The following is a 136,286-nucleotide window of genomic DNA, read 5'->3' as shown; positions in this document are numbered from 1 at the left end:
AACAGCACAGTGAGCTGTAGCTCACGAAAGCTTATGCTCAAATAAATTTGTTAGACTCTAAGATGCCACAAGTACTCCTTTTCTTTTTGCAAATACAGACTAACACGGCTGCTACTCTGAAACAATAAAGACAACGGATTTCAAGAAGGCAGGTGTAGCAAACTCAGGGAACTGGTAAGTAAGCTCCCATGGGAAGCAAGTCTAAGGGGAAAAAACAATTGAAGACATTTGGCAGTTTTTCAAAGAGACATTATTAAGGGCGTAAGAACAAACTGTCCCACTGCGTAGGAAAGACAGGCTTAACCGGGAGATCTTCATTGATCTGAAACGCAGAAAAGAGTCCTAGAAAAAGTGGAAACTAGGTGAAGTTACAAAAGATGAATATAAACAAATAACACAAATATGTAGGGACAAAATTAGAAAGGCCAAGGCACAAAATGAGATTAAACTAGCTAGAGACATAATGGGTAACAAGAAAACACTCTATAAATGCATTAGAAGCAAAAGGAAGACCAAGGACAGAGCAGACCTGTTACTCATTGAGGGGGGGAAAACAATAACAGAAAATGTGGAAATGGCAGAAGCACTAAATGACTTTTTTGTTTCAGTTTTCACCAATAGGTTAGTAGCAATTGGACATGTTGTCAGATGTTTGGCTGCGTGCGTGTTCTCTCTGTGTGCCACCCCAGCTCTGCGCAGACAGCCGGCACAGCAGACCTCAAGTGAATCGCACAATGACCACAAGATCTGTTAAGGTATGAAGGCACCAGATCAGGTTTATTGTCAACCAAGCACGGTATTGGTTCCCTATACTTGCTACAAGTACACTCAATGCATGTGTGCCTGTGACAATGGACACAGCCATTCCCCCTCTAGCCAAAGACACTCCGTCTGAGACTCCGTTTTATACACCAATACAAACAAGTTACGTATTGCTCCTCTGACATGGTTAGTTACTGCCTCCTGATGTGAGTTGCTACCATCTGTTACCTTGTACATGTTGATTCGATCAAAACATCTCTATCCATCACCCTGTCATCCTGACCTTATCTTTAGGAGGGATCAATGTGTTCTTGTTACCTTTGCGGGGAGAAGTTTGTACCATACTTGATATGGGGTGTTTGTGTTTGCGTGAGTGTTTTGTGCCTAGCACTTTTTAGGAATGTATGTTTCTGCAAATCAGCCCTTTCTTCCCAGATTCTGTGACCTTGCACACGGGCAGAGCCTGACTTCTGCTCACTTTGCTTCTTTGCTTTATATCAGCAAAGCTTGACCACTACTTTAGTTCAGGCCTTGCACCAAGCTTCTGATACAAGGCCTCATGTTTCTGGCTCTCTTCCTTCTACAGGACGTCTAACATAGTGAATGCCAGTGAAAATGAGGTAGGATCAGAGACTAAAATAGGGAAAGAACAAGTTAAAAACTACTTAGGTTAGATGTCTTCAAGTCATCAGGGCCTGATTAAATGCATCCTAGAATACTCAGGGAGCTTACTAAGGAGATATCTGAGCCATTAGCGATTATCTTTGAAAAGTCATGGAAGATGGGAGCGATTCCAGAGGACTGGAAAAGGACAAATATAGTGCCTATCTATAAAAAGGGGAATATGGACAACCCGGGGAATTACAGACCAGTCTGCTTAACTTCTGTATCTGGACAGATAATGGAGCAAATAATTAAGCAATCAATTTGCAGACACCTAGAAGATATTAAGGTGATAAGTAACAGTCAGCATGGATTTCTGAAGAACAAATCATGTCAAACAAACTTGATAGCTTTCTTTGACAGGGTAACAAGCCTTGTGGATAGGGGGGAAGCAGTAGATGTGGTATATCTTGATTTTAGTAAGGCTGTTGATATTGTGTCGCATGGTCGTCTCATAAACAAACTAGGGAACTGCAACCTAGATAAAGCTACTATAAGGTGGGTGCAAAACTGGTTGGAAAACCATTCCCAGAGAGTAGTTATCAGTGGTTCACAGTCATGCTGGAACGGCATAATGAGTGGGGTCCTGCAGGGATCGGTTCTGGGTCCAGTTCTGTTCAATATCTTCGTCAGTGATTTAGATAATGGCATAGAGAGTACACTGTGACAAAGTGGGACTTTTCTTAATGTTTTCTCTGAATACTGTAGGGGTGCCTCAGTTTCCCCTGTGCATTTCTTAAGTCTCTAGGTGGTGGGAAAAGGGGGTGTAATTGTTGCAGAGCAAAGGGCCAGGGTACATAAATGGCGACACTCTGTCTCCTGGCCACTGATGGCCTGGGCCCTTCCCCCACTGCAAGCTGAGAGCTAAAGGGTTGGAGAACAAAGGAATCCGGTGACCTCCTGGCCCGGGAAAGGGACAAAGCCCAGAGGAGGAGGGGCTGGAGAGAGTTTCAGTTTGGGGCTGGCTGGGGACAAGGAGTGAAGTGCAGACGGGGTTGTCTGGCTCACTGCCCCCCCAAAATGGACCCAGCTGAGGGGTCCTGTTCCCTGTACCTACAAGCTCTGTTTTAGACCATTGTTCCTGTCGTCTAATAAACCTCTGTTTTACTGGCTGGCTGAGAGTCACGTCTGACTGCAAAGTTGGGGGGCAGAACCCTTTGGCTTCCCCAGGACCCCGCCTGGGTAGACTCGCTGTGGGAAAGCGCACGGAGGGGCAGAGGATGTCTGGAGACGAGAAGGCTGAGACGGGACATGAGAACAGTTTTCAAGGACATAAAAGGTTGTTACAAGGAGGAGGGAGAAGAATTGTTCTTCTTAACCTCTGAGCACAGGACAAGAAGCAATGGGTTTAAATTGCAGCAAGGGAGGTTTAGGTTGGACATTAGGAAAAACTTCCTCTCAGGGTGGTTAAGCACTGGAATAAATTGCCCAGGGAGCTTGTAGAGTCTCCATCATTGGAGATATTTAAGAGCACATTAGACAAACACCTGTCAGGGATGGTTTAGATAATACTTAGTCCTCCCATGAGTGCAGGGGACTGGACTAGATACCTCGCGAGGTCCCTTCCAGTTCTGTGATTCTATGATTGTGTGATTAACATAGTTTCCATATAGCAAAAGTTTGTTACATATATGCTGGTAAATTGGCACGTTTCTGTGACTGCATACATGAAAAAGCAATCAGCTGGCAAAGGGTGCATACAAAATACCTTTAGTCTAAAGGTTACAAGTTAGTTTCACTTTTACGTTTTGTCAATGATTAACTATAAATGCATAAGGAAATTAAGTGTTTAAATACAAAGCAGTTCTCCGTGTTTTGGAACTAGATCTGCTGCTCTATTTCCCCCCACCCCAGGACCCTGCAGTGTGTAAGTAAGTCACTCGTTTCATATCTTGGTTCATGGAACAGATGTGGAGATGGAAATTCAAGATGAGTAGGGTGATCATATTTCCCAAATGGAAAATGGGACACCGTCTGGGGCTTGCCCGAGCCCTTTCCTCACTCCTTGTGTGGGGTGGCCCGAATCATTTGGCAAAGCCCCCTCCCTGGCCCGAGCTGGTTGCCCAAACCCCCTTCCCTATGCAGGACTGGCCTGAGCCACTTGCCCGAGCCCTGCCTGCACCCCCCTCCCCCTGCGAGGCTGGAGTTGCTGCTTGCCCGAGCCCAGCTTCCCCCCTGCGTGGGGCTGGCATTGCTGCTCATCCCCTCTCATGTTCCTCCACTCCACACCCCCACTTTTTTGACAAAAGTGGCATTTGTCCCGTTTGCTCTGGCCAACTGATCAAGTCAAAAAAGTCAGAACAGCCGGGACAGGGCTTAAAAAAGGGACTGTTCCGGCCAAAGCGGGACATATGGTCACCCTAAAGATGAGAAAAGTTTCAGGGTTGAGCTACTTTGCTGGCTCAGTCTCAAAGATGGTTCTGTTTCTCTCTGTTCAGTAACTTCTGGAGTTTTATTGAAATAAACCCCCTCTCCTCTGTTCTGAAATCTCATGTACAAGTGGTAAGGTTGGATGGTTGAGTACTCAAAGTTCAGAAATGCGAGTGTTAATGTTACCTGCTCTGCCTTACGTCTGTCCCCTTGTGTATGTGCATTGCTACAACACAGGGTGTGGCTCCTCTGACTTGCCCTGGTGTAACCGTATTTCCTCTCCATTTCCTTCCTGCTCCAGGACTGAAAGTGTCTGGAACTGAGAGTTAAGGATGTGATCCTAGTTAAGATCCAGAGTTAAGCATGTGATCCAAATAGGGAGCAGGGGGCTCCCCGCAGCGGGACACATGGTGGAACTGAGCAGTGGTTCTCAACCAGGGGTACGTGTACCCCTGGGGGTAGGCAGAGGTCATCTAGAGATTTGCCTAGTTTTACAACAGGTGACATAAAAAGCGCTAGTGAAATCAGTTCAAATGGAAATTTCCTACAGACAATGACTTGTTTATACTGCTGTGTGTACTATACAAAATTTCTATTCCAATCTATTTATTTTAGAATGATATGGTAAAAATGAGAAAGTCAGCAACTGTTCGGTAACAGTGTCGGTGACACTTTTCAGAGTAGCAGCCGTGTTAGTCTGTATTCGCAAAAAGAAAAGGAGTACTTGTGGCACCTTAGAGACTAACAAATTTAGATGACACTTTTGTATTTTTATGTCCGATTTTGTAAGCAGGTAGTTGTTAAGTGAGGTGAAACTTGGGGTACTTGACCAATCAGCCTCCTGAAAGGGGGACAGTCATCTGGAAAGGTTGAGAGCCACTGAGCTGAGCAACCTGAACGGTAACAGGCATGGTTACAAATGATCAACTGTGAATTGTATTTAAGTGTTGTTTGTCCAGATCAGGAATGAAGATGTTAAATAAGAAGAGATACTGAACCCTGCAGCTCCCGCTAGGCATTCCCCCCTCAGTATTTAGTCATTGATCCTTATCCTGTTTTGAAGGCTGGTGAGTTTTATAGGCAATATTTGCCACAGCTGCTGACTAGCTGTTCTTGTAAGTAATGACCTCTCCTCTGCACCAGTGGGTGAAATTACATCATAACTGCAGGACATAAAAAGTCTTATCTAAACAAGGAGAGTAATTATCCTAAGCACTTTGCTCTGTACTTTCCAGATAGCTGCATCTTTGTGCTGTTTTAAAATTATTTAATAAAAGTAAAATAGACATTGGACTGTAATGATATACTGTATCCCTTCTCCATAAAAACTCATGTGAATGGAAAGAAAATCTTTTCTATTACAGACTGTGGATGTAGTTTACTGTCTAATGGCGTTGGGACCTCTGGAGACACAGATAATGCAGCCCAAACTAGCAAACGTGGCCAGCTGGTGTAACCTGGCACAGCTTCTCTGAGATCAGTGCAGCTACGCCGAGTTACAGCCCAGGATCTGGCCCTGTGAAATCATCCCTCTTTCTCTGTAGGGGGATGCTCCCATCTGCTTTAGACTTTGGCCCTGGCACCTAAAAATGGGCTAATTTTCCCATAAATAAAAGAAGAACAAAGCGGGTTTCTTTAAGGTCATTGGGCTCAGAGTGTGTGGAAATCAGCACTGCCTCCAGAAGACAAGACAGGCCAAGGCCCAGAGGCAGTGGGACAAAAGTGCACCGGCAGGTGGGAATGGTGGTGCTGGGAGGTGAGGTGGGTGGGAAGCAAAGGGGAATTGACTGGGGAGGCAGAATCTCACTGGGGTGGAGCAAGTGCGGACAAGGTGCTTGTCTGGGGGAGAAGGGGAATGGAAGGAGCTGCAAATGAAATACTGTAGATAACACTGAGTGCCAGGGGCTGGATCATACGACCGATCGGGGTCCCTTCTGGGTCCCTATGTTGCTACGATTCTGTGAATTTTCTCCTCTTCAGGTGCCCCATGTAATTGGCTGAGGGCAGCAGACCAGGTCTTGTCCAGTGCTGTAAGGGTTAACGTTTCTAAAAGCCGACTCCTTCTCTTTTAGGAATACAGCAAGGGCTCCCCCCTGTGCCCTCCTCCACAGATGCCACAATTGGTCTGGTTTCCTGTGCTTCTGGGGTGTGTCACTGCAGGGTTGGGTGAGTTACAAACCAGAAGCCCAAGGGGCCGTGCTATGTGACAGAGCGATTACCAGCAGGGACATAAAACCAAACCCACGGCTGTGTGTGGAGTTTATAACACCACATTCTCCTTCTCCCAGAGCCGAGTGACAAATCAAATATCCACTCCAGAGCCGGGGAGGACGTCACCCTCAGCTGCAGATTCAAGCTGTCCTCAGACTTTGTGCTGAACAGACTCCGCATCCACTGGCAGGTCTTCCGAGATGAGGAGGGCTCCGTGGTGCACAGCTACTATGATGGGGCCGACAGGCTGGAGGACCAGGAGGTGGAGTTCAAGGGTCGGACGAAGCTCTTTCTCCAAGAGCTCAGTGAGGGGGTGGCCTCCCTGAACCTCACCCAGGTGCGGCCGTCAGACAGTGGGGAATACAGGTGCATCATAGTGAACAGCCAGGATGTGGTGATTGGGAGCGTCATCCTCCATGTATCAGGTAAATGGACCATGCTCTGCCCAGCGAGTACAGCAAAACCAGAGGTGGGTTAGCTAGGTCTGCAGGGTGCTCCGAGCTCCATTTGTGAGAGGAGCGCGACCTCTGCAGAAAGAGCTGCCATCACCCGTTCTCCAAGGCAGCAAGACTCGACCTGATTCTAATAACAAGGACGGCACCGTTAACTGCTCCTCAGGAGCTGGTGGGGTGAGCTGGTCCATTTTGCTGTCTGGATGCAATGCAAACAACAGGCAAGGCTTGGAGGTTTAAGGAGGATACCACTGCTGAGCCCTGCAGTGGATTGGGCTCCATCAAGTTGGAGGCCCTGTGCTCTCTTGACTTCTCAGTGGTCCACAAAGGATAACCAGAGATCTTGCTTTTCAGCGCCATACGAACTGCCCCAGATCACGGTCCTTTCCTGGGAGGATGGCGAGATGACCCTGCAGTGCAAGTCCAGTGGGGGCTATCCCAAGGCTGAAATAACGTGGCACGATGGGGATGGAAACCGGCTGAACCAGTCAGAGCCGGCAGAACTTCGTCGGAGCAGTGAGGGAGTGTTCGAGGTGCAGAGCCGCCTGGCGGTGACCAGCCCTGGGGACAGCACCTTCTGCTGCTCTCTGATCCACGCCCCCTTTAATCAGAACCTGAGCGTCTGTGAGAGAGTTACAGGTAAGAGTGACAAGCCTTGGCCAGCGCTGGGGTGCACCTTCCCTGATACACAGGATACACAGAGCACCGCAGACATGCAGCCACCTCTGGGGTGGAAGGTAGTAGCTGTTCTGCAGCACACAGCAAGGTAGGGAAGGGCTTCATTTGGGCACAGGCTCAAACTTTGGCTTGTCTGAAAATTGCCAGGGGGAGGTTGTGGCAGGAACTTTAATCTTGGCCCACAGCAAACAGCATCTTAGGGTTTGCAGGCTGTGTCTGGAAGGAAAAACCAGCATGCAGTGAGCTCCTGGGACTCCATTTTTCTCTTTGATGGGCTGAGCTGATGCTGGCAGGAATCAAGGCTGGCTTGCTGGGAGAACAGACACTGTATGGAGCCATTCCCTCTCCCATGCGGGTCAGGGACTCCATGCTCGTTCTGGCGAGTGATAGAGTCCTCTCTTTCCCGGGAGATTCCCCACCTGTTGCTATCTGAGGCCACATCTGTGCTACGGGGACGGAGGCATCGCTAGGGCACTGGAGCTTGGTTGGAATAACCCTGCCATGCAGATGCAGCCTGTGCCGATGGCAGGGGTTTTTCTGTCTCTGGAGGAGCTCCACCTCCCCGAGCAATGGTAGCCAGGTTGAGGGACGCATTCTTCCGTCAGCCTCACGGCATTTACACTGGGGCCTAGGTCGGCGTAATGGCAGCGCTCAGGGCTGTGCATTTTCACACCCCTGAGTGCCGAAACTATACTGACTTAGAATTTGAAGTGTAGGCCAGGCCTCAATGACTATCCACTGGCTGGAGATCCAGTCCTCAAAGTCTGTCCAGTACCATTGAGAAATGATCCCATATGCCTTGTATTGATCACAGTCTGTATCCTGAGCCCTCAACAGCTTTCTTGTAACCTCTCCAAACGCAGCCTTGATGAGGGAGAACGAGACTGAGGCGGGGAGCTCTGGCCACAGCAACGCTTGGATTTTTGCCATCATGGGGGTGGCAGTAACAGTTGTGGTCGGTGTTGGATACTATATGTACCGGAGAAGAAGACGGAGCTCTCAGAAAGGTAACAGCATTGGAGAACTATGTTTTTCTTCTTGTTCCCAAGGGATCCATTTGTCTGGAAAACAAACTATGGAGTGGGCAGCCCAGTGGTGAGCAGCTGGGGCACCCAAATGCTGCCCTCCAGGTAAACTTAGGAGCAACATCACCCACCCAGGAGATATTTGTGAGGGTTGGAATTAATAATGTGTCTACAAAGAGGGGAGGGCGAGAGGGATTCAGACTAATGGATCTGCTGTTAGACAAATTTACCAATAAGGACAAAGTTGTCTTCTTGTACATGATCCATGCATCAGTCTGGAAAGGGAACTGGGAACTAGCGATCAGGGAAGCCACCTGCTCTTTCCCAGAAGATACTCAGAGGCTTCCCACTGCAGCCAGGTGAACCCACTGGGGACCAATCCCTTAATAAGTCCATCAAAGAGGAGTTGCAGGCAGGTTTCGGTACCTCATACTTCTTGGATAGTCGGTCAGGTAATTTCCCTGAAACATAGTCACTTCACAGTCTGCAAACAGATGCTACCTGTAGGAAATATTGTAACCTATAGAGTTTGCAGTTAGAACAGGCAAATACAAGTAATGAGTTGTGAAGCATTCTTTGCATGAAGGATGTAATACAGTCTGACTGTAACCCATGCAATAAAGGGTTATCATATTCTGGCTCAAGGTTATGCTCTTAATTTCAGATACTCCTGTATGCTACAGTGCAGAAAACGAAGTTCACCTGCAGAGAGACTACAACGGTAAATACCCCAGAGCTGAATTCTGTGACGACTCCTTCACATGAAGGATGCAATAGCGCATGTAACACACGGTGCAGCAATGGGTCACCATACTCTGGCTCAGATTTGTGTTCTTGGTTTCAGTTCCACGTGAACAGCATGGTGAAGAGACGGATGTCCTGCTGGAGCCTGATCATGAAGGTAAATATTTGACACTGAATTCTGAGACTCGTTCTTTATGTGAAGGATGCAATAGCTCAGGTAACGCGGTGCGGCAACTGGTCACCACACTCTGGCTCAGGGTTATGTTCTTGGTTTCAGTTCCAAGTGAACACTACAATGAAGAGGATGAGGTTTCCCTGCAGAATGAGTCCGAAGGTAAGCGCCCCACCGCTGGATTCTACACAGTTCTGTGACAGGGACGAGCCTCAAGCTGCCCAGTGAATTGTCTACTGTCCCTGTTTGAACCTTTATCTGATCGTATCCTGTGAGCGGAAACGTTCAGAAGCCACGTGTGCAATGAACTAAAGAGGGGAGACCGGACAATCTTTCTCAACAACGAGACAGAGGAAAATAGTCCCAGAGTACCTTCCTCTGAAATGGGTCCCAAGGCAATGTTTGCAGGTTCCCACATGCACGCTATCCATGCAGCAGGCCTGGGCAGAGAAAACAGGCACTCCTGACGTAATGGGAGCGTGGCTTTAACACTTGGCTAGCACATGCCCACTGAGGAGGCTCAGGTGTGGTTTTTTCGACAGTTTAGAACAGTGTTTTTTTCTTTCTCCACCAAACCAAATAGTTTGGTGCTTGTCTAGGCTCAGATTAGATTTCAAACTCCGGAGGTTTTACTGTAGCCATGTTTTGGTTTGGGTTTGTTAAGTGGTAAAACACACAATTTAACAATGGGGAAAAGCAAATGTTTCCCTCACTCCTCCATAGCTCAAAAATGGCTGAAGAGAAGAGAGTTTGCTCAAACTTTCTATAAAATTCACCTTCACGACAGAGACCAAGGCCAATTTCAGCCCCACAGATGAATGAAGGGTTCAGAAAGTTATGAGATGATGAAAACAGGGGTGAAGAAGTAGGGCTGTTTTGCATCCTGTGAACACCACTGTGTACCTGCTCAGATTCAACCAACTGTGTTTCTGTTAAGCACTGGTCACAAAGGTGATTTTTTTTTTCACTCCTCAATAAAGCTCTTTTTAACTTGAAATTATTTACACTGACTTGTATCCACCATCCTGCTGCCCATTATTTTCTCTGGGCTTGACAACCTACATAATTTTGGGTCATCCAGGAATTTTGCCACCTCACTGCTCATTAATGTGTTCTTTTAAACCGCTACATAAACATCAAGTTCAGGCTGGGGCTGACTACACACACACGCCATTTTTAAATGAGGGGAATAAAGTGTTAAGCGTTTGCTATTCATATCAGATCCATTCGGATAAAGAGAGGTTGCTTCTCTGTCCAGTCACACACTTGGGAGCAGACACTCCCTGGTGCTGAGCTACACAACCCTTGTGGAAGACGTGTGTGTAGGAGGGCGTGCAATGCCCTCTTGTGGCATGTCCTCACATTCATTCCAAACGTAAGGCGGTGTTACAGTTTGGTTTATGCAACCCCCAGCCCCACCCAGGCACTGGTGCCAAGGTCCAAAGACAGGGTCAATGAGCGTCAGGGGTCCTTGCGTGGTGCTGATGGTGTGGCAGCAAGGCACGGTGCAGCTGGGGGGTTGGGGCCAGAGGAGCAGCAGCAGCCGGGGGTGGTGATATTGGCAGGTGATGCAGGAAATGCAGCAGCAGGAGGTGGTGATATTGGCAGGTGGTTCTGGAAATGCAGCAGGAGGAGGTGGTGATATTGGCAGGTGGTTCTGGAAATGCAGCAGCAGGAGGTGGTGCTGGTTTAGGAGACAAACCAGGGTCTACCCCCATCCCAAGTTAGTGCTGATGGCACCAGCGGTTTGCCCGGCACTAGAGGGGATCTGAGGCATAGCCAGTGAGGTGAGCCTGGAGCTAGCGCTAACAGGCCTGATGAGTCCGGGGTGTGAAAGCTTTGCACACTGCACAGTGAGCTAAGGAACAAGTCTGCCCTGGGCAGAGGATGCGGTGGCTCTGCATGTCCAGTTCTGGGTGGCTGGCTGGTCACAATGCACAGCTGTGTGGGGTTCTTGGCCCAGCATGGCTCTGGTGCTACGGCCAACCCGGAAGCTCAGAAATAGATAATAGAAAAAAAAAAGGGGTGGTGAGATTCCTAGGTGTATCCTAACGTATAACTATTAACAACTATAAAACTAACAGCACACACAGATTTAGGGGGATAACATGGATACAGCAGTGGGTCTCTGGGGTGACGGAGCAGGAACTGACTTGGTTGGGGGATGCACGCGCTTAGACAGCCTTGGGCCCTGAACGTTTGACTGGCCCCCCTCAATGGACATGGCTCTGAAGAGGGCCCCGCAGCGAAGAAGAGCTATCAGATCGTATTCTCTGAGCTCCTCCCAGTTCCGTTACCCTTCCTGTAACTAGGCCAGGTCACACTTTTGCTCTCCCTGGCGTAAGGCAGGTTACACAGTCGAGCACTCACAGTTAGGGAAGGCCGGACTGCCAGTTGCCTGTGCAACCTGCATTCTGCTCCGGGCTTCCATTCTGTGCATGATGGAGTGGAGCAGGGGGCCTGTGGAAACAGTCTGTGGTCCTGTAACTAAATGCTGTATCACAATGCATACAAGGGGGCTGGATGAAAGTCACATGGGCTCGACTTTGCAACCCAAGTAGCATTTTTAATGTGTCTTGTAATGTAATTGTGCAGACAGTATGTGCCGTACGGGGTACATGATACTGATATATTTGGATCGAGTTGTATAAAATAGTGAATGCTACAAAGGTCAGCTAGGGGCTCCTACTTGCCCTTTGTAACAATACAAGGAGATTGCCTCCTGGGGCAGGACGCGGCGTCTGGAAAGATCAGGTGGAGGTTGGAGAAGTATTTTACAGAGGCAGAAATGGAACAAGGCCAAGGGCAGGATGTGAGAGTTTTGGATTAACTGGGAACTGGGGACGGGAGGGATATAATTCTCAGGCATGAAGTTGCTGTAATGGGCAGAAATGAATTTCCATAGAGAAGATTAGCAAATTCCTTTGATTCAGTGGAAGCTAGAAATGAGAGGAGAGGGAGGAAGTGTTGTCACACTGGGAGCAGGATCATCAATAGCTTTGGCAAAAGCCAGAACAGAGCTGAGTTGCACCAAGGGAAATATGCGGGTGGAGAGAGGGGCACACAAAGAATGCAAACATCACCACCAATGTGTGTATTGCTTTTTGCAGGAAAAGGGAAATCGCTCCAGGACTTCCTAGTGCACCTGGGACTGGAGAGACACCAAAGCACAAAGCTCAAGCTGGACGACATCCTGGAAATTAACACGGAGATGTTAGAAGAGAGCAACCCTCGGACGTTAGGGGAAATTCCGGGGCATTTCCTCAGGAAGGTCATGGCTGTGAACGGGATGGCCAGACGCACAAGGCTAGGATCTGCTGCACCAGGTGACAATGGGATCAGCAAGGATGGGGAGGAACCCTTTGCCATTATTTCTCCTAGAAACCCAGCCCCCAGCGTGTGTGTGAACCCCCTGGATGTGCTCTGCGCCGTTCTGTGCTGCTCAGACATGTTCCTGCGGCAGGAGATCCTGCTGAAGATGTCCATGTGCCAATTCGCTCTCCCACTGCTGCTGCCTGCCCTGGACACCCCCAGGTGCACGCTCCTGCTGTGGGCCATGCGGGACATCGTGAGGAATTGGAGGCCACTCTCCTTGCGAGAGAGCCGGGGGTTCAGGGAAGAGAACCTGGTGCTCACGTCAGTGCCAACCTTTTCCTTCGTGCGGCTGGGCAGATGCAGCTTGTCCAAGTCCAAACTCCTTAACAAGGTCCTCAGCCCCCCCCACCAGCAGCATGATTTCTTCGTACATCGGGACATGGAGTCTGGGAACGTCCCTCGGGCAATCGCAGAGGGGTTGGTAGAGATCTCCTGGTATTTCCCTGGGGGGAGGGAGAGTTCGGATCCTTTCCAGGAGCCCATTGCGGTTATTAACCTGCGAGGAGACATTGAGTCCCACCGGCTGCAGTTCCGCTTCCTGGCAGAGGTCTCTTCAGCTGTGTTCATATTCGCTGAACACATCAGTGAGAGAAAATACAAACTCCTATCATCACTGCAGGACATGGGAGCAAAATTCTACTTCATACTCAACCCCAGAATTATTATAACCAGAAAAACACAGGGATTCCTCAGTGAATTGGCCCCACTGCTCAGGCTGACCCAGTCCCACGTGCTTGTGAAGGATAACACTGCAAACGATTCATACTTTGTGACAAGGCTGCAGGCCACCTTAGCACACCTGATGAAGCCGCCCCAGAGAGCCATGAGGATAGAGGACATGGCTGTGACAGCGCGTGAATTCGGATTCCAGGTAGATGAGGACTGCAAGGAATGTGAGGAAGCGAGAAAGAGAGCAGACGAAATCACTGAGGAAATAGAGAATGTTGTCAAGTACAAGGGCAGAGCACTGACGCTCCAAGGGGATCCATGTAAACGCCTGGCTGAAGTAGAAAGAGAACTGTGTCAAATGAAGAAGCAAGGGGAAATCCCCACAGAAGATTATAAATCGCAGCTGAGACAGGAATTGCTGAAGTTACGGACCCAGCAGCATGGGCGTGATCTCACAGGCGGGATGGGGACATTTAAGGCATCACTAGAACAGCTCACTCCAGTGGAAAGACACTACTTTCTGAAATGGATGAAATTCAGACTGGATCACATTGCTAGGGAGAATCTTTTCAAACTGCGGGCTGAATATAAGGAGACATATAGGACTCCAGGCTATAGCCCCAAGGAGCTAGCAAAACTAGATGAATTAATTGTAGCCAGTTCCTTAGGGGTGGAGCATTTCATGCGGGAGTTAGGGCAGTTTTATGAGGCAGAACAGTCAGTGTGTAAGGAAGGCAAAATAACACAAAGCCAAAGGCAGTTCACCCATCTCCCAGACATAGCCGCTGACCTGATGCTGAACGGATTTGCTCTAGAGATCATCGATGGAGACGCATCCCACGTCCCGCTGCAGTGGGTGACAGATGTTCTGACCAAGCTCCCTGCCAAGCTGCGGGGAAAGTCCAGATTGCTGGTTCTGTCAGTGCTGGGCGTGCAGAGCACCGGCAAATCCACCCTGCTGAACTCCATGTTTGGACTGCAGCTGGCAGTGAGCAGCGGCCGATGTACGCGAGGAGCCTTCATGATGCTCATTAAAGTTGCAGAGAAGTTTCAGCAGGAGCTTGGCTGCGACTTTATCCTGGTGATAGATGCAGAAGGCTTGAGAGCCCCTCAGCTGGCCAAACTGGAGAACAGTTTTGAACATGACAATGAGCTGGCCACACTGGTGATTGGGTTAAGCGACATAACGATTGTTAACATGGCCATGGAGAGCACCAGCGAAATGAAGGACATTCTGCAAATCGTGGTCCACGCCTTTCTCAGGATGAAGGAAATAGGGCACAAACCCAACTGCCAGTTTGTGTATCAGAACGTCAGTGACGTGTCTGCCCATGAACAAAACCTGAGGGACAGGAATAATTTCCTGGAAAATCTCAATGAAATGACCAAAGCTGCAGCGAGGATGGAAAAACTAAGCAGAGATCTGACTTTTTCTGATATTATGGAGTATGATCCAGAAAAACACAACTGGTACATCCCTGGGCTGTGGCAGGGAGTCCCGCCCATGGCTCCAGTGAACCTGGGGTACAGTGAGGGTGTTTATGAGCTAAAGAAATACTTGGTTGAAGTTATGAGAAGCTGGTCACCTAACAGAAACCCCAGGAACATCCCCCGGTTTACCAAGTGGGTGAAGAATCTGTGGAACGCTGTGAAACATGAGAACTTCATCTTCAGCTTCAGAAACAGCCTGGTAGCTGAGGCCTATAACCAGCTGTGTCTGAGGTACTCGGAGTGGGAGTGGGAGCTCCGCAGGGAGATGCATCTCTGGGTATGTGGCCAAGAAACTGCGATTCAGAACCAGCCATGTAATGAACTACCTGATGCCGGGAACTTTGAACGGGAGGCACAGGAAAAAGTGAAGCAAGGGGAAGAAAAGATTTTGTTTAGTTTACAGGGTTATTTTGAAAGTGGAGCTAAAAACCAACACCTGATAGAAAAGTACAGAGAAGATTTTGTCAGAAGCACAGACAGCCTCAAGAAGGAACTTGAGCGTTACTCAGCCAGCAAGTGTGAAAAAGCGATTCTTATTAAAAAAAGCTGGCATAAAATAGACAATATCCAGGCCGAGTACATGAGAATGACAGAAAAGAAAGTTGTCAGCCTTCTGGAAGATTGCAAGAGAAGAAAACTTAAACTAGACAAGAAGGAACTGGAAGTAGAATTTGAAAAGATGTGGAAAGAAGCAGTGTCTGAGTTAAAGCTCATTAGTTTAAGGAAACGCAAAGTTTCCCAAGATCTAGAGTTCCAGCTGAGAAAGGACCTAGAGAATCGAGGGAGCACAGTCAGGTTGAAACTTCAAGAAGCAGAAAATTTGCGCAGTTACAGGGATAAATCTTTCACTGTGGACAACGAGTATTTGGATTTAACGTGTTTCAGGGACATGAGAGAATTGTTCACACAGGAATACTGGCGCAAAGCAGAGGAACTTGCTCATTCTTTAATGGACAAGTGCCACCATTATATCGAAGAGAAGGTGAATTCCAAAGTGAACTATGATAAGACCTATGGCAGAGAACTGTTGCGGATGATCAACGAGAGGCTTCAGCAGGAGGACGTGCCAAACCTTCACACTAATGCTTGCTTTGAAGTTGACCTGAAACTTCATATTTTGGGGGAGGCGGCCCATGCGTTCCAGGAGATGCATGAAGACTTTATCAAAGAAAATGATCCTCAGGAACGGCTGGAGAAACTGAAACCTCACTATTTGTCCACATTTATAAACCATTACCTGGAAAAGGATTCCTGCCAGCAGAGAGCCAGGAATTTCTGTGAGCTCTGTCTCAAACCTGCCCTGGCAGAACATGTTAACAAAAGACTGGGAATCAGGATAGTCGATGACCTTTCCAGAAGTGAGAAGGCCAATGGTTACCGCAGCCGGGCCTGCTTCCAGCTCTCTGTGCTGCAGAAGCTGCTGGAAGAGCTGGACTTTGGCAACTACGTGAAATACATTAACGACTATGAAAGTTTTGTCAAAGCAGCGATATGGAGAGACATTTCACATCACTATGGAAACAGAGAAAGTGTCGAAGCTCTCGAAGCAGAGATCCTGTCCACCATCATCAAGAAAGTTAGAGGAGCTCTAGAGATGCCAACTGATGGGGGAACGAGCACAGTCTCTGACTTTGTAGCAAATCTTTGCAGGATGTTACAGAAAGACCTAGTCCTTCCCAGAGACAGTTTGGAAACAACGCTCTTCCAATTTACAGCCAGTGCTGATACCAGCCAGTTTTCTGCTGACATTCGGGACTCTCTCTGTGAGCTGGAGCAGAACCTGGTATCAGAATTTAAAGCTGTGAACATAGAGGAGAAACTCTCCAAGCTCCAGGTGAAGCCCCAGGATGAGCTGTTCAAGAGAGTGTTTGGCTGTGGGAAGCAATGTCCGTTCTGCGGTGTCCCCTGTGAAGCAGAAGGCCCGATGCACAGGGAGCACTTTGCATCAATACATCGGCCCCAGGGACTGAAGCGAAGCAGGGATCACCTCACAAAAATACTTGACTATTCGTTATGCTCCTCTGATGTGATCTCTAATGCTTCATTTAACAATTCAGATACAAATGGGAAACTGGTTCCCTTCAGAGATTACCGTCGCTATTACCCAGACTGGCGCATTCAGCCAGACCCCAGCAGTGAGGCTTCCGATTACTGGAAGTTTGTGTTTAAAGAGTTCAGTCACCAATTTGCCAGACTGTATGATACTAAACCAGCCCATCTCCCTGAAGACTGGGGCAAAATAACCAAGGAGCAGGCCCTGGAGACCATGAAGGACATCTATAGCCGGCGTGGCCAACCAGAGCCTGAGAAGGAGCCATAATTTACCAGTGTACATTGCCAAAGAGCCCTAGGGATATGTCAGCAGCCCCCCCATCAGCTCCCCCCTCCCTCGCTCCCAGCGCCTCCCACTTGCGGGCAACCCCACCGATCAGCAACTCCCCCTCCCTCCCACCCGCTGCAATCAGCTGTTTCACAGCAGGCAGGGCCGTCCCTAGGAGGGTGCGGGGCCCAGGACATCCCCTGACCTCTGCCCCTTCCTGCCCCTGCTCCACCCCCTCCCTGCCCCCATTCTACCCCTTCCCCCAAGTCCCCCCCCGGTCTGCCCCTCCTCCGCCCCCACCCCACCTCTTCCCACCCTTGTTCCACCCCCACCCTGCCACCACTCCGCACCTTCCCCCAAGCCCCTGCCCTCTCCTCTCCCGAGCAATGCTGGGAGCCGGTGAGGGGGGGTGGAGCAGAGCAGGGCTGGTGGTGCTGCCGCCGGCCCATGCACCGCCCAGGCCCCACATCCCCCTGAAGCTCGGGGGCCCCCCAAAGCGCGGGGCCCGGGGTGACTGCCCCAAACCATCCGATGGAGCTGCAGGCGGCTTGGGGGCAGGGAGGAGCGAGGGCACGGCAGGCTCAGGGGAGGGGGCGGGAAGGGGTGGAGTGGGGGCAGGGCCTGTGGCAGAGCCAGGGGTGGAGCAGTGAGCACCCCCCAGCACATTGGCAAGTTGATGCCTGTAGCTCCAGCCCCAGAGTCGGTGCCTGTACAAGGAGCCGCATAGTAACTTCTGAAGAGCCGCATGTGGCTCCGGAGCCCCAGGTTGGCCGCCCTGCTCTATAGCATGCAATAATGCAGCACAGACAGACTGTTCTTCCAGACACCTTGGCTGCTCAGTGTTATGCATGAAGAAATGTGGTGAGTAACTTGCAGGGAGGGCCAAATGAAGTAATACGGCAAGTGCAAAGGGGCTTGATACCACAATCTGTCTATTGCTGTATGTGTCCTATGAAATGAAATCATTTTGACTAGGTCTGGCAGAAAAGAAAGGTGAAAATACTGCTGCCCTTTGAGCAATAGTCACAATCAGGGCCTTTTCAGGTGGTTTCCATTTGGACGAGAAATCAGTGAGACAGAGTCATTACGTGCACACAGCCTCTTTCTGTGATCAGCAGTAGGAACACACTACGGACGGGCAGAAAGCCCTGTCCCTTGCACCCAGTCATCCCAGCATCATGGTGTCTTAAGGCTGGTCTGCACTTAAACATTAGATCGACCTAGCAGCGTTGCTCAAAGCTGTGAAAAATTCACATCCCTGAATGCCGTAGTTAATGCGACACAACCCAGTGTAGACATGGCTAGGTCGGTGTGTGTGTATGTTTGGGGAGGGGTGTCCCTAAGATCCAGGGGGAGGGAGTATCAGTCACAGCCCCTACCCTGTCACGCTACTGGGGGATTGTGGGGTGTCTCATGTGGGAGTCATGGGGGGGGCCCTACCAAGGGGCAGGACATGGGCCATGTGAGTGGGGTCCCATGGCAGTGTGACAACATAGAAATTTTCTGTAATATTTCTATGAATCCTCTGCATGCCTCAGTTTCCCACTATACTTTGCATTGCTACCAGGTGGTGTAAAAGGGTTAAAGCTCCTCTCAGGACAGAGCTGGGGCCATAATGAGGCATGTGTGGTATGAATGGGTCATTAAAGGACTAGCTGAAACTGACCCAGATCAATGGAGGATCCACAAAGACAGTGGCAACCCCAAGGGCCAGGATGTTCACACCTAGCAACTAACTGCCAAGAGGAAGGAGATTTCCGCCCTCTTGGCAGAGAAGCAGAGACCAGGCCCCAAATGGAGAACCAAGGGGAAAGGTGTCAGGTAGCTGGGTTAAGGGCTGCCCTTTGGAGAGACACCAGCTCTCCCCTGGGACAGACAGTGAGCCAGAAAGGGAACCAGGGCAGTTTGGCAATGGATGGCAATGGCTCGGCCAGATGCTCTGTGCTTTCACCTTCCTTTCTCTCTGCTAACCTGAGGACTCCCTGTGCTGTGTCCAGCTGACTAATAAACCCCACTGTTCTGACAACGCTGGGTGTCACTGAGAACGCTTGCGGCATCAATCCCTGCAGAGTGGACACGTCTCTCCCAGGGTCTGGCTGAGCGGGACTCGCTGGGCAGAGCTCACGGGGTGAAGCAGGAGGGCTGGAGCCCAGAGGTTCAGTCTTAGGGGGCAGTCAGGCCATGTGACTAACCCTGGAGGAAAAGTGAGACCCCCTGGGGGGCCTTGGCACACGGCAGGGGTTCCTCCTAGACACTGTTCACTCATATGACCAGGGGAACTCATTGCCAGGGGATACTGTGGTGGCCAAAAGACAAGCTCCTAGAGGACTGGTCCACCAATGACTATTAGCCAGGATAGGCAGGGATGCAACCCCATGCTCCGGGTGTCCCTAAACCTCCGACGGCCAGAAGCTGGGAGTGGACGACAAGGGTTGGACACACAATAATTGCTCTGTTCTGTTCATTCCTTCTGGGGCACCTGGCACCGGCCACTGTGGAAAGACAGGGCACTGGGCTAGAAGGACCTTTGGACTGACCCAGTCTGGCCCTTCTTATGTTCCAAAGCTGGGGGTGTAGCACTGATCCTGTAGGTCTGGGACAGGCAGACTTGGGGGGACCCTAGCAGGGTGCAAGGCACCCACTCTGTCAGGAGGGTGCCATACAGGTGTGGGGGAGCCAGGCACGTGGCCGGGTACGTGGCGTGTGGGATGGTTTCTGTGAGCACAGGGCCTGGAGGGATCAGTCCCTGGTGTGGGTGGGGGGAACCATTGCCTGCACCCCCTTTCCCCTTGTGGCGGCTGAAGGAAGAAGGCGGGAGGAAGGAACAATTGCCCCGACTCCTGCAGAGCAGGCTGGCTGGGGTGGAAGCATTGGGGGACAGTGCCCCAGATCCCTCTCATGAGGGGAGTGTCGGGCCACTCCAGCCCCACAGAGCCCATGGTAACGTGGTGAACAGACGGTCTTAGGGTTACTATATTTCAGGTTCCCCAAGAAAGGACACTGCGGGGGGGAAGAGAGGGGAGCTGTAGGAGTACCTGGGGGGTATGGGAGAGGGTATTCCTGTGGCCAAAGCCTGCCTTCCCAGTCACTGATACTGATGCCGCCCCACCCCCCAGTTTCTCCTCCTCGCCCCACTGCGACCCCTCCCCAGTCACTGATACTGACCCCCACCGCCCCCACCTGTGTGGGGATCAGGGCCAGGTGCATTCACGCTGAGTGCCCCTTGTGATGAAGTGGGGCTGTTCTTAATGTTTCCTCTGAATACTGTAGGGGTGCCTCAGTTTCCCCTAGGCAGTTCTTAAGTCTCTAGGGGTTGGGATAAGGGGGTGTAATTGTTGCAGAGTAAAGGGCCAGGGTACATAAATGGCGACACTCTGGCTCCTGGCCACTGATGGCCTGGGCCCTTCCCCCTGCCAGGTGAGAGCTAAAGGGTGGGAGAACAAAGGAATCCGGTGCCCTCCTGGCCCGGGACAGGGACGAAGCCCAGAGGAGGGGGGGCTGGAGAGAGTCATTTTGGGGCTGGCTGGGGATGTGGAGTGAAGTGCAGACGGGGTTGTCTGGTTCACTGCCCCCCAAAATGGACCCAGCTGAGGGGTCCTGTTCTCTGTACCTACAAGCTCTGTGTTAGACCATGTTCCTGTCATCTAATAAACCTTCTGTTTTACTGGCTGGCTGAGAGTCGTGTCTGACTGTGGAGTTGGGGGGTCAGGACCCTCTGGCCCCCCCGGACCCCGCCTGGGCGGACTGGCTGTGGGAAGCGCAGGGAGGGGCAGAGGATGCTGGATGCTCCGAGGTCAGACCCAGGAAGGGGGGAGCCGGGTGAGCTGTGTGTCCCGCAGACAGGCTGCTCACAGAAAGGAGACTCCCCAGAGTCCTGCCCGGCTCCGTAGGGAGCAGCTCCAGAGCATCGCCCGGGGACTCCGTGACACCCCTGCCCTTGGGCACAGCCGGGAGGGGAGGGGGAGACGCCCGGACCCGGCTCCTTCCCTGGCAGGGCTGGTGCTGCCCAAGCGAGGCCCCGGCCTGCCCCTGGGTCAGCGGGAGCCCAGGACTATGGGCCCTGTCGCCTCCCTGTGCCTGGGCCCTGGCTGGACGGGCACCGGCTGTGCACAAACCCGCCCGGTCTGGACAGTTGTGGGGAGCCGCCAGAGACTGCTCCAAATGGGGACTCAGCAGCCAGTGCAGGGGGCAGGGCGGGCACAGACCCAGGCTGTGTGTGTGTGGGGGGGGGGTAGGAGATCAGCACAACCCACGTGCAGGGGGCACAGGGCGGGCACAGACCCAGGCTGTCTGCGGGGTTCAGTACAGACCCAGGCCGGGTGCTGTGGGGTACATGTCAGCAAATGATCAATAGAAGCCTTATCTCCGGGGTCCAGCCGCAGCTGGGCCACGCCTCCCGCCTGTTACGGAGCCGTTTGCTGCTGCCCCCGATAACGCTGCCCCCCCGGCTGAGCTGGGGCCCGGGTGCTGCCAGTCTGAGCCTGACGCCCTGCGGAGCAGACACAGACAGCGCCAGTGTCGCAATGAGCCGCTCCCCGCTGACCCTCCTCGTCATCCTCAGCCTCCTTGGGGGCTGCGGTGAGTGGCCAGGAGCCCGCCCTGGACAGGGGAGCCCTGAGGGGTAACACGTCCCCCAGCTGCAGGGCAGAGCCCCCTGGGCAGGGTGTGGAAGGCTCAATCGGGGGGCATGGGAGACCCCCCCATCCCCAGCCCCCGCTGGCTGGGCCGGGGGCTGGAGAGAGCAGGGCAGACACAATCACCCCCCCATCCCCCCTTCTGTCCCCGCCACGGGTACCCCACGGCTTTACCGGGGCCGCTGCTCCCTGGCTGAGGGGCTGTCAACATCACCCCCAGACCAAGCCGGTCTCCGTGTCACCCCCTCCCTGGCCGCTGACCCTCCCTGCTGTCTGTGCCCGGTGCAGCCAGCAAGCTGGCGGTGGAGACGGACGCTTCCCCCATGCGAGCCAAGGTGGGGGACAACGTGGTGCTGAAGTGCCAGTTCTCCGTGGCGCGGCCCCCCGTGGACCTGAGCCAACTGGTGGTGCAGTGGTTCCACCGGGGTGGGCAGCTGGTGGAGTTCGACAACGTGGTGAGCGGGAGCCGGCCGGGCGCCAACCTGAGCATGGAGGGGCTGCGGAGCGGCAACGCCGCGCTCTACTTGAGCAAGGTGACCCTGGAGAGCGCCGGCAACTACCGCTGCTACATCACCTACATGCACGACATGCGCATCAAACAGGTCGTCCTCCACGTCGAGGGTAAGGCGGCCGGCCCGCCAGGGGGCCTGCTATGGGTCGTGCTATGGGGCCTGCCTTGGGGCCTGCCAGGGGTCATGCCACGAGTCCTGCCACGGGTCGTGCTATGGGACCGTGCATGGGGCCCTGCCAGGGGTTGTGCCACAGGTCCTGCCAGGGGTCATGCCATGGGGCCTGCCAGGGGTTGTGCCACGGATCCAGCCATGGGTCGTGCTATGGGGTCCTGCCACGGGTCGTGCTATGGGGTCCTGCCACAGGCTGGCCAACACTCCCCTTGCTCTCCAGAGAGCTGGGAACTCCCACCCACAGCCAATGCTCCCACCCCATTCCCGCCCACCCCGGACAGAGCTCCCGCCCCCTGCCCACAGCGCCCCCTGCTGGGAGAGGGTGGGCGGGCATAGTTGGAACCTGCCCCCCCCAGCGCCCCCTGCTGGCCGAGGCGGGGGCTGCAGCAGCTGCAGTTGCTGCCCTGCTGATGGAGGCGGCTGGGGCTGCAGGGGCAGACGTGCGCCAGTCGTGGTGACGGGTGTCCCCGGTTTGTGCCCCTCAGACCCCTCGAAGACGCCCACGGAGGAGCCGGAGGCCGTGGCCCCTCATGCCTGTGCCCCCGACCCCCACCCCCTGGTGGTGAAGAAGCTGGACCAGGTGCTGAGCATCCTGCAGCAGATCAGCCGCAAGCTGGACGTGATGGGTGCCGGGGCTGGCGGGGAGGCCTGACCCCAGCCCTGACTCCAGGGTCACCCGGGCTGCACGGGATGATCTTGGTGCTGTGGGGGCATCTATGGGGCCAGCGGGGGGGGGGAATGGCGAGAGTAGCAGGGGAGGCATCGCGGAGGGAAAGAGCCAGGGAACTGCTGGGACAGGATCGGGGCCCGGGGGGGCAGAGGGGGGTGGGGGCTACACATTGAGGGAGGGGAAGGGGGCTTTGCTTAGTGCTGCATGTGGGGCGAGGTAGCAGGAGGTTATGCTGGGGGGGGCTGTGCATTGGGGGGATGGGGGGAAGGGGGTTCATCTTTAGGATGGTCCCATTGGACAGCACCGGGACGCAGGTTGTGAGCTGTTGTCTGAATAAAGCTGGTGGTGCTGCACAGTCCATGTCCTCGTCTGTGATGTGGGGGTCAGGGGGGTGAACCCCGCCGCTGAGCCCCCATCCCAGCCCCACATTCTCTGTGTCTGGGGCGGTGGGACAGGCCCCCTGGGAGGGGAACGGGGGCTGCCCCATCCCAGGGGGTGCAGGGTCCGGCCCCTCTCCCTGATTGGACGCTGCCCTGGAGGGAGCAGAGGGTGTCCCATGTCCAGGGCATTGCCTGAGGCCTGGCTGGGCTCGGCCAGCGCTGCCCCAGGAAGGGGCGACTATAATCCGAGGGGAGCGGAGCCCAGAGCCGGGTGGGGGGTGAACCACCCCAGGCTGGGGTCCCCACGCTGACCCAGAGCAGGCCTGGGGCAGGGAACCGCCCCCCATGCCTGGCTGGGATAGCCCTACATGGGTGCCATGGGAAGGGGACACAGGTGTCCTGGGGGTACCTGGGTCCTGACCCCAAGAGGTCACCGGCTGCCCCAGGATAAAAACAACCCAGGCAGACGGCACCGGTGTGCCTGGGGGGGATGGGACGGGACATGGCAGCCAATCAGGGGGCTACTGGCCACTTTCGGGGCTTATCGGGGTCCTGCCACATGGCTGGCCCTTTATCAGTGCAGGCCTGGCACGGCCGGTGCAGTGACGGTGCCTCCTGCCCCCTGCACGCACCCCCGGAGATGTGTCTGCGCGGGGCCGTGCTGGCCCTATGCTGCACGGCAGCTGGTGAGTATGGGGCCAGTCCCGCCGCAGGTCCCCCGGGGTCTCCCCAAGACTGGCCCCTCACTGCCCCGGGGTCTCCCCGAGACTGGGCCCTCACTGCCCTGGGGTTCCCCTGTGACCTCCCTGAGACAGGGCCCCTCGCTGCCCTGAATCTCCTCGAGACAGGGCCCCCCACTGCTCATTGGGGTTCCCCTGAGACAGGGCCCCCCACTGTCCTGGGTCTCCCTGAGACTGGCCCCCACTGCCCATGGGGGTTCCCCTGTGACCTCCCTGATACTGGCCCCCCCACTGCCCCTGGGGTTCCTGTGACCTCCCCAAGACAGGGCCCCCCACTGCCCTGGGATCTCCCTGCGACAGGCCCCTTGCTACCCTGGGGGGGTTCCCCCTGGCTCTGCCCAAGACAGGCAGGAGGGCGAGGGGGGTGGGAGCCAGCTCAGGGGGGAGATGACAGCTGCCCCTGCTTCCCCAAAGCGGAAGGGCCAGGCAGTTCCCCCCATCACACCCCCAGGGCAGGGTGTGGGGACCCCAACAGAGCTGGGGTCTTTGTCTGCTCCACAGACAAAGAGCCGGAGACACTTTCTCCTTTCCCAGACACACAGCTCGGGATCTCATTCCCCTGGTCCCAGCACACAGGGCTGTTCACAGACAACTGCTTGGAGACCGGGGTAGCTCCCTCCACAGGCAAGTCAATACCCCTGACAGACACAGGCACGTTTCCTTCCCTGTCCCAATTCTCCACCCAGCTAACAGGTAAGGTCCAGGGATACTCACCTTCCACTCTCCTCGCCTTCCCACCCTGCTGACTAGACAAAGCCATCAGCTCACAAGGCTGCCTAGGCTCATCCAGACTTTCCTTACCAAGCACCTTGCCACTCCCAAGAGATCCCCTGCCCTGCCTGTGTCTCTCCCCACTCAGCTGGGGTCTCAGCTCCCACGGTGCTCAGCGCTGCCCTTGCTGTCCCAGTGGGGGTAGGCAGCGAGCTCGCTGCTTTCCTCACTGCATCAGAGCCAGCGTGAGCCCCCTCTCCAGTGTGCAAGGGGGCAGGGAGCATCTCTCTGTCCCACCCAGCCCCAGGGGGCTGGTTACAGGCAGGCAGGTATCCTGAGCCTAGCAGCTCCTCCCCGCTGCCAGCCAGGTCATCTGCATTTTCACTGACCATTTCCCTCTCCACCGATTGGTTCCCTGGATTCAAGTTCACACCCTTGGCTGTTACAGGAGCAGGGCCTGGATCCTGTCCCAAAGAAACACATTCACCCCACAACAGGGTCTCGCAGCTGGTATCCTGGAGAACCCCAACGACCAGCCAGATCCACCCCTCCTGGGTCTGCACAGGGATCTGGGCCATCGGCAGGGCGAGGGGCTTCATCCCTGGGACCCTCACACAGCTCACACAGCCCCTCAGCATCTGAGGCTGCACCACCAGGGGCCTGATAACAGTTCTCTCTGTCCCAGGAGCTCGCCACCCCAGGAATGTCTCCCCATTGACCATCACCTTCCGCTCCCACTGGGGGTCCGAGGGGCCTGGCCCTCGGAAACTCCACACAGACATATAGGTTGGGGTCAGGTGTGGGAGCCTGTCCACCTCCCCACCTATCTGGCTGACAGAGTCTATGGCCTTGGGACCCAGCAAGGGAGCTAGACACCGGGGCTTTTCCGCAGGGTCAAATCGCCAGCCTGCTCCAAGGCAGTGAGGTGGCATCCACATCCCCCCCCTCCTTAACCAGGAGCAGCAATTTAGTCTCGAGGTCCCCATCGGAACTGGCACCCCGGGGTCTATCCCCGCTCACCCCTGGGAGGTCCCCTCTGCCTCTCCGCTCCACCACCACCAGTTCATGCTGCTGCTGCTTCTGCAGCTCTTTCTTGGGCTCTCACTGTCTCTCCCAGTCCTCTTGCTCTCTCGGACTCAGTTCCAATCCCGTCCGTCTCTGATCCTCCGATGGGGAACCCGATCGTGAAGACCTTCATCTGGTCAGGGACAGAAGTCTTGGGGATGCCTGGCTACCACTCCAGCTGCTCCCAGATCCTGCTATAGCCCGATTTGGGTCAGGAATCTGCTCCTTAGAGTGATCATCCTCCTCCAGCTGCACGATGAACTGTGCTTTGGGGAACTTTCCAATGCACAACCCTCTCTTTCTGCACAAAGGGCTACAATGTCCTTCTGAAGGAGATGGTGACAGGCCCTCACTCCGCTCTGAGTTGTTGTGGACTCACAGGCCTGTGTGCTCTCAGCTCCCCACAGTTTCCAGGGAGAACCCCTAGTGTGCCAGCCCTTCTCGAGGTCACCACCTCTTTGCCAGGGTTGAGCTGCAGACTCCTCCGCCCCTGGAACCAGTCGCTGCAATCCCCAGGGGAACCCTGTTACTGCAAAAGTCCTTCTCTCTCCCAGGGCCAAGCCGCAGGCTCCTCCGCCCCGAGACTGCTCACCACAATCCTCAGGGGGACCCCATTACTGCACAGTCCGTCTCGCTGGTCACATGCTCCCAGGGGTTAACCGCCCCCCCGAAACCGCTTCTCTCTGATCCTTCAGCACGCCTGGTCCTCATCAATCCCCCTTCGTTTTACTGCCCCCCAGTCACTTACTGCAGGAAGCGCCATCCACGGGGTGCAGTACATCCCACCTCTGCCACCAGTTGTCATGGAGTCCCTGGTCGATGCTCTGGAGCTGCTCTCTACGAGGCCAGGCAGGACTCTGGGGAAGTCTCCTCTCTGGGCGCAGCCTGTCTGCAGGACACGCAGCTCACCCGGCTTCCCCCTTCCTGGGTCTGACCTCGGAGCATCCAGCATCCTCTGCCCCTCCGTGCGCTTCTCACAGCGAGTCCACCCGGGCGGGGTCCTGGGGAAGCCAGAGGGTCCTGCCCCCAACTGCGCAGTCAGACGTGACTCTCAGCCAGCCAGTAAAACAGAAGGTTTATTAGACGACAGGGCCAGGAGGGCACCTGATTCCTCTTTACTCCAACCCTTTAGCTCTCACCTTGCAGGGGGGCAGGGCCAGGCCATCAGTGACCAGGAAACAGGGTGTCGGCCATTCTCTGTGTCAGGACCCCTTCACACACCTGCCCTCTAGGGCTCTGCAATGATCATACACCCTGATCCCACCACCTAGATACTTAAGAACTGCATAGGGGAAACTGAGGCACTCCCACAATATTCAGAGGAAACATTAAGAACCCTGCGAGGCAGTGCCCACAGCTCAGCTTCCCCTTCCTCCGGGTTATGCAGGCAGCACGGGCGGGGCTAGGGGAGGCCAAACCAGCCAGGCCTTGCCCTGCCCACACTCCACCCCTAGGGCCCCACTTCGGTGGTGCTGCTTGGCTCCAGAGCCTGGGGCCCTGCTGCCCCCCTTCCTGGGGCTGGGGGGGCTGCAGCAGCACCATGCACTCTCCCTCCCGGCCCTCCGGGGCTGTGGACACGAGCCAGCCAGCTGGAGGCCACGGTGGGGGGTCTCTTGGCTCCAGGGGGTGCAGAAGGGGCCTCGGGTGGAAGGGGTGGGGCTAGGGCCTCCCCCAGCCAGCGGTTCACATGCCGCCCACGGCAGGCAGACCCCTTGCAGGTCCCAGGCCCTGGACGTCACCCCCAGGCCACATAGGAGTCACCGCCCTGGCGCCCCGCCCGGCTGGCGGCACAGGGAGAAGGCTCTGGGCTGGGTGGCACCAGCTGGACCAGGCGTCAGGCAGGGCGTTTCTGGCTTCGTATGAGCCAAGGGCCGTGAACCCAACCACACCAGCTGGGCGGCCAGGGCTCATTTGTGCCAGAGTCATCGAGTGGATGGATGCACAACAGGCCCCGCACCCGGGGAACCGGCCCATGGCGCCGGTGCCCCTCAATCCCGACCCGCATCCCCCTGACAGCCCAGCCCTGGCCCCACCCGCGTGCTGGTGCCCCTCACTCCTGACCCGCAGCCCCTGCCAGCCCAGCTCTGCCCCCCACCTGCGTGCTGGTGCCCCTCACTCCCAAACCGCAGCCCCAAGAGCCCAGCCTTGGCCCCACCTGCATGCTGGTGCCCCTCACTCCCAAACCGCAGCCCCTGCCCCCACCCAGCCGTGCCGATGCCCCTCACTCCTGACCCGCAGCCCCCACCCAGCCGTGCCGGTGCCCCTCACTCCCAACCCACAGCCCCTGCCAGCCCAGCCCTGGGCCCCTCCACAGCTCTGCCAGTTCCCCCTCACTCCCGACCCGCAGTCACCTGCTTTCCCCCCACAGCTCTGCCGGTGCCCCATAATCAGTCACCCGGTGTTGCTGTCTACTCCCAACCCCACCCCACTCTAACCACTAGACCCCCCCTCCCCGAGTCAGGAGTCCTGGCTCTCCCCCCGCCCCTCCCGGCGGTTCTAACCACTAGATCCCACTTCCCTCCAAGGGACAGGGAGAGAACCCAGGAGTCCTGGCTCCCAGCCCCCTGCTCTAATCCCTAGACACCCTGTTGCTTAGCGATCTCACAGCACTGACCCTGCCTTGGCAGCCCACCGCCAGGGCAGATTTCCGGCTTGTCCCGGCACACAGCTTCCTACATGTTTTAGTTTTAGGGGCGTGATTCACATCCCCAGAGAGCAGCAAAAACACCCAGACACATGAGCGAGGTTTGAGGGGAGGTCCCTATGTAAAAGAATAAATGGACATAAATCTGACATCAAGAATTATAACTTTCAAAAACCAGTAGAAGAACACTTCAACCTCCCTGGTCACTCAATAACAGACTTAAAAGTGGTAATTCAACAAAAAACCTTCAAAAACCAACTCCAACATGAAACTGCGGAACTGGAATTAATTTGCAAACTGGACACCATCAAATTAGGTCTGAATAAAACTGGGAGTGGTTGGATCATTACAAAAACTGATTTTTCCATACTAATTTCCCCGTACTGTAACTCACACCTTCTTGTCAACTATTTGAAATGGGCCACCCTCATTACCACTACAAAAGTGATTTTTCCTCCCTTGGTACTCTACTGTTAATTGAATTGGCTTATTTGCCTCGACCCCCCACTTGGTAAGGCAACTCCCATCTTTTCATATGCTGTGTATTTATACCTCCCTACTGTATGTTCCACTCCATGCATCTGATGAAGTGGGTTTTAGCCCACGAAAGCTTATGCCCAAATAAATGTGTTAATCTAAGGTGTCACAAGGACTCCTCATTGTTAAGGCAAGGAGAGAGGCACCCCTCCCACTCATGCCAGCTCCCATCCCTCGGCCTGGAGCTGGAGAGGTGTGACAAAGTGGGGGGGTTTCTTAGTGACTATGCGTGCCTCCGTTTCCCTGTGTACTGCGTACGTAACGAGGGAGTGGGAGAGGGGGTTTGTTGTTGCAGGGGACAAGGGGTGACCTCAACTTGCAGTCAGGACCCCGGACACCGGCCTGGAGATTGGGGACCCAGCGACTGGTGATCAGGGGACTCCCCAGCTTGGGAACCAGCCGGTTCTGGCCAGTTGGGGGACAATGGGCTGAGGAGAGAGGGGCCCAGGGACCTGACCAGCTGGGGGGGAACAAAGGACGGCAGAGAGGGGCCCAGGCGGCCTGCTCACCTGGGACTGAAGACAAAGGGTGGAGGAGGGGCTGTGGGGGAGGGTATATTGGGGGCTCGGCTGGAAGGAGGGGGCTGGGCTGGGGATAAGGAGCAGCCAGAGCCCATGCGGACAGGGACAGACCCAGCTGGCGGGGGCTGAGACCTGCCTCTGCTGGGTCCAGACATTCAATAAAAGCTGTCTGGGAGTCCCTGTAGCTAGAGATCAGGGGGCATTGCTCCCTCTTAGGGTGGGGACCCCAGGGGCCCAGAGCGAGGGGACTCCCTGAGGGGCCCATGGCAGAGCCAGGCTGCTGGGGGCTCAGAGGTGCGGTCCCAAGAGGCGGCAAGGCCAGAGGGCCTACCCCAGAGACAGTGGACCCCCAAGAAGAGCTGTCACACTGGGAGGTTCCTACCAGGGGCTGTACGGAGCCAAGAGAGCCTGGGAGTCCATGATAGGAGGGGCCCAGGCTGGGGGGCTCCGGGTTCCTAGGTGTGGGCAGCGTCTCACTCCCCCTGGGGGGTGACGTTCTGGTGGCCACTTCGCCTGGGTCCTGCCCCACAGATCAGGCCAATGGGCCCATCCATCCCGGTATCCCTCTCCCCCCACCCCCCCGTGCAGCTTGAGGTAGCGCGTCTCCCACAATGCACCTCCCTGCAAGGCCTTGTGGGGCGACATATTCCTCCCTGACCCAGCCCAGGCCATGAAGCATGGGGGTGGAGAGCTGGCAGTGTTGCAGTTGGACTGACCCAGCCCTTTACTGACCCATTACTAAGCTGCTTGCTGGCAAAGCGTCTTGGTACAGTGTGCTGGGGTAGAGAGGCGAGCGGGAGGCCAGGGACCCCATCAGAGCCAGCCCCGGATGAAGTTGCCGACGGCCCCGACAGCAGAGCCGACGGCCCCGACAGCAGAGCCGACGGCCCCAGCGGCATTGTCGATGATGCTGGATACTGTGGGCAAAGGTAATTCGATCCATGGCTTCTGGAGCTCCTTGATCTGCTGCTGCAGGCACTGGATCTCATGCTCCTTGTATCCTGCCTCCTTCTGGACCCTCTCCCTCAGCAATGCCTCCAGCTCCTGGGGGGCAGCAAGAGCATTAGGGGGATCCCCAGCCCACCCCATGGACAGGGGAGGAGTCCCGGCAACAGGTGGGGCTGGGCTGGGGGGAACGGGGACCCAGGGCAGGGGGGCTAGGGAGTGGGTGGGTGGTTGTGTCCCTGCCGCCCCCTGCTGGAGGGGACAGGCCCTGCTCTGTTCCCTACACTGCACCCCCCAGCAATCCCGTCTCCAGGGGATCCGCCCCATGGGCCCATCTAGCCCGGTAATCCCGCCCCCCTGCCTGCCATTTGCCAGCGCCCCAGCTGCCCCACACACAGGACTCCCACCCCTGGGCAGGCTGAGGCTGGTGGCAGTGGTGCCCTTGCCCGGGCTGTACCCATCCTGCCCCCTTAGCACCTGCGCCCCCCCGGTACCTTCACTTTCTGATCCAGCATCTTGTCCTGCTCCTCGAGCAGCTTCTTCCTCTCGCCCTCCAGCTTCTCTCGGTTCTCCTGGGAGCAGCGTTTCTCCTCCTCCAGCTTCTTCTGTCGCTCAGCCTCCTTCTGCTGCAGGACCTGCTGCTCTCGCTCAGCCGCTTCAGCCCGGGCTCGCTGGGCTGGCACAGGGAGAGAGGTGGGTTGGCACGGGGAGGGGCACGGTGATCAGTCCATTGCTACAAACTGAAGCGCTGAACAAAGTCCCTCCAGAGGTAAAAGCGTGAGAAGTGGGTCCTTTCTGCCCCCAGCTGCCAGGGAGAGCAGCCAAGCGAGCTGGGGAGACGCAGTGAGAGAAGGACATAGACACCCCCCGCAGGTATCTCTGGCTGGGGCTGGCAGAGCACGGCAGCCCCCAAGCTGGGCGCAGGGCGGGGGGTCACTGGGGGTACGCTGAGAGCAGGTTCGCTGGCCCCTGCAGCACTGGAGGTGGGGGCACTGCCTGACCCCACCCACACTGAGGTGTCTGCGACCTCTGGGGAGACCCTGGTGCTGTGAGTCTCCCAGGGCCAGGGCTGGCCCCAGCAAGGCCCAGAGGCACATGCTCCCTGCCCGTGGCCCCAACCCCCCCAGGAGCCAGCGGGGGGGGGGGGGATTGGCTGCCCTGGTGCAGGGAGGTGGGGCTGGAAGTTCCTCCTAGAGACAACACGTGGGGCAGTCACATGCCCCCCTTTACATTGTGCCCCCCAGTATCAGGAGGTGTGAGTCGTCCGCTGCAGGGGGCTCAGTCTGTAGAGACACCCCCCCCAGCCCTGCAGCCCCTGGGGTGTCCCTGACCTCTCAGCCCACCCCAGACTCTCTGCTCCCTCTGGGGCCACACAGACCTTCCCGCCCCCACTGGCCAATGGCACCGTCCCCTGTTACCTTTCCGCCTCTTCCTCCAAAAGTAAACAGCTATTGCAGCCACAGCTCCCCCTGCAACCAGGATCCCCAGGGTTGCCCCGATCGCGGCGCTGGTGTGATCCACTCCTGCCCGGGAACGGGAAAAGGAGAGAAAGTCAGACCCGGCTCACAGCAGCTCCCCATGATGTGCGGTGCCCTCCCCACTCTGCCCCCACCCTCCAGGGGGTGCAGGATGGAGGCACAGGGCTGCCTGGGGCTCGTTGGGCCTCTCCCTTCTCAGTGTATTTTGTCAGGCAGAATTACAGCCTTGTTCTGTCCCCAGCCTGGGGCCTGTGGGATGTGTGTGTGTGTGTGGGGGGGGAAGCTGGGGGTCAGAGAGTGCCAGCTGCCCTGGCATTTCTGTTCTAATGCCACAGTCAGACCTGAGTGCTCCTCCAGCCTCCCACCCACACCCCCAATATTCCCCTAATGTACCATCCTGGGTCTCTGCTGGGGTCCCATGTCAGACTCAACTGAGTGCATCCTTCAGCACATAATATCCAGCTGGGAGCCCAGCACCCCCTCACCTGTGACATCCAGAGGGAACTCCTCCCGCAGGGGCTGAGCCAGAGCCGAGTGGCTGACGCGACAGGAGAAGATGCTACCGGAGTCCCTCGCGGTGGGGGTGAAGGTGTAGGTCAGGGTAAGGTTAAAGGTCCCGTCCGAGTTCCTCTGGGGGGAAGATGGGGTGACGTTGGTCAGAACCTGCCCATCTCTCAGCCACGTGACGGTGACATCCCCAGGGTAGAATCCCCACACGTGGCAGGGGAAGGAGCTCGCTGTGTCTGTCCCAGCCGATCGCCGGGGGATGGAGAGTCTGGGAGCAGCTGGAATGAGAGAGACAGTCCTGGGGCCGTGTCTGGACGTATACATCATAATTTTGGGTTACCCCCATGAGCCAATCTGAGTGTAAATTATACAGATATACCCATGTCCCACCAGCAATAAATCTATATTGTTCTGGTGCACAAAACACCCCGGGTCACCTCTGAGGTTTTACCCCAGTAGGATGTAGGAAGGTGCTTCAGACATGGTGATTGAGGGTCCATAGTACAGAAGGTGTCAGCGCCAGGCAGGTCAGGAGTGGGCTGGGTTACAATTTTCCCTGCTCACATCTATTAGGAGCAGGAAGAGAGTGGCCATCCGAACCCAGCACTCAGCTATCTGGGTGCATTTCATGTACCTGTTGGGCAGCTGGATTCCCCCTAAAGGAATTACATCCGGGGGCAGGATTCATAGATTTTATGGCCAAATGGCACCATTAGGATCCTCTCATCTGACCTGCCACATACCTAGCGCCAAAAGCCTCCCCGCAGTCAGTCCTGCCGCCAGCCTGGCACGTCTGGCGGAACTAGAGACTGTCTGTTAGAAAGTCCCGTCGGGAGTTAGCGACTCGGGAGAACCCACCACTTCCCTCAGTGAGTTGTTCCAGCCATTTAGTCTCCTCCCTGGGAAAGACGTGCACATGGTCTCTAGTCTGAATGTGTCTTGCTTCAACTTCAAGCCCCTAGATCTCGTTCTGCCTTTGGCTGCTGGACAGAACAGCTGTCTGCTCTCAGACATCGCTTCTCCAGGCAGGTCCGTAGGGCCTGTGATCACGTCCCCTCTGAACCGGCTCTTGGTCACAGCGGTAGGCTGTGCACACAGAATATGGGTAGCGGTCAGTGCTCCCAGGGCTGTCAGTCACGGTGCAACCTCTGTGGGTCTGATGTGCGCAGGAGGGACTCCTGGCCTGAGGAACGCAGGCCTCAGAAACTTGCTTAGGGTCCTAATTCCTGGGACAGGTACCTGTGTAGCTAACACAGCTCTTGGGGGGTTAACCTGTGCACCCCCCCGACAGCTTAGCCCTGTGCTGACTGGTCCCTGTGTTTCCATACACTGGGCACGGTCACCCGTTCTGGGGCACTGTGCTGGGCAGGTCACTCCCCACAGCTCAGCTTGCAGAACAGCTCCAGTGCCTGTGGCCTCGCACCCTGGCTGACGCATTTGTTATACACGTCCCTGAGTTCCCAGCAGTCAGGACCCTGACGGACTGGGGCGAGGGGCCCTGCTGAAGAGTCTGCCCGCTCCTTTTGAGTCCCTGTTGAGGGTTGTTTGCCTTCTTTGGAGCGTCTTTTGGGCCTGTTTGACCTTGTGGCAAGTTGCCAGCACTACTATGATGGGTCTCAAGCTCTCTCTCTTCTGGGGGGGGGAGGGTGGGTTCAGGGCACCGTTTCTTGCCCCTGAACTGGGGTATTATAACTGCCCCACTAGTGTCCTAGAGGAGAGGAGTGGAGAGGGAGGGACCCGGGCCCGCCCTCTACACCGGGTCCCAGCCCAGGGGCCCTAGGGATAGCAGTAAACCTCTTGAACTAATGGTTCCTTCCCCTGGGCTACTTCCCTCTCCTGCCCTTCAGCTTGTGGGGCTTCCTGCCCTCCCTCTGCACAAACCAGGTGTCCCTTTACCTAGGGTCTTGGTCTTTGGTTGCCACATTCCAGCCCACGTAGCCCCAGTTAGACAGGACTGGACAGGCAGGTCTTTAACAAAGGAATGTGTGTTTAGCTCCATTTATCTATAAGGTCTAAACAGGGTCCTCAGACAGCGAGAGGGGGAAGATGGGAGACAAGGGAAAAACTGCAACAGAGGTGAGAAGAAACAACATGCAGCCCCCTTCCCCACCAGACACGTCACCTTCTTTACTGTCTGAACGTTAACCAGGGGTGACCCTCAGGAAAGTGCTTTTCAAAGAGTGACTGAACTATAAAAGTGAGGGGCACAAACACCCCAAGCTCTAGCTCCCTACCCAGCTCTCTCTGTCTGGTGTAAGCAGACAAAAGAAACAGCCTTTGGACGCTGGGAGCAGATCCTGGCCTGGGAATTTGGGCAGCAGTGTCACTGGGAACCCGTGGGAAGAACCTCACCTTGAACCAAGTCTAGTTTGTTACATTCAGAAAACGTTTTATCTTTATTTCTCCTGTAACCATTTCTGACTTTAACGCCGCAGACTTGTACTCACTGTGACAAAGTCCTTCCTCTGCTTGGTGGGTCCTGCGCTTATTGGCGGATTTGCTTATCTCAGAGGTTCACGGCAGCCCTCAGCTTGGCCACTTTCATGGCTCAAATCTGCCGTTCACTCAGTTAGACTCCTCATTGGCCAGCATGGGGAAAGGAAGAAGAACAATCCCCGCAGTCTCTGCTGGTCCACCTAGTGGGTCGGGGAACAGGCCAGAGACCTTCCCCTCTGGTGGAACCCACAGTCTGGGTCAACTCCTCCGGTATCAAGTAGACAGTTGGGAGGATTTGGGGGGAACCCAGGCCCGCCCTCTACTCCGGGTTCCAGCCCAGGGCCCTGTGGATCACAGCTGTCTACAGTGGCTCCTGGAACAGCTGTGCGACAGCTACAACTCCCTGGGCTACTTCCCCATGGCCTCCTCCCAACACCTTCTCTATCCTCACCACAGGACCTTCCTCCTGGTGTCTGATGATGCTTGTACTTCTCAGTCTTCCAGCAGTACGCCTTCTCACTCTCAGCTCCTAGCGCCTCTTGCTCCCAGCTCCTTACACACACCACAAACTGAAATGAGCTCCTTTTTAAACCGAGGTGCCCTGATTAGTCTGCCTGTCTTAATTGATTCTAGCAGCTTCCTGATTGGCTGCAGGTGTTCTAATCAGCCTGTCTGCCTTAATTGTTTCCAGAAATTTCCTGCTTGTTCTGGAACCTTCCCTGTTACCTTACCCAGGGAAAAGGGACCTACTTAACCTGGGGCTAATATATCTGCCTTCTATCACTCTCCTGTAGCTATCTGGCCTGACCCTGTCACATATCCCCCCTCTCTGCTCAACACCATGGGGTTGGGCAACTTGGGACGTCAGGCAGTGTACCCATGATAAGCCGTCTGCATTGCCATGGTGGCTTCCAGCCCGGTTTTGTATGGTGAATTGGAAAGGTTGTAGGGACAGGAACCATTTGGTCATCCTTGCCTTCTTCTCTTTATTTCACTGCATCCACTGGAGGGGTGCGTGGTGGGTCACAAGGGTAAACCGTTGTCCCGGAAGGTAATAACGTAGTGTTTCTATGGCCCATTTCACAGCGAGGCACGCGAGGCACTCTCTTTCAACCACAGCATACTTCTGCTCTCTCCGGAGGAGTTTCCTGCTGAGGTAGAGGATTGCGTGTTCTTCATCTCCGACCATCTGCGATAGGACCGCTCCCAATCCTACTTCAGATGCATCTGTTTGTAAAATGAATTCTTTGTTGAAGTCTGGGGCTATAAGCATGGGGTTACTGCAGAGGGCTCTCCGTAGATCCATGAATGCTTTCTCTGCAGCATCTGTCCACTTCACCATGTCTGGACCCTGGGCTTTTATCAGGTCTGTCAGGGGACTCGCTCTGGTAGCAAAATTGGGAATAAATCGTCAGTAGTACCCCACCACACCCAGGAATGTCCAGACTTGCTTTTTTCGATTCGGCTGGGGCCAATTTTGGATAGCCTCTAGTTTGTTTAGTTGGGGCTTGACCATGCCCCTTCCTACAATGTAGCCAAGGTATTTAGCCTCGGCTAGCCCTATAGCACACTTGGCTGAGTGGCTGTGAGGCCAGCCTGTCTTAGTGTTTCCAGAACAGCTTCCACCTTTTCCAAGTGGGTCTCCCAGTCGGGAGTGTGAATAATCACATCATCCAGGTATGCCGCTGCATAACTGGTATGGGGCCGTAGGAGCTTGTCCATAAGAGGCTGGAAGGTGGCAGGTGCCCCATGCAGTCCAAAAGGAAGAACAGTATATTGAAACAGATCCTCTGGGGTAGAGAATGCCGTCTTTTCTTTTGCATCTTTGACAACAGGAATCTGCCAGTATCCCTTCGTTAAATCAAGGGTGGCCAAAAATCGGGCATTGCCCAGATGGTCAACTAACTCATCGATACGTGGTATGGGGTATGCATTGAATTTGGATATCTCATTCAGCTGGTGAAAGTCATTACAAAACCTCATGGTGCCATCGGGTTTAGGCATCAACACAATCGGGCTTGACCACTGACTGTGGGACTCTTCAATGACTCGCAGCTCTAACATCCTTTTTACCTCTGTCTTGATCTCCTCCCTTTTTGCTGCTGGGACCCGATAGGGCCTTAAAGTGACCTTTGCCCCAGGGTCTGTGGTAATGTGGTGATAGGCTTCGGTGGTCCGGCCTGGTTTGGTTGAAAACACGTCCTGGTATCGGTTGATCATCTCAGTTACCTCCTTCTTCTGATTTGGTGTCAGATCAGTGGATATCCTGATCTGCTCCTGCATGTTATTTCCCTGGATTGGGGTCTCTTGGGCCACTACACATGCCTCTCGCTGGTGCCAAGGCTTTAAGAGGTTAGTGTGATAAATTTGTTCTTGTTTCCAGCATCCTGGCTGCTGCACCTTGTAGGTTACTTCCCCCACGGGTTCAACTACCTCACAGGGCCCCTGCCATTGGGCCAAAAGCTTGCTTTCTGCCACGGGTACCAACATCATCACCGATCCCCTGGTTGGGACTGTTGGACTTTTGCCTGGCAATTGTAATGGGTTCACTGGGCCTCCTGCACCTTTTCCAAATGTTCCCGTACAATAGGGGTGACCCGGGCTCTCCGTTCTCGCATCTGCAACACATGGTCAATTATATTTCTCCCCTCATTGGGTTCCTCTTCCAGATTTCTTTTGCAATATCTAATATGCCACGGGGTGGTGTCCATATAATAATTCAAAGGGGAAAACCGAGTTGAGGCCTGAGGTACTCCTGGGTTGCAAACATAAGGTAGGGTAGTAGGGTGTCCCAATCCTTCCTGTCTCGACTTACCACTTTCCTTATCATTGCTTTGAGGGTTTCGGTTTAAACCTGTCTACCAGCCCCATCGGTCTGCGGATGATAGACTGAAGTTCTCAGGGTATGTATATGGAGCAGCGCACAGAGGTCTTTCATTAGCTTTGACATAAATGGGGTACCTTGGTCTGTTAAAATCTCCTTTGGTAGCCCCACTCGGGCAAAGATCCCCACCAACTCTTTAGCTATCGTTTTAGACGCTGTGTTCTGCAGGGGGATGGCTTCCGGGTAGCGAGTAGCATAATCCAGAACGACAAGTATATATTGGTGGCCCCGGGCTGTCTTCTCCGGGGGTCCCACTAGATCCATGGCTATTTGCTCGAAGGGGACCTCTATGATGGGAAGGGGTACTAAATGTGCCCTCAAGTGGGGACGGGGACTGTGCAGCTGACACTCCGGGCAGGGCGCACAGTACCTCCGCACGTCTTCATGTACTCTGGGCCAGAAGAATCGTTGCAGGACCCGTGCCAGGGTCTTCCCTACCCCCAAATGCCCCACAAAAAGATGACTATGGGCCAGACTTAATACAGCATTCTGGTGTTTTTGAGCTACTAGGATCTGCTGTATCTTCTGCCCCTGTACTGGTGCAACCCGGTATAAGAGATTTTTCTTCATTATGAAGTAGGGTCCTGGTCCCTAGGTTTTCCCTTCCATGGGGACCCCATCTATTTCGGTCACCTCCTTTCTAATGTTGTCGTACTTGGGGTCTTCAACCTGGTCCCATCCAAAATTTCCTCTCTCAGGGCTATTCTGCCCGTGATCATGGGGGCCAGTTTCTGTTGCCTCTGCTGGTTCAGAGGCATTAGGGTGCGGGTCAGACTCGGGTGCTTCTCCCTCCTGGTGGCCTTCTTTTCAGCTGCTCGGGTCCGCCTACCTATGAGAGCGACCCTCTGGCTTTGGGCCAGTATTCGGGTTCCCAAGGCCTTAGCTGCCCTTCTTTCCCTTTTCGTCTTTCTACGCTGTCTGGGAGGGGAGAACAAATCTGGGGATATTTCAGAGAAGGTTGGGGGTTGACAGTCTACTGTGGATGCCTCACTACTTTCAGGGCTTCCCCCTTTCTCCAATTCCCTACCGGGAGTAAGTCTCCAAACCCTGGGAAGTCCCTCCCTATGAGCACTGGGTATGGGAGTTTAGGGACTACACCTGCTGCTACCTCAGTAGCATTTCCCTGAATCTCGATTTTTACTGGGATGGTGGGGTAATAACCAACTGTCCCATGGACATATATTATCCCCATATGTTTAGCCCACAGCAGCTGACTACGCTTCACGAGCTTCCCCGAGACAAGCGTGACAGCACTCCCTGAATCAACCAGTGCTGTGGTCTCTACCCCATTTAGCTTCACTGGTGTAGTATACATATGTGAAGTTAGTGAGACCCCCACAAGGTAGATTAGCAGGTACTTGTTGAAGGTGGAAGGGTAAGGAAGAAGAGAAGAGAGGCTAGTCCTATAGGAAAAGCGGAAGAGTCAAGGGAGACTACACCAAATATGAGCCTCAGGAGGATACAGGATGGGTTGAAGAGGATTATAAGGGAAAATAGGAATGGAAAGAACTTGCAGCCAGAGGGAATAGGGGAGAGACTGGAGAATAGCTCCGTCACCAGGAAAAGGCAGGTCTATGTGATCGGGGACTCTTTATTGAGAAGAATAGACAGGCCTGTAACTAGAGCTGATCCAGAGAATAGAAGGGTGTGCTGTCTTCCGGGTGCTAAGATACGGGATGTAGACCTGAGGTTGAAAAGGATCCTAAAGGGAGCGGGAAAGAATCCCCTAGTTATCCTTCATGTGGGAACAAATGATACAGCTAGATTCTCGCTGGAAAGTATTAAGGGAGACTATGCTAGGCTGGGGAAGATGCTTAAGGAAATTGAGGCTCAGGTGATCTTTAGGGGGATCCTTCCTGTTCCTAGAGAAGGGCAACAAAGGTGTGACAAGATTATGACTGTCAACAGATGGCTTAGGCAGTGGTGCTATAAGGAGGGCTTTGGGATGTATGGCCACTGGGAGGCATTCACGGACAGAGGACAGTTCTCTCGAGATGGACTTCATCTCAGTAGGGAAGGAAATAGACTTCTAGGATCAAGGCTGGCACAACTGATAAAGAGAGCTTTAAACTAGGAATTAGGGGGAGATGGTTGGGAGATGTCCAGGTAATCTCCACGCCAAATTTTAGCATTGAGAGGGAAGAAGACGAAGTAAGAAAGGATCCAGCCGTGGGTAGGAGAATGTATATAAGGAGCGAGGGCGGTGTAGATACCAGTCTAATAGGTTATACTGGCTGTAGAATGACTGTGCCTAATAGGGTACAAAATGTGAGCAAGGCCAAACAGCAAAAATAAAGATGTTTGTACACCAATGCGAGGAGTCTAGGTAACAAAATGGAGGAACTAGAGCTACTGGTGCAGGAAGTGAAACCAGATAGTATAGGGATAACAGAAACATGGTGGAATAGTAGTCATGACTGGACTACAGGTATTGAAGGGTATGTGCTGTTTAGGAAAGTCAGAAACAAAGGTAAAGGTGGTGGAGTAGCATTGTATATCAATGATGAGGTAGAATGTAAAGAAATAAGAAGCGATGCAATGGATAAGACAGAGTCCGTCTGGGCAAAAATTACATTGGGGAAGATAACTAGTAAAGCCTCTCCTACAACAGTGCTTGGGGTGTGCTATAGACCTCCGGGATCTAAGTTGGATATGGATAGAGCCCTTTTTAATGTTTTTAATAAAGTAAATACTAATGGAAACTGCGTGATCATGGGAGACTTTAACTTCCCAGATATAGACTGGAGGACCAGTGCTAGTAATAATAATAGGGCTCAGATTTTCCTAGATGCGATAGCTGATGGATTCCTTCATCAAGTAGTTGCTGAACTGACTAGAGGGGATGCCATTTTAGATTTGGTTTTGGTGAGTAGTGAGGACCTCATAGAAGAAATGGTTGTAGGGGATAATCTTGGCTCAAGTGATCATGAGCTAATTCAGTTCAAACTGAATGGAAGGATTAACAAAAATAAATCTGCAACTAGGGTTTTTGATTTCAAAAGGGCTGACTTTCAAAAATTAAGGAAATTAGTTAGGGAAGTGGATTGGACTGAAGAACTTATGGATCTAAAGGTAGAGGAGGCCTGGGATTACTTTAAATCAAAGCTGCAGAAGCTATCGGAAGCCTGTATCCCAAGAAAGGGGAAAAAATTCATAGGAAGGAGTTGTAGACCAAGCTGGATGAGCAAGCATCTTAGAGAGGTGATTAAGAAGAAGCAGAAAGCATACAGGGAGTGGAAGATGGGAGGGATCAGCAAGGAAAGCTACCTAATTGAGGTCAGAACATGTAGGGATAAAGTGAGACAGGCTAAAAGTCGAGTAGAGTTGGACCTTGCAAAGGGAATTAAAACCAATAGTAAAAGGTTCTATAGCCATATAAATAAGAAGAAAACTAAGAAGGAAGAAGTGGGGCCGCTTAACACTGAGGATGGAGTGGAGGTTAAAGATAATCTAGGCATGGCCCAATATCTAAACAAATACTTTGCCTCAGTCTTTAATAAGGCTAAAGAGGATCTTAGGGATAATGGTAGCATGACAAATGGGAATGAGGATATGGAGGTAGATATTACCATATCTGAGGTAGAAGCGAAACTGAAACAGCTTAATGGGACTAAATCGGGGGGCCCAGATAATCTTCATCCAAGAATATTAAAGGAATTGACACCTGAAATTGCAAGCCCATTAGCAAGAATTTTTAATGAATCTGTAAACTCAGGAGTAGTACCGAATGATTGGAGAATTGCTAATATAGTTCCTATTTTTAAGAAAGGAAAAAAAAGTGATCCGGGTAACTACAGGCCAGTTAGTTTGACATCTGTAGTATGCAAGGTCCTGGAAAAAATTTTGAAGGAGAAATTAGTTAAGGACATTGAAGTCAATGGTAAATGGGACAAAATACAACATGGTTTTACAAAAGGTAGATCGTGCCAAACCAACCTAATCTCCTTTTTTGAAAAGGTAACAGATTTTTTCAATAAAGGAAATGCAGTGGATCTAATTTACCTAGATTTCAGTAAGGCATTTGATACCGTGCCACATGGGGAATTATTAGTTAAATTGGAGAAGATGGGGATCAATATGAACATCAAAAGGTGGATAAGGAATTGGTTAAAGGGGAGACTGCAACGGGTCCTACTGAAAGGAGAACTGTCAGGCTGGAGGGAGGTTACCAGTGGAGTTCCTCAGGGATCGGTTTTGGGACCAATCTTATTTAATCTTTTATTACTGACCTTGGCACAAAAAGTGGGAGTGTGCTAATAAAGTTTGCAGATGATACAAAGCTGGGAGGTATTGCCAATTCAGAGAAGGATCGGGATATTATACAGGAGGATCTGGATGACCTTGTAAACTGGAGTAATAGTAATAGGATGAAATTTAATAGTGAGAAGTGTAAGGTTATGCATTTAGGGATTAATAACAAGAATTTTAGTTATAAGTTGGGGACGCATCAATTAGAAGTAACGGAAGAGGAGAAGGACCTTGGAGTATTGGTTGATCATAGGATGACTATGAGCTGCCAATGTGATATGGCTGTGAAAAAAGCTAATGCGGTTTTGGGATGCATCAGGAGAGGCATTTCCAGTAGGGATAAGGAGGTTTTAGTACCATTATACAAGGCACTGGTGAGACCTCACCTAGAATACTGTGTGCAGTTCTGGTCTCCCATGTTTAAAAAGGATGAATTCAAACTGGAGCAGGTACAGAGAAGGGCTACTAGGATGATCCGAGGAATGGAAAACTTGTCTTATGAAAGGAGACTTAAGGAGCTTGGCTTCTTTAGCCTAACTAAAAGAAGGTTGAGAGGAGATATGATTGCTCTCTATAAATATATCAGAGGGATAAATACAGCAGAGGGAGAGGAATTATTTAAACTCAGCACCAATGTGGACACAAGAACAAATGGGTATAAACTGGCCACCAGGAAGTTTAGACTTGAAATCAGACGAAGGTTTTTAACCATCAGAGGAGTGAAGTTTTGGAATAACCTTCCAAGGGAAGCAGTGGGGGCAAAAGATCTATCTGGTTTTAAGATTCTACTTGATAAGTTTATGGAGGAGATGGTATGATGGGATAATGGGATTTTGGTAAGTAATTGATCTTTAAATATTCAGGGTAAATAGGACTAATCCCCTGAGATGGGATATTAGATGGATGGGATCTGAGTTACCCAGGAAAGAATTTTCTGTAGTATCTGGCTGGTGAATCTTGCCCATATGCTCAGGGTTTAGCTGATCGCCATATTTGGGGTCAGGAAGGAATTTTCCTCCAGGGCAGATTGGAGAGGCCCTGGAGGTTTTTCGCCTTCCTCTGTAGCATGGGGCACGGGGTCACCTGAGGGAGGCTTCTCTGCTCCTTGAAGTCTTTAAACCATAATTTGAGGACTTCAATAGCTCAGACATAGGTGAGGTTTTTTGTAGGAGTGGGTGGGTGAGATTCTGTGGCCTGCGCTGTGCAGGAGGTCGGACTAGATGATCAAAATGGTCCCTTCTGACCTTAGTATCTATGAATCTATGATTAGGGAGCATGGGTCTGCCTAGTTCCCCAGGTTACACTGCATAGGCTCCTCAGCATTGGGACACTGTGCAGTCATGTGTCCCCACTCGCCGCAGGTGTAACATCTGTATGGAGCCCTAGGCATTCCCTGGTCTCTTGGTTTGGGTAGTCTAACATCACGATCCTCTTTCCCCTCAGTGCTCCGACTCTTTGTGGCTTCTGGTGGCCTTCAGCCCCTCTCTTTTTCCACCTGGGTTCTCCTGGTGGCCCCATCACTCGAGCTCTAGGGCTTGGTGCTGCTAGTTTAACCCAGAGTGCTTCTTCCTTAACTGGTCGGCTCCCTCGCCGTCCTTCGCCTTTCTACCAGCGCGACAACCTCGTTATAGGTGGAGGGTTCGTTCTGGCTTACCCAGGTGTGAAGGTCTGGTGGTAGTCCTTTCATGTATTGGTCGATGACCAGAACCTCTAGTATCTCCTCTGGACTCCGGGACTCAGTTCATAACCACTTTCGTGCGAGATGGATGAAGTCATATAATTGGGACTGCGAGGTTTTGTTTTCCTGGTATCTCCACTCATGATATCGCTGGGCCCACACTGCGGTCGTTACCCCAGATCTGGCCAGGATCTCTGCTTTCAGCTGGGGGTAGTCTGCCGCAACCTCTTCAGGCAGATCATAGTAGGCCTTCTGGGCCTCCCCACACAGGAATGGAGCAAAGATGCCAGACCACTGTTCTCGGGGCCAAGCCTCCCGCAGGGCTGTCCTCTCAAAGGCTAGGAGGTATGCCTCTACATCATCCTCCCACGTCATTTTCTGCAGCCAATTGCTGGCCCGCATGATCTGCGTCCCATCATGGCCGCAGTTCAGCTCTGTAAGGGCCTTTACCTGGTTTACCAGTTCCCACAACATAGCCCAGTCTTGAGCAGCCTCGTCCATCAGCAGGTGATTAGTCTCTTGCTGCAGCCGCACTGCCGCCTGTTGGGCGGCTGCTTGGACATGAGTAGCTCCTGCTGGGCAGCTGTGGCTTGTATCAGTGCCCGCACTACCTCCTCCATTGTGGTGGGGGGAAAAAATCCCCTCTCCCTTTTTTTTTTTTAAATAACACCCTCCTTCTTCCGCCGTGCTGTTCACGCCAAATCCCACTCCTGACACCAGTTGTGACAAAGTTCCGCCTCTGCCTGGTGGGTCCTGCACTTATTGGCGGATTTGCTCACCTCAGAGGTTCACGGCAGCCCTCAGCTTGGCCACTTTCGTGGCTCAAATCTGCCATTCACTCAGTTAGCCTCATCATTGGCCAGCTTGGGGAAAGGAAGAACAATCCCCGCAGTCGCTGCTGGTCCACCTAGTGGATCAGGGAACAGGCCAGAGACCTTCCCCTCTGGTGGAACCCACAGTCTGGGTCAACTCCTCCAGTATCAAGTAGGGAGTTGGGAGGATTTGGGGGGAACCCGGGCCCGCCCTCTACTCTGGGTTCCAGCCCAGGGCCCTGTGGATCACAGCTGTCTACAGTGGCTCCTGGAACAGCTGTCAACAGCTACAACTCCCTGGACTACTTCCCCATGGCCTCCTCCCAACACCTTCTTTACCCTCACCACAGGACCTTCCTCCTGGTGTCTGATGATGCTTGTACTTCTCAGTCTTCCAGCAGTACGCCTTCTCACTCTCAGCTCCTAGCGCCTCTTGCTCCCAGCTCCTCACACGCACCACAAACTGAAGTGAGCTCCTTTTTAAACCCAGGTGCCTTGATTAGCCTGCCTGTCTTAATTGATTCTGGCAGCCTCTTGATTGGCTGCAGGTGTTCTAATCAGCCTGTCTGATTGTTTCCAGAAATTTCCTGCTTGTTCTGGAAACTTCCCTGTTACCTTACCCAGGGAAAAGGGACCTACTTAACCTGGGGCTAATATATCTGCCTTCTATCACTCTCCTGTACCCATCTGGCCTGACCCTGTCACATCACTTAAACCTCTCTCGTTGTAGTTAAATAATCTTGTTTACTCTTTATTTAAAACGAATCCAGTGTTGTGAATTGTTGGGGTAACTCCCTGTATGGCAGCAGACTGTTGTAGACTGATCTCTGTAGGGGGCAATGGACCTAAGCTGTCTGGACTGCCCAGGAGAGGGCTGGTCAGTGCAGAACACAGACTATTTGGGGAACATCGGGGACAGAGAGCATGTTGTAAGTAAGTAACCACGTCTGGTGGAACCCAGAGTGTGGCTGGGGTTTGCTGACAGGCTGCGGGGTCAGAGCTGCTAGCCCAGGGCTGCGGCTACACACTGACACACAGGGTGGGACCGGACAGCTGTTGGTCTGGTTCTCAGGAGCCCGGGGTGGGAGCTACAGCAGAAAGTGCTGGGAGGCACCCCAGGGTGCAGGGCAAGTGGTGACCCAGCTGCTGACCGGTCTGGACTCACTGTCGTAGCGATATTACACCACAGGTGAGCCAGGCCGATTCCAGCGCTGTCTCTGCCAGTGTTCAGCTGAGACACGGGGACCTGGCATGAGCTGGCACTGGTCTGCCATCGTCACAGTGACACCGTCAGGTGGGAGAGCTGGCTATGTCTGAAATCCATCCCTGCCTCGTTCTGCCTGGGCCAGTGTTCACACCCTCGCCTGCCTCGTCTACACACATCCTGTTGCTGGTTTAGCTTTTGCTGTTTCACTTTTCCTTAAACCTGATGCTTATCAGCGTGCCCTGAACGGCTGTACACCGGTCACAGTCTGCAGCAAGAGCGTCCACTGGGGAGCTGGTGTTGGGTTACTGAACTCAGTTTCAATTCACACCTTTAGTTAAACTGACACAACCCTGTGTAGACAAGTCCTCACCCCATCCCCTCCTCCCACCTGCGGGATTGTGGGACCAACGCAGGAACAGCCAGTCCCAAGTTCCCAGCCAGGGAATGTCCGAACTCTTCTCCTGTCCTTACCAAGCACATGGAGGGTCGTCTCTCCCTGCAGCTGCTCCGTACCTAACCAACACACATTTATACGGCCCCTCATCCGACACCGTCACCCTCGAGAGCGACAGGGAGGCGTCCCCCATCTTCAACTCCTGCTGCAACATGCTCGCTCTGGGCTGGGATTCTCCCCTGCCCTGGTCGTACTGCGCGATCCTCTCCTCAAACAGAAACCACTGAACCCGCAGGGAGCGCAGATCGACTGGCCCCCCGACGTCGAACCGACATTTCAGCAGCGCCCCAGAGCCCAGCAGGGCCCGGGAGGAGGGATCTGTGACTATCTGCAGCCGGGAACCTGCACAGGGAAAGAGAAAATCATGCTGGGGCTCTGTGCAGGGCTGGGCCGTGCAGGGGGGAGGTCGCTGTCTGGGGATGGACGAGCCAGTGATGGGATCTGGTCCCCCAGGGAAGAGGGGCTGGTGGGGTACCTGGGGCAGGTGTCGGCTGTTCTCTGGCTCCCCTGAGTGTATCAGTGACTAGACACCTTCCCACCCCCCGTTCTCCTTCCCAACTCGTCCCACACAGAACCAGGACAAGGCACCAAAGGGAGGTTTTGCAAATAGCTCTGGGCTTCTTCCCACATTCGCTCCAGCCCTGTTCATGTCCCTCGAGCGATCTCTGTGGGCTGTCTGCACGAGCCTGGCTCACCCCACTGGGGGCACAGTGCTGGCAGCGCTGGGGTTAGACGACACAGCGTAATAAACACCTCCCCCCCCCTCCCGTCTACACACGCACTCCCAGCTGGGCTACAGCACAAAGGGGACCTAGCAGAAGGGCTCTAACCCCCCTGCTTCCTTCTGAGCCTGAGCCAGCCCCAAATGGAGCAGTCATGGGGTGGGGGTGGGGGGGTGGACTTCCTCTAGGGGCAGGTCAGTCCATGGATGTTCATGTCCCAATGTCGGGGGCCAGCTGCTGTGGGAGGCAGGACCCCAGACGAGAGGGGCACTGGGATGCTCCAGCCTGGCTATTCCCAAGCTCCTGTCCCCGGGGCAAGGTGAGGAGGTGACCAGCCAGGTCACCGCTGAGAGGTTGTGCCTGGATAGACACCAAGATATTGGGGGGCAGCAGGTCCCCGGTGCCCTGTCTGAGATCGCAGTGTACCCGTCCCTTCGCTCAGACCCCGACCTCCCTCCCTTGCCCCTGGGATCCCCGGCGGCTCTCCCATTCCTTCCCCCGGCTCCTCTCACACCCTGGGGCATTCACACGGGCTCAGGGCAGACTCAGCAGCTGAGGCCAGGCAGAGCTGGGCAGTGACTGACCCACCTGTTCCCAGGTCCCATTCCCGGGACTTTACTCTGCCGGGGAGCCCCGGGGCCCTGCCCTTTCCTGCCCTTCCCCCAGAGACACCAGGGGGTCTGGACTTACCGGCCACCCCGAGGACGAGGAGGGAGAGGAGGAGACCCCCCAGCCGCATGGGTCCTGCCCTCTGTTCCCCAGCGTCCCTGTCTCCTTCTCCTTCTAGGGGCTGGCAGGGACCCTAGCGAATTCCCTTTGTTTAGATGAAAGCTCTACACCTGGCAGGGAATTCACTTTCACTTTCCATGGGTCACAGGGAGGGGCTGTAACAATGGGCAAAGGGCGAAGATAAGAGTTTACAGTTACTGATCCCCTCACACCCAGACACTCACCCAGCCGGATCATCCAGGGGAAGGGCCCAGCCCCCCCAACCCATGACCCACTCCTCGCTGGGCTGGGGTGAATCCCCTGGGGTTGGAGGGGGCTGGGTCCCCCCAGCAATGGTGATGTGGCTCAGCCCCCATCCCACCCCGTGCTGGCTGGGGGTCACCCCAGAACAGCCCCCTGCGCCCCTTCCAGCACCCAGCGGGGAGGCAGCTCCATGCTGGACTCTGGGGCTTGGGGAGCACGTCTAAGGATGCCAATTTGCTAATCCCTGAAAACTGAACAGCCCGGCCCCGCCCCTTCCTTTGAGGCGCCACCCTGTGTCCCACCTGTCCCCCACTCCATTGCTTGCTCTGCTCGCCCACCCCCAGGACTCACCTGCCTGGCTGGGAGGAGCTGATGCAGGGCCTGTCAAATCGGGGCACAAGGGGGCATGGCAGGGATCAGTCCCTGGAGCGAGAGGCTGGGGAAATAGGGACAGAGCGGGGGGGGGGGCTGTCCCTGGAGTAAGGGGCCGGGAAAATGGGGGCACAGTGGGGCAGAGAGGGTCAGTCCCTGGCAAAGGGACCCTGGTGGCTCCGGTCAGCACCGGGTCATTAAAAGTCCGGACGGCGGTGCTGCAGGTCTAAGGCAGGCTAGTCTCTACCTGTCCAGGCGCTGCGCCCCAGAAGCGGCCAGCAGGTCCGGCTCCTAGGCAGGGGGGCCACGGGGCTCTGCGCGCTGCCACTGCCCTGAGCACTAGCTCTGCTCTCCCACGGGCTGGAAACTGTCCAATAGGAGCTGGTGGAGGTGGTGCCTACAGGCGACAGCAGCGTGCGGAGCCTCCTGCCCCCCACCCCGCCCAGGAGCTGGATCTGCTGGCCGCTTCCGGGGTGCAGCGCGGTGCCAAGACAGGCAGGCAGCCTGCCCTAGCGTCCCTGCTGCACCTCTGACCGAGAGCTGACCAAGGTAAGCCCGAGCTGCAACCCCCTGCCCCAGCCCTGAGCTCTCCAAACCCAGAGCCCCCTCCTGCACCCCTAAATCCTCATCCCTGGCTCCATCCCAGAGCCTGCACCCCTAGCCCAGAGTCCGTACTCCCTCCCACACCCCAACCCCCTGCCCTAGCCCTGAGTCCCTCCAAACTTGGAGCTCCCTCCTGCACCCCAAACTCTCATCTACAGCCCCACCCCAGAGCCTGCACCCCCAGCCGGAGCCCTCACCCCCTCCTGTACCCCAACCTGTGGACCAGGTCAGTGAAAGTGAGTGAGGGTGGGGGAGAGCAAGCCACTGAATGAGGGGGAATGTAGTGAGTGGGGGCGGGGCCTCTGGGAAGGGGTGGGGCAGGGGTGTGGCCTCGGAGAAGGGGTGGAGCTAGGGTGATCAGTTTTGTGCAATTAGAAAGTTGGCAACCCAACCCTGGAGGAGGGGCTGGGGAAATCGAGGCACAGGGGCAGACAGGTTAGCCCCCTGAGGGGGCCGGTCCCTACGCTGGAGCCCGGGCCGGGAGCCAGGCAGTTCTCACCCTCGGGCCGGGGTCGGGAGCAGCAGCCGCTAAGCGGAGCCGCTCCTCCAGGTCCCAGCGACAGCAGGCAGCTGGTCCCTGATCTCCCCTGTGTCGCTCTGCAGCCCAGGGGTGGGGGTGTAACAGCGGCTGGAGCTCAGGCCCCTCCCCAGCCTCGCTGACCCCGTCAGTCCCGATCACCGGCCTGTCCTCTCCGTGTATCCGCGCCCACGTCACAGCCGTGTCCTCGGGAAATGTCCCCCCCATGACGCTGCTCAGGGTCTCCTCCTGTCCCAGGAGACACTGCGCCGGCCCCAGGACCTCGGAGACAGAGTAGGGGGCTCCCCGGCCTGGGGTCAGAGCAACACATGGGGTCAGTGGGGGGGGTCTGGGAGACGCATCCGGCCGGAGCGCGGGGCCGGGAACGGCAGATCTCTGAGAGCAGGAGGGTGAAACCTCCCCTGGGGATGGGCCCTGCTGCAGGGGGCTCAGTCTGTAGAGAGACCCCGCAGCCCCTGAGGTGTCCCTAGCTGTGTCCCTGTCCCCTCAGCCCTCAGAAACTGTGCCAGTCCCTACAGCCCCAAGGGCCCAGCCCCCTGAAACTGTGCCGGCTGCTACAGCCCTGAGGGGCCCAGCATCTCCCCCTCCCTTCAAATTTTCTCTGCTCTTGTGCATTCAATCCCCTCTTTAGCTCACTCTCCCGTCCCACAGCCCCAGGAATCTCTCCCCTCTGATGGGAGCTGGAGACTGGGGTGTGACAAGGGAAGAGTCTCCCCCATGAGCAGTGACTGATCACAGGTGAGGGGTCCCCAAGGAAACCATTCCCCCTGGACAGAGGTTTACATGAGATAGTCAGGGCGAACTCCTCCTGCAGGGGCTGAGCCAGAGCCACGTGGCTGACACGGCAGATTAAGATGCTGCTTCTGTCCCCATCCATGGGGGTGAAAGTGTAGGTCAGGGTGAGGTTAAAGGTCCCGTCTGGGTTCCCCTCGGGAGTAGAATATGTGGATTCAGTCCGAACCCGCCCGTCTCTCAGCCAGGTGACGGCGATGTCCCTGGGGTAGAATCCCCACACGTGGCAGGGGAAGGAGCTTGCTCTAAATATCGTTCCTGATCGCTGGGGGACAATGATCCTCGGAGCGGCTGGAAATAAGGGAGAGAGGCAGAGTTGGAATCTGATGCACCGAGAGTCAAACTGCCCTGGTCGGTCTGAGCTCCCTGGGATCCTGCAGGAGCGAAAGGCCCATTGGCCTGGCTGGGCCAAGGACACGTTTGTGTGGCCCTCGAGCGATCCTGCCCTGTAGGAGATCGGCCGGGAGCTGTTCCTGCCCCATAGCTCCTTCTCCACAGTGATCAGTCTGGGATCGACAGCTCCCATCTGCTCCCCGCCTGTTGCTGGCTCTGCCCCACAAACGCCAGGGAGCTGCTGGATATTCCAGGTCTCTCGTCCCTGACAGCATAAGAACATGAGAACAGCCAGACTGGGTCCGACCAAAGGTCTGTCCAGCCCCGTGTCCTGTCTGCCCACAGTGGCCAGGGCCAGGTGCCCCCGCGGGAGTGAACAGAGCCTGGAATCGTCCAGTGACCCGTCCCCATTGCCCATTACTAGCAGCAGCAGGACATGGGGCGGGATGGGGGGTTCTGCTGCAGAAAAGTCCTGGGGCTCCCGCCAGGCAGCAGGCGGGAACGAGGGTTCAGTCACGGTCTCAGGAGCTGCTGTCCCGGAGCACGGATGTGACCGGAGATTTGGGGTGCTAGGTATAAACGAGGAAAGAATGTTGGTCCTGTTGAATTGTGCAATTAGCTGGTTTAAGGCTGTATTTGTGAGGTAACGTTCTGCGAATCACTGGTTTGAAGGAAATCCAGCATGGAGGATACGAACGGGGACCCTGGGGCTCCATCTTTGAAACTGACGTGTGTACAGTTAAAATGCTGGATTCCCCCAGCTCACACCGGACAGAACCCGCTTTTCCCGCCACAGCCACCCCCACACACCCCCGTTCCCGCAGAAGACCTTGCTCGGCACCGGCGCGGGGCTGCCCATCCCTGCGGCAGTGCGTGCGGTCGGGTCTGCCCGCGGCTCCAGAGCCAGTGAGAGGAATTGCGCCCATCCCGTAGCGAGGCAGAGGAAGGAGAGGCCAATCCTCCCTCCCCCCCCCCGGCAACTACCCTTGCCCTCCCCCACCCCCTGGCAACTACCATCCCCACCCCAGCAACTACCCTCGCCCTCTCCCCACCCCCCGGCAACTACCATCCCCACCCCAGGAACTACCCTCGCCATCCCCACCCCCCAGCAACTACCCTCGCCCTCTCCCACCCCCCCGGCAACTACCATCCCCACCCCAGCAACTACCCTTGCCATCCCCCGGCCCCCTGGCAACTACCATCCCCATCCCCACTCCAGCAACTACCCTCGCCCTCTCCCCACCCCCCCCGGCAACTACCATCCCCCCCCAGCAACTACCCTCACCCTCCCCACCACCCCGTCAACTATCATCCCCGCCCCCTGGCAACTACCATCCCCATCTCCACCCCTGCAACTACCCTCTCCGTCTCCACCCCAGCAAATCCACCTGACCTGGGAAGGGTCCTGCTGTTTCCTGGTGCTCAGCATCCCGGAGGTCTCCCCGCCTGCGACGAAGCCCGTCCATCGTCGGGACTCCCCAGTGTCCTCCTCGAAGGCTCCCGGTCAGCCGGAGAGTAGAAGGTCCTGGGCCTCGCACCCGGACATTGTGTCCACTGCGCCTAGGAAAAGCAGGAAGAGGTGTCTGTACTGGGGCATCGTTTGTTGTTTTCTCCAACACCAGGGGAGGTTTTATGGGTCTGAGCTTCAAGCTCCTAAACCAGACGCTGATTCACTGTGTGTTTAGGCTCGTGTTTCTCCCCCTCTTTTACCCGGGTTCTGGACCTTTCCCCTTCATACACTCACCTTTGTTTGTACCATCTGACTTTGTCTGCTCTTTACTCTCACTGCACCGCACAGGGAGGGAGGGACACACCAATTGTCAGCTAATCTAACCGGTGACAGACAGGGAAGAGAGTCCAGTCTGCCCTCCTGAGAAAAGGGTTTTCCTTTTCTATTTCCCCTCCTCTGCCATTTCTAGAGTTTCCCCTTTGGAAGCGTTACCTTATCCCCCTTGAGGTAACAGGGGAAATCTGTCCCAGGTCAGTTCTTCCCTAGTTAATCAGCTCTGTGACGAAGTAGGAATTTTTTGCAATATTTTTATGAATCCTCTGCATGCCTCAATTTCCCCCAGACTTTGCAGCTGCAAACCTGTGCAGAGGGTGGGGGGATGGCTTAAGTTTGCTTTCATGGCCGACTAGGAGACTTACGTCTACCTGGTGTGAACCTGGCTGAGCAGACCGAATGCGTCATTCAAAGCATAGGCTGAGGCTGATCCTACCAGTGGAAATCCCAGTCCCCAGGACACTGACCCCAGCAGCCAACAGCCCAGAGGGAAGTGGATTTCCCTGCCTCTCCTCAGGGAAGCTGAACAAAGACCCCGGCATGAGAACAGAGAGCTGAGAGCGGTGCTTTGGGGGGACAAGTGTGGGCTGTGGAGGAAGCTGGAAGCTCTCACCTGGGAACTGACTAGGGAAGGAAGCCAGAGAGCGAGTCACAGAGCCTGAAAAGGGAGCTCACTGCTGGGCTGGTGCATCGCTCAGAATGGCTTGTGCTTTAACCTTCATTTCTTGGCACCGCTAACCTGAGGACTTCCAGGGCTGGGTCCAGTTGGCTAATCCACCCCAGTGTTTTGACAGTGCTGTGGGAGTGTCACTGCAAATGCTGGGCGAGGGGCAGAGTAGACAATTCCCTGCCAGGAGACTACTCTGCTCCTTACCGAGGACCCCCTGCAGCTCCTCTGTCCTGTACCCGACTACACATCTGTACGGCCCCTCGTCAGACCCCGTCACACTGGAGAGCCGCGCTGCAGTTCCTGCTCTGAGATGCTCAGTCTGGGAATCTCCCCTCCCCCAGTCCTAGGCTGCTATGTGCAGATCCCAGAAATGCCAGTGAACCTGCAGGCTGCTCAGATCGATCGGCCCCCCAGTATCAAACCAGCATTTCAGCAGCGCCACAGAGCCCAGCAGGGCCTGGAAGAAGGGCTCTGTGAATATCAGTAGCTGGGAACCTGCACAGCAGAAAAGAAACAGCTAGCTCAACTGTAAGGGGAACTACAACAATTCCTGTCCCTCTTGGTGAACGAGGCCGCTGGCTTGGAGATACCTGGTCTCCCAAGTCCCCAAGGGGTCTCCAGATTCCCAGAGAGCTGCTGCCCAGTCTGAGGGGCCCCAAATGGAGCGAGCGAGGATACTACTAATGCTAGTCACTGGGGAAACCAAAATCAAGTGTCGAGTGTGCAGCAAACTGTGGTGGGGAAAGCTTATGCTCAAATAAATTTGTTAGTCTCTAAGGTGCCACAAGTCCTCCTTTTCTTTTTGCGAATACAGACTAACACGGCTGCTACTCTGAAACCTGTGGTGGGAGAGAGTCCTGAGTGAATCTGTAATGTGTTGAATGCACCTAGAGCCCGAGGGCTTTTTAATAGATTACATAGCTACAAATACATACACACTGCAGGCTAACCAACCCCAGGCCAGGCCATAGCCCTAGGGGCAAGAGATGTGAGGGGTCCTCTGTGCTAGCCCCCCCACACCCACCCCCTCTGATACCACTCTGATGGGTGACCCTGTAAACCCTGCAGCGACTGGTCTGTGGGCTGGGAGCCCCGCAGGGGCCTGCTCTGGCGGCTTCTGTTTTCAGCCCGTTGGGTTTCCTGCCACAGGCTCTTCTCCCTGGGGGGGGCAGGGAGCCAGCCTGTGTCTTGCCTTGGGGTCGACACCTCCCCCCTACAGCTGCTCAGGTCCCTAAGCAATTACTTAGTCTGCTTGTGCCTCGCGCTGGCTCTGTGACTCAGGGCAGGGGCAGGATTCTGGGAGGGGGGCAAGGCTGGGGGGGATCCTCAGGAGGGTTTGGCGGGGAGAATTTCCCACAGCTCAGAGAGGTCTGTGAGCCGGAGGAACTGTCTCCCCAAGGCAGGTAGGGTTCCCAACTTTCTAATAACACAAAACCGAACACCCTTGCCCCACCCCCTTCCTGAGACCCTGCCCCCTGCTCCGCCCCTTCCCCAAGGCTCCATTCCCCAGCCCCCCCAACCTCCCCCCCCACCCCAGTCGCTCGCTCTCCCCCAACCTCACTCATTTTCACTGGGCTGGGGCAGGGGGTTCGGGTGCATGAGGGGTGAGAGCTTTGGCTGGGGGTACAGGCTCCACGGTTGGGCCAGAAATAGGTTCGGGGGGGTGAGGGTCTGGGGTGGGTCCAGGGATTAGGAGTCTGGGGTGCATGAGAGGGCTCTGGGCTGGGGCACAGGAGTGGGTGCTGTGTGCAGTTTCTGGAGGGAGTTTGGGTGTGGGAGGGGACTCGGGGCTGGGGCAGGGGGTTGGGCTGTGGGAAGGGGTTCGGGGTGCAGGCTCTGGGCGGCACTGACCTTAGGTGGCTCCCAGGAGCGGTGAGCATCTCCCTCTGGCTCCTAGGTGGAGGTGCAGCCAGGCGGCTCTGCATGCTGCCCCCACCCGCAGGTGCTGCCCCCACAGCTCCCGGCCAATGGGAGCTGCAGAGCCCTTCTGCCCAGGAGCCGGAGGGACGTGCTGACCGCTCCTGGGAGCCCCGCAGAGCCAGGTAGGGCAACTGCCAGCCCCACTCTGCTGCCAACTGGACTTTTAATGGCGCCGCCAGGGTCCCTTTTCGACCAGGTATTCCAGTTGAAAACCGAATGCCTGGCAACCCTAAAAGCAGGCCCCCGCTAGCCCCCCATCGCTGCTTCTTTGAATGTCGCCTGCCCCCCGCCATGACCTTTGCAGCACATTTTGCTGCTCCGTGCCAGGCTGCGAGTCCTGTCAGTCAATGCCCTGACGCAGCTCGCTAGTACAGTCGCTGGACATGGAGCCGCTCAGCGTCCCGCCTGTCCCCCAGCTGTGGTGTGGGGCAAGTGATACCTCCCCTTCGGGAGTCCACCAGGAGTCTCATGATATTTGGTTTAAAGTCCCAGCACCAGGAGTCCTGTCATTATGGAAAAATCTCAACTTTCATTTAAACAGGCATCATTTGCTCTGGGACACAGGGTGCAGACCCTCCCCCCAGACTTTGCATATAATGTTCTACACGCTGACACCGTTTTTTCCGAAACGACCTCCCGACATTTCAAAAGAAAAGGAAGTTTCTCACCTTTAAAGTGAAACGTGACCCCTAAAGGCTCAAACCCCAATGGTGAATAAACAGCCCCACCCTGTAGTATTTGTGGCAGCTCCTGTATTTCTGGGGCCTGACTTGTGATCTCTGGGGCTGGCGATGTGGGGTGGAGGGTCACCGCACCGGACAAAGGGGTGAGCGATGACACAAGGGGCATCGGCCCCCAGGCTTTGTCCACACCAGGAACGTCAGTGATTTGTTCCTCATCTGCTGCTTTGTGCCGAGGGGCTGCACACAGACAGCTCAGGGCGCGTGCACTGGGGGTGGGTTTGTGTTTAATCACGTCCATGCAGGCAAGCGGCTGCAATACCCACCCCACCCGAAGGGGGTGCCCCACACAGCATCCTCTCCTTACTAGGAGAGACCCGGCCTCCGTCGGCCCAGCTCGTCTCCTCAACCGGCAGCTCACAGCGGTGCAGCGACAGGAGGTGGGGCTCAGACCCACAGCCTTGAAGATATTCCACCTCCTAGCCTCCGTTGATGAGAGTAAGGAGCAGAAATACTTTGGAGGATCGGGGCCTAAGTCCCTTGGATAACGTCTCCTCTGAACTGCCCCTCAGCCAATGCACCCCACGTTATCCCCTTCTCCCCAGACATGCCCCTGCAGCCCCACAGCCCCAGCCACCCCCCCCAAACTGTGCCCCCCTTGCCCCCACACATACTCTTCATGTCGATAGTGAGCAAATGCACTGTGGGTTGTTACCAGTAAATCCCAGTGTGACAAAGCACAGGGGGGACGTTAAACTGGGACATTCAGTGAGCGACCGGGTAGAGCTGGCAGAACAGCAGCAGAGGCCAGGGGGTCACAACTGGGGGGAGCGAAAGGCTTTAAGTGCCCCACCCATTTCTGACACATAGGAGGCCTATGGCAGATCCCCCTTCCCCCCAGGACCCAGACATGCCGAGGCAGGTACAGCGCCCCGTCCCCAGCCATCTCCTCAGTATTTCACCAAAGGGACGTGTGGGTCTCTGCTGAAAACCATGAACGAGTTTCTTATCATGGTCACTGTGGGATGTTCCTGGGAACAACTGGAGAGCTATGGAACATGTCGGGTTTGGTTCCAGATCTGTGGGGAGTGAAACCCACCACCCCAGGAGGGGCTGTCAGAGAGCTGACCCAATCAGCACGAGAACAACGGACCTCCCAGGGCAGAGACCAGCTCCAGTCCCTCGGCACCGCTGAACCCAGATGGAGCAGGGACCCCGGGGCAGAGACCAGCTCTGGTACCTCGGCACCGCTGAGCCCAGATGGAGCAGGGACCCCGGGGCAGGGACCAGCTCCGGTTCCTCGGCACCGCTGAACCAGATGGAGCAGGGACTCCGGGACAGGGACCAGCTCTGGTCTCTCAGCACCGCTGAGCCCAGATGGAGCAGGGACCCGGGGCAGGGACCAGCTCCGGTTCCTCGGCACCGCTGAGCCAGATGGAGCAGGGACCCCGGGGCAGGGACCAGCTCCGGTTCCTCGGCACCGCTGAGCCAGATGGAGCAGGGACCCGGGGCAGGGACCAGCTCCGGTTCCTCGGCACCGCTGAACCCAGATGGAGCAGGGACCCCGGGGCAGAGACCAGCTCCGGTACTCGGCACCGCTGAACCCAGATGGAGCAGGGCCCTGGGGCAGAGACCAGCTCCGGTACCTCGGCACTGCTGAGCCAGATGGAGCAGGAACCCGGGGCAGGGACCAGCTCCGGTCTCTCAGCACGCTGAGCCCAGATGGAGCAGGGACCCCGGGGCAGGGACCAGATCCGGTACCTCGGCACCGCTGAACCAGAGGGAGCAGGGACCCCGGGGCAGGGACCAGCTCCGGTCCTCGGCACCGCTGAGCCCAGATGGAGCAGGGCCCTGGGACAGAGACCAGCTCTGGTCCCTTGGCACCGCTGAGCCCAGATGGAGCAGGGACCCCGGGGCAGGGACCAACTCCGATACCTCGGCACCACTGAGCCCAGATGGAGCAGGGACCCCGGGGCAGGGACCAGCTCCGGTTCCTCGGCACCGCTGAGCCAGATGGAGCAGGGCCCGGGCGAGAGACCAGCTCCGGTACCTCGGCACCGCTGAACCCAGATGGAGCAGGAACCCCGGGGCAGGGACCAGCTCCGGTACTCGGCACCGCTGAACCCAGATGGAGCAGGAACCCGGGGCAGGGACCAGCTCCGGTCTCTCAGCACCGCTGAGCCCAGATGGAGCAGGGACCCCGGGGCAGGGACCAGCTCCGGTTCCTCAGCACCACTGAGCCCAGATGGAGCAGGGCCCTGGGGCAGAGACCAGCTCCGGTACCTCGGCACCGCTGAACCCAGATGGAGCAGGGACCCCGGGGCAGGGACCAGCTCCAGTTCCTCGGCACCGCTGAGCCCAGATGGAGCAGGGCCCTGGGGCAGAGACCAGCTCTGGTCCCTGGGCACTGCTGAGCCCAGATGGAGCAGGGACCCCGGGGCAGGGACCAGCTCCGGTACCTCGGCACCGCTGAGCCCAGATGGAGCAGGGACCCCGGGGCAGGGACCAGCTCCAGTTCCTCGGCACCACTGAGCCCAGATGGAGCAGGGCCCTGGGGCAGAGACCAGATCCGGTAACTCGGCACCGCTGAACCCAGAGGGAGCAGGGACCCCGGGGCAGGGACCAGCTCCGGTTCCTCGGCACCGCTGAGCCCAGATGGAGCAGGGCCCTGGGACAGAGACCAGCTCTGGTCCCTTGGCACCGCTGAGCCCAGAGGGAGCAGGGACCCCGGGGCAGGGACCAACTCCGATACCTCGGCACCACTGAGCCCAGATGGAGCAGGGACCCCGGGGCAGGGACCAGCTCGGTTCCTCGGCACCGCTGAGCCCAGATGGAGCAGGGCCCTGGGGCAGAGACCAGCTCCGGTACTCGGCACCACTGAACCCAGATGGAGCAGGAACCCCGGGGCAGGGACCAGCTCCGGTACCTCGGCACCGCTGAACCCAGATGGAGCAGGAACCCCGGGGCAGGGACCAGCTCCGGTCTCTCAGCACCGCTGAGCCCAGATGGAGCAGGGACCCCGGGGCAGGGACCAGCTCGGTTCCTCAGCACCACTGAGCCCAGATGGAGCAGGGCCCTGGGGCAGAGACCAGATCCGGTACCTCGGCACCGCTGAACCCAGAGGGAGCAGGGACCCGGGGCAGGGACCAGCTCCAGTTCCTCGGCACCGCTGAGCCCAGATGGAGCAGGGCCCTGGGGCAGAGACCAGCTCTGGTCCCTTGGCACTGCTGAGCCCAGAGGGAGCAGGGACCCCGGGGCAGGGACCAGCTCCGGTACCTCGGCACCGCTGAGCCAAGATGGAGCAGGAACCCTGGGGCAGGGACCAGCTCCGGTACCTCGGCACCACTGAGCCCAGATGGAGCAGGAACCCGGGGCAGGGACCAGCTCCGGTACCTCGGCACCGCTGAGCCCAGATGGAGCAGGGACCCGGGGCAGAGACCAGCTCCGGTACCTCGGCACCGCTGAACCCAGATGGAGCAGGAACCCGGGGCAGGGACCAGCTCCGGTCTCTCAGCACCACAGAGCCCAGATGGAGCAGGGACCCGGGGTAGGGACCAGCTCCAGTTCCTCGGCACCACTGAGCCCAGTTGGAGCAGGGCCCTGGGGCAGAGACCAGCTCTGGTCCCTTGGCACCGCTGAGCCCAGATGGAGCAGGGCCCTGGGGCAGAGACCAGCTCTGGTCCCTCGGCACCGCTGAGCCCAGATGGAGCAGGGACTCCGGGACAGGGACCAACTCTGGTCTCTCAGCACCGCTGAGCCCAGATGGAGCAGGGACCCCGGGGCAGGGACCAGCTCCGGTTCCTCGGCACCGCTGAGCCCAGATGGAGCAGGGACCCCGGGGCAGGGACCAGCTCCGGTTCCTCGGCACCACTGAGCCCAGATGGAGCAGGGACCCCGGGGCAGGGACCAGCTCCGGTTCCTCGGCACCGCTGAACCCAGATGGAGCAGGGACCCCGGGGCAGAGACCAGCTCCGGTACCTCGGCACCACTGAGCCCAGATGGAGCAGGGCCCTGGGGCAGAGACCAGATCCGGTACCTCGGCACCGCTGAACCCAGAGGGAGCAGGGACCCCGGGGCAGGGACCAGCTCCGGTTCCTCGGCACCGCTGAGCCCAGATGGAGCAGGGCCCTGGGGCAGAGACCAGCTCTGGTCCCTTGGCACCGCTGAGCCCAGATGGAGCAGGGACCCCGGGGCAGGGACCAACTCCGATACCTCGGCACCACTGAGCCCAGATGGAGCAGGAACCCTGGGGCAGAGACCAGCTCCGGTACCTCGGCACCGCTGAACCCAGATGGAGCAGGAACCCTGGGGCAGGGACCAGCTCTGGTCTCTCAGAACCACTGAGCCCAGATGGAGCAGGGCCCTGGGGCAGAGACCAGCTCCGGTACCTCGGCACGCTGAACCCAGAGGGAGCAGGGACCCGGGGCAGGGACCAGCTCCGGTTCCTCGGCACCGCTGAGCCCAGATGGAGCAGGGCCCTGGGGCAGAGACCAGCTCCGGTACCTCGGCACCGCTGAACCCAGATGGAGCAGGAACCCCGGGGCAGGGACCAGCTCCGGTACCTCGGCACTGCTGAGCCCAGATGGAGCAGGAACCCCGGGGCAGGGACCAGCTCCGGTACCTCGGCACGCTGAACCCAGAGGGAGCAGGGACCCCGGGGCAGGGACCAGCTCCGGTTCCTCGGCACCGCTGAGCCCAGATGGAGCAGGGCCCTGGGGCAGAGACCAGCTCTGGTCCCTTGGCACCGCTGAGCCCAGATGGAGCAGGGACCCCGGGGCAGGGACCAACTCCGATACCTCGGCACCACTGAGCCCAGATGGAGCAGGAACCCTGGGGCAGAGACCAGCTCCGGTACCTCGGCACCGCTGAACCCAGATGGAGCAGGAACCCTGGGGCAGGGACCAGCTCTGGTCTCTCAGAACCACTGAGCCCAGATGGAGCAGGGCCTGGGGCAGAGACCAGCTCCGGTACCTCGGCACCGCTGAACCCAGAGGGAGCAGGGACCCCGGGGCAGGGACCAGCTCCGGTTCCTCGGCACCGCTGAGCCCAGATGGAGCAGGGCCCTGGGGCAGAGACCAGCTCCGGTACCTCGGCACCGCTGAACCCAGATGGAGCAGGACCCAGGCAGGGACCAGCTCCGGTACCTCGGCACCGCTGAGCCCAGATGGAGCAGGAACCCCGGGGCAGGGACCAGCTCCGGTCTCTCAGCACCGCTGAGCCCAGATGGAGCAGGGACCCCGGGGCAGGGACCAGCTCCGGTTCCTCAGCACCACTGAGCCCAGATGGAGCAGGGCCCTGGGGCAGAGACCAGATCCGGTACCTCGGCACCGCTGAACCCAGAGGGAGCAGGGACCCCGGGGCAGGGACCAGCTCCAGTTCCTCGGCACCGCTGAGCCCAGATGGAGCAGGGCCCTGGGGCAGAGACCAGCTCTGGTCCCTTGGCACTGCTGAGCCCAGATGGAGCAGGGACCCCGGGGCAGGGACCAGCTCCGGTACCTCGGCACCGCTGAGCCAAGATGGAGCAGGAACCCTGGGGCAGGGACCAGCTCCGGTACCTCGGCACCACTGAGCCCAGATGGAGCAGGAACCCCGGGGCAGGGACCAGCTCCGGTACCTCGGCACCGCTGAGCCCAGATGGAGCAGGGACCCCGGGGCAGAGACCAGCTCTGGTCCCTTGGCACCGCTGAGCCCAGATGGAGCAGGGCCCTGGGGCAGAGACCAGCTCTGGTCCCTCGGCACCGCTGAGCCCAGATGGAGCAGGGACTCCGGGACAGGGACCAGCTCTGGTCTCTCAGCACCGCTGAGCCCAGATGGAGCAGGGACCCCGGGGCAGGGACCAGCTCTGGTTCCTCGGCACCGCTGAGCGCAGATGGAGCAGGGACTCTGGGACAGGGACCAGCTCTGGTCTCTCAGCACCGCTGAGCCCAGATGGAGCAGGGACCCCGGGGCAGAGACCAGCTCCGGTACCTCGGCACCGCTGAACCCAGATGGAGCAGGGCCCTGGGGCAGAGACCAGCTCCGGTACCTCGGCACTGCTGAGCCCAGATGGAGCAGGAACCCCGGGGCAGGGACCAGCTCCGGTCTCTCAGCACCGCTGAGCCCAGATGGAGCAGGGACCCCGGGGCAGGGACCAGCTCCAGTTCCTCGGCACCACTGAGCCCAGATGGAGCAGGGCCCTGGGGCAGAGACCAGATCCGGTACCTCGGCACCGCTGAACCCAGAGGGAGCAGGGACCCCGGGGCAGGGACCAGCTCCGGTTCCTCGGCACCGCTGAGCCCAGATGGAGCAGGGCCCTGGGGCAGAGACCAGCTCTGGTCCCTTGGCACCGCTGAGCCCAGATGGAGCAGGGACCCCGGGGCAGGGACCAACTCCGATACCTCGGCACCACTGAGCCCAGATGGAGCAGGAACCCTGGGGCAGGGACCAGCTCCGGTCTCTCAGAACCACTGAGCCCAGATGGAGCAGGGCCCTGGGGCAGAGACCAGCTCCGGTACCTCGGCACCGCTGAACCCAGATGGAGCAGGAACCCCGGGGCAGGGACCAGCTCCGGTACCTCGGCACCGCTGAGCCCAGATGGAGCAGGAACCCCGGGGCAGGGACCAGCTCCGGTCTCTCAGCACCGCTGAGCCCAGATGGAGCAGGGACCCCGGGCAGGGACCAGCTCCGGTTCCTCAGCACCACTGAGCCCAGATGGAGCAGGGCCCTGGGGCAGAGACCAGATCCGGTACCTCGGCACCGCTGAACCCAGAGGGAGCAGGGACCCCGGGGCAGGGACCAGCTCCAGTTCCTCGGCACCGCTGAGCCCAGATGGAGCAGGGCCCTGGGGCAGAGACCAGCTCTGGTCCCTTGGCACTGCTGAGCCCAGATGGAGCAGGGACCCCGGGGCAGGGACCAGCTCCGGTACCTCGGCACCGCTGAGCCAAGATGGAGCAGGAACCCTGGGGCAGGGACCAGCTCCGGTACCTCGGCACCACTGAGCCCAGATGGAGCAGGAACCCCGGGGCAGGGACCAGCTCCGGTACCTCGGCACCGCTGAGCCCAGATGGAGCAGGGACCCCGGGGCAGAGACCAGCTCCGGTACCTCGGCACCGCTGAACCCAAATGGAACAGGAACCGTGGGGCAGGGACCAGCTCCGGTCTCTCAGCACCACAGAGCCCAGATGGAGCAGGGACCCCGGGGCAGGGACCAGCTCCAGTTCCTCGGCACCACTGAGCCCAGTTGGAGCAGGGCCCTGGGGCAGAGACCAGCTCTGGTCCCTTGGCACCGCTGAGCCCAGATGGAGCAGGGCCCTGGGGCAGAGACCAGCTCTGGTCCCTCGGCACCGCTGAGCCCAGATGGAGCAGGAACCCCGGGGCAGGGACCAGCTCCGGTCTCTCAGCACCGCTGAGCCCAGATGGAGCAGGGACCCCGGGGCAGGGACCAGCTCTGGTTCCTCGGCACCGCTGAACCCAGATGGAGCAGGGACTCCGGGACAGGGACCAGCTCTGGTCTCTCAGCACCGCTGAGCCCAGATGGAGGAGGGACCCCGGGGCAGGGACCAGCTCCGGTTCCTCGGCACCGCTGAGCCCAGATGGAGCAGGGCCCTGGGGCAGAGACCAGCTCTGGTCCCTTGGCACCGCTGAGCCCAGATGGAGCAGGGACCCCGGGGCAGGGACCAGCTCCGGTTCCTCGGCACCGCTGAACCCAGATGGAGCAGGAACCCCGGGGCAGGGACCAGCTCCGGTTCCTCGGCACCACTGAGCCCAGATGGAGCAGGGCCCTGGGGCAGAGACCAGATCCGGTCTCTCAGCACCGCTGAGCCCAGAAGGAGCAGGGACCCCGGGGCAGGGACCAGCTCCGGTTCCTCAGCACCGCTGAGCCCAGATGGAGCAGGGCCCTGGGGCAGAGACCAGCTCTGGTCCCTTGGCACCGCTGAGCCCAGATGGAGCAGGGACCCCGGGGCAGATACCAGCTCCGATACCTCGGCACCACTGAGCCCAGATGGAGCAGGAACCCTGGGGCAGGGACCAGCTCCGGTCTCTCAGAACCACTGAGCCCAGATGGAGCAGGGCCCTGGGGCAGGGACCAGCTCCGGTACCTCGGCACTGCTGAGCCCAGATGGAGCAGGGACCCCAGGGCAGAGATCAGCTCCGGGCCCTCAGCACCGCTGAGCCCAGATGGAGCAGGGACCCCGGGGCAGGGACCAGCTCCGGTACCTCGGCACTGCTGAGCCCAGATGGAGCAGGGACCCCAGGGCAGAGATCAGCTCCGGGCCCTCAGCACCGCTGAGCCCAGATGGAGCAGGGACCCCGGGGCAGAGAGCAGAGTCTCCACAAAGGCCAAACAAAGAACTTCTCCTGACCCTGCAGCTCAGCTGCGGCTCCCAGCGCCTGCGGGACGGATGGGCAAGTGTCCCCAGCCCAGGGGACACTGACTGACAGGACCCGGGGACTTGCTGAGCGGCTCCTTTATTCACCTGAGCACGAGCCCCAGGGCCAGACTGGGGCAGTGTGACAGAGACGGCTGCCAGGAGGGGTGGCCCAGAGCCCCGGCCTCCCCCTGCCCAGCCCCCGAGCTAGTAGCCCCCAGACCAGCAAGTTCAGGGAGCCTCAGTTACTGTGGCCAGCTCCAGCCCAGGGCAGGGACCCGTGTCAGACAGTGGGAGATCAGAGCCAGTGAGCGATGGCAGCAGGGCATCTGTGGCCACAGGGCCTGGGCAGCTGGTGCAGCACAATCTCTGCTGTCCCCTCTGAGTTGCCTGCAGAGGCGTCTGCTGTCCCGTCTGCTCCTGGTTCTTCCTCCCGCTCAGCACTGTCTGCATCATCTCCCTCGCGTGTGGCACTGGCCTCAGCTTCGGGCTCTGGGCCCCAGCTGGTGGGGCACAGACCACAGCATCTGGCAGCACTTTATACACTGGGGTGGTGCTGGTGACCATCTCCCTTCTCATTGCTTGCTGGCGTGGCGCTGCCTGGGCCATCCTCGGCCAGTTCGCCGGTTGTTCCCTTATCGGCTGTGTTATCTCCCACCCGCTCCTTTGCTGACACTTCGCTAGTTGTGCCCTTGTTGGGTGTGTTGATTCCCACCCAGTCCTTTGCCAACACTTCGCTGGTTGTGCCCACGTCGGCTGTGTTGTCTCCCACCGGGTCCTTTGCCGACACGTCGCTGGTTGTGCCCTTGTTGGGTGTGTTGTCTCCCACCCACTCCTTTGTTGACACATCACTGGTTGTGCTCACGTCGGCTGTGTTGTCTCCCGCTGGCTCCTTTGCTGATACGTCGCTGGTTGTGCCCACGTCAGCTGTGTTGCCTCCTACCCGCTCCTTTGCTGACACATCGCTGGTTGTGCCCTTGTTGGGTGTGTTGTCTCCCACCCGCTCCTTTGCTGACACATTGCTAGTTGTGCCCTTGTTGGGTGTGTTGTCTCCCACCCGCTCCTTTGCTGACACGTCACTGGTTGTGCTCTTGTTGGGTGTGTTGTCTCCCGCTGGCTCCTTTGCCGACATGTCGCTGGTTGTGCCCATGTCGGCTGCGTTGTCTTCCGCCCGGTCCTTAACTGACACGTCACTGGTTATGCCCTTGGATAATTTGTTTTTTGTAGAATCTGCGCATCATAGAATTGTAGAATCACAGGACTGGAAGGGACCTCAAGAGGTCATCAAGTCCAGCCCCAGCACTCATGACAGGACCAGCACCATCTGGACCATTCCTGACAGGTGTTTGTCTAACCTGCTCTTAAAAATCCCCAGTGATGGAGATTCCACAAGCTCCCTGGGCAATTTATTCCAGTACTTAACCACCCCGACAGTTGGACAGTTTTTCCTAATGTCCAACCTAAACCTCCCTTGCTGCAATTTAAGCCCATTGCATCTTGTCCTATCCTCAAAGGTTAAGGAGAACAATTCTTCTCCCTCCTCCTTGTAACAACCTTTTACATACTTGAAAACTGTTATCATGTCCCCCCTCAGTCTTCTCTTCTCCAGCCCAATCAAACTCTTCTCTGGACTCTCTCCAATTTGTCCACATCCTTCTTGAAATGTGCAGAGTCCCTTCTCTGGTGACATGCGGGCAGGGCTGGCTCCGGCAGGGGGCAGGGACGGGCTGTTCTGGGAATGGCAGCTCTGTGCTGCCGTGTGCTCAGGATGCCTGTTTCCCAACAGGTTAGTTGTGTGGAGGCCTGGTCCCTATGGATGCGTCTTTACAGTGAGCAACAGCCCATCTCAGCGCCGGGTCGACAGACTCAGATGCACGCTACAGTGCTAACAGTAGCTGTGTAGACGGAGCTCGAGGTCTGGAGCCAAGGGAGGGGGATGGGCCTCAGAGCTGGAGCTGAGGTCAGAGCCTGGCGTCTACACAGCTATTTTCGGTGCTATGGGGCGAGTCTGTCGACCTGGGCTCTGAGACGCGCTGCTGTGGGCTGTGCAGACATCCCCTAAGTGTGAGATTCACTTGTCTCATACTCCAGGTGTTTATCCAGCACCTGGCGCTCTCCGATCAGCTTCTGGACCCGGGTCGCACCTGGGCTCTCTGGGTACAGGCTCTGCAGTGGATGGGCCTGTTTGCAAAGTCAGGGGCAGATTCGCTGCCCAGTTCCTCACTGCGGTATCTCAGCCCCGCGACCTGGGACCGGTCCCTCCTGCACCTTCCCTTCTAAAGGCACCTGCCACTGACAGAGGTTCAGGGCATTGGTGCTCTCCCTCGGGTCTGAGGGTAGCCTGCTCCTTCCTGGCCACAGGTCCCAGCTGTGGCTGACTGACCAGAACGGGTGCAGGGCTCCCTGGCCCTGAAAATACGCCTACAACAGCAGTTCCAGCCACGTTAGGGAGGAGCCGTCACCGACCTAGAGATGGGATGAGGCTGCGCTTGGGTTTACACAGCTCTGAAGGGACCTTGTGCTCCAGGTCCCCAGCTGCAGGGCTGGGAAGTGACTCGTGTCTGAGTGCCTAGTGCCAGGGCCTAAGGCAATTGGGTGCAGTCCATACACACACGATGGGCCCTGTAATGTGGCTGGTCCCTGGACAGGGCCTTTAACAGGCAAACACAGAATGAAACACCCCAATGAAGAGCTCTTGGGGCTGTAGGGCAGGAAATTCAGAGCTGCCGACTGACCTGTAACCTCCAGGACTCTGGTGTGTTTCTCTATGTGCTGATTCCTTAGAGTAACGTGGTGCACCCGGCAGATGTACTCTGCTCCCTGGTCTCTCTGCACCGAGGGGGTGAAGCTGAGTCTATTCTCCTGCTGGAAGCTTTTCCCGTCCTGTGTGAGGGGAGCTCCGGGCTCGATTCTGTACTGGGCAGAGTTCAGTATACGAACAGCCGCCCCAGCCCCCCTGTCCCTTCTGAGCCAGGTCACACACAGCACCCCAGGGAAATGCCCCGCCATGCGGCAGCTCAGGGTGATTTCCTCCCCCGCCGTCACTGACTCGGGTTGGGAGATTTCCGACACCTCCGGGGGCCGCAGGAGACCTGGGGAATGAAACATCCAGAGACAGTTACAGGCCCCGCAAGGGGGAGACGGGGCCTGGCAGGGGCTGCTCCCCCCTCAGTTCAGACAGGAGAGATCTGACCCCACAGTTGGGCTGGTACCCCATAAAATCAGCCCCACGTGTGACACAGTTACACCCCGACCCATCAGCGTCTCCAGCCGGAAAGGGGGATGAGGAATATTAGCTCCCAAAGCTCCTTCATCCCTCAGGGACCCCATGGGGGACAGCGATTCCTGCTCATTCCCCATCTGAACCCAGGGAGCGCCCCTGCACCCACCAGTGTCCCCGGCTCTGATCTCTCTCTCTGACCCTGTCTCACAGCCATGTCCTAACCCAGCCGATCCTTTCTGTCTCTATCCCCCCAGCCCATCCCTTCCCTCACTGCTCCTCCCCCCTCTGCATTCCAGCCCAGCTGAGCTCTTCTTCTCCAGGGCACCTGGGTGCCAGCTGAGGGGGGGAGGGGGGGCATTGAAAGCAGAAGAGAGACAATCTCCCTATTCTCAGCTCGGTGGTGATGGACTGTGCAGAGAACTTAGCTGCCAAACTCTGACATGCTTCTCCTGAGCACGTGTCAATGGTGATTGTCAGAGGTGCACAGTGAAGTTAAATTTGGACCAATTTTCGCACAGGTGGCAAAAGGTCATTCTGACTCCTAATGACCCCTGCCAAATTTCCAGTCCCCACTCCAAAGCACGGAGATGCATGAAGGTTAATATCAGCCTGGGGTGTATTAACAGGAGTGTCATATGTCAGACACGGCTGCTCATTGTCCGGCTCCACTCGGCACTGGGGGGGCCCCAGCTGCAGTACTGTGTGCCATTCTGGGCGCTGCGCTTTAGGAAAGCTGGGGGCAAACTGGAGAGACTCCAGAGGAGAAAAACAAACTGATCAAAGGTTTAGAGACCTGACCTGCGAGGAAGGGTTAAAAACACGGGGTGGGGTTAGTCTTGAGAAAAGGTGTCTAAGGGGGAGACCTGATCAGTCTTCCATTGTGACAGGGACTGTATTAAAGACAGCGACCGATTTGTTCTCCAGGTCCACTGACGGCAGGACAAGCAACAACGGGCTTTGTCTGCAGCCAGGGAGTTCTAGGTTCGATATCAGGAAACAGCATCTAGCTCTGCGGGGAGCTCAGCCTGGAACAGGCGTCCAGGAGAGGTTATGGAGGCCCCATCACTGGAGGTTTTGAAGAACAGGTTGGACAAACCCCTCTCAGGGATGGTCTAGGTCAGTGGATTTCAACCTTTTTTCATTTGTGGACCCCTAAAAAACTGTGAATGGAGGTGCAGACCCCTTTGGAAATCGTACACAGTCTGCGGCACGGACCACAGGTTGAAAACCACTGACCTAGGGTTACTTGGCCCTGCCTCAGCGCAGGGGGCTGGATTAGATGGCCTCTGTGGGGAGTCCCTTCCAGCCTGAGATTTCTATGATTCTAGGAGCTTCTCAATGCAGCAGTTGTGAGAATTTTTTAACACCGGCAAAATGAAGTATTTTTCCTAAACTTGTTCATTGAAAAAGCTGGACCATTTTAGCTGAAACTCCCCCTCTCTCTCTCCCGTTTTTTCTCCCAGAAAGGAAGGAGCCTGAGGCAGACACCCAGCCTGGGAAATTTCAGCCTCAACAGTTAAAGTTTGGGAAAGTCACAAGCAACTGAAAACAGGGTCTTCTAATGGGAAGTGTCGGGCAACTGTAGCTCTGGGAAGTGCCACCACCTGCGCCTAAAGTTATCTGAACAGCACCCAGGAGTGTCCCGGGATCTCTCGGAGCAGAGGAAAGACACGGCCCCTCCTTTGAGGAGCTCCCCACCTCTCGGTGGGTTACTGTTCGGTTGTTTCACACGGATTGTGCCCCCTCGGAGTGACTCTGCCCACGCTGGCAGAGCCCCACCCGAGATGGGGCACTTGCAGTTTTGTCCTTTGCTGACCGACTGGAGGCCTGCTGGGAACATCTCACAGAGCTCCCAGCACCTGGCCCTCGTGGGCTGCACGTTGAACAATTTTCCGTTGACATGGGCCCCTTCCCTCCTATGTTACCCCCACCACCACTCATTGTTACCTCCAGACTCTCCCTGGGCATCTTCCTCCAGGGCAGGATCCAGCACCATGTTTGCAGCTGCTTCGGCCTGGCTGCCGGGTGCCCCCTGTTCCCCTGCTTTGGGCTGGCTGGTGGGCACCATCACCTCCCCACTGTGCTGGCTCAGATCCGTCTCTCCCTCCTCCCCAGCCGTACTGTGCTGGGCTGGGAATGCCACCTGCACCGCCGGCTGTGTCTGTGGGGAGGCTGCCCCCGCTCGCTCCTCATCCTGGGCTCCCATCTCCCCCAATGGCTCCATGTTCGGGGATGGCCCCTCTGCCTCTGGGCCCCCCTGTGTGTTCCAGGATGACGCCCTTGGGCCCACGTCAGATGCTCTTGATGCAGAAGAATTGGAACTTGCTGGAAAACAAGGGGACCCCCCGGGGTCAGTTCCTTTGGCAGAACCAGAGCCCCCAGGTTACCCTGAGCCTGGGGGGCCACAGGCTGCCCCAGCCCTGCCTGGGAACAAAGGGTTAATTCAGGCCCCAGAGCCTCTGGCCAGTTCATCAGTCCGGTCTCCTGATATTTAGGCCCAGACCCTCACCAGCCTGGCGTCCATTGTGAGAACTGAAATGGTTCTAAGCCAGTTGCTGATTCTGGGGGGCCTGACTCATGCTTGAGCAATGGGGGCTGGTGAATACTGCTAACCCCATGTGACCCCCATTAACCCCCCCATGCAGTGTCCTCCCCCGTCCTCCCACCGTGGGATCCACAGCCACACGCAGCAGAAGGAGACAAACCCCCATAGCGTGACCCCTCTGGAGTCGCTCTCCCCTCCTGCCCCCAGGGGTGAAAGGAAGGGGGTACGGGCCGGTATGGTGAACCGATAAAAGGGAGCCGCCAAGACCGGCCCGTGCCGCTGACTTTAATGTCGCTGCCCCTTTAGCGGCCCCCATCGGCAGCTCTGCCAGGACCCTACCAGCAGGGCCGCCAATGGAGGAGGGGGCGCAAAAGGGGCAGAGATGGCAGCACTTTAATGTTCCTGCCCCTTTTGCCCCCCCAGATACCAACGGTGGGGGCGGGAGAGGCAAAAGAAGACCCCCAGCCCTGCCCCTTCCACCTGAGGCCCCGTCCCTTCCAGGGGTGCCATAGCGGCCCCGTACCGGTAAGAGCTGCATTTTACATTCACCCCTGCCTGCCCCTCACCTGTGACCTGCGCCCCGTCCTGCTCCTGTGTCCCACTCTGGCCCTGGCCCTGAGCAGGGAACAGCGGCTGCTGCTCGGGCCCCTCCCCGGCATCGCTGACCCCGTCATTCCCCATCAGCACCGTGTCCTCGCCGCGCATCTTCTCTCTGCTCCCAGCTGGGTCCTCGGTTGGCGTCTCCACTGCTTGGTAAGGACCTAGACAGAGACAACGAGACACACGGGGTCAGAGCAACACACGGGGTCAGTGTAGGGGGGTCTGGGAGATGTCGGGGCTCGGGGCCGGGAACGGCGGATCAGTCTGTAGAGAGACCCCCCAGCCCCGCAGCCCCTGGGATGGGCCCTGCTGCAGGGGGCTCAGTCTGTAGAGAGACCCCCCAGCCCCGCAGCCCCAGCGGTGTCCCTCTCACCTCAGCCCTCCCCGGACTCTCTGCTCCCTCGGGGGCCACGCAGCCACTGGACTGGCCCCGGGTTACCTTTCCGCGCCCGCCGCTGTCTCCGGCAGTAACTGGCTATTGCAGCCGCAGCTCCCCCTGCGACCAGGATCCCCAGGGTCGCCCCGATCGCGGCGCTGGTGTGATCCACTCCTGCTCTTGGGACTTGGAGAGAAAAGTCAGACCCTGCTCACGGCACCGCCCCACACCCGGAGAACGGGTTCCCTGTAGCAACGGGACACTCGGGACTGTCTGACTGGGCCGTGCTCCCAGCCCGCCTGCCAGGGCTGTTTGTGTGCTGAGGATGGAGACTCCAGCCACTGGGAGCAGCTGCAGAAGCCGTCAAAGCAGGGGGTGCTGCACCGGGGGAAGGGGGTGAAATGGGGCCCAGCTGGATCCCCCCCTCCCCCAGCACCCCTGGACTCGGAGCTCTGCAGGGGAGATCCCCCCACCCCACCCCAGGGGCTCTAGCGCCCAGATGGGGCTTCCCTTTCCATGGGGGGGAGGATGTGGGGAGCAGCCAGCCAGAGACACCCCCCAGAGCAGGGGCCTGTGGCCCGCCAGAGACCGTCCTACAGCTCTGACCGGACTCTGTGCCTGGGCGGTTTGCTCCAGCCCTGCCCTCCCTCACGGTCTCTGCCCCTCTTCTCCCTGCCTTGTCCCACTTCCTGGGGTGTGCCAATTAGCCAATCTCTTCCTAACTAAACCCATCTCTCTCTAGCTGCCCATCTGCCCCTGTCCCCAGACACACCCATCCGTATGTCGGTCCTGGCACTGCTGTGCCTCTGCATGCCAGTCACTCAGCGGGGTTTTGTTGGTTTTTACCCCTTAGGTCCCAAGGCCAGAAGAGACCACTGGGCTTATCTCATCTGGCCCCTTGGACACCACAGGCCAGAGACCTGCCCCCCAATCCTTCTGCGCAGAACAACGTTCACATCTTATCTGAAACCATGGTCAGTGCTGGAGAATCCCCCATGGCCCAGGGGAGAGTGCTCCAATCGCTCACTGCTCTCACGGGTACAAATTTACACCTTGAAGTAGAGAGAGCCCGGAGCACAGGGCCTGGTGTAAAACCCGATGCCTGAACCACAGTCAGGCCCTGCGTCAAAGCAGATGCTTGCAAGTTCCCTGTTCGGTGCAGGAGCTGGGCAGCAGCATGGCTAGTGTTGCTAAAACACAGACACTCCTAAGTACCAGGCACTGGGTATTCCTGTAAACGCTCCAGACAGGTCGCACAGGCCTGCCCCAACATAGAGTTGTGGCATAAACACACTCCCTGAAGGTGGTACAGGGTCACTGACCCCTCCTCAGGTAAGGCATGGATCGCGGGATAATAAATGAAGAAGATTTGTTTGAACCAGCAGGTACCATGTGTAGAGTGATAACTGACCACATCAGAAGAGTAACACATGACTTGTTGGTATCACTGTATAAAAAAGGAATCACAAGAGGGACATCTTTGTTCAGCCGAGGGGGCCATAGAGAGTCCATCGTGACGGGCACACATGGGTTAGTGCACCTGGAGCATGTATAGGGCACTGGTACTGGGCTTTGTTGACAACCTAGCCAAGCACCAAGTACATGGTCTTTTGGGTAATACTCTGGAGGTCTGCTGAGCCAGCTGCATGTGCAGAGCCGGGGTGGCACACGGAGAGAGCACACACCAGACAAGGGACGTGGTCAGTAACTATTCTACCTGGTACCTGCTGGGTCGAACAAAACATCTTCATTTGTTAGCCCGTCCCCCGCCCTTCTTTGAGGAGGGGTCAGAGGTGAAAGTAAGGCGGTACGCCCCGGTACAGCGTACTGGCAAGAGCTGGTGCACCGTACTGGGGTGGATCGGCTTCCCCAGGCGCAACGTAAAGGGCCTGCGGCTCCCAGCAGCGGCTGGAGCCCCCGGCCCTTTAAATTGCTGCCGGAGTCCCGGGGTAGCAACGGCAGGGCTGGGGCAGCAATTTAAAGGGCCCGGGGCGGTAGCGGCAGCCGGAGCCCCGTCCCCGGAGCCCTGCTGCCGGAGCCGTGGGGAAGTGGCGGCAGGGCTCCGGGGATGATTTAAAGGGTCCAGGGCTCCAGCTGCCGCTACCGCCCAGGGCCCTTTAAACGGCTGCCAGAGCCCCTAGCTGCCGCTGTTACCCCGGGGAGGGGAAAGGAGGCACTTGCTGGTACTGGGTGGGCCGGGGATGGCTCTGACCCCCCCAGCCCCGCCCCTTCTGCCTGAGGCCCCACCCCTTCTGGGGGCCAGAGCCAGTCCCAGCCCAGCCCTGTACCGGTAAGTCCCTAGACTTACTTTCACCCCTGGGAAGTGTGTTTATGCCATAACTAAGTATTATTATTATCCACCACAACCCCACCACTTTCACAGAGTCACTGCTGCCCAGGACAGAGTCCTGTACTCTTTGCTTGCACCCAGCTGACCAAGTGACCCAGATGGCTCTGTACCAGGGACCAGTGATCCTCTTCATTACCTACCACTCCCCTAACGGTGCACTGTCCCCCTTTCCCTGCCCGGGGTCTGTCTGCTCTGGTTAGATTGGAAGCTGCTCAGGGCAGGGACCATGTCCTCCTCTGTGTCTGGGCAGTGTCTGGCACAATGAGGCCCCCCAGACGCGCCCATAATAGACAGGATCAATCATTACCAAGGCTCCATCCCTGGGGAGTGGACACTGTGATGGCAGGTGGGGGGCGGGGGGGATGTGCTCACCAGTATTTTGGCTGCACAGGGATCTCCCTGCCCATTGGCTCCTCCAGCCCCTCCCCACTTCCCACCCCTGCCAGGCTGGGTCATCCCTTGAGCCCACTGCCCCACACCAGGTACCGGGTGTGCTTGATTGGTTGTTTGAAAAGTGTGAATTGGGAGTGCTTTGTTCCAGGTGAGCCTTGAGTGGGCCTGATGGTTATAAAAAGCCAGTCAGCTGTGAAGCAGCTGAGCAGCGAACAGCAGAGAGGCTAAAGGAGGGAATTTGCCTGGGGAGCGCCCACTGCAGCTTACATCTTGCTGGCTTCTCTGAGTAGTCACTACAACTCCTGAGGAAGCTCGTAGAAGGAAGGTAATATGGATGGGGAGCGTTCAGCTGTTGTGACCTGCACTGGATGTGCCATGTTTGTCTTTCTTCCACAGGACAGAAGTGACTTTGTCTGTACAAAGTGCAAGCTGGTCTCCATATTGGAAGAGAAGGTTCAAGGTCTTGAGAAACAAATAACGACCCTGCGTTGCATAAGAGAAACTGAAGATTTCCTGGACAGACGTCAGGATATGCTTCTACGGGCACAATGTTCTGAAGATTCAGAGCAGGCTGCGCAGCGGGGACAGCAGGATGGTGAAGAAATTTGGCAGCATGTGACCTCCAGAAGAAGAAAGGGGAGCGTCCATGTACCAGCAACACAGATACAGGTAAGCAATCATGTTCTCTCCACAGGTACTAATGCGGAGAGTGGACTAGATGATACGTCTGAGGGAAGGGAGCAGAAGGAGACTCCGCCGATTGGGAGGCATGAGATGCACTGTCCTAGGGTTGGGGGTTCCACAACCACCGCTCCCAAGAGAAGGAGGTGGGTGGTGATGGTCGGGGACTCTCTCCTCAGGGGGACTGAGTCTCCATCTGCCACCCCAACCAGGAAAACCGAGAAGTCTGCTGCTTGCCAGGAGCTAGGATTCACGGAGAGACTGCTGAGACTCATCAAGCCCTCGGATCGCTACCCCTTCCTACTTCTCCACGTGGGCACTAATTATACTGCCAAGAATGACCTTGAGCGGATCACTGCAGACTACGTGGCTCTGGGAAGAAGGATAAAGGAGTTTGAGGCGCAAGTGGTGTTCTCGTTCATCCTCCCTGTGGAAGGAAAAGGCCTGGGTAGAGACCGTCGAATCATGGAAGTCAACAAATGGCTACGCAGGTGGTGTCGGAGAGAAGGCTTTGGATTCTTTGACCCTGGGATGGTGTTCCAAGAAGGAGGAGTGCTAGGCAGAGACGGGCTCCACCTAACGAAGAGAGGGAAGAGCATCTTCACAAGCTCTAGTGTGGCTCTAGTGAGGAGGGCTTTAAACTAGGTTCACTGCGGGAAGGAGACCAAAGCCCTGAGGTAAGTGAGGACGTGGGAGACGAGGAAGAAGCATGAGCAGGAGAGCGCGAGAGGGGAGGGCTCCTGCCTCACACTAAGAAAGCAGGACAAACAGCAAGTTATCTCAAGTGCCTGTACACAAATGCAAGAAGCCTGGGAAACAAGCAGGGAGAACTGGAAGTCCTGGCACAGACAAGGAATTATGATGTGACTGGAATAACAGAGACTTGGTGGGATAACTCACATGACTGGAGTACTGTTATGGATGGATATAAACTGTTCAGGAAGGACAGGCAGGGCAGAAAAGGTGGGGGAGTTGCATTGTATGTAAGGGAGCAGTATGACTGATCAGAGCTCCGGTATGAAACTGCAGAAAAACCTGAGAGTCTCTGGATTAAGTTTAGAAGTGTGAGCAACAAGAGTGATGTCGTGGTGGGAGTCTGCTATAGACCACCGGACCAGGGGGATGAGGTGGACGAGGCTTTCTTCTGGCAACTAATAGAAGTTACTAGATTGCAGGCCCTGATTCTCATGGGAGACTTCAGTCACCCTGATATCTGCTGGGAGAGCAATACAGCGGTGCACAGACAATCCAGGAAGTTCTTGGAAAGTGAAGGGGACAATTTCCTGGTGCAAGTGCTTGAGGAACCAACTAGGGGCAGAGCTCTTCTTGACCTGCTGCTCACAAACCGTGAAGAATCAGTAGGGGAAGCAAAAGTGGATGGGAACCTGGGAGGCAGTGACCATGAGATGGTTGAGTTCAGGATCCTGACACAGGGAAGAAAGGAGAGCAGCAGAATACGGACCCTGGACTTCAGAAAAGCAGACTTTGACTCCCTCAGGGAACTGATGGGCAGGATCTCCTGGGAGAACAAAATGAGGGGGAAAGGAGTCCAGGAGAGCTGGCTGTATTTTAAAGAATCCTTATTGAGGTTTGTCATAAATATAAAGGGAAGGGTAAACACCTTTAAAATCCCTCCTGGCCAGAGGAAAAATCCTTTCACCTGTAAAGGGTTAAGAAGCTAGGATAACCTTGCTGGCACCTGACCACAATGACCAATGAGGAGACAAGATACTTTCAAAGCTGGGGGAGGGGGAAATAAAGGGTCTGTCTGTCTGTCTGGGTGATGCTTTTGTGGGGGACAGATCAGGAATGGAGTCTTAGAACTTAGTAAGTATCTAGCTAGAGATGCGTTAGATTCTGATTTCTTTAAATGGCTGAGAAATTAGACTGTGCTGAATGGAATGGATATTCCTGTCTTTGTGTCTTTCTTGTAATTTAAGGTTTTGCCTAGAGGGATTCTCTATGTTTTGAATCTAATTACCCTGTAAGGTATTTACCATCCTGATTTTATAGAAGTGATTCTTTTTACCTTTTCTTATATTAAAATTCTTCTTGTAAGAAATTGAATGCTTTTTTCATTGTTCTTAAGATCCAAGGGTTTGGGTCTGTGGTCACCTATGCAAATTGGTGAGGATTTTTATCAAGCCTTCCCCAGGCAGGGGGGTGTAAGGTTTTGGTGAGGATTTTGGGGGGAAAGATGTTCCCAAACAACGTTTTCCCAGTAAACCCAGTCAAATGTTTGGTGGTGGCCGTGGAAATCCAAGGACAAAGAGTAAAATAGTTTGTACCTTGGGGAAGTTTTAACCTAAGCTGGTAAAAGTAAGCTTAGGAGGTTTTCATGCAGGTCCGCACATCTGTATGCTAGAGTTCAGAGTGGGGAAGGAACCTTGACAAGGTTACAGAGACAAACCATCCCAATGTGTAGAAAGAATAGTAAATATGACAGGTGACCAGCTTGGCTTAATAGTGAAATTCTTGCTGATCTTAAACACAAAAAAAAGAAGCTAACAAGAAGTGGAAGACTGGACAAATGACTAGGGAAGAATATAAAAATATCGCTTGGGCATGCAGGAGTGAAATCAGGAAGGCCAAATCACACTTGGAGGTGCAGCTAGCAAGAGATGTTAAAGTAACAAGAAGGGTTTCTTCAGGTATGTTAGCAACAAGAAGAAAGTCAAGGAAAGGGCCCCTTACTGAATGAGGGAGGCAACCTAGTGACAGACGATGTGGAAAAAGCTAATGTACTCAATGCTTTTTTTGCCTCTGTCTTCACCAACAAGGTCAGCTCCCAGACTACTGCACTGGGCAGCACAGCATGGGGAGGAGGTGACCAGCCCTCTGTGGAGAAAGAAGTGATTCGGGACTATTTAGAAAAGCTGGACGAGCACAAGTCCATGGGGCCGGATGCGCTGCATCCGAGAGTGCTAAAGGAGTTGGTGGATGTGATTGCAGAGCCATTGGCCATTATCTTTGAAAACTCACGGCGATCGGGGGAGGTCCTGGATGACTGGAAAAAGGCTAATGTAGTGCCCCTCTTTAAAAAAAGGGAAGAAGGAGGATCCTGGGAACTACAGGCCAGTCAGCCTCACCTCAGTCTCTGGAAAAATCATGGAGCAGGTCCTCAAGGAATCAATTCTGAAGCACTTAGAGGAGAGGACAGTGATCAGGAACAGTCAGCATGGATTCACCAAGGGCAAGTCATGCCTGACTAATCTAATTGCCTTCTATGACGAGATAACTGGCTCTGTGGAGGAGGGGAAAGCAGTGGACATGTTGTTCCTTGACTTTAGCAAAGCTTTTGACACGGTCTCCCACAGCATTCTTGCCAGTAAGTTAAAGAAGTATGGGCTGGATGAATGGACGATAAGGTGGATAGAAAGTTGGCTAGATTGTCAGGCTCAGTGGGTAGTGATCAATGGCTCCATGTCTAGTTGGCAGCCAGTATCAAGAGGAGTGCCCCAAGGGTCGGTCCTGGGGCCGGTTTTGTTCAATATCTTCATTAATGATCTGGAGGATGGTGTGGATTGCACCCTCAGCAAGTTTGCAGATGACACTAAACTGGGAGGAGAGGTAGATATGCTGGAGGGTAGGGATAGGGTACAGAGGAACCTAGACAAATTAGAGGATTGGGCCAAAAGAAATCTGATGAGGTTCAACAAGGACAAGTGCAGAGTCCTGCACTTAGGACGGAAGAATCCCGTGCACCGCTACAGACTAGGGACCGAATGGCTCGGCAGCAGTTCTGCAGAAAAGGGCCTAGGGGTTACAGTGGACAAGAAGCTGGATATGAGTCAACAGTGTGCCCTTGTTGCCAAGAAGGCCAATGGCATTTGGAGCTGTGTAAGTAGGGGCATTGCCAGCAGATCGAGGGATGTGATCGTTCCCCTATATTCGACATTGGTGAGGCCTCATCTGGAGTACTGTGTCCAGTTTTGGGCCCCACACTACAAGAAGGATGTGGAAAAACTGGAAAGAGTCCAGCGGAGGGCAACAAAAATGATTAGGGGGCTGGAGCACATGATTTATGAGGAGAGGCTGAGGGAACTGGGGTTGTTTAGTCTGCGGAAGAGAAGAATGAGGGGGGATTTGATAGCTGCTTTCAACTACCTGAAAGGGGGGTCCAAAGAGGATGGATCTAGACTGTTCTCAGTGGTAGCAGATGACAGAACAAGGAGCAATGGTCTCGAGTTGCAGTGGGGGAGGTTTAGGTTGGATATTAGGAAAAACTTCCAGTAGGAGAGTGGTGAAGCACTGGAATGGGTTACCTAGGAAAGTGGTGGAATCTCCTTCCTTAGAAGTTTTTAAGGTCAGGCTTGACAAAGCCCTGGCTGGGATGATTTAGTTGGGGATTGGTCCTGCTTTGAGCAGGGGGTTGGACTAGATGACCTCCTGAGGTCCCTTCCAACCCTGATATTCTAGGATTCTATGATCATCCCAGCAGAGTCTGTCTGCTACAGTTAAGGGGGTGTTGAAGGGACAAGGGACAATGTGAATCTCACCCAGTCAGTGATAAAGAGGGGCCTGGACCCCAGGATCCTGCCCTCCCCCCAGCCCAGACTCACCTGTGACATCCAGGGGGAACTCCTCCTGCAGGGAATGAGCCAGAGCCGCGTGGCTGACGCGGCAGGAGAAGATGCTGCCGGAGTCGCTCGTGGTGGGGGTGAAGGTGTAGGTCAGGGTGAGGTTAAAGGTCCCATCTGGGTTCCTCTGGGGGGCAGAGCGGGTGACGTTGGTCAGAACCCGCCCGTCTCTCAGCCACGTGACGGTGACATCCCCAGGGTAGAATCCCCACACGTGGCAGGGGAAGGAGCTCGCTGTGTCTGTCCCGGCCGATCGCCGGGGGATGGAGAGTCTGGGAGCAGCTGGAATGAGAGGCAGAGAACATGATTCCAGAGTAGCAGCCGTGTTAGTCTGTATTCGCAAAAAAGAAAAGGAGGACTTGTGGCACCTTAGAGACTAACAAATTTATTTGAGAATCAGCTTTCGTGAGCTACAGCTCAGTGCAGCATTAGCTCAATGACTGTCACTATCTGGCACGGTGCTGAGCCCCGCAGCCACTGCACCAGCACCTAGCCCCTTCCAGTAGCTGGGATAAAACATGCTGTGTCCGCGATGGGCTGCACCGTTCGGAGACTCCGCACACACAGGGTGCACACGCGCACACACACCAGGTCTTTCACCTTCCCTTGCTCACATGCACACGAGCCACTCAGGCCTGCCAGCCTGAGCAGCAGCGGGATATCGGCTACTCATAATTTCTAGGCCAGGACTTTTGTGCCATCCTTACCGAACACACTGAGGGTCGTCTCGCTCTGCTGCTGCTCTGCACTGTACCTGACCACACATTTATATTGCCCCTCATCCGACATTTGTATGTCCTCCATCCCCAGAGAGGCGTTCCCGATCAGTAACTCCTGCTCGGAGATGCTCACCCGGGGTGCAAATATTTCCTTCCCCCTGTCGTACTGCGCCATACTCTGATCTGAGAAATACCAGTGAACCTGCAGGGCAGTTAGATTGATTGGCCCCCCGATATTGAACCGGCATTTCAGTAGTGCTGCAGAGCCCAGCACAGCCGAGGAGGAGGGCAGGGTGTATATCGTCAGTGGGTCACCTGTAAAGAGAAACAGGTAAATAAACCACACAGGTTCGCAGTCCTGGGAACTCTCTGCCTTCAGGCAGGACCCTGTGCAGTCTGGAAACCTGCTGCAGAATCTGTTTCCAGCACTTCTAGGAATGAAGGAAACCGTCCAAACATTCTCCAGAGTGTGACTGATACATTGATTTCTACAGAGAGCTCGAAACGATTGGTCGGAGAGGGAGGAGGCGCCCCAGTTGTGGCAGCATGTTGTTCACTCTGGAGCTAAATGACAATATGTTCATTTATGTTGCTATTAAGGGCTAGCTACTTGCTCGGGGCTGCAAAGCATCAGGCACCACACATGACACTCACAGGCCTGGCCACACTGTCTGCATTCCCGCAGTCCAGCTGAGACGTCACACCCGAGACTTGGGTCTGTCACAGCAGGACTGGGGTTCCAGGCCCAGCTCTGCTGGAAGTGAGCTACCCCTGGGTAACAAGGGGAGTGATGCAGGTCCTCCGCAGCCCAGGAAGGCATGAGACTTTGCTCTCTTATGAAGTGTGGATAATTATTAACTAGAAAGCCAAAGAGCAAGCAGTGAACAAGGCGGCCATCTTCATTCTCAGCAAGCCTGGCAGAGTGAGACCAGAATCCGTGGCCCCTAGCGAGTGTTTTCACACGTAAACTAGTGTTACCCACTATGTTAGCCATGTGTCCCCCTGTAGTGCCAGTTCACATAATAAGGCAAGACTTATTTGATTGCAGAACTCACTGCAACAAGATGTTGGTGCAAAGAACTGAGCAAGATTCTGAAAGGGATTGAGCATCCACTTGGAGAACAGGAATAGCCAGAGTTAGAATTGTTCATGCAAACATTTTGGAAGGGATATTAAACCTCCTGCTTCAGGGCTTCAGTTGATCTCTAGCTATTAGAGATCAGGACGTGACTTTCATGGGGAGCAGATTATCGACTGCTGGGAGACAAAGGAATGTGCCTGTAGCCCAGGTGGGAGAGAGCTGCGCTGCAAGCTGGCCTGCAGGCAGCATGTCCCCAGAGCAGAGCTCCCATCTCCACCGCTCGGGCCTGTTCCCACCTGGGGACCCCTGCGTTTCTCAGCTGAAACCCAGCACCTTTCTTTTCAGATAAGAAATGGTCATTCTTTGGAGAGAGGCGCTGAAACGACGAAGGGCTTTGACTTGCAGGAGGTGGGCGTTGGTGTCTGTGGACTGTGGGTGCTGTCATGTTTATGCAAAATCGAGGGGGGCCCCCCTTGCAAAATGTCTCTGGACAGTTTACAGCCTTGCGGTAGGATCCCAGCTGGTACGGCCAGCAGGGCCCATCGTGCCCTGCCAGTCTGGCCAATTGCATAGCCCAGGCCGAAGAACTGCTCCAGGGAGTCCTACGTCCAGCAGAGCTCCAGCCTTGCCTTCAGAGAGACGCCCGATAGCACTTCACTGATTCCAGGCCCTGGAGAAGCTCCTGTTCCCTGGCGAGTTGTTCCAGGAATTAACTCCCCTCCCTGTTAAACACAGTGACTCATTTCTAGCCTGAGCATGTCCTGTTTCAGCTCCCCAGCCGCCGGCTCTTGTTCTGCCTTTGCTAGGGGACAGGCCCCTCTGGTGCTAGCGTTTGTTCTCCATGTGGCACTTCTAGACCAGCATCCTGCCATCCCTCTGAACTTTCTCTGTGCTAAGCTGAGCAGACCGAGCTCCTTGGGGTACGTCCACACTGCAAAGGAAAACCTGCAGCACCAAGTGGGCCCAGGTCTATTAATTCCGGCTCGTAAGCCTTGGGCTGCAGGGCTAAAAATGTTCCCAAGCCCGGGCCCCCAGACCTGCCCCCCTCGCCCTGTCTCTGAGCCAGGGCTCTGGCCCGGCTACCCGGCTGTTTTGTTCACATGGTTTCTTTGGGAAGTTTGAACAAGTTGACAAATCCCTGCCCCGTAAATATCAGCAACGAAACAGCCCCCACACCAGTGAATTTTGAGACATTAGAGAGGAATCTAGTCATGGGATCCTGCTATCGAACACGGTGTTATCGCAGTGTGAGCAGGTTACAGCACCCAGGTTCTTTCCTACGCAGCTATTGGCAACCCTGCAGTGCGAGCCCAAGGCAATAGACCTGGGCTGTGGAATCGGTGCTGTGGGCTTTTCCTTGCAGTGCAGATGGACCCCAAGTCTCTGTCCGTGAGACAGGTCTCTGCCCCTCCAGCCACGCTCACCACCAAGCCCTTAAAGGGCCCTTTCCCCTTGGCTCAGCTCCAGGGGGTTTCAGGTTCTGCTTGCATGAAATCCTGCTGTTCTCCAGCTGTGTCCCTGTGAGCAGCAGGGAGGGGGAGTGTTGACCTGGGAATGTGGCAGGGGAGTTTCACTGGGGATGAGAGTAGCAGCCGTGTCAGTCTGTATTCGCAAAAAAGAAAAGGAGGATTTGTGGCTCCTTAGAGACTAACAAATTTATTTGAGTATAAGCTTTCATGAGCTACGAAAGCTTATGCTCAAATAAATTTGTTAGTCTCTAAGGTGCCACAAGTCCTCCTTTTCTTTATCACTGGGGATAGGAGACCTGAGAGCCTGTAACCTGAGCTACGAGGGGGAGGAGGGAGGTAACACCTCTGCCTGGGAAACTGGACAAAGGCTGCAGGAGAGAGCTTGTTTTCGTTTCAGTTTTGGGCTGGGTGTGGAACGCAGGGAACCCCAGGGCTGGGGTCTAAGATCCTCCTCCCCCCCCCGAAGGACTTGACTGCGGGGTCCTGCTTGTACCCACAAGCTCTGTATTAGACTGTGTTCCTATTGTCCAATAAACCTTCCATTTTACTGGCTGGCTGAGAGTCACGGTGAATCCCAGGAAGAGGGGTGCAGGCCCCGGACTCCCCCACACACTGTGACAGTCCCACACCCAGTACAGGCTCTGGCTTCCTGAGGACAGAGCTGGCCAGAGAGACAGCAGAGCTGCCAGCAGGTCAAACTGCACAGGAAGGCCAGCTCAGCCCCCCTGCACACAGCACCCATAGCCAGACCCCCCCTGAACACAGCACCCATAGCCAGACCCCCCACACACATACAGCACGCACAACCAGACCCCCCCTGAACACAGCACCTATAGCCAGATCCTCTCTGCACACAGCACCCATAGCCAGACCACCCCTGGACAAAGCACCCATAGCCAGACCCCCCCTGAACACAGCACCCATAGCCAGACCCTCACCCTGCACACAGCACCCACAGCCAGACCCCCCTCTGCACACAGCACCCACAGCCAGACCCCCCTCTGCACACAGCACCTATAGCCAGACCCCTCCCGCACACAGCACCCACAGCCAGACCCCCTTCTGCCCACAACACCTATAGCCAGACCCCTACATACACACACACACACACACAGCACCCATAGCCAGACCCTGCTATGACAGAGCCAAGTCTTGGATTCCATCCCCGGGACTTTACTCTGCCGGGGAGCCCCGGGGCCCTGCCCCGTCCTGCCCCAGGACACCAGGGGTCTGTACATACCGGCCACCCCGAGGAAAAGGAGCGGGACAAGGAGATCTGCTAGCCCCATAGTCCCTGCCCTCTGTCCCCCAGCGTCCCTGTTTCCTTCTCTGGAGCTGCCAGGGCTCCCAACGAATTCCCTTTCACGGGTGGGTCACGGGGAGGGCTGTAAAAACAGGCAAAGGGTGGAGATCAGGACTTCTTGATATTGCTGGGTGAGGCTCAGATGCACCTGCCTGGCGCTGGCACAAACGTGTTCCCTGGGTCAGACCCTGCCCCCCACCCACAACAGCACTCTGGGGGTCCAGCGGGGACATGGCCAGCCCAACACAGACGCTGTCCCAGGCTGGGCCCAGGGTGTCACAGAGTGTGGGGGAGTCTGGGCCCTGCAACCCTCTTCCTGGGATTCACCGTGACTCTCAGCCAGCCAGGAAAACAGGAGGTTTATTGGACAATAGCAACACAGTCTAATACAGAGCTTGGGGGTACAAGCAGGACCCCTCAGTCAAGTCCTTCGGGGGGGAGGGGGCAGGGAGCTTAGACCCAGCCCTGGGGTTCCCTGCTTTCCACCACCCAGCACAAAACTGAAACCAAAAAACCCACCTCTCCCAGTCTCACTCCTCCTTCCCCCAGCTCCTCCTCCAGCCTTTGTCCAGTTTCCTGGGCAAAGGTGTCACCTGGGTCCAACCCCACCCCCAGCTCCGGTTACAGGCTCGGGTCTCCTCACTCCAGTGGAGTCACCCCCAGCTCTCCCATCCCCTGTGCAGACAGTCCCAGCAGAACTAGACGCCATTCCCTAGACAATCCACCCCGCTCCTTGCTGTGTCCCATCTCTCCCCCCTTCCAGACTGAACTGAGCGGGGTCACTCTGACCTGTGACCTGGGGAAGTTCAGGGCCCCCTCTCCGGGACAACGCATCCGCTATCACGTTGTCACTTCCCTTCACATGGATCATGTCCATGCCATAGTCCTGCAGGAGCAGGCTCCACCTCAGGAGTTTGGCGTTGGCTCCTTTCATCGGGTGCAGCCAGGTCGGGGAGAGTGGTCCGTGTACACGGTGAAGTGTCGCCCGAAGAGATCTGGCTCTAGTTTCTTGAGGGCCCACCCCATGGCCAGGCACTCCTTCTCGATGGCCGCGTAGTGTTGCTCGTGGGGTAGCAACTTCTTGCTCAGGTACACGATGGGGTGTCTCTCCCCCTTTTCATCCTCCTGCATTAACACCGCCCCTAGTCCCATGTCTGAGGCATCGGTGAACGCCATAAAGGGCTTGTCAAAGTCTGGGTTTGCCAGAACTGGGCCACTGACCAGAGCCTCCTTCAGCGCCCGGAAAGCCTCCTGGCACTGCTCGGTCCAGACCACCTTGTCTGGCTTCCCCTTCTTGCATAGCTCGGTGATGGGGGTGGCGATGGTGCTAAAGCAGGGCACAAACCTTCGGTAGTATCCCGCCACCCCAATAAAGGCCTGGACCTGCTTTTTGGTGTGGGGAGCAGGCCAGTCTCTGATCACCTCCACCTTAGCTGGTTGTGGCTTTAGGCGGCCGCTCCCCACCCAATGGCCCAGGTCAGATACTTCAGCCATCCCCACCTTGCACTTCTTGTCTTTGATGGTCAGCCCAGCCTCCTGGAGTCGGTCCAGCACTTGTCTAACCTGGGACACATGGTCCTCCCAGGTCTGGCTAAAGACACAGATGTCATCAATATACGCCACGGTAAAACTCTCCATCCCCCTCAGTAGCTGATCCACCAGGCGCTGGAAGGTGGCCGGCGCTCCCTTGAGGCCGAAAGGCAGGGTCAGGAACTCGTAGAGCCCCAGAGGGGTGATAAAGGCCGATTTCAGCCGGGCATCTGCATCCAGCAGCATTTGCCAGTAGCCCTTTGTAAGGTCCATGGTGGTGAGGTACCAGGCTCCTCCCAATTTGTCTAGGAGTTCGTCAGGCCTGGGCATGGGGTAGGCATCAGATACAGTGATGGCATTGAGCTTCCGATAGTCCACACAGAACCAGATCGACCCGTCCTTTTTGGGGACCAGCACCACCGGCGAGGCCCAAGGGCTGGCAGACGGCTGGATCACCCCCAAAGCCAGCATGTCCCTGACCTCTCTTTCCAGGTCCTGAGCAGTTTTCCCTGTGACTCGGAAGGGGGAGCATCTTGTCGGCAGGTGCGACCATGTCTGCACCGGTGGACAGTCAGATTAGGGTGTCCAGGCTGCTTGGAAAACAGCTGTCGGTACGGATGCAGCACCCCCCTGATCTCAGCTTGCTGGGCAGGGGTGAGCTGATCTGAGAGGGGAATTGTTTCCAGGGGTGAACCAGCTCTGGTCTCAGGGAATAGATCTACTAAAGGGTCATCTCCCAGCTCCTCCCAATGTCCACACACGGCCAACACCACATTCCCCCTGGCATAATATGGCTTCATCATATTCACATGGTACACCCGGCGGTGGTGGGCCCAGTTCAACAGCTCCACCACATAGTTTACCTCATTTCGCTGCTTGACAACCTTGAAAGGGCCCTACCAGGCAGCCTGTAGTTTGTTCTTTCTCACGGGGATGAGAACCATCACCGGATCCCCGGTGGCGTAGGCGCGGGCCCGCACCGTGCGGTCATACCAGACCTTCTGCTTCTTCTGGGCTCTGGCCAGATTCTCCCTTGCCAGGCCCATGAGTTCAGCAAGTCTCTCTCGGAAGATCAGGACATACTCCACCACTGACTCTCCATCGGGAGTGGCCTTCCCCTCCCATTCGTCTCTCATCAGGTCCAGGGGGCCCCTCACCCTCCTGCCATATAACAGTTCGAAAGGCGAAAATCCGGTAGGCTCCTGGGGTACCTCCCCGTACGCGAACAGCAGGTGAGGTAAGTGCTTGTCCCAATCCTGCGGGTGCTGGTTCATAAAGGTTTTCAGCATCATCTTTAGCGTCCCATTGAACCTCTCCACCAGCCCATTGGACTGGGGGGGATACGATGAGGCCAGTTGTGCTGGACCCCACATTTCTCCTACAAGCAGGAGCAGGGCCGACATGAAGTTGGACCCTTGGTCTGTCAAAACTTCCTTGGGAAACCCCACTCGGCTGAAAATGGTCAGCAGTGCATCTGCCACGGTGTCTGCTTCAATGGAAGCTCAGGGCACTGCCTCGGGGTAGCGAAATCTACGACCACCAGAATGTATTTCTTCCCCGACCAGGTCGTCTTGCTGAGAGGCCCCACTATGTCCATGGCCACCTTCTGGAAAGGTTCCTCTATGATGGGCAAAGGTCTCAAAGCCGCTTCCCCCTTGTCCCGGGCCTTTCCCACCCTCTGACTGGGGTCACAGGATCGGCAATACTGCCGGACAGTGGAAAGACCCCAGGCCAGTAAAAGTTCTGTAGCAGCCTCTGCCGGGTGCCCAGATTCCCTGATGCCCTGAGAGGGGGATGTCATGGGCCAGGTACAGGAGCTTGCGGTGATGCTTCTGGGGTACCACCAGCTGCCTCCTGACCCCACAGGACTCCACGTCCCCTGGGGAGCCATTCTCGGTACAGGAACCCCTTCTCCCACAGGAACCTCTCCTGGCAACCTCTCCCCATGGTCTGTACCACGCTGAGGTCAGCCAGGTACCTGAGCTTCCGCAAGGAGGGATCTTTCTGCAACTTGGCCTGGAACTCAGCGTCTGGGGAAGGGATGGGGCCTGGTTCCCTCTCACTGGCTGGGTCTGAGGCCACAGCCTCTCTGAGCCGTGCCCCTCGGCGCTCCCTCCCCACCAGGGTAGGCTCCTGCGCCTCCAGTGTGGTACCCTCCCCGAGGTCAGGGCGCAGTGCCCCTCGCCGGCTCTGGCTACGGGTCATGACCAGGGCACCCTGGGGTTTGCTTGGCCAGTCCTCCAGGTACCCTCCCATTAACACCTCAGTGGGCAAATGGTGGTGCACCCCCACGTCCTTGGGGCCCTCCTCGTCCCCCCATTTAAGGTGTACCCTTGCCACGGGCACCTTGAATGGGGTCCCGCCCACCCCCGTCAGGGTCAGGTAGGTGTCAGGCATCACCCGATCTGGGGTCACCACCTCGGGCCGGGCCAGTGTCACCTCCATGATCATATCCCAGTATCCATTGACCTTCCTCCCATCCACCTCCAGGGGAACAAGGCCCTCTCTCCGCAGGGACAACCCTGCGCCCACCCTGTAAACTGAGAACCCTGAGTCTGGGGCATCCAGCACCCGAGAGGAGCTGGCCTGGGGCCCTCCCCCATCCTGAGCAGTTGATAAGCTGCCAGCCCCACTTGCCTGGGAAGCCTGCCCCTCATCCAGCTGGGTTCCTACCCAGTTAGCCCTGTGTAGGTTCGGTCTGCTCAGTCTGTCCCTGAGCTTGGGGCACTGGGTCCATATGTGGCCTCTCTGGCCACAGTGCTAGCAGCCCATGTCCCGTTGGTCCCCTCGAAATGGTCGGTTGGCCCTGACACTGGATGTTCCCCTTGGGAGGGGGTTCTCCATATTTCCCCACTGGGAGGTCCCATGGTGACTCTCTCTCTGCATCATGGGGGGCCTGTTCCTTTGGGACTGCTCCCTGCCACCCCCTGTCCGGCTCTTCACAAACTCATCGGCTGTCCTGCGTGTCGCGGGTTCTCTGTTTTTTTGTCCACCAACCATAGCCTCAGGTCGAATGGGCACCACTCATATAGTTGCTCTAGTACAATCAGCTTAACCAGGTCTTCCTTCGTCTGGGCCCCCTCGGCCCACTTGGTGGTGTATCCCTCCATGCGGACGGCTAGTTGCAGATATGAGGCCTCAGGGGTTTTACGCTGACTCTGGAACCTTTTCTGATACATCTCAGGAGTCAGCCCAAACTCATGGAGCAGGGCCTTTTTGAATAGCTTGTAGTCCCCTTTCTCCACCCCTTCCAGTCGGCGGTACAATGCCATGGCTTTGGGTCCAGTAAGGGGGTGTGAGACCGGAGCCTGTCTGCAGGATCAACCTGGTGCAGCTTGCAGGCCATCTCAAAGGCATCCAGGAAATCATCTGTGTCCTCCCCATCCTTACGCAGGGCCAGGAGGCACTTATCAAAGCTAAGTGCCATCCTGGGTCCCCCCTCACTCACCGCAGCTGGGGGCTCACAGCTCCTCAGCTTGGCCAACTCCAGCTCATGCTGTCTCTGTTTCTCCTTCTCCTCCAGTTCGTGCTGACACTGCTTTTCCCGCTCTTCCCACTCTTCCTGCAGTTCCCGCTGCCTGAGCTCCAACTCTCTCAGTTTTAGCTCCTTCTCCCATAGCAGCCACCTCAGATCCAGCAATGGGGAGTTCTGCCAGGAGGATCCCCTGCTGGCCGCAGGGGTCACAGTGCCCTCAGTATTTGCTGGGCTCCTCCCGGCCCTTCCCCTAGGCATAGGGGTCTCAGGAAGCCCTCAGCAGCCTCCTGTTCACTCCCCGCTGGGACAGACACCAGTGCCTGCACTGCATCTGCCAGGTTGCTTCACTCAGAGACAGGGATCAGTTCATTCCAGCAATCTCCCTCCTCCAGCTGGGCAATCAGCTGTTCTTTGGTGAGCCTTCCAATGCGCAGCCCCCTCTGCTTGCACAGCTCCACCAGGTCGCTCTTAAGGTGCTTGCTATGCATCTACCTGCTGGCCACTCGCAGGCCTGTGGGCTTGCTGCTCCCCACGGTTTCCAGGGAGAACCCCTCATGTGCCAGCTCTTCTCAAGGTCACCACCTCTTTGCTGGGGTCGAGCTGCAAACTCCTCCACCCCAGGGACTGCTCGCTGCAATCCCCTGGGGTACTCTGTTACTGTAAAAGTCCTTGTCGCTGGTCACACACTCCCAGGGGTAACTGCCCCCACTGAAACCACTCTTCTCTGAGCCTTCAGCACACCTGGTCCTCGTCAATCCCCCTTCGTTTTACTGCTCCCCAGACACTTACTGCAGGAAGTGCCATCCATGGGGTGCAGTACATCCCACCACTGCCACCAGTTGTCTCGGAGTGTGGGAGAGTCTAGCCCCTGCACCCCTCTTCCTGGGATTCACCATGACACTCAGCCAGCCAGTAAAATGGAAGGTTTATTGGACAATAGGAACACAGTCTAAAACAGAGTTTGTGGGTACAACCAGGACCCCTCAGTCAAGTACTTCTGGGGGGGCAGGGAGCTTAAACCCCAACCCTGGGGTGCCCTGCGTTCTACCACCCAGCCCAAAAACTGAAACCAAAAAACCTGAATCCCCCAGTCTCACTCCTCCTCCCCCGGCTTTTCCTCCAGCCTTTGTCCAGTTTCCTGGGCAAAGGTGTCACCTGGGTCCAACCCCCTCCCCAGCTCCGGTTACAGGCTCGGGTCTCCTCACTCCAGTGGAGTCACCCCCAGCTCTCCCACCCCTGTGCAGACAGTCCCAGCAGAACTAGACACCATTCCCTAGTCAATCCACCCCGCTCCCTGCTGCGTCACACAAGGGTGTTATTCTGCCCCAGGAGCCACCTGGGTCCGGCTAAGCCTGCTGAGGCGCTAGTTGGGTCAAGCTGTAGATTACAGGGTCACAGGCTGTCTCTGGTCCCCATCCCCCCGTCTGAGGCTTGCCCTGCTGTGGGGCAGGCAGCGCTAATAACCCCATTGCCCAGAGGGGATCCGAGGCCCCAAGAGGCCGAGTGATGGGCTGTTACAGACTAACAGGTCGTGCCCACTCCTGGCCCCCTACGGTCCCTGGGGGGAACCCCCTTCAGTGTGACAGCCCTTCTTGGGGGTCCACCCTCTCCCGGGTCCACCTCCTGGAGCCGCACCTCTCTGAGCCTTAGCACGCCTGTCTCTGCCATGGGCCCCTCAGGGAGTCCCCTTGCTCTGGGCCCCGGGGCCTCAGTTGGGTGTGATTTGTTACCCAGCTATAGCTTATTAAAATATGTGCATGTTAAACCCAATATGTCATCTGCAAGGCTACAGCAGCAGTTCAAAATGGAGTCTGAACTACCATTCCGTAAACTCCATCTTGTACCCCCGTAATCCCGGCCTGGGGACGACTGGATCAAACCGATTTTTCCTGCCACTGGGCGATCTCAAGAGCAATTTTACCTCAGCCGGTTTCCCGCCTTTGCTGGGACCCTACCATGTGTTCCCACCACCGGCTGCAGAAAAGGCCGGCGCTCGTGGACAGGTGGCACAATCCGCCCTAGTGACTGGGCGTGCGCGGGTCAGGCCCTCCGTGAGCCATGCACCGTCAGGGGGTTACACGCTTATCGCCCGGGTGATTCGGGGTTCTGGGCCTGAGCTTCACGCTCCCGTTGTAAGCGGCGGTTCCCCTGTTTTGTGTTAATTTCTGTAGCGACGGTTTATTCATGCGTCTCCCCTGCCCCGTATTGTCCTTACTCCCGCAACACCCATACCCGCGGTTTCTAACGTCACCCATCGTCAGTTATTATTCCCCCGGCCTCGCACAGGGACGAGGCAGGCGGCTAGTCTCTCCTCTGGATCCCTGCACCACGAGACCCAGAGCATTACCTGGGCTCCCCTGCAAGGTGACACCTCCAGCCCCAGAGGAAATCATGTCCCCCCGTTCTCTGGCCCCAAGCGGCTCTCCGCTGGTGGCATAATGCAGGAGGGGTTATCCAGCGTCCAAACTCCAGGGCCTCAGGCCTGGCCCCCCTCAGCCCAGCCCAGCCCAGTCTCCCCTGCACCCAGGGGGGCTCTGCCTGCCCCCTCCCTTCAGCCCAGAGCCCCCCTGCTTCCCCGCTGGGCCTCTGAGATCCCCGGCCCCAAGCTCCCCCCTCTGTCCATTGTCTCCTCTCCAGATAAACAGGGTCGTAAACCGCGGTCGCTGGGGCCCCCTCTCTCCTCTGGACCCTGTGGCTGGACCCGGCTGGTCTGGTCACCGGGGTCCCCTCCCTGCAGCCCATTGTCCCCCCACTGGCCAGACCCGGCTGCGATTCCCGAGCTGGGCCTCCCGGTCCCCAGGTCACCCGTCGCTGGGGTCTCCATTCTCTGCACCATTGGCCGGGGTCCCACGTTCCCTCGCTGGTCCTGTGTAACCACAAACTCCCTCTCCCCTCCCCTCGTTAAACCTGTAACACCCAGGAAAACTGAGTCCAACCTGTCACGGAGTCCCCGGGCGATGCTCTGGAGCTGCTCCCTACGAAGCCAGGCAAGACTCTGGGGAAGTCTCCTCTCTGGGAGCAGCCTGTCTGCAGGACACACAGCTCACCCGGCTTCCCCCTTCCTGGGTCTGACCTCGGAGCATTCAGCATCCTCTGCCCCACTGTGTGCTTCCCACAGCCAGTCCGCCCAGGCGGGGTCCTGGGGGGGCCAGAGGGTCCTGCCCCCCAACTCCGCAGTCAGACGGGACTCTCAGCCAGCCAGTAAAACAGAAGGTTTATTAGACGACAGGAACAGGGTCTAAACCAGAGCTTGTAGGTACAGAGAACAGGACCCCTCAGCTGGGTCCATTTTTGGGGGGCAGACAATCACGTCTGCACTTCACGCCATGTTCCCAGCCAGCCCCAAACTGAAACTCTCTCCAACCCCCCTCCTCTGGGCTTCGTCCCTTTCCCGGGCAGGAGGGCACCGGATTCCTTTGTTCTCCAACCCTTTAGCTCTCACCTGGCAGGGAGGAAGGGCCCAGGCCATCAGTGGCCAGGAGACAGAGTGTCACCATTTATGTACCCTGGCCCTTTGCTCTGCAACAATCACACCCCCTTATCCCACCCCCTAGAGACTAAAGAACTGCCTAGGGAAACTGAGGCACCCCTACAGTATTCAGAGGAAACATTAAGAACAGCCCCACTTCGTCACGGAGGAGGAGTCTGACAGAGCACCCCGGCCATAACCCTCCCCCCCAGCTGAACAGAGAATGGGGGAGGGCTCTGAGGGACAAGCAGAGTGGTTAGAGCGGGAGCTGGTATCAGGAATTGCACCCCAGGATAAACCCGGGGCCGGCAATAGGAGCCGGGGCTCAGGGTGGGGTCACCATGCAGGCCCAGGTACTATCACAGCCACCAACCTACTACTGCTGCTGCTGGGGTGAACTGCTGTCTGCTGAGTCTTCCCACCAATCAGGCGCTGGAGCCAATCAGGGGCCAGCTGCGCTCTTTAGGTGGCTCAGTGGCAGACCAGCCCCGATCCCGGACACCCAGGGGCAGGGGTGGTTTGCAGGCAGCTCGCTGCCTCTGCCCTTTCCCAGCTCTTATCGGATGAAGAATTTTGGGGTGGGGTTTTGCTCCAATGGCATGAACTGCAGAGTGCTCCGGGCTGCCTGGACCTTGCCCTGCTGGCCTGTGACTCTGCCCCGAGGGACCGTGCCAGGGTGGGGCTCAGCAGGGCCCGGCCGGGCACAGGCAATGCCAGAGACACTTGTCACTAACGACAGGTTCGTTCTCTGCTGGCTACGCAGAGAGCGATGGTGAAGCTGAGTGTGTGAGACGCACTGAGACTGTCTGAGTTTTATTAACGCCGTGATCAGTACGAGCAAAGTCACAGAACTAGAGAGACAAGCATTGAAGCAGGATCTGCACCACGAACACTCACAGGTCCGCAAGCCAGGGGTTCCTTTTCCGGTGAGATAAGCGTTAAGGGCGCCACCACCCTGCCGGCCCGAGATCCCCCTGAGAGCTGGGTTTGGTTCCCCACCTGTTCCTGATACCCCCCTTTCTGAGACCACGTGTGATTATGTCTTGGCCACGTGCCCACGTTTGCCATTCCTGGGGCTTGGACAATTGTAAGCGTTTGCACAGCTGGAGGGGTCTCTGGAGCGCAAATGAGGGGTCTGGCTGCATAAAGCTGTGCCCGGGTTGCTAGTCCATCCCAAGCCCTGTGGCTCAATCTTCTGGCCCCAGGCTCCTCACTCAAGCTAGGGTTTGTTAGTGCTCACGTGGCCCTGTGCTAACACCAGGCCTCCTCCAGCAACACCTGACTGCAGGTCCCTGTGAAACCCATTGCAAAGGGATCTTGCCGTCCCTTCACTTCCTCCTACCTGCAGAGCACTCTTAGTTTTATTTGCGCGAATTTAACAAGCAGCTGAACTCGTTCTCAGATATAAATGATCATTCAGCAGATCACCTGCACTCGGGTCAGGGGGCAAAGGCTAACCTGTGTGTGCCAGGCAGGGAGGAGCAGGACCCAGCTGGCCCCAGGCGACACCTGGCCCGAGCGCTGGTTCCCAGCAGAAGGGTCCGCGGGGATCAGGGAGGGGTCACAGCCCAGTAACAACAGCTGCACAGGGCGTGCAGAGAGACAGCTTCCCTGCTGGCCTCAGCACTGATCAGAGAGAAAACCACACCCCGCCCACACACCGGACACAGCGAGGGGCCGGGGACATGGGGGCGACCACACAGGAGCCTATGACGGTAGCAGAGAGGACACAGGCTGTGTCTGTGCAGAGAGCTCCTGCTGCGGCCAGCAGCTCAGTCACTCCCCGGAGCAGTAAGGGCAGGAAGTGGCTGCTGGGAGGCCGGAGCACGGGATGCCCACAGGCCGAGGGGGGTGCTGGAGGCACAGACAGCGCTGCGGGATGGAGAGTCATGGTGCTGCAGGCAGCAGTGGGATCCTCCTATCTGCTCCGCGAGGAGATCGCCTCCCGAGCCCACTGGAACTTCTGACACAGGGGGTCCCAGATCTGCTCCGTCGCCTGCTCCATCATTTGCTCCACCATCTGTGCACCGGCCATGGGGGAGAGCAGAGTTAGTGCCCAGAGGGAGAGACGTGGGTCTCCACAGGGGCCAGGCCCCTCAGCTGTCTAAGGATGCTTACAGGTGCTGACACCAGCCCAGGGTGTCTCTCTGGACAAGATGCTATGAACAAACTCCTGGGTGTGCCTCTCCCCATGTGTGAAGGTGATGCCCCCCCATAATATCACTGGGGCAGGCCCCGTTTTTCCTGTGCCTTCCCGGGAATGTCTCTCAGGATACCCGAATTGTCCCGGCTCTTCGCCCTGCGCAGGAGCCTCTGGTCCTACAAGCGCCTGGTCGGGACGAGGCTGCCCGGAGCGAAACGAGTTCTGGGCTCACCCCAACCCCCTGCCATCCCTGGGAACGAGAGGGGAGGGGAGGACGTGTCAGACCCAGAGCAGACAGGGCCAGAGAGGTCTGTGTTAGCCAGGCGACCGATGCTGGGGCCAGTGCTGGGCACTTGCTGAGCAAACTCAGCCCTCACCTTCCTTGGCCGGCTGTCGGTGTCGCAGCAGAGCCAGCCCCCCATGGCCATGGCCAGCAGCAGTGACGCTCGCAGCATCCACAGCATGACCCTGAGCCTCATCTCCAGGCCACCAGCTGCTGGGGATGCACACATCAGAGAGACCTCCCGGACGCTGCCCTCCCTGCTCCCCCACGCGATCCCACCACCAAGCCCAGGGGACCCCAGCGCCCACCGACTCCCGGGTTCTCTGGCCCCCGACCCCAGCTCCTGGGGTATCACACGGACACACCCTCAGACTCCCCAGGGATCTGCCTGCCCCAGTGGGAGCCACCCCCGGGTTATGTATGGCCCTGGAACAAGGGAGTCCAGAGTTCGGGGACCAGAACTGGGCCCGACCAAGGGCCAGTTACGGGGGAGAAGGAAGGGCCTGAGTCAAGGCTGGGGACATACTGGCTGTGACGAAGTGGGACTGTTCTTAATGTTTCCTCTGAATATTGTGAGGGTGCCTCAGTTTCCCCTAGGCAGTTCTTAAGTATCTAGGTGGTGGGATAAGGGTGTATGATCATTGCAGAGCCCTACAGGGCAGGTTTGTGCAAGGGTCTGGACACACAGAAGGGCCAACACCCTGTTTCCTGGCCACTGATGGCCAGGACCCTGCCCCCCTGCAAGGTGAGAGCTAAAGGGTGGGAGAACAAAGGAATCCGGTGCCCTCCTGGCCCGGGAAAGGGACAAAGCCCAGAGGAGGAGTTGGGGCTTGAGAGAGTTTCAGTTTGGGGCTGGCTGGGGACAAGGAGTGAAGTGCAGACGGGGTTGTCTGATTCACTGCCCCCCGAAAATGGACCCGGCTGAAGGGTCCTGTTCTCTGCACCAACAAACTCTGTGGTACTCCTTTTCTTTTTGCGAATACAGACTAACACGGCTGCTACTCTGAAACCATGTTCCTGTCGTCTAATAAACCTTCTGTTCTACTGGCTGGCTGAGAGTCATGTCTGACTGCGGAGTTGGGGGGCAGGACCCTCTGGCTTCCCCAGGACCCCGCCTGGGCGGACTGGCTGTGGGAAGTGCATGGAGGGCAGAGGATGCTGAATGCTCCGAGGTCAGACCCAGGAAGGGAGAAGCTGTGTGAGCTGCGTGTCCTGCAGACAGGCTGCTCACAGAAAGGAGACTTCCTCAGGGTCCTGCCTGGCTTCATGGGGAGCAGCTCCAGAGCATCGCCCGGGGACTCCGTGACACCGGCCCAGCCCAGGATCGTTCCGTGGGGACGGAGCGGGGAGGGCAAGGGGTAATGGGACAGGGGATTCCCAACTGCAGCCCAGAACCCGTCCCCCAGTAGCGCCTGGGCTGTGAGCCCAGAGAACCGACCCCCTGAGAATGACGGAGGGGAACAAAGTTGCCCTGCTGGCTGGACGGGGATGGACGTGGTGGGGCTGATACTGCAGTGAGGGGCACCCAGGCCAGGGCAACCTGGCGGCCTCACCCCTGAAGGCGATCCGGAAGTCAGCCTGGCGGGACTGGTTCAGCAGGGGGTGCCATGCCCGGCAGGATAAGAGCGCCCCCAGATCCTGCTCCGTGGGGGTGAATCTGTAGACGGTCACCAGGCTGAAGGTCTCGTCCCGGTGCCCCCGGCGCGCGGCAGAGATGAAGGAGGCGTTTAGCTCCCGCCCGTCCCGGAGCCAGGACACTGCGATGTGCTGGGGATAAAACCCCCGCACGCAGCACACCAGGACACTGTCCTCCTCCCTCTGCACCACGGGGCTGGGCACCTCGACCCGCGGCAGCGGTGGGGGAGACAGAGACGGGGAGTCCAGAGAGCCGGGCAGGGGGTCTTCTAGGGCAGACTCATGCCCATCCTGCCTGCTAACCAGCACCCCAGCCGTGCCCTGCTCATGCCCTGCTGACTCCCTGCCCTGGCACCCGCGGACACTGACCCTGGCCGAGGCTCTGGGGCTGGGGCCGCACCTGGGCTCCCCGCTCTGCCAGAGACCCGGCCCCAGCTCCTAGGGCAGCGGGAATACGATCCTGGGAGGCCCCTGTGCTTGCGCCCCTACCTGCAACTTGCACCTGGACCTTCCCCTCCCCGTGCTGCCCAGCGTAGCGCACGGAGCAGCGGTAGCGGCCCTGGTCGGCCAGCGTGACGCCGGGCAGGAGCAGTGGGGCCTGGGTGTGTCCCTGCTGCTGGGAGAACAGGATGGTGCCCACCCGGATGCTGATGGAGATGCCGTCCAACTCCGCCACTCTCTCGTCCTGGAAGTACCAGCTGACCAGCAGCGTCTGGTCCCTCACCCCACCGTGCGGCGCCATGGGGAAGCTGCATGTCAGGAGCACGTCGGAGCCCAGAAGCGCCGTCACCGGGGAGGGGTCGGTGGAGACAGGGAAAGCGCCAGCTGTGGGGGGAAGCACGACACAGATCCAGGGTCCTGGGGGGGGAAGGGCCTGTGTCCCATTCCCCCCACAGCCCGCCAGCCCCCTGCCCTGGGGTGGGATTGGAGCTGGTGCCCCCCAGAGGGGAAAGGCCCCCATCCAAGTCCCTGCCCCCCTCACCTCCGAGCCAGCCAGGCATCCACGACCAGCTGGTTTTTCAAATGAGCCCCCTGTGGTTTTGGGATCCGGACCCCTCACACCCGGGCATTGGCCGGGGCAGATGGGGGTCCAGAGAGGCAGCCCCCCCATTCCTTCCATAGTCACCAGCGCTCCCCAGCCCTAGAAGCAGCACGATCCCCACTGCCATGGCGGTGAGGCTGGACTGAGCCTCCCCTGCTTCCAGGGGCCGTGAAGTGCAGGCTACGTCATTCCCCCGCCTACTTAAAATACACGCGGCAGAGGTGTGTGTGTGTCTAAGAATAGCATACACACCCACCACACCCCCCCATGCGAACCACAGAGTCCTGCTCGCAGCCAGGCGGTGTCAGGATGAATGGGGCCCCGAGGATGCTTTGGGTTACAGCCCCGCAATGAATGGGGGGATCAACCCTGGCCCCACACACTTTCCCCTCCCCTTTGCAGCCCCATGGAGGGTCAGGCGGTGGACAGGAGCCAGGACTGCTGGGTCCAGTTCCCACCGCTACCACCAACGGTCTGTGTGACCTGGGCCAAATCCCTTCCTCCCTCTGGGCCTCTGTGTTGGACCCCAGGGGTTGCTGAGCCGGCTGTGTGGGGCTCTCAGAGCCCAGCCCATGCCAGCCACCACGCCATGGGGGACGCAGGAGCTGTGGGAGCCGTTACTCCGAGGTGCGGTGACTCCTCCTTGCGCTGTGAACGTCCGGCTGTGGGCGGCCTAACATAAGAGGCCAGGGTTGCCTCAGACAGGCCTGTAACACCCCTCCCCAGCCACAGCAGCTGCTTCTGCCTGGCTGGGTGCAGAGCATGGCAGATGTCAGCAGCCCGGCTCGGTGTCCAAGGCTCACCCAGGTCCTGGGCACCGAGACAGCTGCCAAGGTGCCGGCGGGGGAGCAGATTGTCCGGGCACCTGCAGAGCCCTCAGTGGGAACACGGCATCGCTGCCTTTGTGGCTGAGGTCCCAGCTGTCGGCGGTGGGAAGCAGCAGGCTGCCTCGGTTTCCGTCTCATCCCTCACGTGGCACAGCACCGTACGACTTCTCCAGGGACCCTGCTTACGGTTAGCTCCTGGCAAGGGCGATGGCCGGGGATCCGGACTCCCCAGCCACATGCGCTCGGGGCTGGGCAATGGCACCAGGTCGGCCCTTCACTCAGGGCCCGCCTGGAATGCAGGCCCTCCGGAATATCACCAGGTACAGGAAGGCCCCCGGCTGGGTCCCCAGCCTGCCCCGCCAGCCCCGGCGGCTGTTGATGCAGCAGGGGTGACCCCAGATCTCCTCCAGCAGCTGCTTGGCATCGAGGGCACCGTCCAGCCTGGTGAAGTATGTGTGCAGCTTCTCACCGGCCTGCGCCTCGCCCGCCCCCACCTCCCACAGGCAGGGCCGCATGAAGACCACCCCGTCCGGCACCGTGCCAGCAAGGACCCCCTCCGCTGGCCCCAGCCCCGCCAGGATCTCCCGGGCTCGCCCCAGGAAGCAAGCCGGGGGGATCTGGCTCATGGCCTGGCACTGCGCCAGGTAGCCCGGGTACTGGCCCATCAGCTGGCAAAAGTCGTCCTTGAGGAACTGCACCAGCTCGTCCGCCAGCGCCCCCCGGTGGCGGAAATGGGCAGCGATGCCACGCAGCAGTGCCTCCATGTCGCCGGTGGGCTCCCCCGGCCGGCCGCCCCGCTGGGCGTAGGTCACCAGGAAGACGATGCTGGCCGGGCCGTTCCTGACGCGCGAGACGTTGAGGCAGCGGGGGTGGGTGCCACAGAACCGGCCCAGCAGGTGCCTCACGGTGCGGAGCCCGGACTCTGGCCCCGGCCGGCAGTAGTAGGTGCAGGTTTTCTCATAGCCAGCTGCCCTGCGGTGCCAGGCCTGGCACCACGGCCCGGCCTCCCAGAGATAGTGCGTCAGTGCCCGGGTGCAGCCAATGTAGAACCAGCAGCCAGGGTCCCCGGAGACCTCCTGGAGCCGGGCCTCCAACTCGCCGGGGGCCACCGCCTGCATCCGCCGGCACTGAGCAAACCGGGCGTGGAAACCGTGAACCGCGGCCAGGAACTCCTGGGCCAGCTTCCCCTGCAGGGCCGTGGCCGGGGTCCCCGCAGGGCTGCCCGCCTCCAGTGCCACCCTGATGGCCAGCAGATCTGCATTCAGGGTCCGGAGCACCTCCGCCATCGCTGCACCCGGCTGCTGCTCCCACCCCGGGATGGTGCCCTGAGGGGGGACGCATAGAGCAGGGTCAGCACCTGCAGCCTGATCCAAGCCCCTGGACCCAGCCAAATACGGAGCGGGCTTAGGCTAACGGAGACGGCTTCTGGGGGAGGTCCCCAGCGATCAACCCCTGCGTTTGCTCTGGCCTGCCCCACATCTCACCTCGGGGAAGGCAGCAGGGAATAGACAGGCCTCCCTAATGCACTGCGGGGTAGGGGGAGTGCTGCTATCCCCACTGCACAGATGGGGAAACTGAGGATGGGAGATCAGCCCAAGGTGAAGCGGCAAATCACTGGAAGACTGAGGAGAGAACCCAGGAGTCCTGGCTCCCAGACTCCACCCCATCCCAGACCCCCTGCTCTAACCACCAGCCCCTACTTCCCTCCCAGATCCGGGAAAGAACCCAGGAGTCCTGCCTCCCAGACTCCACCCCCTCCCAGACCCCTGCTCTAACCACCAGCCCACTCCCCTCCCAGATCCGGGAAAGAACCCAGGAGTCCTGCCTCCCAGCCCCCCTGCTCTAACCACCAAACCCCACCCCCTCCCACAGTCGGGAACCCAGGAATCCTGGCTTGTTTCTCTGCCTTAGCCCCAGACTCTACTTTCTGCGCAGCCAGAAGCGCCTCAGCCACTGAGCGAAGGGACCCCACCCCGAACCCCAGTACGGAGCCCCCCACGACCCGCTGCTCGTCCCGCCCTGCTCCCGCCCCGCCACTGACCTCGGGAGGGGGCTGTGAGCTGCGGGGCCGAGCTGCCCCCTGCGCACAGGACGCAGCGAAAGCGAAAGCTGGAGAATTGCGCAATGTTTGCGCCTCGCCTCGCTGCTGGCAGCTCCAGCCCTGCCCGGCCCCCGGGGGTGGGGCAGCTCGGAGCCATTGGCAGTGGACCCCCCGGGGCCCCGCAGCCCCCGCGCCCCGCAGCCACAGCCGGACCCCCCCCCCGCCCCGTGTGGCGGCAGCTGCGCCTCCGGACAGGGCTGTGTCCGCTCCCTTGCGGGGGGGCCCTTCGCCCGGCGCTGGGGTCGGGCCGGCTGGGGTGACCCCCGGGGAGACCCCGCACCCACTGCAGCGCTGCCCTCGTCTGGCTCCACGTCCACGCTTGGGGGTCCTGGTCCGTGGGGATGGTGCCAGCTCGGCAATCCCTGGGGTGCCAACCTCCTGGGCGACCCCACAGAGAACCCCCTCCCGCTCTCCCTGGCCTGGTCTGTCCACATCCCCCTCCCAGCCGGGTATGGGGCAGCAGCTCCCCGCACCCCCCCCCGGTGGGCATGGGGGCCGTCGCTCCCTGAGGGCTCCTGCAGGTGGCACTGCCCAGGGCAGGGTGCAAAGGGGGGTGCGGGGTGCGGGCACTCTGGATGTGGTGGAGAGGGAGAGGTGCATTCGGGGAGCTCCTCCCAGTCCCCAGGGGAGCAGACGGGGTGTCCCCTGAGGCCCAGTGCAGCCAGCCTGGCCTGGGACCCGCACAGTCAGGGGAAATGTGGGTAACCAGAGACACCCCTGTCGCCGGGGGGCATGCGGCACTTCTTCCCTCCTGTGGTGTGGGGCTAAGCACACGCTTGCTGCCCGACACCACCGCCCCTGCACACATTGGCTACAGCTCTCAGCACCTGCTCAGCCATGCCCAGCTCGCACCGGCCCTACCTGCCTCTGCTCACCACGACGCCACTGCCCGGCACCTCCTTCCCCAGCAGGTGGAGGGGCCCGGTGCCACCGGGGGGCTCTGAGGCAGGCAGACCCAGAGTGGGCTTCAGCGCAGCCCGAAACCTGCTCACTCTGCCAGGATGAGGCCCAGTGGGGAATCGGAGGACGTGGGGGGGTGAAGCCCAGGGCAAATGACTGTGGGGAGAAGACTTGGACCCAGTCCCTGCACCCCCCCCCCCCACAGAGGCTGGAGCCGGAGCCACCAGGGATAAGGACATGCGGACACCAGCTGGCAGCAGGACACAGGGTGTGTGATGAGCATGAGAACAGCCATAGTGGGTCAGACCAAAGGTCCACCTAGCCCAGTGTCCTGTCTCCCGACAGCGGCCAGGGCCAGGTGCCCCAGAGGGAATGAACAGACCAGGGAATCATCCAGTGACCCATCCCCTGTCGCTCATTCCCAGCTTCTGGCAAACAGAGGCTAGGGACACCATCCCTGCCCACCCTGGCTAATGGCCATTGGTGGACCTAGCCGCCATGAATCTATCTAGCTCCCTTTTGAACCCCATTATAGTCTTGGCCTTCACAACACCCTCTGGCAAGGAGTTCCACACGTTAACTGTGTGTTGTGTGAAAAAATGCTTTCCGCTCATGATTTTATGGACCTCTGTCATATCGCCCCTTAATCGTCTCTTTTCCAAGATGAAAAGTCCCAGTTTTGTTAATCTCTCCTCTCCATACCCCGATCTTTGTTGCCTTTTTCTGAACCTTTTCCAATTCCAATGTACCCTTTTTGAGATGGGGCGACCACATCTGCCTGCAGTATTCAAGATGTGGGCGTACCATGGATTGATGTAGAGGCAGCATGATATGTTCAGTCTTATCACCTCTCCCTTTCTTGATGACTCCCAGCATTGGTGGTAACAGCTCATTTAGCCCCATCATTGTATGTGTAGAGTTGGGATGATGTTTTCCAATGTGCATCACTTTGCATTTATCAACACAGCATTTTATTCCTTATCCGTGTGCTGCAGCTGGCACCGCGCTGGGCACTGATCACACACTGCGCAGCCCCCTCCCGACACGCCGAACAACAGCCCCCCATGGACGCCCCCCACCCCGCTGTCCCCGCCGAGCTCGCTACCCAGGGTCTCCCAGTGGCACAGCCAGCAGTGCAGGGACATAGACCGACCCCCCCCCCACGGGTGTCCAGCCGTCAGCCCCTGTACCCAGCCGGCCTCCCCCATCTGACATCCGGCCCCAGGGGTCCCCAGCGGCTCAAGTCATCTCAGAGCCCCAGAGGGGAGAGGGGGCCTGTGTCCCCATGTGCGCGCAGGATCCCGGCCCCCCAGATTTGCGGTCACGCCCTGCAGAAGCGAAGCCGTTGCCATGACGTGGGTGTCCCCATCCGTCCCCGGGGATCCCAGCCCCGTTGCTGCGGGAGCTGCGTCCGGGGATGCTGCAAGCCCAGCGGGCGCTGGGCGGACGACCAGCCCCGGACCCGCGGGCTCACGCCTGTGCCGTCCGGTTGGCACTCGCAGCCTCTGCCCGGGCTAGGCGCTCCTCAGCCTCCGGGCTGCCCAGACACTTCTTCACCTCGGCAGCCAGCCGGGCCAGGTGCCGCTGCAGCTCGCTGGCCGAGCGGACGCAGCCCCCGATCACCTCCTCCAGCTGCCGCAGCCGTGGGGCACCCCCGCCCAGGGGGCAGGCGTCGGGAGGCGCCGACGGGTCTGCAACAACAGCACGGCACCGCGTCAGGGTCGCTGCAAGGTCCCGCCCCACGGCAGCCTGCCCCTCTCCCGCCATGGCCTCGCCCCGTGGGCAGGGGCGCTGGCAAGGCGGGTGCGGACATTATGAGTAGCGGGGCAGGTGGGACCTCCCCAGCAGGGGCGACGTGGGGGCAGGAGAGCGGGCCCGTACGGCGGGTCGTGCCCCCAGCAGGGGGCGCCGTGGGGGCAGGAGAACGGGCCGTACGGGCGGGTCGTGCCACCAGCAGGGGGCGCCGTGGGGGCAGGAGAACGGGCCGTACGGGCGGGTCGTGCCCCAGCAGGGGGCGCCGTGGGGGCAGGAGAACGAGCCGTACGGGCGGGTCGTGCCCCCAGCAGGGGGCGCCGTGGGGGCAGGAGAACGGGCCGTACGGCGGGTCGTGCCCCCAGCAGGGGGCGCCGTGGGGGCAGGAGAACGGGCCGTACGGGCGGGTCGTGCCCCCAGCAGGGGGCGCCGTGGGGGCAGGAGAACGGGCCGTAGGGGCGGGTCGTGCCCCCAGCAGGGGGCGCCGTGGGGGCCGGAGAACGGGCCGTACGGGCGGGTCGTGCCCCCAGCAGGGGGCGCCGTGGGGGCAGGAGAACGCGCCGTACGGGCGGGTCGTGCCCCCAGCAGGGGGCGCCGGGGGGGCAGGAGAACGGGCCGTACGGCGGGTCGTGCCCCCAGCAGGGGGCGCCGTGGGGGCAGGAGAACGGGCCGTACGGGCGGGTCGTGCCCCCAGCAGGGGGCGCCGTGGGGGCAGGAGAACGGGCCGTAGGGGCGGGGCGTGCCCCCAGCAGGGGGCGCCGGGGGGGCGGAGAACGGGCCGTACGGGCGGGTCGTGCCCCCAGCAGGGGGCGCAGTGGGGGCAGGAGAACGGGCCGTACGGGCGGGTCGTGCCCCCAGCAGGGGGCGCCGTGGGGGGCAGGAGAACGAGCCGTACGGGCGGGTCGTGCCCCCAGCAGGGGGCGCCGTGGGGGCAGGAGAACGGGCCGTACGGCGGGTCGTGCCCCCAGCAGGGGGCGCCGTGGGGGCAGGAGAACGGGCCGTACGGGCGGGTCGTGCCCCCAGCAGGGGGCGCCGTGGGGGCAGGAGAACGGGCCGTACGGGCGGGTCGTGCCCCCAGCAGGGGGCGCCGTGGGGGCAGGAGAACGGGCCGTACGGCGGGTCGTGCCCCCAGCAGGGGCGCCGTGGGGGCAGGAGAACGGGCCGTACGGGCGGGTCGTGCCCCCAGCAGGGGGCGCCGTGGGGGCAGGAGAACGAGCCGTACGGCGGGTCGTGCCCCCAGCAGGGGGCGCCGTGGGGGCAGGAGAACGAGCCGTACGGGCTGGTCGTGCCCCCAGCAGGGGGCGCCGTGGGGGCAGGAGAACGGGCCGTACGGGCGGGTCGTGCCCCCAGCAGGGGCGCCGTGGGGGCAGGAGAACGAGCCGTACGGGCTGGTCGTGCCCCCAGCAGGGGGCGCCGTGGGGGCAGGAGAACGGGCCGTACGGGCGGGTCGTGCCCCCAGCAGGGGCGCCGTGGGGGCAGGAGAACGGGCCGTACGGGCGGGTCGTGCCCCCAGCAGGGGCGACGTGGGGGCAGGAGAACGAGCCGTACGGGCTGGTCGTGCCCCCAGCAGGGGGCGCCGTGGGGGCAGGAGAACGGGCCGTACGGGCGGGTCGTGCCCCAGCAGGGGCGCCGTGGGGGCAGGAGAACGGGCCGTACGGGCGGGTCGTGCCCCCAGCAGGGGGCGCCGTGGGGGCAGGAGAACGGGCCGTACGGGCGGGTCGTGCCCCCAGCAGGGGGCGACGTGGGGGCAGGAGAACGGGCCGTACGGGCGGGTCGTGCCCCCAGCAGGGGCGCCGTGGGGGCAGGAGAACGGGCCGTACGGGCGGGTCGTGCCCCCAGCAGGGGGCGCCGTGGGGGCAGGAGAACGGGCCGTACGGCGGGTCGTGCCCCCAGCAGGGGGCGCCGTGGGGGCAGGAGAACGGGCCGTACGGGCGGGTCGTGCCCCCAGCAGGGGGCGCCGTGGGGGCAGGAGAACGAGCCGTACGGGCGGGTCGTGCCCCCAGCAGGGGGCGCCGTGGGGGCAGGAGAACGGGCCGTACGGGCGGGTCGTGCCCCCAGCAGGGGGCGCCGTGGGGGCAGGAGAACGGGCCGTACGGGCGGGTCGTGCCCCCAGCAGGGGGCGCCGTGGGGGCAGGAGAACGGGCCGTACGGGCGGGTCGTGCCCCCAGCAGGGGGCGACGTGGGGGCAGGAGAACGGGCCGTACGGGCGGGTCGTGCCCCCAGCAGGGGGCGCCGTGGGGGCAGGAGAACGGGCCGTACGGGCGGGTCGTGCCCCCAGCAGGGGGCGCCGTGGGGGCAGGAGAACGGGCCGTACGGCGGGTCGTGCCCCAGCAGGGGCGCCGGGGGGCAGGAGAACGGGCCGTACGGGCGGGTCGTGCCCCCAGCAGGGGCGCCGTGGGGGCAGGAGAACGGGCCGTACGGGCGGGTCGTGCCCCCAGCAGGGGGCGCCGTGGGGGCGGAGAACGGGCCGTACGGGCGGGGTCGTGCCCCCAGCAGGGGGCGCCGTGGGGGCAGGAGAACGGGCCGTACGGCGGGTCGTGCCCCCAGCAGGGGCGCCGTGGGGGCAGGAGAACGGGCCGTACGGGCGGGTCGTGCCCCCAGCAGGGGGCGCCGTGGGGGCAGGAGAACGGGCCGTACGGCGGGTCGTGCCCCCAGCAGGGGGCGCCGTGGGGGCAGGAGAACGGGCCGTACGGGCGGGTCGTGCCCCCAGCAGGGGGCGCCGTGGGGGCAGGAGAACGAGCCGTACGGGCTGGTCGTGCCCCCAGCAGGGGGCGCCGTGGGGGCAGGAGAACGAGCCGTACGGGCTGGTCGTGCCCCCAGCAGGGGGCGCCGTGGGGGCAGGAGAACGGGCCGTACGGGCGGGTCGTGCCCCCAGCAGGGGGCGCCGTGGGGGCAGGAGAACGGGCCGTACGGGCGGGTCGTGCCCCCAGCAGGGGGCGACGTGGGGGCAGGAGAACGAGCCGTACGGGCTGGTCGTGCCCCCAGCAGGGGGCGCCGTGGGGGCAGGAGAACGGGCCGTACGGGCGGGTCGTGCCCCCAGCAGGGGGCGCCGTGGGGGCAGGAGAACGGGCCGTACGGGCGGGTCGTGCCCCCAGCAGGGGGCGCCGTGGGGGCAGGAGAACGGGCCGTACGGGCGGGTCGTGCCCCCAGCAGGGGGCGACGTGGGGGCAGGAGAACGGGCCGTACGGGCGGGTCGTGCCCCCAGCAGGGGGCGCCGTGGGGGCAGGAGACCGGGCCGTACGGGCGGGTCGTGCCCCCAGCAGGGGGCGCCGTGGGGGCAGGAGAACGGGCCGTACGGGCGGGTCGTGCCCCCAGCAGGGGGCGCCGTGGGGGCAGGAGAACGGGCCGTACGGCGGGTCGTGCCCCCAGCAGGGGGCGCCGTGGGGGCAGGAGAACGGGCCGTACGGGCGGGTCGTGCCCCCAGCAGGGGGCGCCGTGGGGGCAGGAGAACGGGCCGTACGGCGGGTCGTGCCCCCAGCAGGGGGCGCCGTGGGGGCAGGAGAACGGGCCGTACGGGCGGGTCGTGCCCCCAGCAGGGGGCGCCGTGGGGCAGGAGAACGGGCCGTACGGGCGGGTCGTGCCCCAGCAGGGGGCGCCGTGGGGGCAGGAGAACGGGCCGTACGGGCGGGTCGTGCCCCCAGCAGGGGCGCCGTGGGGGCAGGAGAACGGGCCGTACGGCGGGTCGTGCCCCCAGCAGGGGGCGCCGTGGGGGCAGGAGAACGGGCCGTACGGGCGGGTCGTGCCCCAGCAGGGGGCGCCGTGGGGGCAGGAGAACGGGCCGTACGGCGGGTCGTGCCCCCCGCAGGGGGCGCCGTGGGGGCAGGAGAACGGGCCGTACGGGCGGGTCGTGCCCCCAGCAGGGGGCGCCGTGGGGGCAGGAGAACGAGCCGTACGGGCTGGTCGTGCCCCCAGCAGGGGGCGCCGTGGGGGCAGGAGAACGAGCCGTACGGGCTGGTCGTGCCCCAGCAGGGGGCGCCGTGGGGGCAGGAGAACGGGCCGTACGGGCGGGTCGTGCCCCAGCAGGGGGCGCCGTGGGGCAGGAGAACGGGCCGTACGGCGGGTCGTGCCCCCAGCAGGGGGCGACGTGGGGGCAGGAGAACGAGCCGTACGGGCTGGTCGTGCCCCCAGCAGGGGGCGCCGTGGGGGCAGGAGAACGGGCCGTACGGGCGGGTCGTGCCCCCAGCAGGGGGCGCCGTGGGGGCAGGAGAACGGGCCGTACGGGCGGGTCGTGCCCCCAGCAGGGGGCGACGTGGGGGCAGGAGAACGGGCCGTACGGGCGGGTCGTGCCCCCAGCAGGGGGCGCCGTGGGGGCAGGAGAACGGGCCGTACGGGCGGGTCGTGCCCCCAGCAGGGGGCGCCGTGGGGGCAGGAGAACGGGCCGTACGGGCGGGTCGTGCCCCCAGCAGGGGGCGCCGTGGGGGCAGGAGAACGGGCCGTACGGCGGGTCGTGCCCCCAGCAGGGGGCGCCGTGGGGGCAGGAGAACGGGCCGTACGGGCGGGTCGTGCCCCCAGCAGGGGGCGCCGTGGGGGCAGGAGAACGGGCCGTACGGGCGGGTCGTGCCCCCAGCAGGGGGCGCCGTGGGGGCAGGAGAACGGGCCGTCCGGGCGGGTCGTGCCCCCAGCAGGGGGCGCCGTGGGGGCAGGAGAACGGGCCGTACGGGCGGGTCGTGCCCCCAGCAGGGGGCGCCGTGGGGGCAGGAGAACGGGCCGTACGGGCGGGTCGTGCCCCCAGCAGGGGGCGCCGTGGGGGCAGGAGAACGGGCCGTACGGCGGGTCGTGCCCCAGCAGGGGGCGCCGTGGGGGCAGGAGAACGGGCCGTACGGGCGGGTCGTGCCCCCAGCAGGGGGCGCCGTGGGGGCAGGAGAACGGGCCGTACGGCGGGTCGTGCCCCCAGCAGGGGGCGCCGTGGGGGCAGGAGAACGAGCCGTACGGCGGGTCGTGCCCCCAGCAGGGGGCGCCGTGGGGGCAGGAGAACGGGCCGTACGGCGGGTCGTGCCCCCAGCAGGGGGCGCCGTGGGGGCAGGAGAACGGGCCGTACTGGCAGGTCGGTGCCCCCAGCAGGGGGCGCTGTGGCTGCTTTGCCTCCCCCGCCCCGTGCTCACCTGCCACGCGCAGGGTGAGGCTGCCCTGGGCCTGGTCGGGTGGGTAGAGGACGTAGCAGGTCCAGTCCCCGCTGTCGCTGTGGGTGACGCCCTGCAGCACCAGCGAGACGTTCCCGTTCCTCACCTCGTCCTCGGCCAGGCTGAGTCCCGGCCGCGCCGCCCGCACCGCCCCGGCGAACTCCAGCACCGTGCGCCCCTCGTGCCGCCAGTGCACCTGCAGCTGCTCCAGGTCCAGGGGCGGGTAGTCGGCCCCGAAGAGGCACTCCATCACCACGCGCTGCCCTGGGCGCGCCCACACCGGCGAGGGGCCCACGGACACCTGCAGCCAGGCCGCTGCGGGGAGAGGGGCAGGGTCACCCACCCGCTGGGGCTGGTCTGCCATGGGCCTGCTCGCTGCACCGCCAGCCGGGGGTCCCTTCTCCCCCAGCATCCTCTGGGCCGGGGGGTGCCCCATTCACTCCCAGCATCCACTGGAGCGGGAGGGTGTCCCGTTCATTCCCAGCATCCTCTGGGGTGGGGGGGATCCCTCCTGGGGTGGAGTTGCCCCTGCTCCCTGCAGGTCACTTCCCACTGCCCCCAAAGCTTTGGATGGGCCTTGAATCTCTCCAGGCAGGGCCGTTTCTCCAGCCACCTGGCCCTGCCCCCCAGCTCTGTTGGGGTCCCCACACCCTGCCCTGGGGGTGTGATGGGGGGAACTGCCTGGCCCTTCCGCTTTGGGGAAGCAGGGGCAGCTGTCATCTCCCCCCTGAGCTGGCTCCCACCCCCCTCGCCCTCCTGCCTGTCTTGGGCAGAGCCAGGGGGAACCCCCCCAGGGTAGCAAGGGGCCTGTCGCAGGGAGATCCCAGGGCAGTGGGGGGCCCTGTCTTGGGGAGGTCACAGGAACCCCAGGGGCAGTGGGGGGGCCAGTATCAGGGAGGTCACAGGGGAACCCCCATGGGCAGTGGGGGCCAGTCTCAGGGAGACCCAGGACAGTGGGGGGCCCTGTCTCAGGGGAACCCCAATGAGCAGTGGGGGGCCCTGTCTCGAGGAGATCCAGGGCAGCGAGGGGCCCTGTCTCAGGGAGGTCACAGGGGAACCCCAGGGCAGTGAGGGCCCAGTCTCGGGGAGACCCCGGGGCAGTGAGGGGCCAGTCTTGGGGAGACCCCGGGGGACCTGCGGCGGGACTGGCCCCATACTCACCAGCTGCCGTGCAGCATAGGGCCAGCACGGCCCCGCGCAGACACATCTCCGGGGGTGCGTGCAGGGGGCAGGAGGCACCGTCACTGCACCGGCCGTGCCAGGCCTGCACTGATAAAGGGCCAGCCATGTGGCAGGACCCCGATAAGCCCCGAAAGTGGCCAGCATCCCCCTGATTGGCTGCCATGTCCCGTCCCATCCCCCCCAGCCACACCGGTGCCGTCTGCCTGGGTTGTTTTTATCCTGGGGCAGCCGGTGACCTCTTGGGGCCAGGACCCAGGTACCCCCAGGACACCTGTGTCCCCTTCCCATGGCACCCATGTAGGGCTATCCCAGCCAGGCATGGGGGGCGGTTCCCTGCCCCAGGCCTGCTCTGGGTCAGCGTGGGGACCCCAGCCTGGGGGTGGTTCACCCCCCACCCGGCTCTGGGCTCCGCTCCCCTCGGATTATAGTCGCCCCTTCCTGGGGCAGCGCTGGCCGAGCCCAGCCAGGCCTCAGGCAATGCCCTGGACATGGGACACCCTCTGCTCCCTCCAGGGCAGCGTCCAATCAGGGAGAGGGGCCGGACCCTGCACCCCCTGGGATGGGGCAGCCCCCGTTCCCCTCCCAGGGGGCCTGTCCCACCGCCCCAGACACAGAGAATGTGGGGCTGGGATGGGGGCTCAGCGGCGGGGTTCACCCCCCTGACCCCCACATCACAGACGAGGACATGGACTGTGCAGCACCACCAGCTTTATTCAGACAACAGCTCACAACCTGCGTCCCGGTGCTGTCCAATGGGACCATCCTAAAGATGAACCCCCTTCCCCCCATCCCCCCAATGCACAGCTCCCCACAGCATCCCCCCCAGAGCACAGCCCCCCCCCACAGTGTCCCCCAGTGCACAGCCCCTGCCTGGGTCGCCTTGCTGAGGGGCCCCACTATGTCCACGGCCACCTTCTGGAAGGGCTCCTCTATGATGGGGAAAGGTCTCAGTGGGGCTTTACACTTATCCCGGCCTTCCCCCCGTCTCTGGCAGGACTCACAGGACCTGCAGTGCTGCTGGACAGCGTTAAAGTCCCTGGGCTGGTCAAACTTCTGCCGGGTGCGCCTGATGCTCCACAAGGGGGATATCGTGGGCCAAGTACAACAGTCTGCGGCGGTACCTCTGGGGAACCATCAACTGCCTCCTGGCTTTCCAAGGTTCAGTTTTCCTGGAACCAGCCCATTCCCGGTACAGGAATCCCTTCTCCCCCTGGAATCTCTCCCGGTGGTCCTCCCACTGGGATCCTGCACCACTGTGGCCAGCCAGGGCCCTCACCTTCTCCAAGGAGGGATCCTCCTGCAACTCCATCTGGAATTCAGCTGCTGGGTTTGAGGCTACAGCCCTGGTTGGCAGTGCCTCAGTGTCCCCACCTTGGGGCGGAGGCTCTGGCCCAGCCCAGTCAAGCCCTGCCCTCGGTGCTTCAGTTCCCCCCTTCGGGATGTCCTGCATCCCTCGCTTGCTCCGGCTCCAGGTAAGGACCAGGGCACTCTGAGTGCCCTCCAGCCAGCTCCAAGTCGTTACCCATGAGCACCTTGGTAGGCAGGTAATTGTGCACCCCGACCTCTTTCGGTCCCTCCTTAGCCCCCCCATTTCAGGTGTATCCTCGCTGCCGGCACCTTGACGGGGGGCCCGAATACTCCCCTCAGGGTCATGTAGGCATCGGGCACTAGCTGGTCTGGGCCCACCACCTGGGGCCACGCTAGTGTCACCTCAGCACCCATGTCCCAGAACCTCTGGACGCTCCTTCCCCCCACCTCAATGGGGATGAGGTGGTGATCGTCCCCCGGGGCCTGTCCCAGGCTCACCCAGAGGATGGAGTACGGGTGCTCTGGACCCGGAGCCCCGCCTTCCCCTGCGGGCCTGGCCTAGTGGTCCGCTCCCCCTGGCACAGCCCTCTTGACTGTGGCCCCCCGGCCCGGCGGTGCCCCCTCTCTCCACCCAGTTGACACCCCGCGGGTTCTGCTTGGCTGACATTTCCTTCCTCTTCAGGCCTTGCCCCACCTCGTGTCCCTTTGGCCACAGTAATTACACTTCAGGTCCCTCAAGTCCCACGAGGGGGGTCGGCCCGCCCCGGCATTCCCGGGCACCCCTGAGTTGGGCTTCCTGGAGTCCCACCTTGGAGAGGTCTTTGGGTGACTCCCCTTCTGAGTCCCTGATGTGGGTCTCCCTCCTGTCCCCGATCTGCTGTCCACAAACTCATCTGCTAGAGACCCCGCCCTGCGCAGATCTTTGGGCTCCCGGTCTCCTAACCCCATCTTCAGGTCTGGAGGGCAGATGTCCTACAGCTGCTCCAACCCCACCAGGTGATACCCGTCCCCTGCGGTCGTGGCCCCTGCGCCCTTTCCCCACTTGCGGAGATATTCCCCCAGCAGGTTGGCGACCTCCTTATAAGGGACCCTTAGGGTCTTGCGCACACCCCGGAATCGTTTCCTGTACGCCTTGAGGGTCAGCTCAAAGCAGAGGGTCAGCAGCAAAGCTGGTTTGACCAGGTCAGAGTCCCCTGTCTCATTACCATCCATTTGGCTGAACCCCTCTAGGGCCTTGGGACCCAGCAGGGGGGTCAGACAGCAGAGCCTATCTACGGGGTCAGTCTGGTTCAGACCACAAACCTTCTCAAAGGCTGTGAGATAGGCATCGATATCCCCCTGTCACGGCGTCCCCCGGCGATGCTCTGGAGCTGCTTCCTACGAAGCCAGGCAGGACTCCGGGGAAGTCTCCTCTCTGGGAGCAGCCTGTCTGCGGGACACTCAGCTCACCCGGCTTCCCCCTTCCTGGGTCTGACCTCGGAGCATCCAGCATCCTCTGCCCTCCGTGCGCTTCCCACAGCGAGTCCGCCCGGGCGGGGTCCTGGGGAAGCCAGAGGGTCCTGCCCCCCAACTCCGCAGTCAGACGTGACTCTCAGCCAGCCAGTAAAACAGAAGGTTTATTAGACGACAGGAACATGGTCTAACACAGAGCTTGTAGGTACAGAGAACAGGATGCCTCATTCTGGGGGGGCAGTGAGCCAGACAACCCCGTCTGCACTTCACTCCATGTCCCCAGCCAGCCCCAAACTGACTCCCTCTCCAGCCCCCCCTCCTCTGGGCTTTGTCCCTTTCCCGGGCCAGGAGGGCACCGGATTCCTTTGTTCTCCAACCCTTTAGCTCTCACCTGGCAGGGGGGAAGGGCCAGGCCATCAGTGGCCAGGAAACAGGGTGTCGGCCATTCTCTGTGTCCAGACCCCTGCACACACCTGCCCCCTTGGGCTCTGCAACGATCATACACCCTTATTCCACCACCTAGATACTTAAGAAGTGCCTAGGGGAAACTGAGGCACTCCCACACTATTCAGAGGAAACATTAGGAACAGTCCCGCTTCGTCACAGCCGCCACTGGCCAGAACCAACTCCCAAGCTGGGCCTCCTGGTCACCTGTCGCTGGGGTCTCCTTTCTTCAGGCCATTGGCTGGGGTCCCAAGTTCTCTCACTGGTCCTCTGTACCAACAAACTCCCTCTCCCATCCCCTCGTTAAACCTGTAACACTCAGGGAAACTGAGTCCCACCCCCTCTGCATGCAAACCAGTGAAAAAAACAAGGAAAACCCAAGAAACCCCCCCACTTCGTGACCAAAATGACAATTTTCCACCAAATTTAAATTTTCCACTTTGTCATTTAAAACATGGTCAAACTTTCTATCGTCAATAAAACTCTTTGATTTCTGAGACCAGAAGAATCTCCAGAAGCAGGGCAGGTTCCCGCTGTGGGATGAAAAGCCAGGAAAGGTTTGCAGGAAATTTTAAAAAAATTAATTCCCCGTGAGAAGTGTGTGGCATTTTCTGTCCCTCTCTGCTGAGGGGTACACAGCCCGCTAGGGAACCGGGCTGGCTCCTGGCTCTGACACCCCCAGGCGCCTGAACCAAGCCCACCTGGGCAGGTTTCCAGGTGGGGCAGGGGCGCTCTGGGCAATCACTTCCCGGCAGCATGTCCAGAACCGACACCATCACCCGAAGGGCCGAGCTTAGCACCCCTCGGAGCCGGGAGCCTGGCCAGTGCTGAGCCATCACCCACCTCCAGGCTGGGCCTGAACCGAGCCAGACCCAGAGCAGAGAGACACTCGCTGGGCCAAGAGACAACGAGCAGGGCTGGGACAGCGAACTCCAGCCTGAAACACATGGGTGACAGGTGGGAGCTGTCGTAGGTACCGGTAATGGGGGGGGTCCCCCAACCCCAGGGCTCCCGGACCTACCCCGGGGGGATCCCCCCATCTCCCAGCCCCCCCCATTGCTTGGCTCTCCCCTCTCCCACCCCCCAGGCAATTCCGCTCCCCACGACGGGTCCTTCCCTGGGTCCCTGCCCTGATCTCTGCGCGGTGGGTTGGTGGCGCTCGGAGCCCCGAGATGTGGGTCCCGCCCAGCCCCGCATCCTGCCCTTATCTCGCCCGCCCAGCCAGGCTCGGCTGCCGAAGCGAAAGTAATTGGTGCTGGGGCCGCCCCGCCCCGCACGATGCCCCTCACCATGGCGCCTGGCCTCCTCCTCCTGCTGCTGCTGGCGAGCGGGGCCCGTGAGTAGCCGCCAGGGCCGCCCCTGCTCCCCTGGGGGCCACTTCTCTGCTCCCCGCCCCAGACCCTGCCCCAGACGGGCAGCGTCGGCAGGAAACCAGGCTCCGGCTTCCCCCTGGCGGGCTGGGCGCAGGGTCCCACGGGGGCTAGGGGGGTCTCCGAGCCGGAGGGGCTGGTGGGTGAAAGTGGGAACCAGGACTCCTGGGTTCTCTCCCTGGCTCCGGGAGGGGAGTGGGTGTGGTGGTTAGAGCAGCGGGGGCTGGGAGCCAGGACTCCTGGGTTCTCTCCCTGGCTCTGGGAGGGGAGTGGGGTATGGTGGTTAGAGCAGAGGGGGCTGAGAGCCAGGACTCCTGGGTTCTATCCTGGCTCTGGGAGGGGGGTGGGGTCGGGTGGTTAGAGCAGAGGGGGCTGAGAGCCAGGACTCCTGGGTTCTATCACACATTGGCACACCCCATGGCCAGGCCCCACCACAAACCCACGTCGCGCTCCCTCTGGGCTGTTCCTGCCCCCCAGACCCTTCGCACCCATCACCCGCAAACTGCCCTGGGGTTCTGGGACTAAATCTGCCCGCCAGCCCCCCCCCGCCCCCAGGGACCAGCTCAGTGCTGACGCCAGGGACCTGGGGCCTCCACCGAGGAGCTGGCAAGGGGGGTGTCATGGTCACAGAATTGGTTCATGCTGCTGGGGGGTGCACAGAGCCCTGACCAAATCAGCCCTGAGGGTTGCCCGATTAGTAAGAAGGCAGGTCGGGCAGGTGGTGCTGGCTTTGGGGATTGGGTGTGGTGCTGACGTGGGGGTCAGACACAGGGCAGGGGTCCTGCTCCCCACCCCATCCCTGCATGGGAACAGCTGGGGTGAGGGTGGCCCCTGAGGGGAGCTTGAAGTAGGAGGCTCAGGCAGGGGGACAGAGGGGGCTGGGCCGGGGGCAGATGGGGCCAGGGGCTCAGGCTGAGGGGCACAGGGGATGGGTGGGGGGCTGGGGCAGTGAGCGGGGGCTGGGAACTGTGTCAGGGCCCCACCACAAGCTGCTGCGCAAACAGGAAGCTCCTCACTTCCTCTGCCTGCGCCCGCGGGAACCCAGCACCCGGCCCACATGGGACACGAGGCTGCCAGGCCTCAGCCTGGGGCCCCCACCTTCCCCCTGGGCGCTGACTGGCCCTCGCAGAGAGGATGTGGGCTCCCGTAGTGCTGGGGGGCTCAGTCCCTGGGAGGGGGTGGGGGCTCCCTCCCGGGCTGCCCCACCCCTGTCCCCATGCCCCACAGAGCGGCAAGTAACCCTGTCTGTCTGTCTGTCTGTGCAGGGGGTGCCCTGGTGGTCTCCGTCCCCACCTCCCGGGTGCAGGCCCAGCCAGGCTCAGACGTGCTCCTGGGCTGTCACTTCTCCATGGGAGGGGCCGTGGACCTGATGGAGCTGGTGGTGCAGTGGAAGCTGGGGAACAGCCTGGTGGCCGAGTTCGATAACGTCCCATTGTACCCCAGGGCCGGGGCTAGCCTGTCCCTGGAGTGGCTGCGGGTCGGCAACGCTTCCCTTCTCCTCCCGCGGGTGGGGGACACCGATGCCGGGCTCTACACCTGCATAGTCATCGTCCCCCCGAACCGGGAGAGTCGGCAGGTGGAGCTGTGCGTGGAAGGTAACTGTGGGGGGCAGGGTCCCAGGGCAGAGCCCAGAGGGGCATGGCTCCAGGGTTGGGTCAGCCGCTACTAAGCCACCTCCCCAGCAGGGCAGCAGCTGCCCCCTCCCCATGGCCTGGACAAGTCTCCGTGGGCAGCACCGTGGCAGGGCGGAGGAGGAGGTGGGGAATGGATTGGGGTGGTTGGGGCGGATGGAGAGATGGGGGGCAGATGAGGGTTGGTAGGGGGCGGATGAAGGGGTCTGGGCCCCACTGACTCTCCCCGCCAGCCCCGCCCCATGTCTCAGTGCGGGGCACCGAGGTGAGGGTCGGCGAGCAGAACCACGTGATCTGCAGCGTGAGCAACTTCTACCCCGGGAGCGTGAGCGTCGCTTGGCTGCGGGACGGGCTGATTGTGGCGGGCTCCAAGACACCCCCCGGCCAGCTGGGCCCCACCGGCCTGTACAGCACGACCAGCATCCTCCCGCTCGTGCCCAGCATCCCCGACGCCAGCGCCAACTACTCCTGCCACGTGCAGCACGTCGCCCTGGAGGCGCCGATCCAAGCAGCCTTCCGGCTGAGCGTGTTCTGTGAGTCACCCCACAGCACCCCCACTTCTCTACATGCCTCCGAAGCACCCCCACTGCCCATCCCCCACCAGAGCCCCATCCCCCCACTGCACTTCACCCCCTGCTGCACCCCCACTTCTCTACATGCCTCCACAGCACCCCTCACTGCCCATCCCCCACCAGAGCCCCATCCCCCCCACTGCACCTCACCCCCCGCTGCACCCCCACTTCTCTACATGCCTCCACAGCACCCCTCACTGCCCATCCCCCACCAGAGCCCCATCCCCCCCACTGCACCTCACCCCCCGCTGCACCCCCACTTCTCTACATGCCTCCACAGCACCCCTCAATGCCCATCCCCCACCAGAGCCCCATCTCCCCACTGCACCCCACCCCACACAACCCTATCCTCCCCACAACACCCCATCCCCGCCAGCTCCCTGTCCCCACTGCACCCCCCAGCACCCCATCCCCACCAGAGCCCCATTCCCCCCCTGCACTCCACAGAACCCCATCACCTCGCAGCACTGCCCATCCCCCGCCATAGCCCCATCCTCTCACAGCACTGGCCATCCCCCACCAAACCCCCATCCTCCCATTGCAGCCCACCCCACAGAACCCCATCCTCCCCACAACACCCCATCCCCTCACAGCACTGCTCATCCCCTGCCAGCCCCCCAGTCCCGTGCTGCACCCCCCCACAGCACCCCATCCCCACCAGACCCCCATCCCCCCCACAAAACCCTGTCCCCCTCACAGCACTGCCCCCTCACAGCACTGCCCATCCCCCACCAGAGCCCCACCCTCCCCACAGCACTGCCCATCCCCCCCTACACGCCCCCCCACAGAACCCCACCCCATACTGCACTCCAACAGCACCCCATCCCTCCACAGCCCCGTCCCATAGTGCACCCCCACAGCACCCCCATTCTCCCCACAGCACCCCCATGCCCCTACAGCACTGCCCATCCCCTGCCAGAGCCCCGTCCCCTGTACAGCTCCCCCTCCCTGTACAGCACCCCATTCCCACGCAGCGCCCCCTGCTGTGCTTTGGGGCCCCATTCCTTCCACCTGCCCCCCCAGGTGCCTGTTCCCCTGCCCCTACCTAGAGGGCCCCCCATGAAAGTCACCTCTGGGGGCCCAGACCCTGGGGTGGGAGCCCAGCGCCCTGACCCTGTTTCCTGCCCAGCAGCCCCGCCTCGGCTGACCCTGCTGCAGCCCCTGGTAACGTTGGAGGGGCAGGTCACTCTGCAGTGCCTGGTGAGCGGCTACCACCCCGCCGAGATCAGGGTGCAATGGCTGCGGGACGGGGTGCCCCTGCTCACCATGGAGTCGCCCCCCACAAAGGAACCCAACGGATCCTTCGCGCTCCGCAGCAGCTGCATCCTCGACCGTCCAGAGAGCAATGCCCAGGCCAACTTCGCCTGCCGTGTGCAGCACCTGGCGCTGGCCACCCCGCTGGAGCACACAGCTGTCTGGAGAGGTCAGTGTGGCGGGCTGGGGGCCGGAAGGCATAGGCGTCGACTTCCCCTCTGCCTGGTGGGTGCTTGACCCCTCCCCGCCCCGGCCCACCTCTTCCCGCCCCTGCACCGCCCTTGCCCCGCCCTCATCCCAACCCTTCACCCACCTCCCCACCCCTGCCCCGCCTCTTCTCCGCCTCCTCCCCGAGCGGCCGCTTCCCCGCTCCTCCCCCTCTCTCCCAGAAAGTCTTAATTGCCGCCAAACAGCTGCTAGGTGGCAGGAAACGTGGGGAGGAGCAGGGACGCGCCACATTGGGGGGGAGGAGGTGAGGCAGGGACAGAGGGAGCTTGGCTGCTGGTGGGTGCAGAGCACCCACTAATTTTTCCCTGTGGGTGCTCCAGCCCCGGAGAACCCATGGAGTTGGCGCCTATGCCAGAAGCGGGGAGTGGTCTTACCCCTGGTTACCGAGTGTGGGGGAGTCAGGGCCCTGCACCCCCCACTTCCTGTGATTCACTGTGACTCTCAGCCAGCCAGGAAAACAGAAGGTTTATTAGACGACAGGAACATGGTCTAACACAGAGCTTGTAGGTGCAGAGAACAGGACCCCTCCTGGGCAGATTGGCTGGCTGGGTCCATTTTGGGGGGGCAGTGAGCCAGACAACCCTGTCTGCACTTCACTCCATGTCCCCAGCCAGCCCCAAACTGAAAGTCTCTCCAGCCCCTTGTCATCTGGGCTTTGTCCCTTTCCCAGGCCAGGAGGGCACCCGATTAGTTTGTTCTCTAACCCTTTTGCTCTCACCTTGCAGGGGGGAAGGGCCCAGGCCATCAGTTGCCAGGAAACAGGGTGTCGGCCATTCTCTGTGTCCAGACCCCTGCACCCACCTGCTCTCTAGGGCTCTGCAAGGATCATACACCCTTATCCCACCACCTAGATACTTAAGAACTGCCTAAGGGAAACTGAGGCACCCCACACTATTCAGAGGAAACATTAAGAACAGTCCCGCTTCGTCACACCTTCAGCATCCCCTACCCCACTGTGTGCTTCCCACAGTGAGTCTGCCCAAGCGGGGCTCCTGGGGAAGCCCCGGGGCCCTGCCCCCCAACTCTGCTGTCAGACGTGACTCACAGCCAGCCAGGAAAACAGAAGGTTTATTAAATGACAGGAACATGGTCTAACACAGAGCTTGTAGGTACAGAGAACAGGCCCCCTCAGCTGGGGTCCATCTTGGAGCCAGGGAGTCCAGACCCCTGATCTGGGCCTCCCTCGCTTTCCCCAGCCAGCTCCAAACTGAAACTCTCCAGCCCCTTCTCTGGCCTGCGTCTCTCTCCTGGGCCAGGAGGCCACTTGATCTCTTTGCTCTCCAACACCTCCAGTTGGCACCTTTGCAGGGGAGGGGCCCAGGCCATCAGTGGCCAGGAGACAGGGTGTCGGCCATTCTCTATGCAGACACCATCACACTGGCCCTCTAGGGCTCTGCAGCCATCACACCCCCTGATCCCACCACCTAGATACTTACGAACTGCCTAGGGGAAACTGAGGCACACACACAGTATTCAGAGAGAACATTAAGAATAGTCCCACTTTGTCACCCCCCCCGCCCCTCCCAGCCCAGCCGGCCTCAGCATCGCTCCCTGCTCTGCTGCCCCCTTCCCTGGCATTAGCCCCTCCCTGCTCCCCTAACTGTGTTAAAATTACCAGCCTTCACTGTCATCTGCGCCCGCTAGTGCCAGGGTGTGGGGAGCGTGTGAGCAGTCATAGAATCCTAGAATCTCAGGGTTGGAAGGGATCTCAGGAGGTATCTAGTCCCACCCCCTGCTCAAAGCAGGACCAATCCCCAACTAAATCATCCCAGCCAGGGCTTTGTCAAGCCTGACCTTAAAAACTTCTCAGGAAGGAGATTCCACCACCTCCCTAGGTAACGCATTCCAGTGTTTCACAACCCTCCTAGTGAAAAAGTTTTTCTCAATATCCAACCTAAACCTCCCCCACTGCAACGTGAGACCATTACTCCTCGTTCTATCATCTGCTAATACTGAGAACAGTCTAGATCCATCCTCTTTGGATCCCCCTTTCAGGTAGTTGAAAGCAGCTATCAAATCCCCTCTCATTCTTCTCTTCCGCAGACTAAACAATCCCAGTTCCCTCAGCCTCTCCTCATAAATCATGTGCTCCAGCCCCCTAATCATTTTCGTTGCCCTCCGCTGGACTCTCCAATTTGTCCACATCCCTTCTGTAGTGGGGGGCCCAAAACTGGACGCAGTACTCCAGGTGTGGCCTCACCAGTGCCGAATAGAGGGGAATAATCACATACCTCGATCGGCTGGCAATGCCCCTACTTATACATCCCAAATTGCCATTAGCCTTCTTGGCAATGAGGGCACCCTGCTGACTCCTAGCCAGCTTCTCGTCCACTGTAACCCCAAGGTCCTTTTCTGCAGAACGGCTGCCTAGCCACTCGGTCCCTAGTCTGTAGCGGTGCATGGGATTCTTCCGTCCTAAGTGCAGGACTCTGCACTTGTCCTTGTTGAACCTCATCAGATTTCTTTTGGCCCAATCCTCCAATTTGTCTAGGTCCCTCTGTATCCTATCCCTACCCTCCAGCATATCTACCTCTCCTCCCAGTTTAGTGTCATCTGCAAACTTGCTGAGGGTGCAATCCACACCATCCTCCAGCTCATTAATGAAGATATTGAACAAAACCAGGCCCAGGGCTGACCCCTGGGGCACTCTGCTTGATACCGGTTGCTAACTAGACATGGAGCCATTGATCACTACCTGTTGAGCCCGACAATCTAGCCAGCTTTCTGTCCACCTTATAATCCATTCATCCAGCCCATACTTCTTAACTTGCTGGCAAGAATACTGTGGGAGATCGTATCAAAAGCTTTGCTAAAGTCAAGATATATCACATCCACTGCTTTCCCCATATCCACAGAACCAGTTATCTCATCATAGAAGGCAATCAGGTTGGTCAGGCATGACTTGCCCTTGGTGAATCCATTTTGATTGTTCCTGATCATCTTCCTCTCCCCCAAGTGCTTCAAAATGGATTCCTTGAGGACCTGCTCCATGATTTTGCCGGGGACTGAAGTGATCTGACTGGTCCGTAGTTCCCCAGGTTCTCCTGCCATGTGGGGAGTTGCCTTGGTCTGTGTTTTGGGAGCTTGTGCGGTATCTGGGATTCCGAACACTGAACCCTCTCCACACCGCAGCCTCCCGGCAGGAGCCTGCATAGGGCCTAACTGCTCTGGGCATGGGGCCGGGAGCGGAGCACTAATACTGTCTCTCTCCCCGGCAGTCCCCGCCTGCCCCAAGTCATGGACATGGACATGGGTGGGAACCATGCTGCTCCTGCTGCTGCTCCTCGCGTGGGTCGTGTGCCAGTGCTGTAACATCAGCAGTAAGTGGACCTGGACCCCATCCCTGAGCGGTTACCCCCCCACACACCCACCTTCACACTCTCCCTCTCGCTGCCCCAGCACCTCCTCCCGCTGCCCCCCCGCCCCATGACCTCCTCCCTCCGGCTCACGCCCTCCCGCTGCCCCCCTCCGCCCGCCCCACAACCTCCTCCCTCCGGCTCATGCCCTCCCACTGCCCCCCCACCCCACGACCTTCGGCTCATGCCCTCCCGCTGCCGCCCCTGCCCCACAACCTCCTCCCTCTGGCTCATGCCCTCCCGCTGCCCCTCCACCCCATGACCTCCAGCTCACGCCCTCCCCCTGCCCCACGACCTCCTCCCTCCGGCTCATGCCCTCCCGCTGCCCCCCTTACCCCACGACCTCCGCCTCACCCCCTCCCCCTGCCCCACAACCTCCTCCCTCCAGCTCACACCCTCTCCCTGCCCCACACCTGCTCACCCCAGCCTGACGCCTGCCTCTCCCCACAGTGTCCGAGATCCGTCAGGGGCAGTGTTGGCTGGAGGGCAGCATCACCGTGCTGTGGTGCGAGGTGGAGGGCCGGCTCCAGGCCACAGACCATCTGGCCTGGGCGAGGCTGTGCCTGGAGAAGGAGTCTGGGTGGCCCGGGGAGCTGAGTGCGCCCATGCAGAAGTGGGAGTCGGACCAGCACCAGGTGTTGACATGGCGGTGCCCCCTCCGGCTGGGCAGGGAGCGGCTCATGTCTTGTCTGATCGTCTGCCCTGCGGGGAGCAGCGAAGACACCTTCGCCTGCACGTTCCAGCCAGGCACGGCCGGCAGGCAGGTTCAGCAGAGGCTCATCACTGTCTCCAGTGTGCAGGGGGGTAAGTGGAGCAGGGACGGGGTTGTGGGGGGCGGCAGAGCGGATGCTGGACAGAGGGCAGCAGGAGGCTGTGCGGTGCAGGGATTGGGGTGCCCTGGGGAGGCAAGGGTATGTGGTGCATAGTAGGGGCACAGAATATAGGGGGAGGGGATGGGGGTTCTGCAGGATATGGGGGGCAGTGGGGGGCGTGTAGGGGAAGGGATATGGGTTACAGGATGCTCAGGAAAGGGGGTGAGGTGCAGGGGGAGGAGTGCAGGGTATATGGGGTGCAGTGGGGTGGAATATGGAGCCCAGGAAGCAGGGTGAAGCGGGGGATGGGAAGGGTGCAGGATATATGGGGTGCAGTGGGGCGGGATATGGGGCGCAGGACACATAGCGAAGGGGTGGGCTCTGTGTGCTTTCAGCTCCTTGGGGCCCCAGGCTATGCCCCCAACATGGTGGGGATTCTGCCCAGCCCTCTGGGAGCCATCTTTGACCCCCTCCCCTCCTTCCAGTCACGCCGGATATGGATCTCAGCAGCTGCCTGTGAGGGCCCGGAGCAGCACGGGTGGCCCCACGCTGACGAACGCCTGCCGGGACTCAGCCCATGGCATTCACCAGGGAGGGGACCAGCGCCTGGGGAAGGTGCCTTAGCCAAGCACAGGGCCCCTTCTGGCCTTGGACTCGATGGCCCGTGGAAATCTGGAGTGGGAAGGGGGTACAGAGGGAGGGGAGAACGTGAGTGGGGGATCCTGGGAGGCAGAGCTGGGTGTCACAGGGTCCCCGGGCGATGCTCTGGAACTGCTCCCGACGCAGCCAGTCAGGACTCTGGGAAGTCTCCTCTCTGGGAGCAGCCTGTCTGCAGGACACACAGCTCACCCGGCTTCCCCCTTCCTGGGTCTGACCTCGGAGCATTCACCATCCTCTGCCCCTCCGTGCGCTTCCCACAGTGAGTCCGCCCAGGCGGGGTCCTGGGGAAGCCAGAGGGTCCTGCCCCCCAACTCTGCAGTCAGACGTGACTCTCAGCCAGCCAGTAAAACAGAAGGTTTATTAGACAACAGGAACATGGTCTAACACAGAGCTTGTAGGTGCAGAGAACAGGACCCCTCAGCTGGGTCCATTTTGGGGGGCAATGAGCCAGACAACCCCGTCTGCACTTCACTCCACATCCCCAGCCAGCCCCAAACTGAAACTCTCTCCAGACCCCCCCCCCCCGGCTTTGTCCCTTTCCCGGGCCAGGAGTTCACCGGATTCCTTTGTTCTCCCACCCTTTAGCTCTCACCTTGCGGGGGGGCGGGGAGGGAAGGGCCCAGGCCATCAGTTGCCAGGAAACAGGGCGTTGGCCATTCTCTGTATCCAGACCCCTGCCCACACCTGCCCTGTAGGGCTCTGCAAGGATCACCCTTATCCCACCACCTAGATACTTAAGAACTGCCTAGGGGAAACTGAGACACCCCCACACTATTCAGAGGAAACATTAAGAACAGTCCCGCTTCGTCACACTGGGGTTGCCGGATGTTCAGTTTTTGATCAGAACATCTGGTGGAAAAGGGACCCTGGCGGCTCCGGTCAGCTCTGCTCACCGGGCCATTAAAAGTCCGGTCAGTGGCGCTGCAGGGCTAAGGCAGGACCTCTGCCCGGCTTTGCACAGCTCTTGGAAGCAACCGGCATGTCCCTCCAGCTCCTAGGTGTAAGGGCAGCCATAGGGGCTCCGTGCGCTGCCCCCACCCCCGAGCGCTGGCTCCACAGCTCCCATTGGACAGGAACCACAGTCAGTGGGAGCTGCGGAGGTGACGCCTGCAGGCGTGGGCCCCTGGGCCCCTCCAGCTGGAGGACAAAGGGCCGAGGAGGGGCCAGGTGGGGCTGTTTAGTGGGGGTGGTTGGAAGCCGGGGAGACGGTCTGGGACTGGCACTAAAGGGGGTCAGAGGCTTGGGGGTCCCCCAATGGACCTTGCTGTAATGCTCCGCTCTCTGTATTAAGTAAAAATGTATTTTCACTGTATTTTCCACCAAATGCATCCGATGAAGTGAGCTGTAGCTCACGAAAGCTTATGCTCAAATAAATTTGTTAGTCTCTAAGGTGCCACAAGTCCTCCTTTTCTTTTTGCGAATACAGACTAACAAGGCTGCTACTCTGAAACCTGTGTTAAGTAGACTCTCTTTGCTGTCCCCCAGACAGCTAATAAACCCTCCTGCTGTCACCGCTGGCTGGAAATCCCTCCAGAGTCAGGGAGTCAGGTGCATTTCTCTCTTTGCGGGGGTGAGGCTTCCCCAGGGGTCCAGTCCAGGTGGGCTCTCTGAGGGGGGCTCACAGCGTGACACTGGGGTGCTGACGGTGCCGAGGTTTGGTCCCCAGAGGCGGGGAAGCCGAGGGGCTGACCCCAGCAAGAGTGGGACCCTATGAGGGCTGACGCACTGCCAGGCTTCTCCTAGGGACTGCTCCAGAGCCGTGTGTGAGCAGAGGGCCTGTGGATCCGGGACACTGTCATCGGCCTTATGCTCGGGCCTCCCCACACCTGCCCTGCTGTCTGCCCGTGTGTTAAGGTGGGAATTATCAGCTGCCCCTTCCCCCATGCCCCGAGATCAGGGCCTGTTGTGCGGGGCGCTGCATCAAACCCCAGTGGCCCAGGCCCTGACCCAAGGAGCTCACCCTCTGAACAGACAAAGGGCAGGAAGGAAAAGGGAGACACCCAGGGGGGAAGGGGCCTGCCCATGATCACACAAAAAGTTTGGGGCAGAAGTGGGGATAGACCCCAGGAGTCCTGGCCCCCAGCCCCCCACTCTAACTCACCAGACCCCACTCAGTGTTGTGCCATTCACCTCATATTCTTCACAGTAATGTAATATTATTATGAGAGGAGTATGGCATAATCATGGTGTATTTTGTGCAAGATAAGGCAGGTGAGGTGTCATTGGAAAGGTTACAATTTGCTGAATATCCTATTTGTATGCAGGTATCATTTCTGTATCTGAAGTTAGGAATATTGTCTATGCACCTCTTACAACTGTGTTTACACCTGCGGAACGCCCACTAGACAGAGTGCAATCAGTCTAGACGGCTGGCTGGGCCATTAGGAAGAACAGTAAGTCTTAGAAGATGCTAATCTCCCACCCGGGAGCCTTCCTGGGATGTTGCAAACAGCCTCTGGGTTATGGCTGCAGGGCCATATGATCAAGTCACCTGGTACTGGACACCGGGATAACACTAGTATTTTTCCACTGGCCAGGGCTGGGAATCACACTGGAAGACTGAGGATTCCCGCCATACGTAAAACCAATGTGAGGCAGGGGCGTAACATCATCAGGGGTTGGTTCTTCACTGGCTCCCCGCCCAAGAGGGCTGGTGTAAACATCTAAGGAACAAAGCATGAACCGGGGCAGAAGAGCGGAGCCCAGGCTGGAGGGGTGTCAGGCCTGTGAAAGGAACAACTGGAGTTTTACACTGCAGGCCAGTGCAGCCGGCCTTCAAGAATCTCTGCAATCTGCCTGTGGCAATGTTTAGGGTGAGAATGTGCCACTTGTAATCAGTTTCTTTAGTATCATAAGCTTAGGTTTTGTGTTTGTTTCATTTGGTGGGTAATCTGCCTTGATCTGCTTGCTCTCCCTTATATTCACTTAAAATCTAGCTTTTGTAGGCAATAAACATTTATTTTATCTAAAACCTGTGTGTGTGTGGACATTCTATCTTGGGGCAGACAGCTGTGCAGATCCTTCTCCACATTGAGGGAGGGGGCGAATTTCAATGAACTTGCGCTGTGTAGTTCTCTGTGCAGCTGTGACGTTATGAGTGTAATATAATATAACATTGAAAGGGGACACAGGGCCAGAGTTAATTAACTCCCAGACTGACCTGACCCATGGCCAAACTTTAAAGACTTGTTAGGAAGATATGTAAATGAAAAGAGCTTTGAAATACAGCTGGCATTGATAGAGATAGAAGGGGAGATGTTTGTTCAGGTCTTGTGAGGTAAGCAAACAAGTCTTGTCTATTGCTATGGCTTTGATTCAAAGATTAAAAAAAAAGAGTATTAATATTTAGGAAGACACTTGAGTGAAATTGTATTATTGTCTATATGTCTCTTTGAAAGTTATGGTAACCTGTATCTGAACTGTTTAATGGAAAATGACCCTGGGCTAATTGCCAGGATGTTTGGGAGACAGAAATGTAAGCCTGTTGTTTTCTCAGGCCAAGAGACTGGTGGAAATGTATAAAAACCCTGGGACATGATCCTTCTTCATCTCAGATCTGCTTTGGGGTTCAAGAAGGGGAAACCCTGAGCCATAAGAATTGAGATCCCCAGTCACTGACTGAAGTCGCCCTGAATATGGACATTGGACTATAGTCCATAGGTTATTTCCAAAAGGATTTTTGGCAACAACAAACTCACAATCTCTGCTATAAGAAAAGGAGTACTAGTAGCACCTTAGAGACTAACACATTTATTTAGTGCCACAAGTCCTCCTTTTCTTTTTGCGAATACAGACTAACACGGCGGCTACTCTGAAACCTGTCATCTCTGCTATGTATCTGAACCTGAAGAAATTGAACTCAAGTCTGTCTATATATTGATCTTTCAACCAACACTCTCTTTTCTTTTTTAATAAATTTTAGTTTAGTTAATAAGAATTGACTGTAAGCATGTATTTTGGGTAAGATCTAAGTTATTTGACCTGGGTGTGTGGCTGATCCTTTGGGATTGGAAGAACCTTTTCTTTTATATGATGAGATAAGATTTTCAGAATTTACTGTAGGCTTGACATGTGTGTCCGGATGCAGGCCTGAGGCCGGGCACATTACGGGAACTGCGTCATTTGGACTCCTGAGTACCCAGGGAGGTTAGACAGAGGCTGTTTGGGGCTGGCTGGTGAAATCTAGTTACTGGAATATCCCCCAGTGTTTGTCTGCCCTGTTCTGTTCGCAGCTCACCCTGATTGAGTGACCTCAGCTGGCTCCCATGGGCAGCCCTGTCACAGTAGCACAAGACGGTACAAGTTTGGGTTTATCCTCTAGAGTGGGGTGTGCACTTGAGTACTGGGCAACTCCTTAGCTGATCTCAACATCCGTGGGTATACAAGCTGCAGTTGGGTGTGTCCGTGCAGGTGTGTGCTGGAGGGGGCTTGAGAGCCTGTCACAACAGCACAGGGTGAAGGGAACCCAGGATGGAGGGTCAGGCGGGCTCAGTGGTACCCCAGTTCCAACTGGCACCCTGGGGGGAACCTGTCACACCTGGATCCCTGAGATGGGCCCAGCTGGTGCTGCCTGTCCCATCTCCCAGGCAGACGCGGTACATGTGGAACTGGCAGCTGCAGGGTGTGGCTGGGGTCTCCCTACAGCACCACTCAGGATGGCCCAACCCAGCGTCCCTGGCAGGAAACCCCTGGGGGTGAGGAGCTGCTTTGAGCTGGCTCCCTGCATCCCCTGATAACCCGGGGGAGCTGGAAGGGCCTGCAGACACAAGGGGAGCGTATGTCTGGCTTGGTTAATGGCAGGAGGGGGTTGGGATTTTTTTTGGGGGGGGGGGAGATCGGGGCAGCCCACAACATTTTGGCACCTGAGGCGGGGAGCTCAAATGATGCCCCCATGCCCCCTGGCTTGGGCCAAAACTTTGAAACTCTGGGTCCTAGTGGCGCCCCTGCCCCCCAGTCTGGCACCTGAGGCAGCTGCCTCAGTTTGCCTCATGGTAAGGCCAGCCCTGGGGGAGAGCTCATTGGCAGGGCCTGGCTCTGCTGCCATCCCTGGCCCCGGGGGCTGTCATGCTGGGGGCATTGGCACCGGCTGGGGCATCTCAGCCCAGCTCCGGGACTCAGGGTGAACTCACAGCCCCGGGGTGGACCCCACGCTCCAGCTGTTCCTCATGGAGCAGCCCCTGCAGAGCCAGAGGCGCCTGCCCAGGGCCACAGGGACGGAGAGCGGAGCCCGTCGGGCTGGGCCCAGCAGAGCCAGAGAAATGGACGCTGACGCCCAGCAGCACCCCCAGGGACCGGCCGCAGAAGAAAAACAGGAACCTGTTGGGGACACCGGGCATGGCCACTAGGTAACTCAAGGGGATGGAAGACCACGAGCGTCGATGAAGCCCCCTCGCTCTAGGCCCAGATGGCCCCCCCTTCCCTTTTCTGCCTGGGGATACTCACAGCCTTCACGCTGAGAAATTTGCAACAGTGTATTGCAGGCACAGACTGGCTGGAGCAAGATTAGGTCAAGCAGGACAGGAATGTTAGATAGTGCTGAACAAACAACTCCATCTATGGGGGACTAGATGATAAGAGGAAAAAGGGGAACTGGCCGGTATACCGGATTGGCTGTATGGATACCCAGGGCAGCTTGCTATTGGATAAGCAGGCTAAGGAATGAATGTATAAAATGTGTGTAACTGCTTGCACTAGTGTGCAGGATTTGAGATTGGTGTCTCCCTGTTCCGCTTGAAGCTTCAAATAAACTTTTCTACTTCTCCACCCCATTGTGATTATTGGGCGATGCACACCGGGCAACGAATCCGGCTGTTGTCTCCTCAGGCATTTTGTGCCAGCAACAGTTTTTGGCGTCCCTGGGTGGGCCAGAGGCTACAACACAAGCCTTGCCCGGATCCCTTGCGGGGACCGGTGGGTGAGGACTCCGACCGACACCCAGTGCATACCGGTGTGATTCCCGGGACCCTCGGAGGGGCATAGCCCAACCGGCCCCATAGGGCACAACGGTGCAACGCGCCTGATCAGTGGATAAGTGCCGCAGGTGACGGTGGGGAACTGGTCCTTCGGTTAAGGTAGGAACCTTTTGAAATCCGGATTGTCTGCTCTCTTTTGAACCGGGGGATGCCCAGAGTTACCCTGTAGGCATGGGACAGGGACAGAGCTCGGGAGGGAGGGCACAGTGTACGCCCCTAGAGTGTATCCTAGCAAATTGGAAGGTATTTGGATCGGATCCGATGACTAAGAATAAATTAAAACGATACTGTACAGTTGACTGGCCTCAATATCAACTAGAGGACCAGGAGCGGTGGCCACCAGGAGGGTCAATTAATTACAATACTATCCTCCAGTTACTTTTGTTCTGTCAGCGAACGGGGAAATGGAATGAACATCTGTATGTGCACATGTTTTTGGCTTTGTGTAATCAATCAGATGTCTTACAGCGATGTAATTTGACTCCGACTGGTTCGGTAGTGGCTAATGTTAGTCCCCAGACCCCTACCCCGACTGTGATGGCAGGTCTGGTTTCCCCTTTGGCCCCCATGCCCCCACCTGATAGGGCCCCTACAGTGGGCTTATATCCTTTACTTACTGAGACTAAGATCTCCCGTACTGGCACGGGTGAGCGTCCGGCCACGACTATGCAGGTCTATACCCATATGCCCTTTAACTCTATGGATTTGGCTGCTTTCAAAGTACAGGCAGGGGAGTTTTCCACCAACCCGAGTAGGTTTATTTCAGTTTTTGAGGGCTGCCTTAGCAGCTATAAGCCAGATTGGGAAGATTGCAACATCCTTCTGCGCATCTTATTGTCTGAAGTCAAACGACAACAGGTCGTGTCCAAGGCAAAGGAGGAGGCACAGAGACGGTACGACCAGAATCGTAATAATGTCCCTGACCTGGATGAGCAGGTCCCCCAAGTAGACCCCAAGTGGAACCCAAATGATCCTGCGGGTATGACCCGGCTTACCACCTATAAGCAGTTGCTTTTGCATGGACTCCGTCACTCGGCTGTCTGACATAATAATTGGGCAAAACCGTATGAGGTAATGCAGGATCTAAAGGAAAGCCCAGGGGCCTTCCTACAGCGTATTCAGGACGCGATTCGACAGAACACCAATGCAGACCCTGATGATCAGGAAACTGAGGCAATCATTAAGGGAATTTTCACGAGCAGAGCAGTCCGTGATATTAAGAGAAAGTTACAGAAAAAAGAGGATTTAATGGGCATGACCCTGGCACAAATCTTAGAGACCACAAACTGAGCTTATAGTCTAAGGGAGGCAGAAAAGGAGAAAAAGCAAGTTAGAATGATGGTAGCGGCGGTACAGGCCAGCGCTACGGGAAGCAGCCCGGGAGGAAGGGGCCGTGGACGCGGATGTCCGGGCCCGCAGGAGAGACAACTGGGTTCGCAACCAGTGTGCCTTGTGTTAGACAAGAGGGACACTGGAAGAATGAGTGCCCAGAGAGGAATGGAAAGGGGGGCGCCCCTATGATGGTAATGGAGGAACAGGAATAGGGGTGTCAGGGGGGATAGACCGCCCTGCCCCCAGAACCCTGAGTAAAGATGTGGGTGGGAAGTTCGGAAATAGACTTTTTAGTGGACTCTGGAGCGGCACGAACTGCCGTGAATCGACCCCTTCAGTTGCCGGTAGCAGACTCCCTTACCGTGGTGGGCGCCCCAGGCAGAGGCACCAAGTGCCCAGTGTATGCCCCAGCGGATGCGCTTTGGGAAATAGGACTATATCTCACAAGCTGGTCTATCTCCCTGAGTGCCCGACACCTCTGCTGGGACGGGATCTGCTTTGTCGCCTAGGTGCCACCTTGCAGTTTACTCAAGATGAAAGAACCCTTACCCTACCCCCCGAGAATGCATGGATCATGGCCCTGACAGTTGATCCCTCAGCTATGCAAGCCCCAGAATGGAGCCTGTGGGAAGACTGGGTGTACCCTCTAGTGTGGGCTGTGGAGGTCCCAGGAAAAGCTACCCATCAAGTCCCTGTTAAGGTTCAGCTCCTACCAGGAAAAGGCCCGGTGCGAGTTAAACAGTATCCAATTGCAAGGGAAGCCAGAGAAGGTTTACAGGACACTATTGATCGGTTCCTAACATATGGAATCCTCCGGGAATGCCAGTCAGCCTGGAACACTCCCATCCTGCCCGTACGAAAACCTGATGGCACGTATTGCTTGGTACAGGATCTGAGGGCAGTTAATGAACGGGTTAAAACTCTGCACCCCCTGGTTCCGAATCCATATACCTTGCTGGCTTCTGTAGGAGGCCAGTATACCCATTTTTCGGTCCTCGATTTGAAAGATGCGTTCTTCGCTATTCCCGTAGATACCTCGTCCCAAGAAATCTTTTCTTTCGAGTGAGAGGACACAAAAAGGGTTAAAAGGCAATTATGCTGGACAGTATTGGCCCAGGGATTTAAAAATTCCCCCACCCTTTTTGGCCAGGGATCTGGAAGAGTGGAACAACAAGGAGGGGGTTCTTCTTCTTCAATATGTAGATGATTTGTTAATTACTACAGTGGGCCTAACCTCATGCCTCAAAGCCACTGTGGGTCTCCTGAATTTTATTGACCTCCGAGAATATCGGGTATCGAGAAGCAAGGCTCAAATTGCCCTCCTGATGGTACAATTCCTGGGGTTCCACATAAGGCAGGGGGAGCGTCAGCTATCCAATGAGAGGAAGGAGGCTGTCCGCCAGGTTCCCGTTCCCATTAATCGTAAATGCCTCAGAGCCTTCCTGGGCATGGCGTGGTTCTGTCGGATATAGATCCCGGAATTTGGACTGTGGGCTAGACCCCTGTATGATTGTGTAAAAGGAGCAGATCATGACCCCTTCTATTGGACCCCAGAGGCCAACAGGGCATTTAAAATCTTGAAAAGGAAGCTGATGGAAGCTCCGGCTCTGGGTCTCCCAGATCTCACTAAGCCGTTTCAGCTGAATGTACATGAACGAAAGGGGGTGGCCCTAGGAGTGCTCACACAGTTGTTGGGAGCATGGAAACGTCCCGTGGCCTATTTCTCTAAGCAGCTGGACCAAGTGGCAAAGGGATGGCCAGTGTGCCTGCGGGCAGTTACAGCCACAGCCCTGATGCTGGCTGAAGCTGAGAAACTAACTTTGGGAGGGACAATACAGATATATACCCCTCACATGATCCAAGTCTTATTGGATGCAAAGGGAGGCCTTTGGCTCACGCAGGCTCGGATGGCTAAGTACCAGGCTAAGCTTCTGGAGAACTCTGAAGTCACCTTACAGTCTTGCCCCTCCCTTAACCCCGCCACCCTCTTACCGGAGACTGAGGAACAGGAACATGATTGTTTAGAGATCATAGATGCCCAATACTCTAGCCGCCTGGACTTTAAAGATATACCCCTCCTAAATGCAGATCATGAGTGGTATACTGATGGTAGCAGCACTGTGATAAATGGGCAAAGGAGGGTGGGCTATGCTGTCGTAACCCTCCATGACACTGTGGAATCCAAGGGTTTGCCCACTGGGACCTCTGCCCAGCTGGCTGAACTAGTCGCCCTCACCCATGCGCTTGAACTGTCAAAAGGAAAATGGGTCAATGTTTTTACCGATTCAAAATATGCCTTTGGAGTGCTACATGCTCATGCTGGCTTATGGAAGCAAAGGGGAATGCTGACAGCTCAAGACTCCCCAGTTAAGTACGGGCCCCAAATCCTCCGGCTCCTAGAAGCCGTACAACTCCCCTCGGAAGTGGCGGTGGTAAACTGTAAAGCCCATCAAAGGGAAGATCAAGATGTGGCCAGGGGTACCCGGGCAGATAGAGAGGCTAAGCATGCTGCCACCCCGATATCCCCTCAGACTGAGAATGCCCATATGCATGCCCTTATCCCATCCATGGGGGAGCTTCCAAACCCCCAGTACTCTGGAGAGGAGAGACAGCTAATCGACAAACTCGGTCTCCAGGAAAAGGAGGGATGGCTCCATTCCCCGGAAGGGAAGGTCCTTCTACCGAAGGGCCTGATCCAGCCAGTGTTACAGAAATTATATTAAACCACTCATGCTGGCAGGGAAGCACTTATCCAACTGATGGGAAAATACTTTATAACTTCTGGACTCCGACCCCTGGCTACCCAGGTACAGGCAGACTGCTTAGTCTGTCAAAAGAATAACCCCCGACCAGGACATCCAGGGCCACCCGCTGCTCTGGAACCCACTCCGGGCCCCAGCCGGGTGTGGCAAATAGATTTTACTGAGTTTCCTCGGACCCAAGGATACAAATATCTCCTTGTCTTAGTGGATCGATTCAGAGGATGGCCAGAAGCCTTCCCATGCCGCAATTGCACTGCCAGGACGGTGGCCCTTAAGTTTGTTCAAGAGGTCATTCCTCGCTTCGGACTTCCCCAGTGGATGGAATCTGACAACAGGACACACTTCACATCAAAGATCGTCCAAAGCATCTCGAATGCCTTTCAGATCCCCTGGAAACTCCATACGCCCTGGAGACCACAAGCCAGCGGCGTAGTAGAGCAAACGAATCAGACCCTTAAATGACATCTCTCAAAAGTGTGCCAAGAAGCCTCCCTGCGATGGCCTGATGCCTTACCCCTCGTCCTGCTCCGTATCCGTGCTCTCCCAAAGGGTAGATTAGGGCTTAGTCCCTTTGAAGTTATGTTTGGGAGGGTATGGCCTATGAATGGCACACCAGTTCTGTCAGGGGAGTGGGAGCTGGGTAATGGTTTTTTGTCTCAGTATATGTGTTCCCTGTCTGCTGTTCTCTTGTCTCTTCACAGGTATACTAAAGACTCCCAGCCTCTTCCCTTGGACTCTCCCGTCCATTCCTTGCAGCCTGGCGACTCTGTGCTTGTTCGCACCTGGAAAGACGAGCCTCTCCAGGAAAAGTGGAAAGGACCCTACATCATTCTGCTGATCTCCCATACGGCGGCAAAGATCGAGAGACACAAGAACTGGATCCATCACGCGTGTCTGAAGGCAGTACCCACCCCTTCATCAGCAGAGCAGTGGACCGTCCACCCCGTTGACTCCTCATCTAGTGACGATCTCGGGCTAAAGTTACTGTTTAAGAGACACAAACAGCGGGCACCTTAGCGCCAAAATGGGCCCACTCAAAAACTGGAAACCCTGGACCGGGAGGACCCCAGTAATAATTAATCATGTAACCCTGTTATTTTCTATGCTGTTATTTCTAAACTGTGCATATCGGGAACATAATTCCTTTGTTTTACTTGCGCACCATGTTGCTACTTTAACAAACCAATTGCTGGGTGTGTGCTCTGACTCCACTTTCCCCCAGAACAGGAGTGCCCCTTGTCATGCTGCCCTTAACTAGCAGAATTAGCTGCCACCAAAGAGCAGGAAAGTAGAAATCGAATGGACTCACCGTTTTGAGATAAGAGCTCTTTGCAGCAAGCTACCTACTAGGATCAGGAGTACTCAGTTGCAGGGCTCACTGCGGGAGTGTTTTGTTTTACCCGAAACCAATCTGATCACTATAGGCGTCCTGTGGGAAGGAGCTCCTGTGATATTACACAGTGGGCCGATGGATATTGGATAAAAACCAAGAGGGGAGGTCAACAGTGTGGATGTAATGGTTCCTCCCCTTTTGGGGAAACTCTTACGAATGATCCTTCCACAAAAAGAGGGTCAGGAAATATAAATTGCCATTCAGTTAATATTTCCACTATAGCAGGCCAATGGTGGGTTTGCAGCGGTCCTTATGGTGAGTGCAATTTGAACGGCACAATTAGGAATACCCCCCCTTGTACCCACTCGGGAGGATGGGAAGCCCCCCTGGGGGCATATGAACTGTTTGGAAAAGCGGCCTTAAATATCCCAGGAATCCCTCTAAGAAACAGTCCTTACTGGGCCCTACAGGGCCACTATTTTGTATGTGGCCGAAAGGCTTACAAGGTATTGCCAGCCAATTGGACAGGTAGCTGTTATATAGCTTATGGAGTTCCTCATCTTTCAATAACCACCACACTGCCCAAAGGAAAGATTAGGAATACCCGAGATACTTCTGTTGAGTCACGAGAAGAGACCCTGCGGCGACTCAACGCGGCCTTGGAGGGCAATGCTAAGAATCCCCTCACAACTGAAAAGCTACAGCTACTGAAAAAAATACTGGGAATTGTGCCACTGATTACCGGGCCAGCCATAGCATGCATAGGCCGCTATATTGTAAGGCTTCAAATGGTGCTTGAAAAAGTAGCCTTAGAATTAGAGGACTCGATTCGTGATCTAGGGTCAGCAGTAGTAACATTAAATAAGGAGGTACAGCAGCTCAGAACGTATTCCCTCCAAAACAAGCTGGCCTTGGACTACCTTTTGGTATTCCAAGCGGGTGTTTGTGCCCCTGTCGGGCCCCGATGTTGTGTATATGTAAATGACAGCAGTTATGAGATTTATGATAAAGTGATACAGGCTGAGGCCCATGCCCGAGCCGGAGCACAGGCTGCTTACACTGCCCCCGAGGGTGATTGGTTGCAAACCTTGTTTTCAGGCTGGGATTTGTCATCTTGGCTTGGTGGTTTATTTAGTCTGTTGTTGAAAAGTTTTCTTCCTGTCTTAATCGTGCTGCTGGTGTTATGTTGTGCAATATCATGTGTCAGAGCCCTTGTAAAAAACATGGTAATGCATTCCCTTCAGGGCTACCACAAAGTGCTTATGCAAAGTCCCCTTATAAAAAGATAAGAGCCCAAGTGAGAAAACTCAGAGACAAGGCTGTTGAGTATTCTCAAAGGAGGGAGTTGTTGGGGACACCGGGCATGGCCACTAGGTAACTCAAGGGGATGGAAGACCACGAGTGCCAATGAAGCCCCCTCGCTCTAGGCCCAGATGGCCCCCCCCCTTCCCTTTTCTGCCTGGAGATACTCACAGCCTTCACGCTGAGAAATTTGCAACAGTGTATTGCTGGAGTCTTGCTGGAGCAAGATTAGGTCAAGCAGGACAAGAATGTTAGATAATGCTGAACAAACAACTCCATGTATGGGGGAATAGATGATAAAAAAGGGGAACTGGCCGGTATACCGGATTGGCTATATGGATACTCAGGGCAGCTTGCTATTGGATAAGCAGGCTAAAGAATGAATGTATAAAATGTGTGTAACTGCTTGCACTGGTGTGGAGGATTTGCGATTGGTGTCTTCCTGTTCCGCTTGAAGCTTCAAATAAACTTTTCTACTTCTCCACCCCGTTGTGATTATTGGGTGATGCACACCGGGCAACGAATCCAGCTGTTGTCTCCTCAGGCATTTTGTGCCAGCAACAAACCTGGGGGTGGAGGTGGGGTGGAGGAGGGAAGCAGCGGGAGGAGGGGGACCAGAGACACCAGGCGGCTGATCAGCTGAGCCAGCCCTCGCTGGGGCCAGGCTGGGAATTATTTTTGTACGTTTCTCCAGCTCAGGGCAATGTTTATTTTTAAGCATTTGCTCCTTGTTCCCCAACCAAAACGTTTGCAGGGGGGCCTGCCACGGGCACCCAGGCCCCGGGCTCTCGGGTCTATGTGGCCCCCAGGAGGAACCCCCCTTCAGTGTAACACAGCCCCCCAGGAAGGTTGCTCTCTCTCTCTGCGGTTAGGTCCCGCTGCCTCCGGCGACCACACCTATGAGCCCTCAGCAGGTCTGTCTGTGCTGTGGGGCCCTCAGGGAGTCCCCTCGCTCGGGGCCCCGGGGGCCTCCACCCCCAGAGGGAGCAAAGTACCATCCTCCGGTCTCCACGCTGCAGTGCCTCCTAGCCGGGGAACGTGGGAGGTTTATTGAATATCAGAATCCAGCCCAGACAGTTCTCAGGGCCCTTGGGCCTGGCCAGTCTCAGTACCGGCCAGCTGGGTCTGTCCCAGTGGGGCTCTGGCTGTTCTCTCTCCCCCTCCTTCCAGCCGAGCCCCCTGTATTCCCTTCCCCAACACCCCTCCTCAGTCCTCTGTCTTCGGTCCCAGGTAAACAGGTCACCTGGGCCCCTCTCTTCTGTCCTTTGTTCCTCTCTGGCTGGAACTGGCTGGTCAAGTCATTGGCCCCTCTCTTCTCAGCCCCACACTGGCCAGAACTGGCTGACTGCCAAGCTGGAGGGGGGGCTCATGGTCACCAGGTCACCAGTCGCTGGGTCCCCCATCTCCAGGCCATTGTCCAGGGTCCTGGCTGCTAGGTGAGGTCACACCTGGTCCTCTGCAACAACAAACTCTTCCCACCACCTCATTAAACATACAGCACACAAGGAAACTGAGGCACGCACAGTGTTCAGGCCAAGCACTATGAAAACTCCCCACTTTGTCACAGTGGGAAATTAAGGGGGAAGGCCAGGCGACGGGGCGGGCCAGACAACAATTAGTTAATGACAGTAGCTGCTGAGCTGCACAAAGTGAGAGCCTGATCAAGCATTAAAACACAAACTGCCAAGGTCATGTGACAGCAGATACAAGGCAAGAGCCTGAAGCCAAACGCAGACGCTGCACCTCAGCGGGGGCTGGATCATCGGGGCCTCCACGCGCCTCTGTGTGGACACTAGCATTGGCACGACGATCCTCCCGCT

General features: G+C 58.3%; 8 protein-coding genes across 21 annotated transcripts; 3 read left to right on the top strand and 5 right to left on the bottom strand.

The window, feature by feature from the left end:
* The first annotated feature begins 4,725 nt into the window (after positions 1–4,725).
* Positions 4,726–18,760, top strand: LOC119856733 (up-regulator of cell proliferation-like). Of its 5 annotated transcripts, XM_043517015.1 has the most exons (9): positions 4,726–4,862; positions 5,868–5,961; positions 6,084–6,431; positions 6,813–7,097; positions 8,000–8,143; positions 8,826–8,882; positions 9,006–9,062; positions 12,188–16,888; positions 17,712–18,760. In XM_043517015.1, exons 2-9 carry the CDS (start codon positions 5,907–5,909, stop codon positions 17,726–17,728), a joined length of 5,664 nt encoding a protein of 1,887 aa, XP_043372950.1. In that variant the 5' UTR covers positions 4,726–4,862; positions 5,868–5,906; the 3' UTR covers positions 17,729–18,760. The 5 variants fall into 5 exon arrangements, with proteins under 5 accessions (XP_043372950.1, XP_043372951.1, XP_043372952.1 ...); XM_043517016.1 differs by lacking the exon at positions 4,726–4,862 and having other exon boundaries at positions 4,993–5,961; XM_043517017.1 differs by lacking the exons at positions 4,726–4,862; positions 5,868–5,961 and having other exon boundaries at positions 6,289–6,475; positions 17,712–18,759.
* Positions 18,761–21,260: 2,500 nt separating this feature from the next.
* On the top strand, positions 21,261–23,274 carry LOC119857454 (tapasin-related protein-like). Of its 8 annotated transcripts, none has more exons than XM_043517059.1 (5): positions 21,261–21,510; positions 21,855–22,218; positions 22,255–22,282; positions 22,332–22,549; positions 22,603–22,802. In XM_043517059.1, the coding sequence occupies exons 1-5, from the start codon at positions 21,276–21,278 to the stop codon at positions 22,658–22,660; spliced, it is 903 nt and encodes a 300-aa protein (XP_043372994.1). In that variant the 5' UTR covers positions 21,261–21,275; the 3' UTR covers positions 22,661–22,802. The 8 variants fall into 8 exon arrangements, with proteins under 8 accessions (XP_043372994.1, XP_043372993.1, XP_043372995.1 ...); XM_043517058.1 differs by having other exon boundaries at positions 22,255–22,315; positions 22,400–22,549; XM_043517060.1 differs by having other exon boundaries at positions 22,255–22,363; positions 22,425–22,549.
* Positions 23,275–28,403: 5,129 nt separating this feature from the next.
* Positions 28,404–47,727, bottom strand: LOC119857470 (RLA class II histocompatibility antigen, DP beta chain-like). The gene is made up of 6 exons (XM_038406465.2): positions 47,579–47,727; positions 46,184–46,508; positions 32,426–32,725; positions 31,881–31,985; positions 30,957–31,138; positions 28,404–30,561 (listed from the first exon to the last, which is right to left on the bottom strand). Exons 2-6 carry the CDS (start codon positions 46,254–46,256, stop codon positions 30,331–30,333), a joined length of 891 nt encoding a protein of 296 aa, XP_038262393.1. The 5' UTR covers positions 46,257–46,508; positions 47,579–47,727; the 3' UTR covers positions 28,404–30,330.
* A 16,380-nt stretch (positions 47,728–64,107) lies between these two features.
* LOC119856732 lies at positions 64,108–83,230 on the bottom strand. The gene is made up of 8 exons (XM_043517026.1): positions 83,157–83,230; positions 79,355–79,681; positions 78,630–78,929; positions 70,707–70,829; positions 70,234–70,428; positions 69,070–69,447; positions 66,635–66,991; positions 64,108–65,129 (listed from the first exon to the last, which is right to left on the bottom strand). The coding sequence occupies exons 1-8, from the start codon at positions 83,203–83,205 to the stop codon at positions 64,438–64,440; spliced, it is 2,421 nt and encodes an 806-aa protein (XP_043372961.1). The 5' UTR covers positions 83,206–83,230; the 3' UTR covers positions 64,108–64,437.
* Positions 83,231–92,277: 9,047 nt separating this feature from the next.
* Positions 92,278–99,222, bottom strand: LOC122460750 (natural cytotoxicity triggering receptor 3 ligand 1-like). 3 transcript variants are annotated; one of them, XM_043517074.1, is made up of 5 exons: positions 99,108–99,222; positions 96,244–96,579; positions 95,673–95,975; positions 92,724–93,713; positions 92,278–92,692 (listed from the first exon to the last, which is right to left on the bottom strand). In XM_043517074.1, the coding sequence occupies exons 2-4, from the start codon at positions 96,494–96,496 to the stop codon at positions 93,466–93,468; spliced, it is 804 nt and encodes a 267-aa protein (XP_043373009.1). In that variant the 5' UTR covers positions 96,497–96,579; positions 99,108–99,222; the 3' UTR covers positions 92,278–92,692; positions 92,724–93,465. The 3 variants fall into 3 exon arrangements, with proteins under 3 accessions (XP_043373009.1, XP_043373008.1, XP_043373007.1); XM_043517073.1 differs by lacking the exon at positions 99,108–99,222 and adding an exon at positions 97,600–97,738; XM_043517072.1 differs by lacking the exon at positions 99,108–99,222 and adding an exon at positions 97,255–97,342.
* Positions 97,898–99,811, bottom strand: LOC122460749. The gene is made up of 2 exons (XM_043517053.1): positions 99,665–99,811; positions 97,898–98,948 (listed from the first exon to the last, which is right to left on the bottom strand). Exon 2 carries the CDS (start codon positions 98,907–98,909, stop codon positions 97,902–97,904), a length of 1,008 nt encoding a protein of 335 aa, XP_043372988.1. The 5' UTR covers positions 98,910–98,948; positions 99,665–99,811; the 3' UTR covers positions 97,898–97,901.
* A 1,761-nt stretch (positions 99,812–101,572) lies between these two features.
* Positions 101,573–108,856, bottom strand: LOC119857210. Its single transcript, XM_038405810.2, has 3 exons — positions 108,658–108,856; positions 107,479–107,811; positions 101,573–102,315 (listed from the first exon to the last, which is right to left on the bottom strand). The coding sequence occupies exons 1-3, from the start codon at positions 108,851–108,853 to the stop codon at positions 102,095–102,097; spliced, it is 750 nt and encodes a 249-aa protein (XP_038261738.1). The 5' UTR covers positions 108,854–108,856; the 3' UTR covers positions 101,573–102,094.
* A 4,218-nt stretch (positions 108,857–113,074) lies between these two features.
* LOC119857209 (limbic system-associated membrane protein-like) lies at positions 113,075–122,584 on the top strand. The gene is made up of 7 exons (XM_043517027.1): positions 113,075–113,218; positions 114,518–114,847; positions 115,117–115,416; positions 116,588–116,878; positions 120,156–120,257; positions 120,744–121,097; positions 121,591–122,584. The coding sequence occupies exons 1-7, from the start codon at positions 113,161–113,163 to the stop codon at positions 121,623–121,625; spliced, it is 1,470 nt and encodes a 489-aa protein (XP_043372962.1). The 5' UTR covers positions 113,075–113,160; the 3' UTR covers positions 121,626–122,584.
* Positions 122,585–136,286: the final 13,702 nt, after the last annotated feature.

The sequence above is a fragment of the Dermochelys coriacea genome, chromosome 6 (assembly GCF_009764565.3).
Source record: "Dermochelys coriacea isolate rDerCor1 chromosome 6, rDerCor1.pri.v4, whole genome shotgun sequence".
NCBI classification, from domain to species: domain Eukaryota; kingdom Metazoa; phylum Chordata; order Testudines; family Dermochelyidae; genus Dermochelys; species Dermochelys coriacea.
Note: the sequence above shows the minus strand (reverse complement) of the source record. Positions and strands in the feature narration are given on the sequence as shown.

Coding starts and splice junctions, on each gene's coding strand:
- LOC119857470 (XM_038406465.2), bottom strand. CDS start 46,256: ATGAGGGGCCGTATAAATGTGTGTTGGTTAGGTACGGAGCAGCTGCAG. Junction 31,986..32,425: donor GTTCCCTCTGGATGTCACAG/GTGAGGGGGTGC, acceptor GTTCCCGGGCAG/GAGTGGATCACACCAGCGCC. Junction 30,562..30,956: donor TGCTGGATCAGAAAGTGAAG/GTACCGGGGGGG, acceptor GCTGCCCCCCAG/GAGCTGGAGGCATTGCTGAG.
- LOC122460749 (XM_043517053.1), bottom strand. CDS start 98,909: ATGGCGGAGGTGCTCCGGACCCTGAATGCAGATCTGCTGGCCATCAGG.
- LOC119856733 (XM_043517015.1), top strand. CDS start 5,907: ATGCCACAATTGGTCTGGTTTCCTGTGCTTCTGGGGTGTGTCACTGCA. Junction 6,432..6,812: donor CGTCATCCTCCATGTATCAG/GTAAATGGACCA, acceptor CTTGCTTTTCAG/CGCCATACGAACTGCCCCAG. Junction 8,883..9,005: donor CCTGCAGAGAGACTACAACG/GTAAATACCCCA, acceptor TCTTGGTTTCAG/TTCCACGTGAACAGCATGGT.
- LOC119857210 (XM_038405810.2), bottom strand. CDS start 108,853: ATGGGACGGGACATGGCAGCCAATCAGGGGGATGCTGGCCACTTTCGG. Junction 107,812..108,657: donor CCTATGCTGCACGGCAGCTG/GTGAGTATGGGG, acceptor CTCTCCCCGCAG/CGGCCTGGCTGCAGGTGTCC. Junction 102,316..107,478: donor CCTCACCCTGCGCGTGGCAG/GTGAGCACGGGG, acceptor CTGTTGTTGCAG/ACCCGTCGGCGCCTCCCGAC.
- LOC119857209 (XM_043517027.1), top strand. CDS start 113,161: ATGCCCCTCACCATGGCGCCTGGCCTCCTCCTCCTGCTGCTGCTGGCG. Junction 113,219..114,517: donor GCTGCTGGCGAGCGGGGCCC/GTGAGTAGCCGC, acceptor CTGTCTGTGCAG/GGGGTGCCCTGGTGGTCTCC. Junction 116,879..120,155: donor GCACACAGCTGTCTGGAGAG/GTCAGTGTGGCG, acceptor TCTCCCCGGCAG/TCCCCGCCTGCCCCAAGTCA.
- LOC119857454 (XM_043517057.1), top strand. CDS start 21,276: ATGATCAATAGAAGCCTTATCTCCGGGGTCCAGCCGCAGCTGGGCCAC. Junction 22,219..22,254: donor GGCCCGCCAGGGGGCCTGCT/ATGGGTCGTGCT, acceptor TTGGGGCCTGCC/AGGGGTCATGCCACGAGTCC. Junction 22,550..22,602: donor GAGCTCCCGCCCCCTGCCCA/CAGCGCCCCCTG, acceptor ACCTGCCCCCCC/CAGCGCCCCCTGCTGGCCGA.
- LOC119856732 (XM_043517026.1), bottom strand. CDS start 83,205: ATGGGGCTAGCAGATCTCCTTGTCCCGCTCCTTTTCCTCGGGGTGGCC. Junction 69,448..70,233: donor GGACGGGGCGCAGGTCACAG/GTGAGGGGCAGG, acceptor CTTGTTTTCCAG/CAAGTTCCAATTCTTCTGCA. Junction 65,130..66,634: donor CAGAGTCCTGGAGGTTACAG/GTCAGTCGGCAG, acceptor TATGATGCGCAG/ATTCTACAAAAAACAAATTA.
- LOC122460750 (XM_043517074.1), bottom strand. CDS start 96,496: ATGGCGCCGCACGGTGGGGTGAGGGACCAGACGCTGCTGGTCAGCTGG. Junction 95,976..96,243: donor GGTCCAGGTGCAAGTTGCAG/GTAGGGGCGCAA, acceptor TGTCTCCCCCAC/CGCTGCCGCGGGTCGAGGTG. Junction 93,714..95,672: donor CTTCCGGATCGCCTTCAGGG/GTGAGGCCGCCA, acceptor GCCGGTGCACAG/ATGGTGGAGCAAATGATGGA.